This window comes from Benincasa hispida, chromosome 8, assembly GCF_027475165.1.
Source record: "Benincasa hispida cultivar pf3 chromosome 8, pf3_genome.v1.1, whole genome shotgun sequence".
Classification (NCBI taxonomy): Eukaryota; Viridiplantae; Streptophyta; class Magnoliopsida; order Cucurbitales; family Cucurbitaceae; genus Benincasa; species Benincasa hispida.
The window spans coordinates 59,397,697-59,541,875 of record NC_143485.1 but is presented as its reverse complement, the minus strand read 5'-3'; the positions used below and the strand labels follow the sequence as shown (position 1 = coordinate 59,541,875).

The following is a 144,179-nucleotide window of genomic DNA, read 5'->3' as shown; positions in this document are numbered from 1 at the left end:
TCTTGTAATTGGCTCTTGTTTGATGGACCTTAATGTGTGTTTAAGTGTTTGTAATTCGATTGGAGTCATTAGAGTTGCAATTATGATGTAATTGAAGAAAGGTATGAAGAAGGTCGAGCAACAGGAGCTGGATTTTGCAACCACTACCACATACTCGATGCTCGATGGAATACTCGATGATATTTCATGAAATAACTTGATGCACAATGCCATACTCGATGGTACTCGATGCTCATACTCGATGGTATTTTGTGAAATAATTGATGCACGATGCCATACTTGATGATACTCGATGCAACTCGATGGTATTTTGTGAAATACTCGATGCATGATGCCATACTTAATGGTACTCGATGAGCAACTTGATGGTATTTAGTGAAATACTTGATGCTTGAGAGCATACTTGATTCTTGATGGCATACTCAATGGTTGATGGTACTTGATGGTTTTTGCCCGGCTCAGCCCTTTTTTTAGCATTAGAGGTCCAGCTCGAGAGGTTCGGGTCCGATTCAAGGCGGTTCGAGCAATCCAGAAGCATTTTTTAGCTGATTTTTGCTTAATTTTGTAATAATTAGGCCTTTTTTTGCTTGATAATGCCAAAACTAAAACCATATTAGGCTATGTTTAATTATGTATGCATGTGATGTATGTTATAATTAATCAAATCTGTACGTGCATAAAGTATGCCATGTAGATTTAAAATACCACAATAGGAAGCATGTTACATGCATTGAAAATATGTTATAAAGTGTTATAATATATAGTATGCATGTATAGAGTTTCAAATGTTTTAATATAAATGTTATACTAAATATTGAATGCCTTTGATGTATGTTGTGGATGCTTAGCATGTCTAAAATTTTGTAAGTTGTTATAAAAGTGGGTTAGACATTTAAAATCCATAACAAAAGATAAGTTATATGCTCACGTAGGTTAACCACCTATTTTAATAGTTAAAATAGGTCTACATCTTGTAAATTTTGGTTACAAATTCAACCGATATATAATCATGTCTCAGGTTGGGGGTACTTAAGTTGACAATCTATGGAACACCTCCTACCTAAGGATTATGGCTGAATAATTGAGCGTTGTTAACCAGTTTTATGAGCAATATGTAAGTAGTGTGAGGTTTTAAAATTGGATTATCACCTAGACATCGTAGGTTAAATCCAAATATAAACGTTATATTTGGATAAACACCTAGACTTAGGATTGTTTAATTAGCTGGAACAAACCTGAGTAAAAATATACCCAAACAAATATTAAGACACTTTAGTGGGAGTTTAATAGCATATATGATATGTTATTAGAACGCTTTAGTGGGAATTTAAGAATGCTTCAGTGAGAGATTAATAACATATACGATATGTTATTTTTAGCTCTCACGTCCATAAAAGTTTACAATCAAGATTCATGTGACATTTTGTGTCACCCTGGGAGTGACCTCCATTCAAAAAGTGTTTACATAAATCGAGATTGTGGTGAATAGGGGAGGCTGTTCATAGAAAAATCAAAAGTGATGTTTTAATTTCATTCTCAAATCCTAAGAGTTTCACACCTTGAGATTCATGCGATCAAAAATTTGATGCATTATTTTATGAAGTGAAAATATGGAATGAGATGCAGTGATGGAAATGCATTGAGCAACAAGTTTTCTTAGTGAAATCCAAGTATAAACCCCACTAAGTTTCCTGGTAAGCCCAAAGTCGAACTCAGAGACTTGGGAAAACAATATGCGGTGGTAATTTCTCAGAAGACTTTGCGGTGACCAAATAAATCAATAGTTGTTTGGGTTGTTGTTTGCGGTGATAAAATAAATAAATGCGGCAGATTTGAGAAAATTTTGATTATGTGATAGATGCACTGAGTATGCAAGGAACAGGTTGAGAAAGTTTTTAGCTAGCGTTTCCTAGGAATGCATCAAACTATGCGATCGTGCTTTCCCCCTTGCGTCAACGCATATTCTGCTTTCCACCTTGCATCAACGCATATTCTACAAAAACAAAAAAAAAAACAAAAGTTAACTATTTCTATGCGATGGACGCATGCAACCGCAATGTTATAAACTTGATGCTTTTTGGACACAATCTAACATATTTTATCAACGCAAACCTTCATTGTTTAATAACTTAGCACTGTAATAACGTGCATTTCTGCTTGTTATCACACCCTCAAATTTAAACAATGCTTGTCCTCAAGCATAAGCTAAAGATTTTCTTTAGCAAGTCGACCGCAATCTCTTTTCCTAGATTTCTCAAGGATACATTCAAATCCTATATACCAAAATTTCCTCAATTCTTATTCAAGTCTCCTCTTAAAATATTTCTAAGACCTAGGGACCGCAAGTTTAACCTTCAAAAAGGACTTTACTAGATTTCACGACATCGCATGATTTATTTCAAAAAAACTTTTTCACTGGGGTGTTAAATGATTTTTATCCTTGCATATTTTTTACATTGTTATTTTTCTCTGATCTTGCACTAATCCAAATGCCTCGCCTTCGTTTTGGCCTACCCTCACATGTGTCATGTGGACATCCAACTACGAGCGAGACACTCTTTCTCAGACTAAACTCATACCTACTTGGCAGCAGAGTTGTGGTCATTTATTTATGCGTTGATCCTGGCGACTTACTTTTGTTTTGGCTTGCCCCACGTGTATCATGCGGACATCCAACTACAGGTAAGTTCCCTTCACAACTTAACTCTTATCAACATGGGTTTACCCATTATGTTGACAGTGGAGTTGTTATTCTCAAAATTTTCCTTTTTTTCTTTTTCTTTTTTCTTTTTTTCATATAGCTAAAAATAGCAAGGTCGAAAATAAATACCTCACCCCCAAATTTAAAATGTGGTTTGTCCTCATTGTCAAAAGATTGAAAGAAGTCATGCGATGTTCTTAGGAAGTTTGGTAAAGGGTCAGTTTGAAAGAAAGCTAGCAGACCACTAAACTTCTAGAAATATTTCATGAGGTGACTTGTCCTAAAATTAAGTTGACTCTAGTATATACGAAAAAACAGAAGTATGTGTTTCATCATTGAAATCATAATTGGCAAAGAGAAAGCATGTGGTGATTTACTAAATTTATCCATGTTAAATGATTGCGATAATCAAAGAGGATGTGTTGATAAAACATTCAAAATTAAAATGTGATACGATAGTGCAAAATTTGGAATAAAGTCAACGAAGAATACAACCCCCAAATTTACGCTGTCGCCCGCATTGTTTGTTGATGTATCTTGTTTTGCGACGATCTTCCTCCTTTGGATTTCGGTGACGAAGTGAAATTGCATCTTCGTGTAGTGCCTCCGCAATCGTGTACCTTGATCGTTTGCAAAGAAACATCAAGAGGGTCAAATGATAAAAAAAGTTAACAAAATTTTTCTTGCCTTCTTTTTTTTCCCTTTTTAGAACAAGTAAAATCCATATAGATAAATGATAATTGAAGCGTCGTAGAGATGAGAGTTCATGAATCATCAAAAGGATACTCCAGAAGACTTGCGCCCCAGATGATATTGCATGCCAGCGCAGGGGCCACTCCATTTTCCTCTATTCCGAGTTTCTCAGGTCTGCAGGGGTATTTTCTCGCTGAAAATCACCCCCACAGTATGCCTTGACTCACTGCCCATTAACCTTAAATATACGGGTCTCATCCTCAGTAATCAGCTCAATCGCACCATGCTGGAATATTTCTTTAATGATAAAGGGTTCGGACCGCGCGACTTTAACTTGCCAGGAAAGAGTCGGAGCCGTGAATTGAAGAGTAAGACCTTTTGTCCAACATGGAGATTTTTACCGCATAGCCTGCTATCATGCCACCGTTTTGCTCGTTCTTTGTATATTTTGGCATTTTCATAAGCTTGCGTTCTCCACTCATCAAGCTCGACCAGTTGTAGCTTTCTTGTTTCCCCTGCTGCTTTTAAATCAAAGTTAAGCTTCTTCACCACCCACAGCGATTTATACTCTAGCTCCAAGGGCAAATGACATGCTTTACCAAATACCAACACATACAGAGACATGCCTATCGGTGTTTTATAGGCAATCCGGTATGCCCACAACACATCGTCCAACTTTGTTGCCTAATCTTTTCCCGAAGGTTTTACCACCTTCTCCAATATCAACTTAATTTCTAGATTGGGCACTTCAGCCTGAACATTCGTTTGTGGATGGTATGCGGTGGCCACTTTGTGGAGGATATTATATTTCAGCAGCAGATTTTTGATAGAGTAATTGACAATGTGGGAGCCTTCGTCACTTATTATGGCACGTGGAGTGCCAAAATGCGTGAAAATATTTTTCTTCAAGAATTTGGAGACTACTGTCGCATCACTTGCGGCGCATGCTATTGCTTCTACCCACTTGGACACATAGTCGATGGCTAGCAGAATATATTTGTGAGCATTCGAAGGTGGAAATGGTCCCATGAAATCAATGCCCCAAACGTCGAACAACTCCAGTTCTAGACTGATGTTCATGGGCATCGCATGTTTCCATGAAATGTTACCCGTGCGTTGGCACCGGTCACACTTCATTGCGTAGTCTCTGGCATCCTTAAATAATGTCGACCAATAGAAGCCCCTTTGTAAGACTTTTGTTGCAGTGCGCTACCCTCTAAAGTGTCCACCAGTGAATCATGACATTTCGATAATATGCATTGATGAGCAGCCTCCGGTACACATAGTTGCATAACCTGGTCTGATTCTCTCTTATACAGATTCGATTCATCCCAATAATAATATTTGCATACATGTTTGAGCTTCTTCTATTGGTGGTAGGTATACTCTTTAGGAAATTGCTCGAAAACCAGATAGTTGACTATGTCAGCATACCATGGCACTTCTTCAATCTGAAATAGCTAATCAACCGGAAACACTGCGCTCACCTCTGACTCCTTGCGGTTAACCTCCGAATTTTGCAATCTAGATAAATGATCCATAACTTGGTTCTCTGTCCCCTTGTGGTCAATTATTTCCATATTGAATTCTTGAAGGAGGAGAACCCATCTGATCAACCTCGACTTTGCATCCTTCTTTGTCATTAAATATTTTATCGCCGAGTGGTCAGTATGGATGAGTACTTTTGTTCCCAGCAGATATGCTCTGAACTTTTCTAACACAAATATTACCGCAAATTTTTCAGAAGCTAATAGTTGAACTAAAGAGCTAGTCATGCTGAAAAGAAAAACATATTTTTTTTAGTAAAAGACATTCATCTTTTAAATCCAATCAAGTTTAGCAAAAAAATCTAATAATGTACCCTTCATCATTATATTTTTCAACGATATTTCAATGGTTTAGAATAACCTTCACCGAGGGGTGATCGACTATTCCTTCATTGAACCAAGACTATCTTGACTAGATACTATCACCAAAATAACTCTTATTCCTATAGTAACTCAGTTATCGCTACTTTGGTCAAGAATTTACTAACACTTAGTAATTCTCGTAAGTGTGACCCTCCATTTTCAAACCTTAAAGATCGGAATCATTATGCTCCCGAAGTTGGAAAGACAAGAATGAAAACGAACCTGAGAGACCCTATCAATTTCTAGAGTTCGCAGAGTTCCGAATCCTATAATACAGCCCTCCGATTGGTAAGGTCGCTCTAGAGCAGACATGCAGGCACATTATAGGAATCTCACGATGCGACTTAATGAAAGAGACCGTAGGATGTGTCGACACACTTCCTTCTCTCACTTACTATGAACAACTTCCCCTATTCACCTTGGTATTGACTCATACAAACACTCTCTGAATGGAGTCCGCTCCCAGGGCAGCCCAAAGCCAAGCATGAATCTCACGATATGAACTCTTAGGGACGTTGGAGCTAAAAGTACATTACTTCTCTCCAGCTGTAGTGTTCTAGACGGTTAGGATATAAAATACTTAGCGATACATTTCAACTAACTAAACATATCCAAAGTCTAGGTGATTCATCTGAGTATAACTTTTATATTGGATTTTTAACCTACGATGTCTAGGTGATAAACAAATTTTATTACCTCACACCACTCACGCATGCTCATAAAACCAGTTTAATCTAACTCAGAGGCTGGTTCGATCTCTAGGTAGTAGGTATTCTGTGAACCTTCAACTTAAAAACCTTCAACCTTAGTCATCTTATCTGACTTTTAACCAAGATCTTACCAGGTGAGTTTTCTTGTAACTTCAGTTTTACAACATATCGACCTATTTTCTATGAAAATTGGGATTGCTCGATGGTTAACCCTAAATGAGCATGCATCTTATCTTTGTTATAAATTTTAGAAGTCTAGGTTATTTTATAACAATTATAAAATAAATTATAACAATTATAACCCTAGAGCATTCATCTATAACATGCTTCCTTCAATCAAACATGCTTTAATATAACACTTATATTAAAACTAAGCATGTATAGTATATATTTTATAACACTTATTAACATATAACAAATGCATGTCACATGCTTTTCCTATGGTGGGGTTTTAAAACTATATGGCATACTATATGCACACATAATCAAACAACATTATACATCACATGCATAATAGGTAAACAACACAAAAGTTGACCGATTTTGGCATTAAAAACAAACAAATAACTAATTTATTACACAAATCAGCAACCAGCTTTTCGGACCGGCTTCAAACACTTTGAACCATCTGGAACCGCTAAGAAACCACTCAACCCGGCCCAAAAACTTCAAAAACCAAGTTAAACCTGTCAAACCGGCTCAACCATGTCAAACAGACCAGTCCAGACCTGGTCAACACTTGCTGGCACAGTCAACGGAGGCTCGGGGTGGGTAGGGTTGAACGGAACACCCGTGTCGTGGGCGAACGGCGCACGCGAGGCAGCTTCGAAGCGGGTCGGGCCGGAGCGAGCAGAGAAACTGGGTCAGATCGTGGAACAGGCTGAACACTTCATCGACAGCTAGCACACGTGGGCTACTCCAAATCGGGTTGGATCTCAGGCTGAGGGTCGGGTTTGGGAGCTTGTCTCGGGTCTGGTGGCCAAATTTGGGTCTGTGATAAAAAATCGTTCAATTTTGCTGCTATCCTCTCTCCCGAAATCAAAAAATTACAACCTAATTTCAATTCTAGTGACTCTAACAAATTTACAGACCCTTTTTCACACATTAATGCTCATAAACATGTGAGCAATTACAAATTTCCACAAGAAATTTAAAGAAAAACAATGCCAAAATCATAATAAATCCACTTTAGTCCATATTTCATTCAACCTTTGAATAGAAAGGAAAAAAACACCCACCAAAAGCAATTGAGCGTAATTAAACCATGCTCTGATACATATGATGGAACACGAGACATATGCAGTAGAAAAAGGATCTAATTACACTCTAATTGTTTTTCATTAAAAGGAAATTAGCATGCAATTGAAGGAAAAAACAGTAATTAAAAATTACCTTTGAAGCTCCCAAAAACCGCTTTTCCTTGCTGAATCTCGATCCGAACTCTTCCAGACCACCACTAGAGTTGACCTCTATTCTTTGGACTTAGAACCAGATTGTGGGACTCGGTGGATGAAGAAAACTGAGAGAGAGAAAGAGATGGAAAAAGAAATGGATTTTCTTTTGGTTTGGGTTTTCTTTTTTTGAACTTCACTCAAAGAAAAGAGTTTTTTTCCAACCCAAATTTTGAAAACTATTTTGGCAAAAAATGGCAAAAGTCTTTCATTCAAATTGAAAGCCCAATTTATAGAAAAAAGCCATGCAACAATTACATGAAACAAATCCATAAAAACTCATCAACTATAATCCACTATCTTAGTGGGTTTAATGTCTCCACTATAAACCAACACCTAGCCCGCTATTTTGTTAGTGGAATTATCCAACAAAAGTTTGGATTTTCCCACAACTTTAGTCAAAGGACAAAATAGTCATTTTGTCAAAGTCAAACTTTGACCAAAAAGTCAACATTTTGACTTTTTATGATTTTTCCCGTGTTGACTAATTTTGACCTCCCGAGCATGAATCCGCATTCATTTTCTTGAAATTCAAATCACATTTGAATATAAGGTCGGTCAAAGTTTGACTTTTCAAAGTCAAAAGTCAACTCTTTGACTTTTTACATCTTTGACCATTTCCATTATTTTCGAGCTTCCGAATATGAACGTATTCATATTCTTGATATTTAAATCACATTTAAACATTAAAGCTGTATCTCTAAACTGAAAAACCAACGACTATATCACATATATTTGTCAGTTTCTCTCTCTTCACCTAATTCAAATAATACGAATTATTCTATCATACTGTTCTAGTTTATTCCATATGAGCTAGTAGGGGAACCTAATGGACCTATAGATCATGGGCTCCAATGGTCCGAGATTAGCTGGCTAAAACTCTTTTAGACGGAGCTAATCAACATTCGTTAACTAACGGGTCATTCCACTATAGTCCAGTAGTTGCACTCCCCTTACTATAGATATATTTGTGTCCATTTGATATAACCATGATTAGTAAGCTAATCCTTCACAGGTTGTTCATAATCTCGGATGGGTCATAAAAACCGTTTTACCCCCAAAACTACATCTTGTTCCTTAAGTTCCACTGATCCTCTAATGAACAATTGGTTTAAGGTCCAACCTATAAACCGAACCCCTCTCAGGCCAAGGAGGGGGTGGGGCCTCTTGTTCAAGACCTGGATTCAGTACTAAAGGGAATAACCTATCTACTATCCCTATAACGGGTATGAGTGAATTCCGACTTACACCCTATGTTCCCAGCTATCCACCTAATCTTACCCCTGAAATGAGGCTTATTGGGCCAGCGATAATGAGCTGCCCTCACCTATGCAGATCTAAGGATAATTTCGAGTGAACAGCAGTTCATAGTTAGCTCAGGATTAAGATTAAGTTACCTAGGTCATCAATTAACGAAATAGTCAGTTTTATACATAAAACATTTAGAACGTAAAAAGTGACTATTTCATGGTTCAGTCTTATACAAACTCATTGCATAGAATGCCCCCACTTTTATGTCTCCACATGAACAATTTAGGATCACATCGTTTGTACTAACTACAAAATGGGCTACATCCATAGTGTCCCCAGAATAAGGCGCCCAACCTCATTCATATACGTAGACCATTTTGGCTATATATTTGAACTTGATCCATATTTATGTCACTACATAAAGTTCAAACTACATTAAATAGCCTCAGGACCTTAGTTTATTGGATTCAAGATTACAATTTCAATAACAATTTTATCAAAAAAACAAAACAGAATATGTTTATTAATTTACAAACTACGAGTTTTAGGACATAAAATCCAACACTCAGCGCATTGCAAAGGCCGAACGGCATGCGGCGAAAAGTAAAAGTCCCATATGGGCAGGTGAATGTGGTCTTTTCTTGATCTTTGGGAGCTATCATAATCTGATAATAGTCGGTATACCCATCCAGAAAGCAGTAAAATTCATTTTCGGCTAGACGATCTAGCATTTGGTCAATGAACGATAAAGGAAAATGATCTTTCTTCGTTGCCACATTCAGCTTGCGGTAGTCCATGCAAATATGCCACCCGGTGACGGTTCTTTGTGATATCAGCTCATTATTTTTGTTGGGGACTACCGTCATGCCACCATTTTTTTGGCACACACTGCACGGGGGTGACCCACGTGTTGTCTACTATTAGATAGATAATGCCCGCATCTAACCACTTGATGATCTCCTTCTTAATGACCTCTTTCATCACAGGGTTGAGTCTGTTCTGATGTTTAATCGATCCCTTATGGTTTTCTTCGAGACGAATTTGGTGCATACAGTATGCGGGGCTAATTCCTTGAATGTCCACGAGCGTCCAGCCAATCGCTCACACATATTTTCTTAGAATGCTCAGCAACGCATTCTTCTGGTCTTTATTAATTTCAGAGGAAATAATGACTGGCAACTTTTCATTCTGCCCCAAAAATGCATACTTTAGGTGATTCGGCAGGGTCTTCAACTCTATTATTGGTGGTTCTTTCAAGGACGGTTGCGTTGTTTTTCTTTCTTCATTTTCTGTTGGCTCTTCTTCTTGGGTTGCGATCATCTCTTCTTCCTTGTTTGTTTTTTCTATGATCGCATTACATGTCGCAATGGATGTGCTTGCATCCTCATCTTCATTTTCATTGTCCGGCTTCTCTTCTTCATTCAAACTCTAGTCGTCATCAGATTCATTTAGGTCTTCGTCGTCAGGAAACTTCATGGCATGGATGATGTTGAACTTGAGCTTCTGTCCATTTATGCTCGAATTGATCTCTCCTTTGTGCACATCAATTTGGCACGACCTGTTGATAAAAATGGTCGCCTCAGGATGATGGGCACATCTTTGTCGGCTTCATAGTCTAAGATGATGAAGTCGGCTGGTAAGATAAATTTGTTCATGGTAACCACTACGTCCTTCACCTTCCCTTCTGGATGCACCAGAGATCTATCTGCAAGTTGGAGAGTCACAGTCGTGGGTGCAAGTTGCCCCACATTCAGTTGCTTAAAGATCGACAGAGGCATCAAGTTGATACTGGCTCCAAGGTCACACAATGCTTGCCCAATGTACAGTCCACCAATGGAGAAAGGTATAGTAAAGCTCCAAAGATCGCTCATCTTCGGTGGGATTATTGATTTCGAGCTTTGCGTTAAAGCCACCATGGGGTTACTATATCCTTCAGAAACTTCGCGTATGCAGGCATCTCCTCAATCGCTTCACTTGACGAAATATTAATATGAAATTGTTTTAACATAGCCATGAAGCGTTGGTACTGTACCTCGTCATTCTTCTTCTTTCTGAGTCTCTGCAAGAAAGGTGGCAATTGCACTCTCACGGTCCCTTTTTCTATCGGCTTGGAGGTGGACGCAACTTCTTGCTCTATCTCTGCAAGAAAGGTGGCTTGCACTCTCACGGTTTCTATCGGCTTGGAGGTGGACGCAACTTCTTCTCTGAGTCACCATAATCTCAGGTTCTGGCGCAATGAGAGTCGTCCGGCTAGGCTCCTTCCTCTCTCCCTCCACATTTTTTCCACTCCGCAATGTCACGACTTGACATTGCTCTTTACCTGATCCCCTGGGTTGCATGGGAGTTCTGTTGAACTCAGCAGGGCCCCTTGCGGTATGTTCTTTAGCTCGCTCGCAATCTGGCCCATATTTAATTCCAAGCTGTGGATGGACGTCGCCTAGTTTTGAACCACAGTTTCGTTCTTCTCGATATACTGCTTCAACAGACTTTCCAAGGAGGAAGATTGCGGTGGTTATGAACTATTGACTTTACTGCTCGTCTGACCATTATTTCGCGGGAAGAATCCGGATGGCCCTTATTTTTGTGCCACAAATTGGAAATTTTGCTACTGATTCTTCCACGCAGAGTTGGGATGGTTTCTCCACCCGGGGTTGTAGGTGTTATAGAATGGATTATTTTTCACCAAATAAATAGACTGTGGGTTCTGTGGGCATTCTTCCATTGTGTGTCCGTCACCGCAAGTCGCACACCTTGCGGTATTCTGATTAATTGTGTTCACTTGCCCATTCTGCGGTGTTGGGCTGTTGACCGCAATTCCCTGAATTAGGCTCATCATTGCGGTCATCTGACTCTGTAATGAAGCGATAGCACCATTGTTTGCGTTGTTATCATTTATTCTCACTTTCTGATCGATCTCTCTCCAATCCTCGTGATTTTTAGAGATGCGATCCAAGATGCTCTTAGCCTCATCATACGTTTTGTCTAGTAGACCACCAGCGGCTGCCGCATTGGCAGCGGTCTGCGAAGCTGGATTTAAATTGTGATAAAAGATTTCCATTTGCAGGCAGTTTGGTAATCCGTTGTGTGGACAGTCCCTGACCAGCCTCTTAAACCTCACCCAGGCATCGCTCAACAATTCGTCCATGTCTTGTTCAAAATTGGTTATTAGTTTCCTTCGTCTAGCATTCTCAGTAGGTGGGAAATATTTCTTCATAAACTTTTCTACGACCTGCTCCTAGGAAGTGATCTCTCCCGGCTCGAGGGAATACGCCCATTTTTATGCCTGATCACACAGAGAAAATGGAAACAACGTTAGTCGAACTTCTTCGGCAAAGATTTCGGGAACACAAAAGTGTTGCAGATTTCTATAAAGCTACGGAGGTGGGTGTGCAGGTCCTCGCCACGCCTTCCTCCGAATTGTCCTACAGTCTGGATCATCTGCAGCATCACTGGTTTCATTTCGAATCGGCTTCCATCAAAGGCAGGCCTCATGATTCCTAGAGATAAATCGTAGAGGTTTGGCGATGCATGGTCCTTAATGGGCCTATTACGATCGTTTGCCAGTAGGATTGGATTCTCCATGACGTTGTATTCGTTTGGTGCTCTGTTTCCAGGCTGCCTCGCCATATCTTCTTTATCTGGTTGTTGTGGTTGGCGGCTATTTCTTAGTCTCCGTTTGAACGTCCCCTCAATCTTCGGGTCATAATTTGCTAGAGATTGAGAGCTATAAATAAATCAGAAAAATTATTGTTAGCACACTGATTTGCCGAAGTCCCCGGTAACGGCGCCAAAGACTTGATGCGTTATTTTATGAAGTGAAAATATGGAATGAGATGCGTTGATGGAAATGCGTTGAGCAACAAGTTTTCTCAGTGAAATCCAAGTATAAACCCCACTGAGTTTCCTGGTAAGTCTAGGGTCGACCTCAGGGACTTGGGAAAACAATATGTGGTGGTAATTTCTCAGAAGACTTTACGATAACCAAATAAATCAATAGTTATTTGGGTTGTTGTTTGCAGTGATAAAATAAATAAATGCGGCAGATTTGAGAAAAGTTTGATTATGCGATAGATGCACTGAGTATGCGGAGGAACGGGTTGAGAAGGTCTTTAGCTAGCGTTTCCTGGGAATGCGTCAAACTATGCGATCATGCTACACTCATGCAACAGCAAATCATTTTCCAATGCAAATGTGGTGCTCCTAAGTCTAGGACGCATGTGTTGAATGCAACAATGTCCATAGAACTTATTCCTAAGTCTCTACTCTTTTCCTATGTGATGATGCAAGATGCACACAAAGACAAGGTAACTGCACACAATCATATCCTATCTCTAGGATGCATGTGATGCGTTAATAGCAGACAGTACTTATTCCTAAGCTCCTATCGATTATGCATTCTAATCTGACTCTCCTGAGCCTAGATTCTAACCTGACTTTTCCAGGCCTAGATCCTGTCTTTAGACTATCCTCCTAAGTATCTCTAAAGGACGAATGAAGCATACATAATACAAGATAGACGCATAGAATGAAGATCCCCAATTATGCTAGCTAAGTGCTTCTCAACCCATTCGACAAATTTAACTACTCATGCGTGATAAACAGAGAGTGAACAGATATAAAGAAGTAAATTCCATTTCTATAGATAAGTTTGAGTACAAAATGACAATGGAAGTTAAGGATAGAGAGCCTGGTAGCAATCCCTTACTTTCCAAGGCCTTTACACTGTCAACTCTATTCTGTTCAAAAGATATTCCTGCTTTCGCAGGAGCTGGCCCTCTCTCTGATCTTGAAGCTTCTGGCACTCTCCTAAGTTCACTGGAATGATCTATCGGCACAATCTCGCTTATCTCGCTTCTGCCTTAAAATAAAAGAAAATCTAAGAGTAAAGCTAAACTATCGAAGGAAAATTCTCTAACTCTCTGAACTCCTCTTCTGAAGGTTGCCTTCGGTATTTATAGAGCCTTCGGGGTGAAAGGCGGCTTCTCTCTTATGATTGCACAGATGAGATGGATTTAATTCTCTAACTGATGCGCCGAATATTTCTCACCGAAAAGCTGAGTGTACTTATTATCGTTAGGGGCTTGTCAACTTAATTCGGATTCGACCGTCATCAGCTTTCTATCCCATCGTGATTAATTATGCTTTTCACCCAAATGCACCCACCAAGTTGTGCCGGCTCTATGCGGTAATCCTTCTTAAGCAGATGTTTGTGAGCACAAATCACCGCAAATCTTTGCGGTAACGCTGTGCTCGTCCGTTGATTTCTTGTGATCGCGCTTTCCGCCTTCCGTCAACACATATTTTGTAAAAAAAAAAAAAACAAAAAACAAAAGTTAACTGTTTCTATGCGATGGACGCATGCGACCGCAATGTTATAAACTTAATGCTTTTTGGATGCAATCTAACATATTTTATCAACGCAAACCTTCATTGTTTAATAACTTAGCACTGTAATAACGTGCATTTCTGTCCGTTATCACGCTTCGTGTCACCCTGGGAGTGACCTCAATTCAGAAAGTGTTTGCATGAGTCAAGATCAAGGTGAATTAGGGGAATTCGTTCAACGTAAAATCAAATATACGATATATTGATTTCAACACTCACGTCCTTAGAAAGTTCACACTGTGAGATTTATATGACGCTTCCTGTCACCCTGGGAGTGACCTCCATTCGAAAAGTGTTTGTATGGGTCAATATCAAGGTGAATGGGTGAAGTAGTTCATAGTAAATGGGTGAACGACATGTGTTAACATGTCCTATGGTCTCTTCCGTTTGTTTGGATCATGAGATTCCTATGTTGTGCATGTTTGTCGTTTTTAAGTCGGCCTTGCTAGTCATTTAACGATGGCTATCCCCTCGTAGGGTTGTTGGGTTGTGTGTCCTAAAACTCGCAATTTGTAAAAGTTAAACACATTTTATTATCAATAAAGATGTTATTAAACGTTTCTTTAATAAAGTTGTTATTGAATCTTTAAATTGCATTCATACAGTCTAAATCTAATAAACTAAGACCCATGGCTATTACTTGAATACTTGAACTTTATGTAGAGACATAAAGATGGATCAAGTTAGAGTAAATGACCATAATGATCTATAGTATACGAATAAGGTTGGGTGCCTTATTCTAGTAACACTATTGAATGCAGCCTACTCTGTAGCGATTACAAGTTGTTGTAAATGTGCTGCAAACGAAATGATCCTAATTCGTTCATGGATTGACATAAGGAGTGGGGGCGTCCTGCATAATATCGGACCAAGAAATAAATCACTTTTACTTTATAACGTTGTTTACTATTTAAGGCTGACTATTTCGCTTAAATGACCTAGGTGACTCGATCTTAATCCTGAGCTAACTATGAACTCCTGTTTATTCGGGATTATCCTTAGATTTTCACTGGTGAGGATTGGCTCAACAGCATCGGCTCAATAAGCCTCCCATTTCAAGGGTAAGAATGGGTAGATAGCTGGATACATAGGGTGCAAGACGGAATTCACGCCTACCTGATTTAAGGATAGGAGAAAAGTTATTCTCTTAAGTACTAAATCCAGGTCTTAAACAAGGTGCCTCACCCTCTCATTGGCCCAAGAAGGATCCAGTTTAATGATTGGATTACTAAACCAATTGTTTGTTAGAGGATTAGTAGGAATTTAAGGAACAAGACGTAATATCAGGGGTAAAAACAGCATATATGACATAGCCGTTATTACGAACAACCTGTGAAGGGTTGACATATTAGTTATGGTTATATCATGTAGACACAAATATATCTACAATGAGGAGAGTGCAACTATCGAGCTATAGTGGTGTGACATGATAGTTAACGAATACTGATTAATTTGGACTAAAGAGTTTTAGCCAATTAATCTTAAATCGTTGGAGCTCATGATATGTAGGTCCAGAAGGTCCCTCTACTAGCTCGTAAAACATGAACACCTTGAATTAATAAATTGAGTGAATTTGGAATGATATCAATTTGAATTGTCCAAATTGGATTTCAATTTGAAAATAATTAGGGTTAGAATTTGAATAAGTTCAATTTCAAATTAGAGTTTATATAAATTATATATTTGATATAATTAAACGTTTAATTTATTGAAATTAAATGAAATTGAAGAGTTTATAATACTTAAATATTTATTTAAATATTAAATTACATGATTAGGGTTCATGCATTAAAACTAGGTGTGTTATTAATTTGATATTTGATATTAAATTATTTAATTATTAATTAAAAATAAAATTAATTTTCATATTAAATTCAATTTAAGAAATTGGATTTTATGATTTAGATTTGATTAATTGTAGAATTAATTAAAACAAAGAAATTGAAAATTTGGAAATTGAGAATTTAGTGGGGTTTTCCCACTTTTCTCAAGCTTGAGGTGTTTCTCATGAAAATTAACTCAAATCCCACTTGGAATCTTCAATTAGTTGTTGGCATTCATGGCTGATTAACTCAAATCCCACTTGGAATCTTCAATTAGTTGTTGGCATTCATGGCTGATGAAGTGCTTGTATGCTGATGGTAATTAAAACCTCATGAATTGTGAAGAAGAAAGTGGTTTTGAAGCTGAAAAAAAGAGTTTTCTGAAGTTCATCTTCTTCCTCACAAAAAACCCACATCTTCTAACTTCACAAATTCACTCAAATTAGAGTTCCACCACTCAAATTCAAGGCTAAGAATATTAGAGAAGATCTCTTGGTGGTTCACTAACGATTTGGAGCTGAATTAATGTGAAGTGCAGCTTGGATTAGGGAAAATTCATCAAAGGTATTTAATCAGAAACCTTCGTGTTGTTCATTTGATTCCATTTGCTTCCGTTGCATGCTTGTGTATTTCATCAGTTGTAATATAGAATTCGGAGCAACTCAAACTCCATAAATAGATAGGATTTCTTAGGTCGTTTTCCAACCTTGACTTTCCAATTTGGTAGCATCATTAGGGCCAACCTCTGGGGTTTGAAAATGGAGGGTTACACCTACGAAATTACTAAAGTGTTAGTAAGTTCTTACAAAAACCGGTAGCTAAATGACTATCAGAATATGAGTTATTCTGGAGATAGTATTTAGTCAAGATTGTCCTCATTTAGTGAAGGAGTAATTAACTGCCCCTCGGTAGCACTTATTCTAACTCACTATAGTAACGTTGCAAATAAATAATGATTATGGGTAGATTATTACCTTTTGTTAAAACTTGATTTGGATTTAGTTGCAATTTACTAATAAGAATATGTTTAAAATTTCAACATGTCAAATTCTTCTAAAATGCTCGTTGCCTCATTAATTAACGGTAATAACAATTCAACATACAAATTACTAGCAAATGATGATTCAAAACAAGTTTTAACAGAGGATTGTCCTCTACCTCCCAACTCATCTAAAATTTTCGAACGACAGAGTAAATGTGATTTACTAGTCATCGAAACATGCTTAGTCGAAAACGATAAAAAGACCTGGATAATAGATTCAGGTGTTGCTAATCATATCTATATTTTTTCTCATGAAATTAATTCCTGGAGACAACTTACAGAAGATGAAATTGTTGGGGATGATGCCCTAAACTCTCGTGTCATGTAGTTTGTAAACACAGTTTTGTATGAACGCTTGTGATGTATAATATATGATATTTTCTTCACTATTTGTCTTTAATATTGGATGTTTTATTTGCTTTACCACAAACCAATAAACTAAAATTTCTGGTTGTCATTATGTAACTTAAGCATGTATATAGAGACATACAAGTGGATCATTTCTTAAGTGATAACCAAAATGGTCTGTAGTATATGGATATAGGAGGGAAACCTTATCCTGGTAACGCTACGGATGCGGCCCACTTTGTAGAATAGTTACAAGTGTTGTGACTTGCTACAAATGGTCTGATCCTGATCATTCATGTGGGGACGTGCGAGTGAGGGTGTCCTATACAAAGAGTTTGTATAAGTCCTGACCACGAAGTGTTAACGTCTCGTTATATAACGTCGTTCATGACAGAGACTTCACTTCACTAGGATGATCATAGGTAACATGACCTCAATCCTCAGTGAGTTGGGAACTCCTGCCTTTGAGGGCAGTCCTTTGATTTGCATGGGTGTAAGTGGCCAAGTCGCCGAATCAAACCTACCACTTTGAGGATTCGTCTGATTTAGGAGCTGGGAACACAGCTACACAAGATGGAATTCACTCCTTCCCCGAAGCAATGGTAAGTAGATAGATTGCTCCCTTAAGAGCTAATCCTTGGGCTTGAACGATGTGGCGCCACACACCTTTTCATGGCCCGAGAGGTATCCACACATAGTAGGACTATGTTGTATTGTTCATTAGAGGGATCAGTGGTACTTAAGGAGTTACATGTAACTACAGGGGCAAAAAAGTAAATTGGCCCAGATGTACTTACGAGCATCTGTGAAGGGTTATCGTACTATTGATTGGTTATATTCAATGGAGACAGAAATATATCTGTGGTAAAAAGAGTCCAACTTTCGGTCTTTCGTAGAATGTCTGGTAGTTAACGGATGGTGGATCTCATGGCTAAAGAGTTCAGTTAGCTATTCACGTAACGGTGGAGCTTCGAGCCATAGGTTCATAAGGTCTCTTTGGTAGCTCAATGGATTCAAGTTGAGAATCAGTTTTTGGGTCAGTTTGAAATGTTCAAATTGACAAGAAGGAGTTCGATTATATATGATATAATTGAACTGGTTAATTATATATGATATGATTAACTTTATGTATGAGATACATTAATTGGAGGAAAATGGATATAAATATGATTTATATCTAGTGGAGGAGAAAACACTATGATTGATATGTGACATTAAACTATAGGTTAATGAATATAATATGATTATATTTATTATTTTATTTTGACAATTATAGGATAATTGGCCGCCATTTTCTACGTACCCGTGCGTTAGTGGGAAGTTCCAATAAATTTTCGTAACTGAAGAATAAAATGAAAACATTTTCATTTTGCAATAAATCACGTATTTCGCTCAAGAAAAGTGTGTTGCCTATCACTTAGTAAACTTAGAGACTATACGATAGCTTGAATTTACTACACGATCGCATACACACGCGTGCATCTTTCTAAACAATTGCCTACGTTTTACTAAACAATCATCTAGCGTCGAGCATTTACTAAATGATCGTACAGGCGATCGCTGCTTTTTTCCTACACGATCGTGTACTTCCTCTAAACGATCAAGCATTTTGTCTATACGATAGATGATAATTGTAGAAATACAAGTTATTTATGCCATCTAATCTAGATATTGTGGCCAAAATTTAATAAATATGCGCCGATTGTATGAAATTTAGCCTAATATTACAATAATTATAAATGTTTGAAATTACACCCACTAACACCATAAAGATGGAAGACATGCCAAATTTTACTCTGTTTTGCAGGAGACCAAGTCACCGCTTGCGCTCAAGGCTCACGAGAAACTGATCAACGCATCTCTGTTACATTGCACCCATCAATCAACAATGAAGAGACGATTACCGCAATGATGGTGCAATGTGACAGTCGATCCAGAGCTGTGTGCAACCGCATGCGGTAATAAAAACAACACCGCATGCGAATCCATGATCGAAAGATGTAGCTGAGCAACGCAAAAGCAGAGGATTGAGACACGTGTACAACTAACGGTTGTGTAGAATTGACGGTCTGATTGCATAACAGAAGGAATAATATCCCTCCATCTTCAGAATTACCATAACCATCAATAGGGATCACATGGCTAGAGTCAAAGACCTGCACCTATAAATACCCCATAGATTTCAGAGAAAAGAATGCTAAGGGATACAGGGTAAATGCTGCAAAACTTTTGAGAGAAAAGGTTGAGCTGAGTGCTTTAGTGAAGTAATTCGGGAAGAAGACGAGATAAGGCCGAGAGGTGAATCTCAGAACTAATCTACCAAACACCCGATTGAAAGCTCTATGCAAAGATCCCTGCTACCGGTGGAGCAAGCCTGAGAGGGCAGCTCTTTCTACCATCAAATCCATCCTATCCGGCAAGCAGATCTTCATTGAATCAGTGCCAAGACATTGGCACTTGTTTGTATCTGTTCTATCTCTTTCATCATTGTATTTCACTGTTTCTTTACCTCTGCATTCACACCATGTATCAAACGCTTAATAGAGATATTAAATATTTTGATAGCTTTCATTTACCATTTTCTGTCTATTTCCATTCACCCGTCAATCACTTTCTTCATGATGTCTTCTAAGTTCCCTGATAAGCAATATGAATTAACCAAGTACTTAATCTCTGTTAAAGATATAAAATGTGTTTAGCTAAGGCATGTTAGGCGGCATCTTCACCTGTTAGAGCAGAAGTGAAGATGCCATTCCGACCTATCGAGAGAAGGTCAGAAGAATGCGTTAACTAAAGCGAGTAGTACTTCCAGACATGGAAGCAACCTTGTGTTCATTATGTTAGTCTCTGTTTCACCACAGACATGTGGGAGCGCGACCGATCACTGAAAAGTGTACGCCAAGAGAAGAGCGGAACAGCATTTGTAGCTTCAACGCAATTGAGAAATTGCATTGTTATATTCTTTGTCTTTCTCTTTCTGTTCTGTTCATAAGACTTGTCGCCGCATTCCACCTCTTTGCACAACTTTCACAGCCAGCCTTGACCCCAGCATCTTGTACATGAAGCCTGTACCTTGTATCATCTAGCTTAGATTTATTGTATTTCATTTTATTATCGCATCTTTACTGCTTTACTTTATTTTATCGCAATTTATATACCTGTACAAACACATTTTTTAAAGATTGAAATCCTGGTTGCATATATCATGAACATACCACAATAACCTAAATAAGTCCCCGTGTTCGACCTCGGATCACACCGAGAAACTTACGGTGGAATTACACTTGGTTCTATCATAAGGAAACTTGAGACAACGCATGGCATACTACGTGAACACCCATCATTAACGCATATCTAGCTGTAGTATCGTATCATTTCGAGCATAGAACATCATCAATTATACCTATCAAAATCTGCATTACAAGTTTATGGCGTCGTTGTTGGGGACTTGGTTAACGGTTTATTGTTTGAATATTTTTATGTTATGTGCAGGACATATCTCTTTGTACTGATTGTTCAACGCGGAGAGCAGTCTGACGACTTATGAGTGCTAGAGTGATCTGGTAATTCTAAGAGAACCCAGAGATCAAGTGTATTCTTTGTGCAGAGTTCATCTGGGCTAAATTAATTGGTGAAGAAGTATGGCTGATGAGAATGTGGCACCTGCTGGAAACCAGAGGGGAGATTTGCCAGTGCCAGATCCCATTTTTCTTGCTACTGACCAGAACATCCCTAAATATGCAGCGCCAGATTTCTATAATTTTTCACCAGGAATATCAAGACTAGTAATCGAGGGGAATGCAAGCTTTGAAATAAAACCTATTATGCTACAAAAGATTCAAAATGTGGGGCAATTCAAAGGATTACAGGGAAAAGACCCACACGCTCATTTGACAAATTTTGTAGACATATTAGTGCATTCTCCGTGCCTGATGTAACTCAAGAAAGTCTTAAACTATACCTATTCTTGTACACATTGTGGGATGAAGCAAAGAGGGCCCAAGCATTAGAGCCAGACGAAATTAATGGATAGGAGCAATTGGTTGATAGGTTCATGAACAGATTCTTCCCTCCGTCTGTCAATACAAGGAGGCAGAGAGAGGTTTTGAATTTCGAACAAAAGGGTTATGAAACCTTGAGCATCGCCTGGGTGCGATTCCGGCAGTTAGTGAAGAACTGTCTGCATATCGGGATTCCTGATAGTATTTTGATGGAAACCTTTTACAATGGCCTCGACCAATCAACGCAAGCAGTTGTCGATGCCTCTGCAAAAGGAGGATTAACGAATAAGTCATATACGGAAGCGAAGAACATATTGGATCGCATCTCGCGACATTCTGATGAATGGATTAATATCGAGATTGAGATAAGAGGTCAGGAGCAAGAAAGAGTAGAAAGGGTCGATGTGCCAATGAACACAATGAGCGCATTGGTCGAACAAATGACCATAATGACCTCGCTCCTCCAGATGGTGGCTAATCAGCAGAGAACTCTCTTTCAAGGAACAATGCAGGTTAAGGCGATGACTCATGAGTCTACAATGGATTGCACTCAATGGAGAGAGGTACATCGGGTAGACGTCTGCCCATGGAATCAACAACTGGTATATTCTATTTATGATTAATCATTGGGCAATAACCACAAACCTGGTTGATGAGGTCACCCATAACCCTGGTTGGTGGGGTCACCCACTTTTTAGTCTGGATGAGAATCTCAATCAAGAGGGCCATAGTTTTTATCAATTCAACTATCAAGAGGATCGAGGCAACACTCTGATCTTCACTAATCCGGATTGCAGCCCAAATTATTCGCAAGGTACGCCACCCTGTGACGAACTGTTCGCATATGATACCTCTTACAATACCTCGTCTCTAGAGACATCATTGAAACATTACATTGAAAAGAGCGAGGCAATGAGACAATCAAAAGATGGCTCTCTTAAAGAATTAGAAGATCAAATAGATCAGCTTGCGAGGGAATTAAAGAAGAAAGCGCCTGGTACGCAGCATGGAAACTCAAGAGTGCTGGGGCCAAGAGGAAAAGAACAATGTCATGCAGTGACATTGAGGAGTGGCAAAACGACAGCCCCTATTATTCCAAAAGTACCAGATGCGGTAACAAAAGTACCAGCAAATTTGAATATTGATGATGACCAATCACTCAATCACGAAAGAAGTGCCAGTTCAGAAGTAAGACCATCTACAAAAGATGAAGCTCCTCAAGACATGAATTCTCAATCAACGCAACCTCCAGCCAATGACACACAGCAAGTACAAGACCTCACCCAACAGCAAAGTGAATAAGAAACACAGCGGGATCCTCCACCTTTCCCGTCAAGGCTAAAAAAGAAAGATGACAGCAAGTAATTTTAAAGGTTTCTGGATGTTCTCCGACAGCTACACATTAACCTTCCCCTGATAGAAGCATTAGAGCCGATGTTGATTTTGTGAAATTCCTCAAGGATATTCTCGCCAACGAGAGAAAGATTGGGGAAAATGAAACAGTTGCACTAACATATGAGTGTAGCGCTCTGTTTCAAAATACTCTCCCTACTAAAATGAAGGACCCTAGGACTTTTACATTGCCCTGCACCATAAGAGGGAAGATTGTCGGAAACGCGTTGTGTGATTTAAGAGCAAGCATAAACTTAATGCCCTTGTCAATTTTTAAAAAGCTGGACATCGGCGAAGCAAGGCCAATCCCGATCACAATACAGCTAGCCGATAGATCGATAAAGTTTCCTGAAGGCAAGATAGAAGATGTTCTCGTGCAAGTGGACAAGTTTATCTTCCCAGCAGACTTTGTCATATTGGATTATGAGGTTGATAGAGAGATTACTATCATCCTGGGATGCCCATTTCTCACCATAGGGCAAGTATTAATCGATGTGCAGAAAAGAGAATTGACTATCCGGGTCGATGATCAAGAAGTAAAATTCAACATACTCAATGTGTTGAAGTACCCTGGAGACATAGAGAACTGCCAATATATCCAAGAGCTGCAGGGAGAACAGTGGCACGAACCACTAAAGGAAATGGAGGAGGAGGATTTTGAAGTCGGTGCAATGTTGGAGGAGAACTGTGTCGCAATTCATACTGAATCTAATTTTGAACTGCTCAAGTTATCTGAACGGACATCACAGTGCATTAAGCCATCTTTAGAAGAGCCACCTGTGTTAGAGTTAAAGTCGTTGCTAGTACACCTAAAGTATGCTTACTTAGGAAGTAATGACTCGTTACCGGTTATCATTTCTGCATCACTGAGTAAAGAGAAAGAAGATGCTCTCATACAGATCCTAAGAAATAACGCAAAAGCATTAGGATAGACCTTGGCAGACATTCGAGGAATCAGTCCCTCGTATTGTATGCACAAGATTCGCCTGGAAGAAGGAAAGAATGGATCAATAAAAAGGCAACACCGCTTGAACCCTGCCATGAAGGAGGTTGTAAAGAAGGAAATAGTAAAGTGGCTGGACGCAGATGTCATCTACCTGATACTTGATAGCAGTTAGGTGAGCTCAGTGCAATGTGTTCCGAAGAAAGGGGGGATGGCAGTCATCACGAATGACAAGAATGAATTGGTTCCCACAAGGACGACTACGGGGTGGAGAATCTGCATGGATTATCGCAAGTTGAATTTGGCCACTAAAAAGTACCACTTTCCACTCCCGTTCATTGATCAACTGTTAGACAGACTTGCGGGGAATGAATTTTTCTGCTTTCTTGATGGCTATTTAGGGTATAACCAAATAGAATTGCATCGGAGGACCAAGACAAGACAACCTTCACATGCCCATTTGATACGTTTGCATTCCGACGCATGCCATTTGGACTCTATAATGCACTAGGCACTTTTCAACGATGCATGATGGCAATATTCTCAGATTACTTGGAGGAGTCAGTCGAGCTATTCATGGATGATCTCTCAGTGTTCGGCAGTAATTATGACTCCTGTTTGTCTAACCTTGAAAAAGTTTTGAAGAGATTCATTGCAACAAATCTTGTTTTGAACTGGGAAAAATGAACTGGGAAAAAAGCCACTTTATGGTGAAAGAAGGAATAGTTCTGGGTCACAAAATCTCCAAGGAAGGATTGGAAGTTGACCAGGCAAAAATCGACGCAATTTTCAAATTACCCCCACCTGTGAACGTAAAAACACTTAGGAGCTTTCTAGGACACATGGGGTTTTATAGAAGATTTATTCGCAACTTCTCCCAGATCGCAAGACCCCTAAGTGCACTTCTTGAAGCTGACCGCGGGTATAATTTTAATGACGCCTGCACCAAAGCATTTAACACATTGAAAGATGCACTCATCTCCACACCCATTTTGATTGCGCCCGATTGGACGCAACCATTCGCCCTGATGTGTGATGCCAGCAGATATGTTGTGGGCGCAACATTGAGTCAGCGCAAGGATAAGGTGTTGCATCTTATTTATTATGCGAACAAAACACTAAACGACACGCAGGAGAACTATACGACATTTTTGCTCGATATGGGATGCCTCGAGCCTTAATCAACGATGAGGGCTCTCACTTTATCAATCGCATAATTGCCAACCTGTTGACTAAATTCAACGTCAGCCATCGAGTTGCAACTACTTATCACCTACAGACTAATGGGCAGGCAAAGATTTCTAACAGAGAGATCAAAACTATCTTGGAAAAGGTAGTTAATACTGCCAGGAGGGATTGGTCACCCAAGCTTGATGAAGCACTATGGGCTTACAGGATCTCCTATAAAACACCAATTGGCATGTCTCCATACGCCCTGGTCTTCGGAAAAGCTTGTCATCTGCCGCTTGAGTTGGAACATAAGGCCATGTGGGCATACAAAAAGCTTAAGTTTGATTTAGCCAGTGCGCGGAAAGTCCGGAAGCTGCAATTGAATCAGTTGGTCGAATGGAAGGGATGCCTAAGAAAATGCTAAGATATACAAGGAGAAGACAAAGAAATGGCATGATGACCGCATACACGACCGGACATTCACCGAAGGTCAGCAGGTATTATTATTCAACGGCATTTGCAATTGTTTTCAGGAAAGTTGAAGTCTCGCTAGTCTGGGCCATTCCGAATCAAGACAATATTTCCTCACGGTGCAGTGGAACTAACAACTTTAGGTGGGAACAGTGCTTTCAAAGTCAATGGTCAACGGATTAAGCCCTACTATGGAGGCGACTTCGATCGACGCATGGACACCATTGACTTGGGCAAGCAGGATTAAACCACTTGTAGGGAAAGCGATTGCGTAACTCTAAGAACTTCTTTCAATTGACCTTCCTATCTATGTTTACTCACTTTCTTTTACCGTTTTCTAAATTCCGTCAATTACTGTATAGTAGAATCAGTCTTTAATATTTTTGTATTTCCTTCCAATTTAGTTTTACATGTACCTTCATATCTTAAATTTAGTAGCACCGGTCATATAATTGTTGTGAATGATTGGATAAATCACTGCAAGGTTTTTTCGACTGGCATTTTTTTTGAATTAAGAGGACAGGAAAGTAAACTATGAGAGGATGGGTGTAGTAAGTAAGCGACAATGTGCATCCAGTACACCCAAATGCATTGCGGTGATAGGTGTGTTGCGCTGGCATATGTCCTTTGCCCATCCTTAGCCAAATGCACCATGTTGAGGTAGCCTCCAGAAATGTATTTAGTTAAAGGGTGTGTTGCGGGGATGTATGCGTGTTGCCCGTCCTCGGCAAAAATGTATCTGTGTTTATTGGAAGTATGGTGTGAATTTTGAATCATGCACCCTTCTAAATCAAATTTGTAAAGTAATCAAATTTTTTACTCTTGTACAGGCAATAAAAAATTTTGTAATGCGTTCATTTGTAATTTATTTGTATACCTTGTTAATAGTCAATACAATCAGAGTATATATTCACTCCACTTTTTGCCTGTGCCTTTTTCTTTATCTTCCTTTGTCAATTTTTGTAATGATTTTTACGATCTTCATTGCGTTGTTATGATGTATTACATGTTTATACTTAGAAACATTTCCCATACTTAGTTAATTATTAGTTTAACAGTACTTTACCTTTTATCTTTCAAAGTTCTGCTCAAACCTTCTTTTTGAGATTTTCTTCTAAGTGTTTGTCTAGTCTCTCCAAACAACGCAATCAGGACCTTGCTCATTTTGGGGGTGGGGTAGGTCTGAGCACATGAGATCAAGATTATGCTGTAGTTAAGAAAATGTGTCCATTTTCATTTAAACAAAAAAAAATTATGCAAAACTCCAATGTCAGCGCAAGGGAAAACCTTAAAAATATTCCCTACCTGATAAGAGTTTAGTTGTGAAAGGAGCCTGCTCGTAGTTGGATGTTAGTATGACACCAGTAGGAGCAACCAAAACGAAGGTGGGTTTCCAAAAACAACACAATATGAAAAAATATATATAATTAATTGCAAGAGACATCCTCTGATCCTCATGAGTTGAAGATGAAATTGGCACACAACCGTAGTTGGATGTCCACATGACACCCGTGGAGGTAAGCCAGAACAAAGAGTGTAACCATGACCAACAGCCTCTAAATAAAGAAATGACGCAAATTTTTTTTTGCTCACCGCAGGTAGGTACATCGAGTTGTTTTGACAAAGAAGAGATAAACATTCTATTTTGAAAACTAGAAAAACATCTTTGAGCAGAATTTGTCATATAGAAGAATAAGGTAGGGCTTGCTAAGAATTAGCAAGGATAGAAGGAAATTGCAATGTCAAGTAATGTGCCTAAGTGCAGCATTCGGAGTAACCAATCGCCGCAAAAATAGAGGATAGGAATTGAGCATGATTGCCTTAGTAGAAGATATGCTTGAGGACAAGCATATGTCCAAATTTGGGGTGTGATAACTTGTAGAAATACAAGTTTTTTATGCCACCTTATCTAGATATTGCGGCCAAAATTTAGTAAATATGCGCCGACTGTATGAAAATTAGCCTAGTATTACAATAATTATAAATGTTTGCAATTACACCCACTAACACCATAAAGATGGAAGACAAGCCGAATTTTACTCTGTTTTGCAAGAGACCAAGTCACCGCTTATGCTCAAGGCTCATGAGATACTAATCAATGCATCTCTGTCACATTGCAACCATCAATCAACAATGAAGAGACAATTACTGCAATGACGGCGCAATGCGACAATCGATCCAGAGCTGTGTGCAACCGCATGCGGTAATAAAAACAACACCGCATGCGAATCCATGATCGAAAGATGCAGCTGAGCAACACAAAAGCGGAGGATTGAGACACGTGTACAACTAACGGTTGTGCAGAATTGACGGTCTGATTGCATTAAAGAAGGAATAATATCCCTCCATCTTCGGAATTACCATAACCATCAGTGGGGACCATAAGGCCGGAGTCAAAGACCTGCACCTATAAATACCCCATAGATTTCAGATAAAAGAATGCTATGGGATACGGGGTAAATGCTGCAAAACTGTTGAGAGAAGAGGCTGAGCTGAGTGCTTAAGTGAAGAAATCTGGGAAGAAGACGAGATAAGGCCGAGAGGTGAATCTCATAACTAATTTTCCAAACACTCGATTGAAAGCTCTGTGCAAAGATCCCTGCTACCGATGGAGCAAGCCTGAGAGGGAAGCTCTTCCTACCATCAAATCCATCCTATCTGGCAAGCAGATCTCCATCGAATCAATGGCAAGACATTAGCACTTGTTTGTATCTGTTCTATCTCTTTCATCGTTGTATTTCACTTTCTCATTCTCTTTTCATTCACACACCATGTATCAAAGGCTTAATAAAGATATTAGGTAAAAGGCTTAAAACACTTCGATCAAATCGAGGTGGTGAGTATATGGACTTGAAATTCCAGGACTATTTGATAGAGCACAGAATTCAATCACAACTCATAGAACCAGGCTCACCACAACAAAATGGCAGCAGAAAGGAGAAATAGAACCTTGTTGGACATGGTTCAATCTATGATGAATTATGCCCAGTTGCCAAATTCTTTTTGGAAACACGCAGTTGAGACTATGGTGTATATTTTGAACATGGTTCCCTCAAAAAGTGTTTCTAAAACACCTTATAAGCTCTAGAGAGGACGTAAAGATAGTTTACATCACTTCAGGATATGGGGATGCCCAACACACGTGTTGGTGCAAAATCCTAAGAAACTGGAACATCGTTCAAAGGTATGCCTATTTGTAGGTTACCCTAAAGAGACAAAAGGTGGTTTCTTTTATGATCACCATCCTCGTAGTAGGCAAGTAATAGATGAAATGACCAGAGAAACGACAAATATATCAAAAAGAGTTATAGATCGCGTAGGTCCATCAACAAGAGTTATTGATGAAACTGATACTCCACGACCTTCTCAAGAGTTGAGAATGCCTCGACGTAGTGGAAGGGTTGTACAACAGCCTGATCGGTACATGGGTTTAACTGAAACTCAGGTCATCATACCTAGTGATGGCATATAGGATCCATTGACTTTCAAACAAGCAATGGATGATGTGGACAAAGAATAGTGGGTTAAAGCCATGGATCTTAAAATGGAATCAGTGTACTTCAATTCAGTATGGGACCTTGTAGATCAACCAGAAGGGGTAAAACCCATCGATTGTTAGTGGATCTACAAGAGAAAACGAGACCAAGCTAGAAAGGTACAGACCTACAAAGCTAGGCTTGTGGCAAAAGGATTTACCTAAAGAGAAGGGGTGGACTATGAAGAAACCTTCTCTCCGGTTGCCATGATCAAGTGTATTAGAATACTCTTGTCCATAGCTGCATTAATGATTATAAAATTTGGAAAATGGATGTCAAGACTGAAGGAACTCTTAAAAAAGAGAACCAATGAGCGTAAGTATATCGTTCCAAATCCCATTGTGAAAGAACATGAACATTTACAATCTAACAGCACAGTTATGCATCAAGTCTAAATTATAGCATGCTTCAAAAGGAAAATACAAGAGATCGAGTAAACGATACCTTTAAAGAAATTTTCTTCTAGTATTCCCTTGATCAATCAGCAAAATCCAGAAAACAACACAAACTGATAAAACCTCGATCACAATCGAGTTAAACTCAATACTCGACCCTCGAATGCAAACTCGACACTACCATGAGGCTATCTTGGTATTCTCGATGTGAGAATCCAAGAGGTGTAGGCTCTGTTTGGATTTGGTAAAGAGAAGGAGGAATTGGACGATCGAGTAAATGATCAAGTAAGTGGGAGAAGGATGAAATCTGTCGTTTAGACTTGGGTACTCGATCGTTTAACGGCGAGTAGCTATCGTATAGAAGACTCGTTCAATCGTTTACTTTTCTCTCTTGACAAATTATTTGATTAACTTGCTTTGTATGCCATGAAATGAAAAAAATGAAAACGATTTTCATTTTATCCATCAGTTACCAAAAACTAATTAAAACTTCCTACTAAGTCAGTTATTAGGAGAAAAAACCAAAATCAATTATCTTATAACTAATTTATTATAAATAAACACAATAACTAATTTATCATATTATATTTATAACTTATAGTTTTAATATCACATCTTATGCAATATATAAACCATAGTTCTTTTTCTCCTTTATGGTATTCAATATAAATCAGATTTATATTAATTCCTCCAATTAATGTATTTAATACATCAAAACAATTATATCACATGCAATTTAATCAATTTAATTATATCATATATAATCAAATTCCCTCTTGTTAATTTGAACACTTCAAAATAACCCAAAAACTGATTCTCAACATGAATCCATTGAGCTACCCAGAAGGCCGTATGGACCTGTAGCTTGAAGCTCCAATGGTACATGAATAACTGACTAAACTCTTTACTCACGATATCCACCATCTGTTTACTGTCGGGCACTCACTAAAGACCGACAGCTACACTCTTTGCACTACAGATATATTTTTGTGTCCATTGGATATAACCAATCAACAATACAATGACCCTTCACAAATCGCTCGTAAGTACAACTGGGTCAATTTACCATTTTGCCCCTGTATTTTCATCTAACTTTGTAAGTACCACTGATTCCTCTAATGAACAATACATCATAGTCCCACTATGAGTAAACCCTTCTCAGGCCAAGAGAAAGTGTGGCACCACATTGTTCAAGTCTCGAAATCAGCCCTTAAGAGAGCAATTTATCTACTTACCCATGCTTCGGGGAAGAAGTGAATTTCGTCTTGTGTAGCTAAGTTCCCAGCTCCCTAATCAGATGAATCCTCAAAATGGTAGGTTTGAGTCGGCAATCTGGTCACTCACATCCATGCAAATCAAAGGACCGCCTTCATAGGTAGGAGTTTACAACTCACTAAGGATTAAGGTCATGTTACAAAGTCTCTATCATGAACGATGTTATATAATAAGACCAAACATTTCGTGGTCCAGTCTTATACAAACTCCTTTGTATAGAGCATCTCTATTCGCATCTCTAATACACGAATGGTCAGGATCAAACCATTTGTAGTACTTTACAACACTTGTAATACCTACAAAGTGAGCCACACTCATAGCGTCATCAAGATAAGGTTTCCCTCGTCTATCCATATACTACAAACCATTTAGGTTATCACTTAAAACACGATCCACTTGTATGTCTTCTACATGCTTAAGTTACAACGATAACCAGGGATCCTAGTTTATTGGTTTGTGGTTAATGCAACTAAAATATCTCATATTTCATAAACTAAAGTGAATAAAATATCCCATATTATAAATCACAAAACTGTTTGTTCATACAAATGTTTACAAACTACAGAACCCTACGAGATTTAGGGCATCAAACCCAACAATCTCCCACTTGTCCTAAAGCATAGGGTGTACGAGGTAATCATATCACAAGTACAAAACAATAAACTAGGGCACTAAGGCCCAATAAAACAACTTTTACTTGCCCTTTCCAGTCGCGGTCGGTCCCCTAGACCCATACTCTGCAGGTAACCCTCAAACACTAGCCATGAGGGCCTTCACAAACGGATCAGTAACATTATGCTCCGAAGCTATCTTCGTGACAACGTTATGCTCCTTCTTCTTCTTTTTCTTTTCTTGTTTCTTCTCTGTCGCGATTTCTTCTAACGCGACTCTCATGGGTTCGTCATAGGATTCTACTTGCGTAGTTTCCTCAGGAGTCTCTAAAGCCAGATTTCCTGTTCTTGTCCCCTCTTCCACCACTTCCTCCGTCACTGCCGCTTCTTCTACCACCTCCACTTCTTCAGTCACCACCACCGTCACTTCCTCCGCAGACAGTGGTTGGTTTCCCACCCCTGCCTCGGGCAATCCTCCTCCTTCCTCCAAGTTGCTTAGAATATTTCCAAAAACTTCATTGTCATCACATCTCTTCCTTTCACTTTCAGTTGAGACAGCTGGACTAAGGAGTGGGGTGCTTTCAGTCCTTTGCCTCCTCTTGAACTGAGGGGCCCTGACGGCATGATTAAGGGGACAGTGTGAAGTTGGGCAACAAGACGGCGACTGGCAGCAAGGAATGCTGCCTCTGCATGGAGATTTGGTCAGTGGAAGGGATTGAGGGTGAAGCAGAGGGTTGAGAAGCTTGGTCGGCCATGGATGCTAAGGTGAAAGGAACTGGAAAGGTCGCTAGGGTTTAAGGGAAGAAGAAAGCTCTGGATGCAATGGCGCTAGGGCTTTTCAGATTGCAAAAAGAGGTAAAGAGTTCACAGACGGGAGAAGTTCCTATTTATAGGTTGGGCCTTAGTGGGCCCAACATGATTGTCGCGGCGGCAGACCTCGAGACACTCAAAAGGCCCGTCATTCAAACTTCCCTCATTTATGGAATGTCAGAAAAATGTCCTTCCATTTGCAGACTCATCGTTTCTTTGGAATACAGAACGATTGGACTTCTCAATTTTTGCAAAAAGAATTATCTTTAGTATTTTATTCGAATGGACGCAAGAAAGATATTAACGTAATGCGTTCACCAACGCAAATACATCTTCGCAGAGGACAGGCAATAACGCATGCATCCCCACAACACACCCCTTAACTAAACATATATCTGGAGGATCGGGCGCACGATATTGCTACCAACGCAACACTACCTCAACATAGTGCATTTTTCTAAGGATGGGCAAAGGATACACACGCGCGCAACACACCCCTCAGCTCCACGCATTTGAGTTGGATGATCGCAAAGCGCATCTTGCTAGTTTAGGATGCGTCCATTATCGCCATGCATATTGAATGTGTTTTATTATTAAAAAAAATCATCAACGCAAATGCTATTACTTGCAGTAATCAATTTCTTCTCATTTCTCAATCATTCACCAATCAAAGAATAACGCATTAAATACAGAAAAGTAAAAGGAATTAAAACAGTACAAAAATTAATGCGAGAAAATTTAATGAGTCTTAAATTCATAAAATCATGGAACAAATTAATCGAATCAATAAATGACAAAATTCATAAATTCATAAAGACAGGAATTAAATAAAGAATTTAAACATAGATGTGAGATATGGACCGAAAGATGCGTTTCCTTGAATGAGCGAAATCCACACTTCTGTAGGCGGTCCAGCTTGCCTGCCCAATGTCCTAGGGACATTATTCCTTCCCATTAGATCCTGGGACTTCAGAGTTGCTGGGTAACGTACTAGGTGTTCTGTTTCTCAGTTCAGATGCCAGCTGGCCCACTTAGATCTCTAAGTTTCGAATTAAAGACGCTTGCACCTGCATCACTGCGTCATTTTTGTCCATATACTATTTTAGCAGGGCCTCCAATGAGCTTACAGAGGTGTTTGAATATGAGGGTTGCTGATTATGTGATTGCCTTAGTTGCCCCTGATTCGAGTTATGGTGAAAAAGAGGATTTCCTCGACTGCCACTTTGATGGTTGTTTGGCCCCCCTTGGTTAGGATTCCCTCCCCAACCGAAGTTAGGATAATTCCTCCAACCCGGATTGTAGGTGTTGCTGAAGGGTTTGTTTTGAATGGCGCATACTTGCTGGATATTCGATGGGCACATTTCTGCTACATGAGCCCCCCTCACAATTAACGCAACTTATTGCAGCCACTTGAGCTGGTGCAGCAGGTTGCGCTGATTGTTAGAGGATGGCTCCTTGATTGATTGCCATCGATTGGAGGATTGAGGTTACTACGGACATCTAAAGGGTCAAAGTCGTCATTGTCTCCGCAGGAACAATGGCAATGTCATTCTTTCTTCTTTCAGAGCCTCTACCTCCATAACCATCATCAATCCAATCATCCATGTTCTGCGATATGCGGTCAAGGATGACCTTGGCCTCTGTATACGTCTTGTCCATAAAACTTCCTGCCACGGAGGCGTCAGCCACAGCCTGCGTCGATCTATTCAAGCCATTGTAAAATGTCTCCATCAAGACACAATCGGGTATATCGATATGCGGGCAATTTTTCACCAATCTTCGAAATCATACCCAGGCAGTGCTCAGGGTCTCATTGTCCATTTGCTTAAAGTTTAGCACGTCCTTTCATCGCCTTGTGTTGACGGCCGGTGGGAAGAACTTTCATGAATCACTCTACCAGCTGATCCCATGATGTAATCTCGTTCGGCTTCAGTGAGTGAGCCTGCCTCTTGGCTTCGTCCCTCAAGGTGTAAGGGAACAGATATAGTCTAATACCCTCAGGGGTAACGCACGTAGCGAGAAATTGCCGCACATTTTGACAAAACTGGTCAGGTGGGCATACGGGTTTTCACCTTGCAGACCCCCAAATTTCCTTACGTTCTGGATCACGTGCTGATCACAATTGATAAATTTATTTTGCCAGCTGACTTCATCATCCTGGATTATGAGGTTGATAAAGATGTGCCCATCATTTTGGGGCGACCTTTCCTATCAACAGGTCGTGCTCAAATTGATGTGCACAAAGGCGAGATCACTTTGAGCATAAATGGAAAGAAGCTCAAATTTAATATAATTCGTGCATGAAATTTCCTGATGAGGAAAACCTGCCAGATTTGAAAGATGACTTCAATTTGATTTAAGAAGAAAATTCTAATGAAGAGTATGAAAAAGAGGATGTCGACGCATCCGTATCTGCCTGCAATGCGATTGTAGCAAAAACAAACAAGGAAGAAAGATCGATCGCACCGCAAGAAGAAGAACCGAAGGAAGAAAGAAAAATAATGCAACCTTCTCTCGTGGAGCCCCAACCCTTGAACTAAAAACCCTACCAACACATCTGAAGTACGCATTTCTCGGGTAGAACGAGAAGCTGCCAGTAATAATTTCCTCTACGCTCAACGCAAATCAAGAAAATGCATTGATGAGCATTTTCAAAAAGCATGTGCGAGTAATCAGCTGGACGCTCACTAATATCAGAGGAATTATCCCTGCGTATTGCATGCACCACATTCGTCTTGAGGACGACCATAAAGCAACCATTGAAAATCAACACAGACTTAACCCTGCGATAAAAGAGGTCGTCAAAAAGGAGATTATCAAGTGGCTAGATGCAGGCATTATCTATCCCATTGCAGATAGCACGTGGGTCAGCCCTGTGCAATGTGTGCCGAAGAAGGGCGGAATGACAGTAGTCCCCAATGAGAACAATGAATTAATACCGCAGAGGATCATCACTAGATGGCGCATCTGTATGGACTACCGCAAATTGAATGCGGCCACAAAGAAAGATCACTTCCCTCTGTCATTCATCTATCAAATGCTGGACATATTAGCAGGGAATGATTTTACTGTTTCCTGGATGGATACGCCGAGTATAACCAGACCATGATAGCTCCTGAAGACCAAGACAAGACCACATTCACCTGCCCATATGGGACATTTTCTTTTCACCGCATGCCGTTCTACCTCTGCAATGCGCCAAGCACATTTCAAAGGTGCATGATGGCGATCTTCTCAAATTATCTCGAGGACTCAGTAGAAATATTTATGAATGACTTATCCATTTATGGGAACACTTATGAAGTCTGTCTGGCCAATCTGGAGAAAATTCTGAAAATATGTGAAGAGACGAACCTGGTGCTCAACTGGGAAAAATGTCACTTCATGGTGACAGAGGGTATAGTGTTAGAACACAAGGTCTCCCGAGAAAGGTTGGAGGTGGACAAAGCAAAGATTGACACAATTGAAAAGCTTCCACCTCCAACCAATGTGAAGGCAGTGCGAAGCTTCTTGGGACGACCATAAAGCAACCATTAAAAATCAACACAGACTTAACCCTGCGATAAAAGAGGTCGTCAAAAAGAAGATTATCAAGTGGTTGGATGCGGGCATTATCTATCCCATTGCAGATAGCACGTGGGTCAGCCCCGTGCAATGTGTGCCGAAGAAGGGCGGAATGACAGTAGTCCCCAATGAGAATAATGAATTAATACCGCAGAGGATCATCACTAGATGGCGCATCTGTATGGACTACCGCAAATTGAATGCGGCCACAAAGAAAGATCACTTCCCTCTATCATTCATCGATCAAATGCTGGACATATTAGCAGGGAATGATTTTACTGTTTCCTGGATGAATACGCCAAGTATAATCAGACCATGATAGCTCCTGAAGACAATGACAAGACCACATTCACCTGCCCATATGGGACATTCTCTTTTCGCCGCATGCCGTTCTACCTCTGCAAGGCGCCAAGCACATTCTAAAGGTGCAAGATGGGAATCTTCTCAAATTATCTCAAGGACTCAGTAGAAATATTTATGAATGACTTCTTCGTTTATGGGAACACTTATGAAGTCTATCTGGCCAATCTGGAGAAAATTCTGAAAATATGTGAAGAGACGAACCTGGTGCTCAACTGGGAAAAATGTCACTTCATGGTGACAGAGGGTATAGTGTTAGGACACAAGGTCTCCCGAGAAAGTTGGAGGTGGACAAAGCAAAGATTGACACAATTGAAAAGCTTCCACCTCCAACTAATGTGAAGGCAGTGCAAAGCTTTTTGGGGCATGCTGGATTCTACAGACGATTCATTAAAGACTTTTCTAAGATAGCAAGACCATTGAGTGCGTTACTAGAGGCAGACAGAAAGTTTGAATTTGACAACAATTGCCTTAACGCATTTCGAATTTCAAAGGATGCGCTGATTACCGCACCCATTTTAATTGCACCGGATTGGACACTGCCATTCGAAATCATGTGCGATGTAAGCGGGTATGCGATGCGAGCCGCACTAGCGCAAAAGAAGAAAAAAATTTTGCACCCCATCGCATATGCGAGTAAAACTCTGAACCCTGCTCAAATTAATTATACCACCACTGAAAAAGAGTTCCTGGCTGTGATTTTTCGTTGGAAAAATTTCAAGCATACTTGTTGGGAACCACGGTACTCATTCATACTAATCACTCAGCAATCAAATATTTTATGAAAAAGAGGGACGCAAAGCCGAGATTGATCAGATGTGTTATTCTAATTTAAGAATTTGATATCGAGATAATTGATCGAAAGGGGACAGAGAATCAAGTTGTGGATCACTTGTCCAGACTGGAAAATCCTGAGGTTGATCGCTATTTCGCATAGAAGAATCAAAGTGAGTGTCATGTTTCTAGATGAGCAGCTATTTCGCATAGAAGAACTGCCCTGGTATGCGAACATCATTAATTATTTGGTCTGTGAATAATTTCTTGAAGATTACACCTACCATCAACGAAATAAGCTCGAGAATGAATGCAGACACTACTACTGGGATGAGTCAAATCTGTATAAAAGAGGTGCAGACCAAATCATTCAATTATGCATACCAGACGCTGCTCAACAAAGCATATTATCGCAGTGCCACGATTCGCCACATGGAGGGCACTTTGGAGGACAACGTACTGCAGCCAAAGTTTTACAAAGTGGATTCTTCTAGCCTTTGTTATTTAAGGATGTTGCTGACTACACAATGAAATGCGATCGGTATCAGTGCATTGGCAACATTTCATGGAAGAATGCAATGTTGATGAATACTATCTTGGAGCTGGAACTATTCGAGGTATGGGGGATTGATTTCAAGGGACCATTCCCTCCTTCAAACGGTAAGCACTATATTTTATAAGCTGATAACTATGTCTCCAAGTGGGTAGAGGCAACTACATGCACCGCAAGTGATGTGGCAGTAGTCTCCCAATTCCTGAAGAAAAATATTTTCACGCGTTTTGGCACTCCCCGTTCCATCATAAGTGATGAAGGATCACACTTTGTCAACCACAGTATAAAAGACTACTGCGCAAGTACAACCTCCTCCACAAAGTGGCCACCACATACCATCCGCAAACAAATGGCCAAGCTGAGGTGTCCAATCGTGAAATTAAATTGATACTCGAGAAGGATTGAGCAATGACGCGTTATGGGCATACCGAACCACATTTAAAACACCTATAGGTATGTCCCCCTATGCGTTGGTATTCGGCAAAGCGTGTGACTTGCCTTTGGAGTTAGAATATAAAGCATGCATTTAAAACACCTATAGGTATGTCCCCCTATGCGTTGGTATTTGGAAAAGCGTATGACTTGCCTTTGGAGCTGGAATATAAAGCATTGTGGGCAGTCAAGAAACTGAATTTCGATTTAAAGAAAGTAGGGGAAGCACGGAAAATGCAATTGGTCGAGCTAGAAGAATGGAGGAACAACCCATATGAAAATGCGAAAATTTATAAGAATCGCACCAAGCGCTGGCATGATCAACGCATATGCGGCAAGAACCTCCAAGTCGGGCAGAAGGTCTTGCTTTTCAATTCACGTCTGCGACTCTTCTCGGGAAAGCTAAAGTCTCGTTGGTCCGGACCATTCATAATTCGAAAAATACTTCCACATGGTGCGGTGGAATTATCAAATGACGACGGTACTAACATATTCAAAGTCAATGGGCAGCGAGTAAAAGCATACCATAGAGAAGACTGGCATCGCCAAGTCGACTCCATGAAACTAAGAAACTTTGAATAAAAAAGGAAATAGGTGGTCCCTGCATTGTCAAATGATCGTAATTTCTCAGGGACCTAAGTTTTGGAAAGCTTCAAGTCTTCAACTCTTTTCTTCACTACTCAGAATCTTCACGATCTTTTCAGCTATCTTTTCATTTTCAGTACTATTTCAAAAAAAAAATCTTTTCTTTTGTTTAAAATAATTTGAACCTCTCTTTGTTTTCCTTACGACGATCGAGGCGCTGGATTGCAGGAACGCCATCACTGCAACCCAACGAAGAATGATCGTCGCAAGATGGATGCGTCAATACAATACGGGCGACAGCACTAAATTTGGGGGTGTACTCTTCCTTATCTTGACTTCAAATTTTCCGCTATCACATTGTATCTTATTTTTCAAAGTTTTATCACCGCATCTTCCCTGATTACCGCAATCATATCACCAGTAGATAACTTTAGTAGTTTACCGCATGTTGTTCTTTGCCAAGTACGATTTCAATGATGAAAAATATGCTTCTATCTCTTTCGTATATACTAGAGTCAATATAAATCTTAGGATACTCACCTCATGAAATATTTCTCGAAGTTAGGGGTTTACTAGCTTTCTTTCAAACTCTCTTTACAACGCATTTTTTTACCATCGCATGACTTATGTTAATCTTTTGGCAATGAGGACATTGCTGCATTTTAAATTTGGGGGTGGGTATTTGTTTCCGACCTTTCTTCAAAAAAAACAACAAAAAGATGATTTTTTAGAATAACAACTCCACTGTCAACACAATGGGAAACCCATGATTGATAAGAGTTAAGTTGTGAAAGGCACTTACCAATAATTGGATGTCCGCATGATACACGTAAGGGCAAGCCAAAACGAAAATAGGTCACCAGGATCAACGCATAAATAAATGACCGCAACTCCACTGCCAAGATGGCATGAGTTTAGTTTGAGAAAGAGTATATTGCTCGTAGTTGGATGTCCGCATGAGACACGTGGGGCAAGCCAAAACGAAGGCAAGGCACTCGGATCAACGCAAGGTCAGAAAAAATAGCAATGAAGAAAAAAAATTTGTGCAAGGATAAATCATTTGACACCCCAGTGGAAAATTTTCTTTTTGAAATAAATCATGCGATGTTCCGAAATTCAGTAAAGTCCTTTTGAAAGTTAAGCTGGCAATCCCTAAGTCTTAGAAGTATTTTAGGAAGAGATTTGAATAAGACTTAAGGAAATTCTGGCATATAGGATTTGAATGAAGTATCCTAGAGAAATCTAGGGAAAGAACTTTGTGGCTAACTTGCTAACAGAATCTTTAGCTTATGCTTGAAGACAAGCATTGTTTAAATTTAGGGGTGTGATAACGGGCAGAAATGCACGTGATCATAGTGCTAAATCCTTAAACAATGTTAGATTGCGTTGATGAAATATGTTAAATTGCGTCCATTAAGCATAAATTCTATAATATTGCGGTCGCATGCGTCCAATACATTAGAGCAATTGATTTTTATATTTTGTGAAGAATAATGCGTTAACGCAATGCAAAGAATGCGATCATAGGAATACATTGGTCGAGCGCAACTTTACCGCAAGACTCTGCATTGATCGTGCTCGCAAACATTTATCCAAGAAGAATTATCGCAACATGGTAGATGCATCCAGACAAAAGGACAATTAAGATCAATAGGACAGAAAGCTGACGGCAGTTGGATCACAATTAAGTTAACAGCTGATAACGGTCACAAAATACATTCAGCTTTATCGGTGACAATAATCCGGCGCATCAATCAGGAACTAAAGCTGTCCCATCTATACAACCAGGAGAGAGAAGTCGCCTTTCACCTTTGATGCCCTATAAATACCAAGTGCATTCTTCAGAGAAAATGTTAAGCAGTCGATTATTTCACATCACTTTACAAGTTCACACCTCTATTCATAGTTTTCTTTTCCATTTTACGGCGGAGCTAAAGAAGAGTGGTGACGTCGGAGATCATCCAAGGTGGCTCGAGAGAAAACCTTGAGGCGTAAGAGCAGAGAGCGGGTTGACTCTCGTGAAAGTGAGAATATCTTTAGAGCACGAGTAGAATAGTGTAACGTCTGGTGGCAAGAAATTGCTCCAGGCTCTTTACTATACTTGCATTATTATTCTGTACTTCATCTTATATCTATTCAATGGAAGTTCTGTTTCTACATCTGCTCACTCTCTTAATCCGCATGAGTAGCTAAACTAGTTGAATGGAACTAAGCTAACATGATCTAAGAAGTTCATTGCTTGCGATTGTCTTGTTTTATGTTGTGCAAATTACCCCTTTAGAGTTACTCAAGAGAGAATCTAAAGAAAGAACCTAATGTCTCAAGAGAGCTAGGTTAGAATCTGGTCTCGAAAGAGCAAGATTAGACTTGCATAAACAAGAGATAGGGACTTAGAGATAAGTTCTGTTTGTCAACTTGCATCGCATGCATCCTAGGAATAGGAATGATATTATGTGGTCGCATATTTGTGTGAATGTCATGTTGTCAGATAGAATTTATGTGTAAACCCTGTAGACTTATCGCATATTTATCGCATGCGTTCTAGCCTTAGAAACTATGGCATTCATGCCGAGAGGTGGTTTACTATTGTATGAATGTTACACGATTGCAAAGCATGAACGCATCTTAGGAAGTGTTAGTCGAAACTCTTCTCAACCCGTTCACAGCATATTCATCGTATTTCCCGTTTACCAACTCTTTTCAAACTCTGCCACATTTATTATTATTTTATCAACGCAACAACCACCCAACACTTGTTTATTTCACTGGTTACCACAAGTTTTCATAAAAATCTCCAACGCAACTATTTTCACAAGTCCCTGTGTTCGACCCTGGACTTACCAGGAAACTCAGAGGAATTTACACTTGGATTCTACTAGGGAAACTTGAATGCACAACGTTATCCATCAACACATATCATCCATATTTTCCACACCTTATAAATCTAAGCATCAGTGATCTGAGGTCGAACATAGGAACTTGTAGCTAAATGTTGTGAAATGATGTGTTTGCAGCGAAGAATAAAAGAATAATGAAGGTTAAGAACTATCCGCTACTCCTACTCCTAATTAAACAGATTAAGTAGTGGAAGTATGACTATGAGAGTTGGAAGAGACACGACAACTGTTAACGCGTAATAAGATGTATGGAAAAATAGATAAAATGGTAGAGGGGATGACTTCACCGCATCAATAAGCTTGATCGCAAGGGTAACCCCAACCAGCACAAGTTATGCAATCATGCTATACATAATTGTCTAGGACGCATGCGATGCATATGTGATAGTGTCGATAGGACTTATGTCTAAGCCTCTATTCTTGCTCATGCAATCTAACACATAAACAAGGTGACCGCATACCACCGTATCCTACTTCTGAATGCATGCGATGTGACCACATACTATCATATCCTATCTATAGGGCACATGCAATGTGTTAATAGCAATAAAACTTATGTCTAAGTCTCTACTCTTGCTTATGCGATCCAATCTGACTCTCTCAAGCATAGATTTGGTATTTAGACTACTCTCTCAAGTATGTCCAAATGATGAATGATTCACTCATAAGACAAGATAATCAAATAAAGCATGGTTGACATAAGATTATTCCTATCTTTAGGAACACTGCTTACTTTGCTTAGTGAGTTCCACTACTTACCCTCTCAGGCAGTTAGTCGCTGCTGATCAGCTCATAGACAAGCATTGCGATCACTCATAGACAAGCGTTGCTATAGCCTCACACTAAGCAAAGAGGATTTTCTCACAATACTCGCACAATGCACGCCTCTAGGTGGTTTGCTACATGCTTCATATGTCTATGCTGCATGATTAAGTATGCAATACTCTAGCAATCTTACTTAGCTGTGCAATGAAAGTAAAGGATGATAAAGAATAGGTAAATGAAGATGGAATCGAAGGAAATAAAGAAATGTATTAATCACAAAATGTATTAATGTCTTAAGGCAAAATGTAATACAATACAGAGATAGAAGAGAGATGAAGGACCAGATGTAGGCAATGTCTTGCTTCTATCAGATGTGTGTCAAGGCTGTCGGTGGTGCCATGGATGGGCGGTGGAGTAGTCTCTCTAAAGATCTATCTCCGGCGAAGCTCCGGTCGTCGCTCAGAATGATTGGAGGAATGAAGAACTCTCAAAGAATGTCTTCTCACACTTTCTTCTGTGATCACAAGGATCTGCCCTAAGGCAGAAGCTCAGATCCTTTAAAGTTGGGCTCTAAGGCTCTATTTATAGAGCCCAATCGCCGACAACATTAATGGTCCTGCTATGAATTTCTACTGCTAACGGCGTGATGGACCTGCTCTGAATATCTACTACTAACGGCGTGGTAGGTGAAATGTCAACATCATCTTTTGATACTCCCAAGGTATGCGTTCATGCTTGGCTTCCAAAGTACCATCGCATTCCACCACCCTTGTGTTCATCCCTCTATTATGGTTATTACTCTGTAGCCGCAACCTCTATGCGATGGACACATGCGGTTAATGGCCGCAACATCCATGCGATGAACATATGTGATTGCCTTTTCGATGGTGGGATCACCGCATGCGATCGATTCTTGTGATAGCTACAAAAATAGACATTTGGACGCAGAATAACGCATAATATTGGGTTAGCCGAGATTTTCAATGTTGATCGACGTAAGCTCACTTTTCACATGAATTCTTAGTATAATAACCACATATTCTACTTGTTAGCCCTCATAATTCTAAATAAAAGGCTTATAATAACTTGCATTTCTGCCATCCTTTAGGGGGACATTCCTAGGGTACCTCAAGGTGATACACAAAAACGTAATCCAACCTAATGAGAGAGATTGTGGGATTTGTTATCACACGTCTCGCTCCCACTTACTATGAACATTCTCTCCATTCACCTTGGTATTGACCTACTCAAACACCATCTTTTAGGGGGACACTCCTAGGGTGCCACAGGGCCGAGGATAGATCTCAAGGTGTGAACTTTTAGAGAGAAACGTGTAAAAGTTTAAGTGAAGTATCATATACCCCAAGTACCTAATAACTTGTAGAAATACAAGTTATTTATGTTGTTTTATTTAGATATAACGGCAAAAAGAGAGGAAAGTTGTGTCGATAGTATAAGAATTGGCTAAGAAATACGAAAATTATGAAATGTCGTAAACGCACCCACTAACATCATTGCGATGGCGAAATAGAATGTTTTAGTCTCTGTTTTGCAAGAAATAGGGCACTGCATGTGTTAATGGCTCGAAGACAAAATGTACAATGCATCTACATCGCATGCGCCCATCAATCAAGAACGAAGAGATGATCAACGCAATGACGGCACATGCGACAATCGATCAAGAGCTTTAACGATCAACACATTTCAACCGCATGCAGTAATAAAAAAACAACACCGCATGCAGTGATAGATCGAAGATGTGAAGAGCAACGCATTCGCGGGCGATTCTGACAAGTGTGCAGCTTTCTGTTGTGCAATTCTGACGGATTGATCATGGAACAGAAAAGAATTTTACATTCTGCCATTGTAAAAATTACCATAATTAGACAGTGGGGACCACAAATTCAAAGAGCTAAGGTCTCGTCTATAAATAGCTTCCTCAATTTCACATATATATATATATTGATACATATATACAAATATAGACTCATACATATACAGAGATATATTAATACGGGGAGAGAGGCTGGTCTGAAGAGACTTACGAAGTAAATCCGAGAGAATTACGAGACAAGGCCGAAAGGTGAGTCTCCGAGCAAAGAATTCTTTCGATTCCCAGAGCTGAAGCTCTGTGCAAATGATCAATTCTACCGGGAAAGCAAGCTTGAGAGGGAAGCTTTCCTCTCCACCACATCCATACGTCGACAAGCACAAGTCTTCGATCGGAATTTGTGTCAAGATGTTGACACTCTTTCCATATTTGTTTCTATTCTCTAATTCATCTTCTGTGTTCATCTTCTTTAATTTCTCATTCACAAACATGTATCAAACGCTTATTTTTAGAAATAAATGTTATCATCGTCCTCGTTATCATCTCTCTATCCCTTTCCATACCTTTATCATCCATTTTCTCCGTGATGTGTTCTTAATCCCCACGGTAAATAGCGAGAATTAAGGGAGTGAGTTAATCTATGTCAAGGAATCAATTAAGTTTAGCTAAAACATGCTCGACGACATCTTCACCTGTAAGAGCAGAAGTGAAGATGTTATTTCGCCTATCGAGAGAAGGTTGAAAGAATGCATTAACTAAAGAGAGAAGTATTTCCAGAGATGGAAATAACCTTGCGTTCATCACGTTCATCTCTGGTTCACCATAGACGTATGGGAACGCGGCCGATCACTGAAAGGTATATGCCAAGGGAAAGTGGAACCTTAGTAACGTCCTTAACACGACTGATGAACTTGTGATGTTTTTACTCTTTACTCTTTCTCTTTCTACTTCATTCATAAGACTTGCCATCGCATTCATCGATTCTTTTGTACAACTTCACAGCCAGTCCTCGACCCCTATATCATGTATCATAATAGACTAGGATTTTACTTTATCAACGCATCTTTACTTTACACTGCATTTTACTTTATCAACGCATTTTTACTTTTAGTGCAATTTATATTTCTGTACAAACCAAAATTCTTTATTCATTATTAAAACCGGTCGCATGTATCACATAAGTACCGCATTTAACGACAACAATCCTCGTGTTCGACCTCGGATCACTCTGAGAAACTTGCGTTGGAATTATACTTGGTTCAGTGCAAGGAAACTTGTGACACGCACTACTTCATCGCATACTACGAGCATATCACTATCAACGCATACACTTAGAACACAGTATCGCATAAAATGTCTTTATCATAAATCACTTAAGCGCATATAGAGCATCATTCATTCATTCATCAGCGCAATAGATAAAGATAACATTCCATTTTCACCGTTACAAGTTTATGGCAACATGAGCTTGTATTACATTCATCCATCAGTAGTGTGTATAAGCGATACAAAACATAACACTCCATTCGTATCCTTACAAGTTTATGGCACCGTTGCCGGGGACATGAGCTTGTATGATTCATATTCACATTGTCTATATGCTGAAAGATTAATTTTTATCCTCACAGTACCTCCCACTAAATGTTCTTCCTAGGGATTCATTAACTTATTAATCCGGCTACTGATTTTATCTAAGTGTGAGTTTAATTTGCTCGAAAACAGCTCTTGCTTTTGATAATCAAACAAGTTCAATTCAAGTCTCATTAAACTCTTTAACAAACTTTCATCAAATTTGCGTACTGATGCATTTTTAATGCGATGAAATAATGGTGTAGAATCCGATGGTGGGATATTCGTTATGCATGCAAGTTTTCTCAGCAAGACCCAAGTGTAAATCCTACTGAGTTGCCTGGTAAGCCCAGGGTTGAACACAGGGACTAAAGAAACAGAATGCGATGGTAATTTTTTATTACTTTGCGGTGACAAATAAATCAATGAGTTGGTTGATATGTGTTTGAAGTATAAAGTTTATGCAACGGAGTTGAGAAAAGAGTTAATTATGCGAAAGATACAATGAGTATGCAGAGGAATGGGTTGAGTAGGTCTTTAGCTAGTGTTTCCTAAGAATGCGTTCAAGCTATGCGATCATGCTACACTCATGTGACAACAATTCATTTTCCAATGCAAATGCGATAGCTCCTAGTTTTAGGACGCATTCGATGCATGCAATGATGTCTATAGAGCTTATTCCTAAGTCTCTACTTCTTGCCTATGCGATGATGAAAGATGCACACAAGGATAAGGTGTCCGCATACAATCATATCCTATCTCTAGGGTGCATGTGATGCATTAATAGCAAAAAGAACTTATTCCTAAGCTTCTATCTCTTAATTATGCGTTTCTAATCTGACTTTCCCGAGCCTAGATTCTAATCTTACTTTTCCAAGCCTAGATTCTATCCTTAGACTACCCTCCCGAGTATCTCTAGAGGACGAATGACGCATACATAATACAAGATGATCGCATAAAGTGAAGATCCCAGGTTATGCTAGCTAAGTGCTTCTCAACCTATTCAATAGATTTAGCTACTCATGCTCAATGTAAAAAGAGTGGACAGATACAAAGATGCAATTTCCATTTTATAAATAAGGTTAGAATACAAAATGGCAATGGAAAAATAAGGGTAGAGAGCCTGGTAGCAATATCTTGCTTCCCAAGGCTTTTACACTGAGTTATCTCTATTCTGCCCAAAAGAAGTTCTTGCTTCCACAAAAGTCGGCCCTCTCTCTGTTTTCTACACTTCCCGACACTCTTTCGAGTTCATCAGGACGATCTCTCGACGTAATCTCTCTTCACTCGCTTCTGCCTTCTAAGTTTGAAAATCTAAGTATATGGTGAAAAAGAACTCTGAAGTCTGAGGAGCAGAACCGAACTATCTAAACTCCTTAAACGAAGGTGGCCTCCAGCATTTATAGAGCTTTAGGGTGAAAATCTTTTTCTCTCGAATGATTGCACTGATGGGATGTCATTAATTCTTTGTCTGATGCGCCGAATATTTGTCACTAAAAAGTTGAGTGTACTTGCTACAGTATGTCGTTAACGACTTGTCAACTTAATTCGGAATCGACCGTTATCAACTTTCTGTCCCATCGTGATTTATTAAGCTTTCATCTTGATGCACCAACTATATGTGGCAACTTCTTGAGAAGATTTTCGCGAGTTATATCTATCAATATGTATGGTCTTGGACTATCAATAATGATTTTTCTTTAGAGTTGGGCTACTTGATTAATCCACTTACTTGTATTATGTCAATATTAATCACGACTGTTGGAAATATGGTTCTTATTTATAGTGACAATTATATGTCTCATGATCAAGGATATTTGAGATTTTTTGCGTATATGAGTTTGTTCAATACGTCAATGTTGGGATTAGTTATTAGTTCGAATTTGATCCAAATTTATATTTTTTGGGAATTGGTTGGAATGTGTTCTTATCTATTAATAGGTTTTTGGTTCACTCGACCTACTACGATGAATGCTTGTCAAAAGGCATTTGTAACTAATCGCGTAGGGGATTTTGGTTTATTATTAGGGATTTTAGGTCTTTATTGAACAACGGGGAGTTTTGAATTTCGGGATTTATTTAAAATCTTCAATAACTTGATTGATAATAATGAGGTGAATTTATTATTTGTTACTTTGTGCGCTGTCCTATTATTTGCAGGTGCGGATGCTAAATCTGCTCAATTTCCTCTTCATATATGGTTACCTGATGCTATAGAGGGTCCTACCCCCATTTTGACTCTTATACATGCTGCTACAATGTATAACCTTGCGATCGCAATCTCTTATGCGCTCGGACGCTAATTTCGCCTTGCGTCAACGCATTTTCCTGCATAAAATACATAAGTTAGCTGTTTTAATGCGATGGACGCATGCGATCGCAATGTTGTAAATTTAATGCTTTTGGACGCAATATTATATATATTTACCATCGCAATCCTGCATTGTTTTATATTTTTGTGTTGTAATAACGTGCATTTATGCTCATTATCACATGCATGTAGCAAATCTATCTAATTTACCTTTCCAGGTAGGTTCCCAGGTAGGGGTGTTCCATTTTCGTCAACTTAAATACCCCAGCCTAGACAGAACCCGCCTTAGACAAAAGGTCCCTTATAGATAGATTTGGTACATATTTAATCTTTTATTAGTCAATTTAATCCTATTAAACCGAATTAAGAGATTAAATTTAGGTTTCTAATCTCATTAGAACCGTGATTTTAGGTATATCTCAATTAAATTTTAAAATTCTTTTAAAACATGATTAAAGTCTAAGTGTGCATGCATGTCTTTGTTATTGATTTTAGTTCTAATTTCATTAATTATAACTCTTATAAAGAATGAAACAACTAAAACCAACCACATTGCTAAGCTAGACTAGGTATTTATAACTTTTATAAATTAACTTAAGTGTCATGCTTCATGCAATGTTCATTCATTACTATATATAACTCTTATATAACTTGTAATGAACCAAGCATACATGCTTTCATACACCCTTATACTATAACACTTATAATATAAAGATGATGCATGGATATGCTTAATGCATGCATATATTACAACTCTTATATTATATGATGCATGAGCACGCCTTCATGTAATTTAATCATACAAGCTACTATATTATAACTCTTATAATATAAAGATGATGCATGAAAAAATGCATAACCTATGGTGGGTTTTAAAAGTAGATGGCATACTTTATGACATATAATTAAACATACATCACATGTACATTCATAAAAATTAATGGACCGAGATAATTAGCCTCTAAAAACCAGAAATAAAACTATCTATTACATAAGCCAATAAGTCATCCGGTTCAAACAGGCGAACCAGGTCTTGAACTGCCCGGGCGAAGCCTCATTCCTTGATCGTATAGTAGCTCCTTATGATCGTTGAGTAACACTAATCGAGTATAAATGATCGTGTAGCATGGATCGAGTGCCTTTGACTATGCGATAAAGCATGAAAGCCACACGATCATGCAGCGCACATCGTGTAACGCATGCCTAAACGATTGAGTAGACAACAACTATGCGATGAAGCATGATCGTTTAAATGATCGAGAAGTAAGCGTCGAGTATCTCATACCAAGTGATCAAGTAGCCAGTGACTATGCAATGAGCATGTTGGCCTACTCGATCGTTTAGTGTGCGTGCCTACCATGCGTCAAGTATCGTATACTGAGCGATCGTATACCTTAGCGTCTACGCGATCGAGTAGCCAACACAACACGATCGAGTAAACTCTTTACTTGATCGCTTAGCATCAGCCATGCGATCATTTAGTAAATACTACACGATCGCATAACCAAATCTAAATGATCGTTTAGCCTGGGCTACACGATGCGACCAACCCTTGGTCTCCTTCCTTGAAGTGAACAACATTTCCATGCTTTGAAGCTTCATCACAAACGACTCTTACAGACCAAAACACTTTGAATACAGACTCGATAGCAAATTTATTATGCCCAAAAATGTAGGGGCCCTTACAAATTAACTTTGAAATGTAAAGAAAGATTTAAAACCAGAGGCAATCATTCCTAAACATCTACAACTACATCTAATGCTTAAACGCATTGCAGACAACATAAAACCCACTAAGGTTGCAAATGTAATTCAATACATCTATGGAATTTGGAATATCAGAACAACTTGGCTCTGATACCAATTGAAGGAACTCTTAAAATAGAGAACCAATGAGCGAAAGCATATCATTCCAAATCCCATTGTGAAAGAACGTGAACATTTACAATCTTTCAGCACAGTTAGGCATCAAGTCTAATTACAGCATGCTTTAAAAGGAAAATACAAGAGATCGAGTAAACGATACCTTTGAAGAACTTTTCTTTTAGTATTTCCTCGATCAATCAGCAAAACGTTCAACAAAACGAATGCAACGCGAGTAAATCCAGCAAACAACACAAACTGATAAAAACTCAAATCACAATCGAGTTAAATTCGATACTCGACCCTCGAATGCAACCTCGACACTACCACGAGGCTATCTTAGTATTCTCGATGTGAGACTCCAGGGAGTGTGGGCTCTGTTTGAATTTGGTATAGGGAAGAAGGAATTAGACGATTGAGTAAGTGGGAGAATGATGAAGTTTGTCGTTTAGACTTGGGTACTCGATCGTTTAGTAGCGAGTGGCTATTGTATGGGAGACTCATTTGATCGTTTACTTTTCTCTCTCGATAAGTTATCTGATTAACTTGCTTTGTATGCCGTGAAATGAAAAAATGAAAACGATTTTCATTTTATCCATCAGCTACCAAAAACTGAATAAAACTTCCCACTAAGTCAGTTATTAGGAGAAAAAACCAAAATAAATTATCTTATAATTAATTTATTATAAATGAATATAATAACTAATTTATCGTATTATATTTATAACCTATAGTTTTAATATCACATCTTATGCAATATATAAACCATAGTTTTTTTTCTCCTTTACGACATTTAATATAAATCATATTTATATTATTCCTCCAATTAATATATCTAATACATCAAAGGAATTTAGAATATCAGAACAACCTGGCTCTGATACCAATTGAGCTACCATTCGTGAATAACTGACTAAACTCTTTAGTCACGAGATCCACCATTCGTTAACTGTTGGGCACTCCACTAAAGACTGATAGTTGCACTCTTCGTATTACAGATATATTTATGTGTCCATTAGATATAACCAATCAACAATACGATGACCCTTCATAAATCGCTCGTAAGTACAGTTGGAACAATTTATCATTTTGCCCCTATAGTTACATCTAACTCCTTAAGTACCATTGATTCCTCTAATGAACAATACATCATAGTCCCACTATGAGTAAACCCTTCTCGGGCCAAGAGAAGGTGTGACCCCACATTATTCAAGCCCGAAAATCAGCCCTTAAAGGGGCAATTTATCTACTTACCCCTACTTCGGGGAAGGAGTGAATTCCATCTTATGTAGTTGAGTTCCCAGCTCCCCAATCGGACGAATCTCCAAAGTGGTATATTTGAGTCGGCGATCTAGCCACTCGCACCCATGTAAATCAAAGGACCACCCTCATAGGCAGGAGTTCACAACTCACTCAGGATTAAGGTCATGTTACCTATGGTCATCTTAGTGAAATGAAAGTTTCTGTCATGAACGACGTCATATAACGAGATTAAACATTTCGTGGTCCGGTCTTATACAAACCCCTTTGTATAGAGCATTCCCACTCGCATGCCTAATACACAATTGGTCAGGATCAAACCATTTGTAGCAATTTACAACACTTGTAACACCTACAAAGCAGGCCACACTCGTAGCGTCACAAGGATAAGGTTTCCCTCTTTATCCATATACTACAGACCATTTAGGTTATCACTTAAAACATGATCCACTTGTATGTCTCCATATACATGCTTAAGTTACAACAATAACCAGGGATCTTAGTTTATTGATTTGTGGTTAATGCAACTAAAATATCTCATATTTCATAGACTGAAGTGAATAAAATATCTCATATTATAAATCACAAAACTGTTTGTTCATACAAATGTTTACAAACTATAGGACCCTATGAGATTTAGAGCCTCAATAACAGACAATCTTCCTAAATGACTATTTTGAAGAGAGTATCTACATGTCTCAACCAGAAGGGTTTATAGAATAGGGTCAAGAGCAAAAAGTTTGCAAGCTTAATCGATCCATTTATGGGTTGAAACAAGCGTCTTGATCCTGGAATATGAGATTTGACACTGCGATCAAATCTTATGGCTTTGACCAAAATGTTGATGAACCTTGTATTTACAAGAAAATCGTTAACAAAACCGTCACTTTTCTGGTATTGTATATTGATGATATTCTACTCATAGGAAATGAAGTAGAATTTCTAGCTGAAGTCAAGAGATGGCATGCCACACAATTCCAAATGAAAGATTTGGGTGAAGCGTAGTATGTTCTTATGATCCAAATAGTTTGGAACCAAAAGAACAAAACTTTAGCATTATCTCAGACATCTTATATAGACAAAATGTTATCTAGATATTAAATGTAAAATTCCAAGAAATGAATGTTGCCTTTCAGACATGGAATTCATCTGTCTAAGGAACAAAGTCCTAAGACACCTCAAGATGTTGAGGTTATGAATCAAATTTCATATGCATCAGTAGTAGGGAGCTTAATGTATGTCATGTTGTGTACTCGTCCTGACATATGCTATGCAGTTGGAATAGTCAACAGATTTCAGCTCAATCTAGGATATGATCATTGGACTGCCGTTAAGAACATCCTCAAGTATCTTCGAAGAACGAGGAATTATATGCTTGTGTATGGTGCTGAGGATCTGATCCTTACTGGATACACTGATTCTGACTTCCAGACCGATGTTGATTCTAGGAAATCAACTTCGGGGTTCGTATTCACTCTAAATGGAGAAGCAGTAGTGTGGAGAAGTATCAAGCAAAATCGTATTGTTGACTCCACAATGGAAGCTGAGTATGTAGCTGCAAGTGAAGCAGTAAAAGAAGCTATATGGCTTAAAAAGTTCCTAACTTATTTGGAAATGGTTCCAAATATACACCTGTCAGTCACCCTGTATTGTGATAACAGTGGAGTAGTTGCAAACTCAAAGGAACCTCGAAGCCATAAATGTGAAAAGCACATTGAGCGGAAGTACCATCTCATACAGGAAGATTGTACACAGAGGAGACATGTTCGTCATGCAGATAGCCTCACAAGACAAATTAGCTGATCCATTTACAAAGGTCCTCTCAGCTAAAGTGTTTGAGGGTCACCTAGTGGGACTAAGACTACAAGATACTTATCACTAGGGAAAGTAGGAGAATTTATGGGTATCTGATGCCCTAGTTTATTGTATTCACTAAAGTTTTAGTCCAAGTGGGAGTATTGTTGGTTTGTATGTCCTAAAACTCACAGTTTGTAAAGTTAAACATATTCTATTGTCAATAAAGATGTTATTCGACATTACTTCAATAAAGTTGTTATTGAATCTATAAATTGCATTTATAAAGTCTAAATCCAATAAACTAAGATCCATGGCTATTATATGAATATTTGAACTTTATATAGAGACATAAAAGTGGATCAGGTTCGAATAAATAGCCAAAACAGTCTATAGTATACAAATAAGGTTGAGTGTCTTATTCTGGTAACACTATCGGATGTGACCTACTTTGCAGTTGTTACAAGTTGTTGTAAAGATGCTACAAACGAAGTGATTCTGATTCGCTCATGTATTGACATGAAGAGTGGGGCATTTATGCAATGATTTTGCGTAAGATCGGACCAAGAAATAAGTCACTCTTACTTTATAACGCTATTTACTGTTTAAGACTGACTATTTCGCTTAGATGACATAGGTAACTCGATCTTAATCCTGAGTTAACTATGAACTCCTATTTATTCGGGATTATCCTTATATTTGCATAGGTGAGGGTTGACTCAATAAGCCTCTCATTCCAGGGGTAAGACCGGGTAGATAGCTGGGGACACATGGTGCAATAAAAAATTCACGCCTACCCAATTTAGGGATAGGGGAAAGGTTATTCTCTTAAATACTGAATCCAGGTCTTGAACAAGGGGTCTCATCCTCTCATTAGCCTGAGAAGGATCCGATTTATTGATTGGATCACAAACCAATTATTTAGTAGAGGATCAGTGGAACTTAAGGAGCAAGATATAATATCGTGGGTACTTAAGGAGCAAGATATAATATCGGGGTAAAACAACATATTGACCCAAGCGTTATTACGAACAACCTGCGAAGGATTGACTTATTAGTTATGGTTATATCATGTAGACACAAATATATCTACAGTAAGAAGAGTACAACTATCGAGCTATAGTGGTGTGACTTGATAGTTAACAAATACTGATTAATTTGGTCTAAAGTGTTCTAGCCAATTAATCTAAAATCTTTGGAGCTTATGATCTGTATGTCCATAAGGTCCCTCTGCTAGCTCGTAAAACATGAACATCTTGAATTAATAAATTGAGTGAATTTAGAAGATATCAATTTGAATTGTTCAAATTGAATTTCAGTTTGAAAATGTTCAAATTGAAATTAGGGTTTGAATTTGAATAGTTCAAAATTCAAATTAGGGTTTGTACAATTATATTTGATATAATTAATTAATGTTAATTTATCAAAATTAAACGAAATTGGAGAGTTTATAATATTTAAATATTAATTACATGAATAAGATTCACATTTTAAATTATGTGTGTGAATAATTTAATATTTGATATTACATTATTATTTATTTAATTAAATATGTTTAATTAATTTCTCTTTTTATTTTAAATTTCAGAATTTGAAATTTTGATTTTGATTTTAATTAATTTTGAATTAATTGAAATTAAAAACAAATGAAAGAGAAAATGGAAATTTGAAAAGAAAGTGGAAACACCCCACTTTTGTAAAGTAGGAGGTGTTTTCTTTTCAATTACATACTTTGCCCACTGAATTTCAGGTGATTGAAGTGTCAATATTGCTGAAATTCAGTGCTTCCATGTGAATTAAATATAAAACCTCTTCAATTTGTAGAGATCATTAGAGTTTTTGCAGTTGGAAAAGCTATTGCTATTGTGTTCTTCTTCTTGACAAAAACCCACTTTTCCCTTCACAAATTCACGATAGAAGGACCACTCCCTAAAAAAACCTGGGTTGGTTGTTTTTCATTTACAACAGAAGGATTACTCCCTAAAACAACCGGGGTTGTCTGTTCTTCATTCTTAACCTCTTCCTCTTCTATCATCGCATTCTCATTTACACATGTCCCAACATCTTCTATTGTCACATTCAGATGCAAAATGAGACATCCACTGGACAAACATCATGCTCATTTACATCACCTTCACACATGGGTTGGTCTAATCTCTCTGAGTAATCAAATATTGCCCCGCGATGAATTTCTTCAGTTTCCTCAAGACTTACAAATACCTACAGTCTAGTACGATCGTACTCTAAGAGGAGCAATTTAACATCAACATCGTCCATTAAATATACTAGAGGAGAATCAATATCCATCTTATATTTCATCCTCATTATAATCTCAAACTCTGTCAAACTAACTTGCATGATATCATATACAAGATTTACCAACTCATTGTTCGTCAATGTGCTTGGAACTAGCAAACCCTTCAAACGGCCTCTAGTATAGCATTATTATGTATTGTCCCATATACCACAATAACGTAAGAATATATACTTATTCATTCTTCAAGAAAAATAGTACAGAAAGTGAGCATTTAGGAAAATAGGTAACTGTTAAATACTCGCTTCTCACTACTCAATTCTCGGCACTTGATACTCGGTATTCCCAACTCGATGCTTATTGTTTCATAACTCTCTCCCTTCATCCTCGCTCCATAGGGAGCTACTTGCATGTATCAGTGCACACTCACAAACTCACACTCACTCGTTCTCTTTGCTACATTTGTATGTCTCGTACATCGTCAGAAAAGTAAAAAAAAAAATGAGCAGAAAAAAAACACATTTACTTACTTAAGGTATGAGACAATATAGTGAAATGATCTCAATGACTTTATAACTGGATCTCCATCAAGAAAAACAAGTTTTGTGAAGTGGGTTTTTTTAAGGGAAAGTGATCCTGAATTTCTCTTTTGTGTTTCAGTTCTGTTTATTCTTAGTTAATAAAAAAATTACTTCACATTTCAATAAATCGATTTGAAATTCACCATGTATATGGTAAGAAAATTCCCCAATTTGTGTATGTTCGTACATGAGCATTAACTACAAAGCAGGTTCCGTATAGAGTGTCATGGATAATTCAAAACAATCGAGTATAAGGTTGATATGATTGAGCATACACGTGTCGATTGCAACTGTATCGAGTGACTATGAAACTGGGTATCAAGTGACCGTGCATCGAGGACTCATGGTGAGTTATCAAGGAACTTGTGACGAGCCATCGAGGACCGAGTAAATTCGTATTGGTAGGCGCGAGGAGTGCATCTCAGCGGCAAATCGGTAAAATCACATGCTTATGACGTAAGCAGAAGACCACTTCCATTACTTTCTCTACAAGAGGCCAATTTTCATTTGGGCTTCCAAAATGAGGGAATTCGTACAAAAAAACCCCATAAAAAATATAAGTCATCTCCACATTCTCTTAAGTAGATAAGAGAATCTTAATGATTGAGACTAAATTAAACATTTTTTTAAAAACTTAGGAATTAAAATAGATTTTTTTGAAAATTTAAGAATAAAAATTGAACCAGATTCAAGGTTTAGGAATCAAAATATGATTTAAATAAGAGAAATTACTTCAAATGGTAAAACTGTTGAAAATATTTACAAATATGTAAAATTTTGGAACTATCAATGATAAACGTTGATAGACATCGATACATTGTCTATCAATACATTTGATAGAAATCTATGGGTGCGTCTTTACATAAAAAATTTTAAAAACTTATACATCAAATTTGGAAAACGAATCGGTTTTCGGTGTTACCCCTCTCAGACCGACCGACGCAGGAGTTGTTCGGTAGGTTTTCACAGTTCAGTTTTCTTTTCACCTTCTCCTTGCGCGGCTCACTCTCACTCACTCTGTGAACGGTTTCTGTCACTCTCTACGTGCTCCTCGACGCCGGTCTCTGGAAACGGCGTCGCCGTTTCTCACCCTCTCTGCACCGCCATAGGTCACTGTCGATTCTCCTCGCCCTTGACTCTCTCTCGGTATCTCCCAATCGGCACGATTTTGAATACTCACTAACATTTTGTCACCAACGACGAAATCGTATGTTGAACCCCCCATTAACATTTTCTCTCTGTTAGCGTAGCGGAACTTCTCCGGCGATTCACTTGCTGGCTGCAAGCTTCCAAAGTATCCAGCGACTCTCCGATGTCTTCTCCGGCAAGTTATATTCTTTTCTTAATTTCTCTATATCTGTATTTTTAAAAAGAAGAAAGTATTGTTGTTTGGATTGTTTCGATTAGATGGAGGAAAAAAAAAAAAAGAAAAAAAGAAAAAAAAGAAGGCCTTGTCATATTTGATACCAGAATTGTCAATATTTTGTTCTTTGCAATTATTTGTAAGCTAAATGCCAATTTCAAGGCTGGTTTTTGGGATTGAAGGAGTTGGCATTCCGAATTTCACCATTTATGATTTGAAACTCTGATTTATATCTCTGTATATGTCAGAAGAAGAAAATGTGGCTGTTTGGATTGATGGAAATGCAGTTTGGAATTTCTTTTGATTGTTGTTTGGATTAGAATACCGTAAAGTTATAGTTGTAATTGACCATGGGTTGTGTTTGGTTGACAAAGTGGACTTCTTCTTTGGTCGGAAGTAGGAGAGATAAACTATAGGAACTCTAGAAATTGAGTTGGTGATTCCATTTTATTCTATTGGTTCTTTATATGAATTTTATTTGACGTTAATTGTTCTTTTCTAGAGCACGAAGTCTAACAATGGATTTTGAGTTATGTAGGGAATCAGAAAGAGTCAAGCAAGTGGCAACGAAATTCATCGAGGTTGGTAGTTGGAGCTTATTTTAATTTTACTTTTGGCAATTTCATTAAATTTATATTTATTTACTTATTTTTTAAAAACAAGAAATAGAACTTTTCATTGAATAAATTGTTTTCGTGTATATATAAGAGAAAGGAGATAGAGAAAATAATCTAAGAACAGCCTACGGATTGAGGGAAGAGAGCTTCCCCCACGCAACAAAGAAACTACTTATAGAAAGCCCTCCAATCAAGGAATAATAAAGAGAGGGAAATTATAAAAAGAATGAGCTAAAAGTAAACAATGGCACCACCAAGAAGCATTTAGCTGAACATAATCCCAAAAGATAATCAAAAGAGGTAGTCCTATCTTTCATAGTCCTTCTATTATGTTCCAAGTTTCCAACCACAAACTGCAGAAAAGAGTTCATGAAGCATACTTCTAGAGGATCCTGCTTTTTCCTTTTAAATTTGAACCGTTCAATGACTTGAACACTTTATCCACATTTTTGGGAAGACAAATTCTAATATAAAAAGATTCAGTAGTCTGCCCCAATATTGCGTAGTAAAGGAGCAATGTAACAGATATGATCCAAGATCTCTTGATCGGCAAAACATAAGTTTATTTTGATAGGAAACAACAATATGAACAAAAGCCTCAAACTCTTAATGGCCTTGATTATTCTTTCATTTATAAAGATTGAGAAGAATTTGTGTGGTTTCATTCCAGCTTCTATGAATACTCAAGATCTTAATCTTGGTGTCTTCTCTATTAGCTTTGAAGATTCCGATTTTGAAGAAGCCCAAAGGTCAGAAATTTCCAGTTTTGAAAAATTTGAATTTGAAAATTTCTCGAACTCCTTAGATATTTCCCAAGCTGATTTAATTCTCAAGGACATGGAAAGGTTTCCGGCGGTGTTGGGCAGTTCAAATGTTACATTCTTGCATGGAAAGGGCATTAATTGTGAAGATAAAAGTCTTGGATGTCAAGCAACAGATTTTTCTCTCCTCTGCATTAATTATTTTAGATGCTCAACGGTCAGATTTCCTCTCCCTTTCAAAGCAGTGTGCTGGAATTGAGGAATTTAATTCTGATTCTGAAATTATGGCTGTCAATCTTCCGGTTTCTGCCCCTACAGTTAATGTCCCTTCTTGTAACAGAAGTCTCCTTTTTTGTGGGCTTGGTGATTTATATGTCATGTATTCTTTTGTTTTTTTCTCAATGAAAGTAGTTCTTATAAAAAAAATGTTGCGTATTTCCCCTGGTATTAAAGGAGTAGATTTATCGTTAGCATTTAATTCGGCGGCAAACAACTTTAGAAACCCGTTGGAGGAAATGGAAAGGTCAGATTCCCATGCTTGCAAAACTCCTCAAAATAAAATTGAAAGACCTACCTTTCCTTCTTTTAAAAAATTTTATTCTTGTAAACGTGGGGCCTCAGTAGTATCAAAGGGTGCTAATTTTTTTAACTTAGATGTGATTTACTCAGTAGTATCAAAGGGTGCTAATTTTTTTAACTGTGATTTAAGCATGTTGCACTCTTCCCCAAGTTCCAACATTAATTAGAAAAAGCCCGATATTAGAGGCTAATGCTTAGACCATATTGTCACAAGAACGATTATTCCAATTCCAAATTAAAAATTAAATCTAGTAAAAGAAGTTCCATCCGTTTCAAGTCCAAAAAGTCATTCGATTGAGGAAGAGCCTGACGATGAATCTACGGTATGTGTTAATAGTGGAGAACCGGAAATTTTGATTCCAAATTTGACCTTAGAACAGGAAGACGTTTGTTTTGAGAAAGAAGTTGCAGATCTCTTTCAAACTCCATCACTAAAAATGTCACCCTTCTTGCTCTCATGCAAGTTTTCCTTAATTAAGTCTCATCAAATTCCTTCTGAACTCTCCTCCCTTATTAAAAAAGTCACCCTTGCTCTCATGCAAGTTTTGACTGCTGTTATGTGAGCAACTGTTGGATAAGACTATTTTCGATTTTCGAGGTAAGTTGGGTGTTTGGAAACAATTTTCGTTCTAATGTAATGCAGATTTTGATGGGCACTACTATGAGGAAGAAGGCTAAATTACTTTGGATCAATGCCGTGAAGTCGCTGCTCACTGACCTTTGGTTTGAAAGAAATCAATGTGTCTTCCATGACAAGAGATTGGCTTGGTTTGAATGGTTCGAGACAGCCCAGCTGAATGCAACTTCTTGGTGCTCACCTTATAAACATTTTTCTGAATATTCACTCCAAGAATTAAGCCTAAATTGGAGTGCATTCATTTTTCCAGATTATTAGAGTCTCTTCCGAGTCCTACTATTCTTGTTGGTTGCACGGTGTAATGGACATTTTTATTGGGATAGTTTTTTCTGCTCTCTTTGTACCCATTGCTCTGGTTGTACTATGTTTTTGTTGGTTTTCTGTTAGTCTTTGTTATTCTTGTTCTGTTTATTTTGGAAATGATGAGGGTTCTATGGGGCTTTCAACCTAGTTGGGATGCCTGGGTGCACCTCTTGATCTTCGTGTCAAGTCTTGAAAGTTGTTAACCTTGTACTATGAGATTTGTCTCATTTCATTAACTTAATGAAAAGACTGTTTCCTTTTCAAAAAAAAAAGATGCTTTTTAAACGGTTAGAAGACTAGCAGTTAGGTTGATGTATTAAGATTTAATTAATTAATTAATTAGTTATTACTATTATTATTATGTTATTATTATATTGTTGTTGTTGTTGCATAGGTTTCAAGACAATCTTTATAGGAGTGAATATGTTACCTATCACAAAGTTTATGCGGTGAGACTATGGGGTGTCTCTTGGCAATTGTTGCAGCAATCATATGGAGAATAGGGTTTCACTTTCTCAAAGTCATTTTGAGAACAACGGGGCTGGTGATTCTAATAGAGAACAGAGTTCGAAGCGGAGAAAGGTAAATAATTCGTGAACTAGCACACACACTTGTATATATAATAGTTTTCAATTTTTTATAGAAGCTAAGGATGTTTGATGCCTTTTTATTACAAACATAGATACTTGAGCAGAAAAAAGTCATCGATCAACTCATTGATGTTGCTTGCGCTCAAAAGGACCATCTTTCACCTTTTCCGTCCTTTCGCCACTTCAACTGCGGTGGTATGCATACCATTATGCTGTATTATAAACATCCTAGAACCATCTAAATTTAATCTTGACAGAAAAAAAAATAAAAAGAAAGAGAGAAGAAAAACTCACCTTATTGTTATGAGTGGCCTGACAAAACACTGTGCTTATTAATTACGAGGACAAAAGTATGCCATTATTGATTGCATTGGATATTTTCATGCATAGAAAATTACTTCTTCAGAGGGTGACAAATCATACTTTGCATTTACTTATTTTACAAATCTCAATCAAGCATTGTAAAGTGCTTTCAAGCATTGATGTAGTTTGTGAAATTTCTAAGCCATACGTTTCTTCAACAATACATGTGTACAGCTATACGAAAACTAATTGATTGAAGGGTATGATTGGACAACTTATAAAGCAGAAGAAGTTTTTTAAAATTTTCTAAGCATAGAGGTAAGATTAAAAAAGTAGTAAAATCACGTGTGTAATTTATGATTATCCCTCCTTTTTATGTAGTGGTCTGTCAGATAGGTCTAATTAAGCTGGTTGGCTATGGTATCAAACCATGGTTAGTTTGTACTCAGGTTTCAAAGTATCAGAAGCAAAACTTAAAAATATCAATTGGATCTCTCTGTCTTGTATAAACTTTAGGACGCTACTGGTTTTTAGAGGTTCATTTGCAAACCTGTACAACCTTTTGGACAAAATTGAGCATGTGGGTCTTCTTGATTTTGAATATTACAAGTTAAGATTTTAGATCATGTTATCAGGCTAGGCACATACATTTTCTTTCCTGAGTTAATGGGAATACGAGCTTATCAACGTAGTTTGGATGGTTTACATGAGTTGGTCTATCGTTACATAGTTTGTTCTGTTTGGGTCATTATTTTGATTCCCTGTAACTATTGTCCCGACACATTTGTTGAGGTATATACAATGTTTCACACGTTAGGATGGATGCCTAATTCTCTTTCATTTCTAGGTCTATCTTTATACCTTCAATCAGGCCACGGTGATAAACTTTCTTATTCTGTTAAGAAATACATTCAAAATCTCCTCAAAAATCTCCTCAAGGTAACAAATTGGTTGTCTTGTTTCTCACATTTATATACAGCCATTCTAATTTAGGAAATGTTTCGAATACAAATTAATTTTTGGGTTGATAGATTATTCACTTTATTTTCTAAGATCAATATGGAGGGGCCATATGGATCCCAGTGGCCAATGGAAGAGAAGGTGAAGCATAGGGAAATGGTTTCAACACAAGCACATTATATATTTGTGCATGAGGCTTCAAATGCTAATGTGAATGGGATGTTTTCAAAATCAGATGCGGAGAAGACAACTACTGCTCTAAATAAAAAGGATCCCATGGTTGCATTCGTACACTTTCGATTTATTATCGAAGAGATGATACCTGTGCTATATGTGTATGAACTGCAGATTGAGCCTCGTTTCCAAGGGAGAGGGTTGGGGACTTTCTTAATGGAGTTAATTGAGCTTATTGCTTGCAAGGTTGTTTTCCGTTCTGCCTTTTCTTCATTTCCTTGTGTTTGAAAACATCGATACATTGAATAAATAAAGTTTCAAACTAAATGTGAAACTCCACCGAAGTTTTTCCATCTTAAGTTAATTTAATTAATTTTTCCATATTCTTCTTATACCTTCTGCCAATCTCTCTCTTGGATGCCTCTTTTATCTAATCATTCCTCTAATCTGCATTTTAATTTTTGTAGAACTGCATGGGCGCGGTGGTTTTCACTGTTCAAAAAGCTAACTCCAAAGCTTTGAATTTCTACCAAAGCAAGCTGCGGTAAAACACTAAAATGTCTTAACTCTAATTCTTTGGTGTCTATTTGTCGTTGAACTGTTTGAACACATCACTTTACAAGGACCAATCCATTTTAGTTTCAGCTGAATTTATTTCCTCCGATATAATAATATGAGTTGGACTCATTCATTATTTTTATCTAGGGATGGGTTCCTCCTGGTTTCATTCTTGATAGGTTTGAAGATTTGTACCAATTCATTTTTCTTTATTAGTGAAATGGAAAATAACTAATATTACTATTTACTAGTGTTGGGTCCCATGAAAAATAACTTGTTCTTCTTGAAAAATTTGAGTTGCCAAATAGATTTGTTTGGATGGACTTTTATGGCAGCCTTTGGCAAATTAGGAGGATTACTCACCATGTGGGATGAAAGCAAGGTTACACCTTTGGAATTCCGTAAAGGTGGTTACTCACTTTCTGATGAAATCGTGACTCAACGTAAGAATATTTGTTGGGTGACAAATGTTTATGGAGCAACAAATTACAAAGAAAGAAGATTCCTTTGGCCAGAACTCACTTTTTTATCTCATGATTGCATGGAATCATGGTGCATTGGGGGAGATTTCAATGTAATAAGATGGATACATGAAAGATTTCCCATTAGTAGAGTAACAAGAAGGATGAAGAAATTTAATAATTTTATTGAAGAGGCTAGTCTATTAGAAGTTTCTTTGTTTAATAGGAACTACACTTGGTCAAGGGAGGGGAATTCAAAATCACTCTCTCATAGACAAATTTTTAATCAACAAGGATGAGGATGTAATGTTCGACAATTTCAGAGTAAGTAGAAAAGCAAGAGTATTCAAGGATCATTTTCCCTTGCTATTAGAGGTTGGAGCAGTTAATTGGGGACCTCTCCTTTTCGCTTCGGCAGTAGTTGGATGTTAAATGAGGAATGCTCAAAGGTCATCAAACGGGTCTTGGAAATTGAATAGTCAAATGGTTGGGTTGGTTTCGTAATAAACTTAAGGTCGCGTAAGGTGAAAGAAGAGGTGAAAGCATGGTTCGCGACATATGAATTAGAAAGGAAAAGAAAAAAGAAAGATTTACTTTCGGAGTTGGAATTCTTTGACTTAAAAGCTGAGAAGGAGGATCTTTCAACAGGAGAGATGGATATTCGCTTAGCTATTAAAAGAGACCTCTTGAATTTATATCATTTAGAGGAAAGGAATCTAATTCAAAAAGTAAGTTGAATTGGTTAAAGTTGGGAGGTGAGAATACCAATTTTTTTTTAAGATTTCTTTTAGCAAAGAGAAGAAGAAATGTGATTACTGAACTATTATCAAGCAGTGGGGTTGTGTTGCAGTCATTTGAGGAAATTGAATCAGAAATTTTGAGTTATTTTTCCTCCTTGTACACAAGAATCCCAAGGTCAAGTTCTATTCCTTTTGATATATCATGGAACCAAGTCGCTCCTGCTCAAAATTCTTCTCTAATAGCTCCTTCTCGAAGTGAGGAGATCAAACAAGCAATCGAAGCCCTTAAGAAAAATAAAGCCCCTGATCCAGATGGTTTCACGGTAGAGTTTTTTGTTGAATATTGGTAGAATTTCAAGGATATCTTTCAGAAAATGTTTGATGAGTTTCACACAAACGGGCGGCTTAATGCTTATATGAAAGAGAATTTCATTTGTCTTATTCCAAAGAAGGAAGATCCTCTATATGTCAAAGACTATAAACCTATAAGTCTAACAAGGATGATGTGCAAGATACTATCTAAAGTCCTTATCGAGAGAATAAGAAAAGTAATGGCAAGTCTCGTTTCTAGTACACAAAAAGCATTCATAGGAGGAAGACAAATCTGTGACTCGATTCTAATAGCCAATGATGTAGTTGAAGACCTAAGCACAGACACTGACACGCGACACGGCGACACGCTGATTTTCAAAAAAGTAGGACACGACATGTCGGGTCACGTTTTTTTATTAAAAAAATTAAATATATGTCATGCAATAAACACATTGTGAAATATTCGATTTAAAGACATCATTAACAACCATACAATTCATGAAAATGATGATAATAGATAAGATGACTAACGGTCCAATGACTATTTTATAAGATGACTAACGGTCCAATGACTAACGGAGGTTTGGCTGTGGAGGTGTGGCCAACTGTCGTGGAGTGCATTTGGGCATGGAGTTTTGGGTATGGGTGTGTGGCCGACTTCATGGACTGTGTTTGGGCATGAAAGGTCGAAGGAAGGTCGAAGGAATGAAGGTTTTTGGGCGTGGTGGTGTGGAGATTGTTGGCTGGAAGGTCGAAGGAATGGAATGAAGGCTGGGCAGAAGTGGAATTTGATTTGAGATTTTAAGAAATTAAGAGAAAAAACAGTATAACCCTAAAAGCTAATTTTTGGGTTGGGCTAATATTATAAGGTTTTGGGCTGGGTTTTCGGGCTTAAAAATGATGGTTTCCTTGTTTTTTCATTCTAATTTTGCAGGTGTTGTGTCCTGAACGTGTCGCAGTCGTGTCCAGCCTTGTCATGGCATGGCGGAAATTAAAAAATAAAAAAATAAAATACCCGACACGCCAGCTGGCGTGTCGGACACGTGTTCGGCGGTGTATCGGGGCATGTCAGTGTCCGACACCGACATTTTGCCATCTTAGGAGTGTCGGTGCTTTATAGATGAAGACTACTAGGCAAAAAAAAAAATTGAATTAACGTGGAGCAAATTTGGATCATTTGTAAATTTTAAACTTGGAAATAGAGGTGATCATTCAAACCGCGTAAACCGAACCAAAATCGAATTAACGTGGTTCAGTATGATTTTCAAACTGTCTTTAGTAATTTGGTACGGTTTCAAAATTGAAAATTGAAGTAAAATCGAATCGAACTGCTTTATTATAAAGGATTTTGTGTGTGTGTGTGTGTATATATGTTGTATGTATATGTATATATATGTATGTGTATGTATATATGTATATATTCTTCACTTCAACCTCTTACACTTGGCATTGCCCAAACTCCCTCTCCCTTTTTCTTCGAGTTTCGATCGTTTCTCACTCTCCCAACCCAGCCAAGGAACGTTGCCGACCAAGGATAGGAATGCCTTTGTCTTCGCCTAGCCAAGGAATGTCGGCTGTCAGATCGGAGATCGTCGGAGTCCTTTCCTCCTTCGTCAGTTCATCTCCGCCCATCCAAGGAACACTCGGCGTTTTCATACGAGTTCCAATTGTCTCACTCTCTTGTTGAGCATTGACGATATAAAAAGACTTATTGGGATCAAATTTCAGATTTCAATTGCAAATTTCAGCCAAGGAACAGAAGACTAATTTCTCAAATTTCAGTTCGTTGAGCCCGATGTCGATGAGCTTGATCGTGAATGTCGAAAATATGAAAAAAGGCATTCATTTTTACAGGCCCTTGTGTCTTCTCTGACATAATTTTGCTACACTCGCCTTCATTCTTCTTCATCTCTCTGCTTTTACTTTGTGAAAGAGAGAGAAAAGCTTCATCCCTCTGCTTTTACTTTGAGAAAGAAAGAGAGGAAGGCTTCATTTTATTGCATGTTTTAGAGAAAACCCAAATTTGGTAGCTCTTTTGATGTAATTCGGTTGTGGTTTGGTTTGGTTTCATATAATAAATTTTCTAAAATTTGTAGTTCGATTGGGTTCGGTTTGGGACTCAAACCCTACTGAACCGAACTGTGAACACCCTACTTGAAAATGGAAGAAATATTTTCTTTTTGCTTGATTTATGGTGTCCAACTCTTTCATTTATTATTTAATATTTAATGTTTTCTTTGATTTATGGTGAGTTTCCTAGACTTTTTCGCATTGCTTCATTACCAAATGCCAAAGGGTAGTTGAAATGATCATTGGTATTCGGCCACTTGTTCTTGGAATTTATTATTCAAAGGCAAGTAAAAGATGAGGAGATCTTTAAATTTCAGCGGCTACTGTGCAGTGTAGAAGGCAAAAGAGTAAATCAAGCTCCAAATTCTGGGCTATGGTCTTTGGAGGCGTCAAGGAAGTATTCGGGGATCCTTGACTTTCAGTTCTTCTATTGATAAGGTGATGTCCTTGACTAAAAGACTTGAATGCTTTGGAAATCTAAGAGCCCCAAAAGTGGCACCATACTGATTTGGATATTGTTGTTTGGATCCCTTGATTGCTCGGATACTCTGCAACATAAGCTTCGGGATCAATACTTGTCTCCCTTTATTTGCCCACTTTGTTTAGCAAATGGTGAAAATTTGCAGCACCTGTTGACTGATTGTTCATTCTCCAACAACTATTGGCGGAAGTTATTCTCCCCCTACCACTTACATTGAGTTTTTGGGCAATCAGTTTGGGACAATATCTCTCAAATTTTGGTTTGTCCATTACTTTCAAGCCTAGTTACTAAGGTCAAATGCAATTAAAGCTTTGATTTTAGAAATTTGGTTAGAATGTAATTAGAGAATATTCCATGATAAATCTCCTAATTGGATAGATTGTTGTTGTTTAGCTCGTCTCCTAGCATCTTCATGGTGTCCTCAATCCAAGTTCTTTGTTGATTATTCTATTCAGGATATTTGTCTTAACTGGAGTGCTCTTATTTTCTTTGTGTAATCATGTATTCGAGGCATTTTGTAATTCATGAATAGATGTGTTTTCTAAAGGGATATGATGAGGGTGCTATGAGTATGCCAACCTAGTTGAGATATCTAGATGTCCCTACCGATCCTATGATTCTAAGATTCTGTGTTCTTTTTGCTTCATGTCTCATTGTAAATTCCTCAATAGCCTATTTTCATTTCATCAATGAAAAGTCTTGTTTCCGTTTCAATAATAATATTTAGAAAAAAGATTGGGCACGACACTATAATTTGATTTCATACAGATAGAGAGGTTCCATAGAAAAGGCCTTACTACAATTTGAGCAACTGCTTCTTGGTTATTTTATCAGTAATTAGTACTTCTATATCTAATTTCTTACATCATTCTCTTTCTATCTCCATTCTCATGTCCCTCCAGATCTTCCCCTTTCTAGATCTCCCTTCCAGCCCTCCTCTCCTCTTCCACTCTATCATTGAATCTTGCTTCAGTTTCAATTGCTTTCTTCAAACTTATCTATCTCGTAATTACAAAAATTTTAACAAGTTTTCTCACCCGTCCTATTCTCGTTGTGATTGCTTAGTTTAAGGAAGTGGCAGTGATAGTGCCCTGAAAAAATAATATTAACTCTGCTGTCTAGAGATCCATCTTTCATGAAACAAGCTTACTTTGGGCAAATGCAATAAAGGTATTGCTTGCTGAAATTTCGTTTGAAAGGAACCAACGAGTCTTTTATGAAAAAATCCTTAGCATGGAATAACTGATTTGAAGTTGCAAGGCTTAATGCATCTACCTGGTGCTCTCTTTCCAAGCCATTTTTTAAGCTTTTCGGTGCAAGACGTTTAAATTGGAGAGCTTTCATCTTCGGACATTAGAGTCATCTTTTTATATTATTTGATTCATGATTTCAGTTTGTTCTTTATTATGTATCTTCTTATGTTGAGAATTGTCTCTTTAAATTACTTCAATATTGGGATAGTTATGTATCTTCATTGAAGCGTACGAAATTTCTTACTTAACAAAGAAGCAATCTTCATTGAAGCGTACGAAATTTCTTACTAAACAAAGAAGCAATCTTCATTGAAGCGTATAAAATTTCTTACTTAACAAAGAAGCAGACTCTTAGAAAGAAGAGAATAAGGAGCCTCGTCCATCCAATCAGTCCGCTCTTCATTGAAGCGTATAAAATTTCTTACTTAACAAAGAAGCAGACTCTTAGAAAGAAGAGAATAAGGAGCCTCGTCCATCCAATCAGTCCGCTCTTTCCACTCATTTCACTGTAGATTTCCGTTTTAGACTTTAGAGCGAGGATTGGAGTTGGCTTCTTTATCCGTGGTTGTTGTGGGGCGTACTCTCAATGTAAGCAACGCCAGATTTTACGTAGTTTCGTATATTGATTTTATCCCAATTATACGACGCTCGGTAATATCACTTCTTCCAAAGCACCCTTTTCTTAGTGCTACTTCCCTTGTTTATTGAGGACCAAGGGGAATCTCAAGATTCTGGAAATTGAAAACTCATAGAACCTACATTTGAAAAAAACAGCAGCAGATGAGTCTTAAGTTATCTTGCACCATTCAGGATGACCGTTGAAATAGAAGTACTTAGAGTTGGGTTCACCCCCCTCTTTGTGACCTCATCACTGAAATGAGTTTATCTGAAGATTAGACATAAAAGAATAGTGTTTGATCCGTTTATCTGAAGTCACGTCCCCGTCAACCTCTATTTTATTTATAGGAAAATTGATAAGTAAGGTTGAATAACAACTAACTAATTAACTGTTCACTGACTAACTTTTATTCTATCTCTCCTACATTTATTCTCAGTATACCATATTCCACCCCTCTAAATTCAGACCCCGAGGCTTATCAAGAAGCTAACTGGAATTTAGTAGGGGCAAAATAGAGTTTCAAATCTACCACATTGAATATTGGATTGATGTGAAGGTCAACCGGTAGCTCAATGCAATAAGCATTCGAACCATATTTTTATAGGATTGTAAAAGGCCCCAATTGTCTATCTTTCAGCTTGTTGTAAGTTCCAGTTGGAAATCTTGTCTTATGTAGGTGGATCATTACAAGGTCTCCTTTGAAATTGACTTCTCTTCTTGATTTGTCTTTAGTTTCCTTGTAAGACTGTGTGGTCTTCTCTAAATGGTAATGAACTTCTCGGTGCAATTCTTCTATTCTTTCAATCATACTTTCATCTTCAAGACTAATATTCCCAGAAGATAAATTGGCAAGATCAAATGTGAGTTTAAGAGGTTGAGTGTAATACTACTTCGAAGTGGCATCTTGTCGTTGATTTGTTTTTCATATTATTGAAAGCAAATTCCGCTTGGGTAAGGGAAAAATCCCATTGCTTTGGTCGTGAACCACTTAAACATCGTATGAGATTTTCCAATGTTCTATTGGTTACTTCAGTCTGGCCGTCAGATTGTGGATGTGAAGTGGTTCTGAATTTCAAACTAGTGAGAAACGATGAGATTGCATCACTCATTTTCTTGCATGCTAGAAAATGGACCATTTTGGTGAAACCATCCACAACCACCATGACTGCATCTTCTGACAAGATTATTGACATCTTTTCGAAGTTGTGGCCTATAGAATCGATTGGATACTAATTCAAACGTTTTGTCTTGGACAAAGTGCCCTTTAGACCTCCGGAGTGAGCTTCTTTTAGGAAGGTTTCTCGAAGAGATGTGTAAGAAACCATCCATAATATGGAAGTCTTCAAAATTCAAGATATTAGTACACTTGTACCAAATATCAGCAAAGTCTCGATCATTTTCATATAATTCTGTTAAGTGAGAAAATGTAGTTACTTCTGTAGCTAATGTAGTAAGAATCAACCCTTTTCTACTAAGTGCATCAACAACTTTGTTCTCCTTGGCTGATTGATGTTTGATCACGAATTCAAATCTTTGTATAAATGAAATCCACCGCGCATGCATACGGTTAATATTCTTTTGAGATTGTAAATATTTGAGTGAAAAGTGGTTTGTGATTAGGAGAAAGTCCTTGGATAAAAGATAATGCTCCCATTGTTTGAGAGCACAAATAAGAGCATATAATTCCTGTGCATATGTACTCTTTTCTGCCATGAGTGGGTGGCCTTGTTGAGATAGAACAACTCCAATATCGGAGGTACAAGCATCCGTTGCCACTTCGAAAGGTAAGGAGAAGTTTGGTAGTTTCAAAATAGGACTATTGCTCAGTTTGTTCTTGGTGTTTTCGAAGCTGATTTGTTGTTTTGAGCCCTAAGTGAATCTCTCTTAGGTATCCTAACATGAAACAGAATAGGTAGGGAATTGCCCTAACTATATTATTCCAGAAATAAGCTAACAAATACCTGAGTAAATAAAGGAAACAGACAAAATAAGAAAAAGATCTAAGTACAGAAAAGTAATCAAAGAAAAAAGGATAAGGCCTGGATTCGAGAGTGCCTCCCTCTCCCAAGCTTTAGCAATCTCTAAATTCAACATATCCCCAATGAATTCCCTCAATCTTCCTTATAACCTCCCGTCAGCTGGTCCCCACTTGGCGTAATTGACTCATGTCCCTTTCAGCTCTGCTTTCCCTATTTTGCCCCTCCTTTTGTAAGTGTGAATGATTAGAGGTCTTACAAGCTCCCTTTCTTTAGACAATCAGTCAAGGGTGTTGTCATAGAGCTGAAGTTCTTGATAAATTTCCTATAAAAGGAAGCCAAGTCATGGAATGCTTGAACATCTTTCACAAAACTGGGGGTAGGCCATTGAGTGACAACTTCAGTTTTCTTTGGATTGACTTTGATTTCACCGTGGCCTATTAGGAAGTCAAGGAAAGAAATTTCTTTCACAAGAAAGAGACACTTGTGATTGATATATAATTTTTTTGTTGTCAAGACTTAACAATTTATGAAGAAGTTGTAAATGCTCCTTAATGCTATTGCTATAAACCAAGATATCGTCAAATTATACGACAATGAATTTATTAAGAAAAGGATGTAATACTTGGTTCACGAGTCTCATGAATGTGCTAGGAGCATTTGAAAGACCGAATGACATAACAAGCCATTCAAAAAGTCCTTCGTTGGGCTTGAACGTGGTCTTCCACTCATCGCCCAACCTTATTCTTACTCTTTAAATCAAATATTGAAAAAATCACTGTTCCTCCAATTAGATCAAGTAGATCACTGTGATTCGGTTGATTGCTCAACTATCTACACACATTATCCAACTTCCATCTTTCTTTGGAGTAAGTAGAGCGGGCATTGCACATGGGCTCAAGATTTTCTTTGTTATGAAATCCATAAATCACTGTGATTTGGTTGATTGGTTGGCTTTTTAATATGTTTATGTAAAATTTCGTACTCCTTCGGGCTCATTTGATAATGAGGAAGGTGTGGTAATGTTGCTCCTGGAATTAAATCAATATGGTGTTGGATGTTCCTCAATGGTGGTAGTCCCTCGGGCTCATCTTTTAATTGAGGGAATTCATCAAAAAGTTCCTGTATTTCTAAAGAGACTTCACCATTTTGAGTGTTTTTTGGACTTTTCAGCAATTACAAGTCCTAAAACATCTACCTCTCTTTCCTTCATCAAGCTTCTACCACTATTGTGGCAAAAAGGTAGTTGCTGTCCTCTTTTTTCTGTTTAACTCCCTCATTAATCTTCTTACTCAATGGAAGTAGAACTACTTTCTTGCCCATCCAAAGGAATTCATAAGTATTTTCTCTCCTCTTGTGCAAGGCTCGAGTATCATTTTGCCATGGTCTTCCTAAGACCAAATGATATGTGACATCCTTGAAATGATTGTTTATCACATACTATTTGGTCTTTATAACTACTGCAAATTGAAAGATGGATAGTACAGATTTCACTTACTCTTGCTTCGCTGCTTTTTTTCACCCAACCAATCTTATAGTCGTTTGGATGAGCTTCCACCTTAAGATTTAAGGCTACTATTAACTTCTTGGAGACAAAATTTTCGCTACTTCTACTGTCAATAATGATATTGCACACTTGGCCATTAATTGTGCAACGTGTTATGAAGGGGCAATGTATTTGAGGGTTTTAGTCTCCTTTGGGAGTGATTAACATCTTTTGGAGAACACAAGATACCCTATCTCCATCATCCGATTCAATGAGCTCGGTTTCTTCTTCTTCATTGTGTTCAATCAAGGTTTCTTTATCCCATTCTTCCATGTATGCTTCCGTCTTTCTTTGTGGGCCATTTATTGGATAAGTGACCAACTTGGCCACATCGAAAGCACTTACCCAAAGAGGGTCGATTATATGGGTTTTGGATTCTTCTTAGTTGTTGTTTCTATGGACTTCTCTATCACTCCCTTCGAGCCATGTTTCTCTTTTTCTTTGGCTGAGGACATGGAAGATGGTTGATTAGTGATTTTGGATGAGGAGGTTATTTTCGAAAATGCCTCCCACGGGTGATAGGATCTACTAGCATGCAACGGAAGCAAACATTATCAATAAATAAACACACTAATTACATTTAATTTGAGTTCTAAAAAGCATGCTTAAATAGAAACTTCTGAAGAGGGTTTCTAAACAACATACATTTGATGAATTCTCCCAATTCCAAGTTGCTCTTCTCGTGATTCTAGCTTCAATTCAACGGTGAACCACCAAGAGATCTTCTCTGCTATTCTCAGCCTTGAATTTGAGTGGTGAAACTCTAAATTGGAGTGAATTTGTGAAGGGAAAAAAGGATTTGAAAGTGATGAATATACTTTCATGTAGAAACTAATTTTAGCAGCAAAAAAAAAAAAAAAAAAAAAAACCTTACACCTTCTATCAAAATGAAGAGTTTTATTCAACTCTTTCATGCAGGCATTTCTCGACAATCTAAATGCGAGCACCAAGATGATGAAGATAATGGACTAGGTGGTGATTCAAGGAGGAAACAAAATTACAATTTCAAATTCTGAAATTTGAAATAAAATGAGAAATTAATTTAATTTTAATTAATTAAACATATTTAAATAATTATATCATAATTTAATATCAAATATTAAATTAATCACACACCTAATTTAAAACATGAATCCTATTCATGTAATTAATATTTAAACATTATAAACTCTCCAATTTCGTTTAATTTTAATAAATTAAACGTTAATTAATTATATGAATATAATTATATAAACCCTCATTTTGAATTTGAACTATTCAAATTCAAACCTTAATTTTAATTTGAACATTTTCAAACTGAATTTCAATTTGAACAATTCAAATTCATATCATTCCAAATTCACTTATTTTATTAATTCAAGGTGTTCATGTTTTACGATCTAGTATAGGGACCTTATGGACCTACAGATCATGAGTTCCAACGATTTAAGATTAATTGGCTAAAATTCTTTAGACCAAATTAATCAGTATTCGTTAACTATCAAGTCACACCACTATAGCTAATTCATTGGTTTGATCAAGATCGAGTTAACAGGAGTTTGTAGTTAGCTCAGGGTTAAGATCGAGTTACCTAGGTCATCTAAGTGATATAGTCAGTCTTATACAATAAACAACATTATAAAGTAAGAGTGACTTATTTCTTAGTCCGATCTTACGCAAATTCATTGCATAGGACGACCCAACTCCATATGTCGATACATGAACGAATAAGGATTACTTCGTTTGTAGCACCTTACAACAAATTGTAACAACTACAGAGTGGGCCACATCCAATAGTGTTACCAGAATAAGGTACCCAACTTTATTCGTATATTATAGATCATTTTGACTATTTACTTGAACCGGATCCACTTTTATGTCTCCACATGAAGTTCAAGTATCCATATAATAATCATAGATCTTAGTTTATTGGATTTAGACTTTATAAGTGCAATTTATAGATTCAATAACAACATTATTAAATAAATGTTGAATAACATCTTTATTGATAATTGAATATGTTTAACTTTACAAACTGCGAGTTTTAGGACATACAACCCGACAATGGGTTCTTTCTTGAAAATTTCTTAGATCACATTTCATTAAGTTTTTTCACAGTCTCGTCAAAAGCAATTACATTAGCGAACATATTAAATTTATGAAGTTTCACCTTCTCTTTGATGTCTATATGCAATCCTCCAATGAATCTTGCAATCAAGTGTTGTTCATTTTCAGCCAAATTGGTTCTTGCCCCCAAACGATGGAATTCTTCTACGAAATTAGCCACTGATCGAGAGCCTTGTCTACAATTTTGGTATTGATTGTACAAGGTCTGCTCATAATTTGGAGGAAGAAACCTCTCCTTAATCAATTTCTTCATCTTCTCCCATGTTCGAATAGGTCTCTTGCCTTGCTGTTGACGATTTCCCTCCAATTGATCCCACCATGTAGATGCACCCCCTTCAATTTAAAAGCTACTAATTGTACCTTCTTGTGCTCCGGAGTGTTCATATAATCGAAGTTCTTTGTATTCTTGATCCAATCAAGAAATACCTCTTAATCATGCTTACCATTGTAAAAAGGTAGTTCTATCATCATCTTAAAGTTGTAAAAATCTCCCCGAGCATTACCTCTGCCTCCTCGGCCTCTTCTTGCATCAAGGTACTCTTCTTCTAAATCATTCTTGCTCGAAGAACTCCAATCTTGGAATTCTTGATGCCTTTCTTGCATTATTGGACGTCTTCTTGGTTCTTCTTGGAGTGGTCTATGGATTCTTGGACCCGTTCTTGACGGCTTTCTTGGTCCTCCAACGCCTTTTCTTCCTCCCCTTTCCCAAATTTGATTGAAAACCGGAGCTTCTTCTTCAACTTGGGCCGGTGCCAACCCTGCATTCATCCTTCTCATGATCATGGCCACATATTCTTGAAGATTGTTCAACGTTTCTTGCATTCCCTCCAAGGTACTTTCCACGAATAGCAAGCGTTGCATGGTGGATCTTGGAGAGAGGGTGGCGGTGTCTTCCACCTCTTGAACGAGCATCGGAGCATCATCTCCTACTCTTGGATGCACGTGTCTTTCTCTCGCCATTTGCTTGAGGATGCTGCTGCTCTGATACTACTTATTCTAACTCCTCTCCATTTATTCTCAGTACACCAGATCTCCACTTTGTGCCTGTCTAAAAAATCAAGAGAGGTTCACAATGATTGGGTACTTTTTTTCCCCCCTTTTGGAGCCAGATGACAGAGATTTTGCTTTTCAACGAATAGAAGTTTTTTCCAAAAAAGACCGAGGTTGGATGCAAGATTCGGTGATTTAGAATCGAAGTTTGGCAATGACATTCCTTGTGGCAAGAGTTGAGTGCGAATTCTTGACTAGAGACGAGCGAGAGCTAGGAATGCACTCGATGAGCAGACAAGGGATGAGGAGGGTTCGCGTCTATACGTGTAATGTGGTGGTTGGGCCGCCAAGCGGGCGGCAAGAGCTGTGGGCATGTGCTTGGTAGGCCAACACCCTAGTAAACCGGGTGGGGCACTCCTGAGTAGGTGTGGGCTCTTCCTCATTAACTTACTAATGTAGGTTGTTACCTTTTCTTTTCTTGTGATGTGGGAGAGGAAGGAAACATATTTTGTCTTTTGTGTTGTGGGAGAGGGAAAGGAAACATATTTTTTGGGAGGATCAGTTGGTGGGAGATGCACCACTTTGCACGACATTTCCTCTTCTTTTATCGTCTTTTACAAAACCATTTTTGGGGTGCGCATTATTGTAAGATCTTTGGAGGAGAGCAATATTAGTGTTTAGAGGTTTGGGAAGTGATCCAAGTGATGTGTAGATCCTCTCTAGTCTTCATGTTTATCTCTAGACTTTGGTTAAAACGTGTCCTTTTTTGTTTTTTTTTTTTTTAAAAATTATTAAATCGATTTATTTATTAAAATAAAATATATATTTTTTTAATTATTTGAAAGGTATCATTTTCAAGATTGGAAGCCCTTTTTGTAGAGGTGCTCCTCTTTTATGTGGTTTGGTTTTTTTTTGGAGGTCCGTATATTCTTTTATTTTATTTTCAAAGAAAGTTGTTTCTTACTTTAAAAAAAAGAAAAGAAATCACTATAAAACCCCATCCTATATCAGACATTATTTTTTGTTCTCGATGATCTGGCAGGATTTGCAGATGTGTTTTGATTGACACGTTATGTGGACGAAATGGTACATTAAATGAAAATCAAGATTGTCTTTGTTATGAAATCCATAGTTTACACCAACTTAATAGGACATCTTAGTCACTTCTCGAGTTTTGATGCTGAATTGATTGGAATTATCTGTAGCTGTATTATTCTTTTGATTGGATTGACTAATATTTGCCTTCCGTATTCTCTTTTACAGATATACCATTTCATCTATTTCACCCTCACGCGTCAATTTATTGGTATGCTATGCACTGCACACTACCATGGCATTAGACTGCATGCTGGCGTTTTCTAAAGCAGTATTCTGAACTTAGTTGCTGCTTATTCCCAGATGACAATAGAAACGAGCTATGAAATTCTTTGCAAGGCATTTAATGAAGAAGCTAAAGCTGTTTTGGAGGTATGATTCCATTCTCTGTAGTTCGACTAAATTTTGTTGCGTAAAGGGCGAAATAACGTGTTCATATGAATTTCTTGGGCTCCAGAATCTATTCTCACAGTTAATTCGAACGCAGTGGTAGCTATTATATCCAAAATGCATGTTTCAAAGTATTGCTTTTAGTACGGCATGATGGTAGCTATTATATCCAGTAATAGGGCCCTTACAATTTTTTAAAATTCCTATTTTATCCTTATTGTATCTCTTCGTTAAATCTTTTGGGCAGATACTTCAATCATAACCTTTCATCAAAGCATCTCTCTCCCGAGAGACTTCACCCTTTCTACAATAACTACCCTAGCCTACTTATTTATTTAAGTCTGCAATTTTTTTTTGTCGGATATTGTTCTTAAGAGCAACCATTTCAAAATTAAGGTTGAAGTCCAAAATGGCAATTTCAGTTTCTTTTTCCCCCTCTTTTATGTTTGTTTGATTGTTTTTTTTTTGGAGAAATAGTGAACAATTTTTTTGTGACTTATGTTTTGTAGAGGTGTTAGAGAGGCGATGGATCCACGACATTGTTTTACTAAGTGTTGGAGTAAGGAATTGATGGTTGTTTTGTTCGTGTTCTCTTAGATGCACACTTTTTCTGTTTTTAGTTTAACAATTTTTATGTGATTACAAATTATTTGTAGAAAGGCATGTAATTGGATAAGATTTTTTTGGCATCTAAGGCATTACGGTAAAAAGGTAGCTACATTTATTTATTAATATTCATATTTAGGGTTTTTCTTAATAAATTTTTTAAGGGCAAAAAAGATTTGGAAAAAAAATATCTTTGCCAATAGATGTTAATGAGTAAGTTTAATAGATATATATATATATATATATATATATATTTTTATGTTTGTTTGAATTACTTTGTGGAGATAAATGGTAATGAAATTTTTACTTTATGTTTTGCAGGTGTTGGGAGGTGACAGATCCACAACATTGTTAACAATTTAGGAAGTATTAAGGAAATGGTTGTTGTTTTGTTCGTGTTGTTAGATGTAAACTTTTCTATGAGTAGTTTAACCATTTTTATCTGATTAGAGATTCTTTGTAGAAAGGCGAGATAAGATTTTCTGACATTCAAGGCATCATGGCAAAAAAAGGTATTTATGATGTGTTAACATTCATATATAAGATTTTTATTTTTTATTTTTTTTTTAAAAGAAATTAAGTGCTCTATTACTGGAAAAAGATTTGAAGGGAAATATCCCTACTGATAGATGTCAACGAGTAAGTTGAATTATTGTTAAAACTATCTTTTTTATATACATAATTATAATTAAAAATTATGTTTTAAGAAAAGGTTGAATTCCAAAACAACAATTTCAAGTTCTTTTATTCGTTTATTTTATTTCGAATTACTACTCAAAGCAAAATTTGAGAAAAGCAAGTAACATCTGTACAAATGTTAATGGAGTGGAATTTTGTGAATTAGTGATTTCATGAGAGCTGTGTCAATCTGAGGTTTTTCTAAAGCCGTCATTTCATAATATCTCAAAAAATATAAAAGTAATTTAAAATAGATATTCTAGAAAAGTACTTAAAAAAAAACTATAATTGTTAAAAAGTGATGTCTTTATTAAAAAAAATAGTAATTTTAGAAAATTTGTAAACGAAAAATCTAAAAAGTATTGGGGAAAAAAGTAACTATTTTTTAAGATTTTTTTAGAAAGACGGCTTTTTTATGATTAAATTGGTATAAAAATAGGCTCGTTTTTTAATATAGAAAAATGAATCAAAATATTTATAAATAAGTGATAGACTATTAATAGATAGCAATAGACTACTATCTGTTTATCATGACATAGATGAAGCAATAAATTACTATCGGTCTATCATGACATCTATTCGTGGTCTAATAGATTTTAATATTTTATTATTAATTGTATATATTTTTGACATAGTTAGACACATTTTTGACATAGATAGACATAGATAGTAGCCTATCGCGGTTTAATAGATTGTGATATTCTGCCATTAATTGAATATATATTTTGAATTTTTGTCATTTAAAATAATTTTTCATTAAAATATGATATTATCTAGATTTTTTTTTTTTAAAAAAAAAAGATAAGAGGGAGAAAATTATGCATAAAAGTATTGAGAATCTACAAATTATTCTTAAAAGATAACTAACCATTTTAATTATCCTTACTTTAATAATTATAATCTAGTAATAGATGTTTCTTCGATCTGTAATAGTTATGATCATTCATTATTTTTAAATAATTTTTTTATATAACATTCACACAATTTTTTAGTTATCTACATATTTTTTTAGTCCATTTTACAAGTTTTGTTTAAAACAAGAATGAAGTTTTTATATAGTTAATTTTAGAATGAAAGTTTCAATCTTCTTTTTAATAAGCAAATTTTTTAATGTGAGCTCAATTCAATGGTATTGATATGACCTTTATCCCTAGAAGTTGGAGGTTCAATCTCCAATCTCGTAATTAGTTGTATTGATAAATAAATTTCTTCAATTTTTTTAAAGATTTATTTTGTAGATAGAAGTTTGTTTCAAAATTTAATTTATGAAGATTTATTGAAGAGAAGATCCACAATTTACTTTTTTTTTTTTTCTTATAAGAGTTAAGGTATTATTGAATTTTATTTTATTTATTGAAAATAAGAGATCCATAATAATAAAAACAAAAGTTTTTAACTAAAAATATTATATAAGAAATATCTATTTTACCATTTTAAATTGGGGGTAGCCGCAGGAATATCAAAATCATTTGTTAAAATTAGGCTCGTATGTTATGTTTTATGATTTTGCAAAAGAGGCAAAATCCTTATAAGCCCACAACCCAATATTCGCTGATGGACTGAATTAAAAAAAAGTAAAAAACTACTAATTGAATCAATTTGTGCCTTTTTCTACCTCACATAACTTATGGTTTTTCTTCACGCCAATTTCTTCCGTTTTGGGTTCTTCTCACGCCAATTTCTTCCACCTTCAACTCCGCTTTCTTCCATTTTTCAACGATTATACTTCCTTCTCTCTGATTTCCTCATTCTCCTCGATTAGACACTTTTGATTTTTTGCGTTTCTTCATTTCTTTAATGATTATACTTCCTTCTTTTCGATTATACATTTCCGATTTCTTGTGTTTCTTCAGTTCTTTGACGATTATACTTCCTTCTCTTCGTTACACCCAAAGTGAAATTTCACTTGCGATTATGCTTCTCTCAACGCATATACATTAAGGTTGTTTTTGCTTCAAGTGGGAGAGAAAATGAGGTCAGATTTTTAAATTAGTATACTAGTACCTTATCTTTAGCTTTCTTACACATCATTGGAATAGTATATCGCATGTGGCTTTGTGCTTTTGAAACAAAAATGTATGGCAAATACTCTTCACCTTTATGTTCAACCCAACTTTTGTTTTCTTTTGATCACCTTCTGATTGTCGTTTGATTTCTTATGTTCTTTTGTCATTGAGAATTGTGAAGTTAAATATGATTGTTGGATTTTGTGTTTTGTTGTGTAGCGTAATCTTCTCGTGATTTATACGTTTGAGTTTATGCTTTTTAAGAACCCCAATTAGATTCTTTGTAAATCTCTCAATTGCTCTTTCGGGGTTTTTTTTTTCCTGTGTAAAATTCTTGTGTTGGTCATGGATTGAGAATCATCATGTAATGCACCATGTAATCCACTTTTGATTGCCATTCGATTATCATGTGATTGACATCGGATTATCCTCTAATTTTTTTCAATAAGTTTGTAGTCTTATGATTGTCCCTGATTGTCATTTGATGACTTGATATTATTTGTTACATAGTTCTTAGTTTGTGATATTACTATTTGATTGCTTTTTGATTTTGATTACCATCTGATTATCTTCTATTTTTGTCAATTAATTAATAGTTTCTGACAGTCATGATTGTCTTTTAATTACCATCTGATTTTCTTCTGATTACATTTTGGTCCTCATATGATTGCTTATGTCCTCCGTCAATTAGTTAATTTTTTATGATAGTCATCCGAATACCTTCTATCATATGATTATATTATATTCCTTGTCACATAGTTCCTAGTTTCTAATATTGTTATTTGATCACTATGTGATTTTTGTGTTTTGATAACAGGTTATAAGAAGAAAAAGAAGAAGAAGAAGAAGAAGAAAGAGAAAGAGAGACGAAGACAATGAAAAAGCATGACAAAGGCCAAAAAAAAAAAAAAAAAAAAAAAAACTAACTGGTAACACTATTTTCTTCGCGATAGTCTTCATCAAATTACTATCTATTCACCTATTTTTTGTCACATAGTTAGTACTTCCTTTTATTACTATCTATTCATCAAATTACTATCTATTCATCTGATTGCCTTTTGATAGTTATTTGATTTCTATTTGATTGCTTTTGAATTACCTTTTTATTACTATCTTATACTTATTTCTAATTCATTATCTATTTTGTTAGGTTGTTGAGAATAGAATGCATATGAGAAAATCTTCACAAGATAAGCCTGAGGTAGAGAATGAATGACCAAGAAGTAAATTGAAACCCACACCTACTGTTGTTGATTTGGAAATGGTAAAAAAGAAAAAAAAAAAATCTCCAAGAAAGAAACAAAATACATACACTTATTGAAACACCTAGTTTTGATTTGAATATTCACCATTGAAATGAGACCATTTTCTCTTGAAAAGTTTGTAGGCTTTGGTGTTGAATTTTATGTTTTGTGTTGGTTTTTTTTATTGATAACGTGTTGAACAATACTTTGTCATAATGTTACTTTGATATTAGCACAAATGTTTGGTTGATAATGAAGTAGATGTAAAGCCTTCAAGAATGAAAAGTTTTTTATTTACCAAACTTGTGAGTATTACATATCTATCACATATCACTTTGATATTACATATTTATTACCAAAATTGTGTATTGCATATCTACCAAAATTTTTATATCACATATCTTTTCATAATTTGGGAGCTCAAAATCATGACTGTAATGACTACAAAAACTGCAATATCACCATGTTCCTTGTCACATACTGTTTGATTGCTTTTTTATTACCATGGGATTACCTTCTAATGGGAATAATATATTCAAGAGCAACATGGTTCATATACTAAAAAAACTGCAAAATCAATCCACTAATATACACAAAAACTATTAAAACAATACACGGTACTTAAATGAAAAGAAATAGTAAAGACATATTTGATGTACACAATATGATTGTTCAAACGGATTCATTTTGACATCTCTTTTTATAACCAACACGCTTACAACGGTTACACTTTGTGCACTTTACCAATTCACCAATTGAAGGAGTCTAATGATTAATAAATTTATTAGCACTATCGACCATTCCACTTATCACTATGGAGAACAACTATTTGAAGTTTAACCATAACTACAAAATACTGGAAAAATATAAAACTAAATATAAGATAGTCATTAAATGAAAATTAAATAGAAATCACATGACAAACAATCAAATAGCAATTGATAGAAATCACAAACGACTAAGTATCAAATAATAATCAGAGAGCAATCAGAAGGCAATCAAATGACAATCACAAACTATATACTATCAAATAGCAACCCGATAGCAAAGAAAAAGTAAAATAACAACTCAAAATATACTATTTAATTTCCAGCCAAAATATGAACTAAGAAAACTCATATCAGACCCCTATCGATGAGTCTCCTCATCTCTTCAAATCCCAACAAAATCATTCTAACACAAAAACAAAAAGATAAATCAAACACAAACAACAAAGAATCTTCAAGCAATAATGAATTTCAAGAAGGAACCAATCCAACGAACTCTTTGATCTAAAAAAGATAAATTAAACACAAAATTCATAGTCTCAAACAAATAAGGATGAATATCAAAGAATCTTCAAATAAGGATGAAATTCAAGAAAACAATCAAACAAACTTTATAGTTTAAGATATTTCTCGCTGATGAAATCGAAACTAGTAAAATTGTGATCACAGTGGTGAATGGGAGAAGATGAGGACGAAATTCAAATGAAAAAATGGAACACAAACCGTGGCTTTAGGAAGAGAAATTGCCCCAAAGATTTCAACACCATGGCTTCAGCTAACGAAATCAAAACAAGATTTTGAAAAAAAAAATATGCGCAATCATGTGCATCAAAAGAAATCTTGAACTTCAAATCTCCAATGGCCGATTTTTTGTATTCATCTATGAGATTTGCGAGATCTTTAAACTGTAAGAGTGTATTAACATGCAGCGAAATTAACAATGATCAATAAACATTCAAATTCACTCATTTTGGTAGAAACTAAAACATGCTCATTTAATAAAAGAGGGTTTGTAGTCATACCTTTGTAGAACTCTTCAAGATCTTGATGAACAACAATTTTCTCCTCGAAAGATCACCGTGAACTACCTCAAGATCTTTCCCACTATCCTCTTGGAGCTTTAGAACGAGTTGTGGGACTCAAGAACAACTTGAAGTAATGAAAACACAAGGAGAAGCTCACAACAAAACACTACTTGAAGAACCTTTCTTCCAACCGAAATTTTCTCTAAAATTTCAATAGAATGCATGCCTCAAATTCACTCAAATCTTCTTTATTTATTGTAGGTGAACATGCAAAGAAGAATGCTTCATGAGTTGTAGCTCATGCTTGGAGTAAATGAAGATGAGGAAATGGGTTTTGTGTGAGTATGTAGAAGGTGGTAATGGAAATAATTGATTTTCCATTTTGTGCATGTATTTCAACTTTCCAATTTTTCTAATATCAAAACCGATTTCAAAATTTAATTTTGATTTTAAAACTGAAAAAAATATTAATTTTCTAATAAAATTAATAAATAATTATTTAAATAGTTATTTAAATAATTCTAATTAATTTAAAATCAAATATTAAATTAATTTTTGCACAAATCCATCTTCATATATTTAAATCATATTTAAATATAAATTCTCCTATTCTATTTAATTTTAATTTGAACATTTCAAATTAACTTCTCAAGCTGCTCTAAAGCTTATCCATTTACGAGTTAGTAGGAGAACCTCGCGGACTTATCGATCATGGGCTCCAACGATCTGAGATTAATCGACTAAACTCATTAGATCAATCTAACCCCCATTCGTTAACTAATGGGTTAGTCCACTATAGCCCATAGTTGAACTCCCCTCACTGTAGATATATTATGTCCACTTTATATAACCATAATCAGTAGGTCAATCGATTGTTCGTAATCACAGCTGGGTCAAAAAAACCGTTTTACCCCTGTGAATACATTCCCACTGACCCTCTAATAAACAATTCTGATTCATAATAACTATGAATCAAGTTCTTTCTCTATCATGAGAAGGTGGGACCTCGATTGTTCAAGACTTAGAATCAGTACTTAAGAGAACACCCTATCTGCTAACCCTAAATCGGGTAAGACTGAATTCCATCTTGCAAGGCTATGTCCCCAGCTATTCATCTGGTCTTATCTCCAGAATGGGAGGCTTATTGAGCAATGCTGTTGGACTACTCTCATAGCATTGGACTACTCTCACCGTTTGCAAATCAAAGAATAATCCCGAACAAACAAGAGTTCATAGCTAGCTCAAGATTAAGATCAAGTTGACCTAGATTATTTAATAAATAAAATAGTCAGTTTTAACAGTAAACGGTCGTTATAAAGAAAAGTGACTATTTTCATGATCCAGTCTATATACAAACTCATTGCATAGGATGCCCCCACTCACATGTCTCAACATGAATGATCTGTAGATCACTTCGTTTGTAACACTTTACAACTTCTTGTAACAACTACAAAATGGGACGCATCCAATAGTGTTACCAGGATGAGATACCCAATTTCATCCATATACTTATTAGACCATTTAGGCTATATACTGTTAACTTGATCCTGTTTATGTCACTACATAAAGTTACAAAGTTACAGTATTCAGACTATAGCCATGGATATGTTTCTTGGATTTTCATAATGGAATAAAAAATCAACAATTTATTATTATTGATAAATAGAATGTTTAACACGAACTGCGAGTTCTAGGACATTCCCAACAATCTCTCACTTGGACTAAAACTCCAATGAGAACAAACATATACAATATAATGTTGAGAAACATAAAGGGAAAATACAATAAACTAGGGCATCTCTAATATCATAGATATTCTTCCACTTGCCCTAGATTACACTACTTGGAGTCCTAGTCCAACTAGGTAATCCTCAAACACTTTAGCCAAGAGGGCCTTTGTGAATGAATCAGCAAGGTTGTCTTCAGAGGCTACCTTTGTGACGATCACATCTCCTCTATATACTATCTCTCGGATGAGACGATACTTTCTTTCAATGTGTTTTTTGACTCCTTGGTTCTTTTGAGTTGGCAACAACACCACTATTGTCACAATACAGTGTGATAGACAGGTGCATATCTGGAACTACTTCCAAATCAGCCAAGAATTTGCGTAGCCATACTGCTTCTTTAGCAGCTTCACACGCAGCCACATATTCCGCTTCCATTGTGGAGTCAACGATACAACTTTGCTTAATGCTTTTCCAAACTATAGCTCATCCATTAAGAGTGAAAACTGATCCTGAAGTAGATTCCTAGAATCTATGTCAGTCTGAAAATAAGAATCAGTGTATTCTGTAAGGATCAAATTCTTAGGTTCATACACAAGCATATAATCCCCCGTTCTCCTTAGATACTTGAAGATGTTTTTGACAACAGTCTAATGACTGTGTCCAGGATTGGATTGGAACTTGCTGACGATTCCAACTGCAAAGCATATGTCAGGGCATGTACACAACATAACGTACATCAAACTCCCAACTGCAGATGCATATGGAATTTGATTCATCTCCTCAACATTTTGAGGTGTCTTAGGATACTGTTCCTTCAAAAAATGAATTCCATGTCTAAAAGGTAACATACCTTTCTTGGAATTTTGCATATTATACCTGTTGGGATTTTATGTCCTAAAACTCGTAGTTTGTAAACATTAGAACTTATTTTGAGAATTCAATAAAGTTGTTGTTGAATATATTGTTTTTTTAGAAATCCAATAAACCTAAGTCTCTTGACTATTATATGAGTACTTGAACTTTATGTGGAGACATACAAGTAGATTAGGTTCAAGTAAATAGTCAAAATGATCTATAGTATATGAATAAGGCTGGGTACCTTATTCTGGTAACACTATTGGATACAGCCTACTCTGTAGTTGTTACAAAGTGTTGTAAAGTGCTACATACGAATTGATCCTAATTCGTGCATGTTGAGACATGAGAAGTGGGGGTGTCCTGTGCAAATGAGTTTTGTGTAAGATTGGACTATGAAACCTGTCACCTTACTTTATAACGCTGTTTACTATTTAAGACTGACGATTTCAAAGCGATGACCTAGGTAACTTAACCTTAATCCTGAGCTAATATGAATTCCTGTTTGTTCGGGATTTTCCTTTGATATGCAAACGGTGAGAGTAGACTAATTGTCTCTGCTCAATAAGCTTACTATTTTGAGGATAAGACCGGATGAATAGCTGGGAACATAGGGTGCAAGAGGGAATTCACTCTTCGTAGAAAGATTGTTCCCTTCAAGTGCCGATTCTGGGTCTTGAACAAGAGGCTCACCCTTTCATTGGCCTGAGAGGGATTAGATTTGTTGATTGGATCATAAATCAATTGTTCATTAGGGGATCAGTAGAACTTAAGAAACAAGAGGTAATTTCGGGGGTAAAATAGAGATTCGACCCAACCGTTATTACGAGCAACCTGTGAAGGGTTAACTTACTAATCATGGTTATATCGAGTGGACATAATATATCTACAGTGAGGGGAGTTCAGCTATGGGCTTTAGTGGAATCACCCATTAGTTAACGAATGAGGGTTAGATTGATCTAATGAGTTTAGCTGATTAATCTCGGATCGTTGAAGCCCATGATCTGTAGGTTCGTGAGGTCCCCCTACTAGCTCGTAAATGGGTACGCTTTAGGGTAGCTTGAGAAATTAATTTGAAATGTTCAAATTAAACGAAACAAGAGAATAAATATTTAAATATGATTTAAATATATAAAGATGATTATTGTGCAAAAATTAATTTAATATTTGATATCAAATTAATTTATGAAATTAATTTAATATTTGATATTAAATTAATTTAAGAAAATCCATTTTTAAATTAAAATGATTTAAAAGTCATTTTTTTTAAAAAAAGAAAAATGGAAAAATCGGGTTGCATGGGTTGCACATAATGGAAAAAAAGGTTTTTTTCCATTATCATCATTTTTATGCTCACACACAAACCATAATCTTCTCTACCTTGATTCTCCAGGCATGAGCTGCAAGCCATGCACTCCATCTCTTTGCATGTTCATCTTGATATATAAAGAATATTGGAGTTGTTGGAGAAGAAGATGAATACAGAAATTTGAGAAAAAAATCGTGGTGAAGAAGAAGTTGTCTTCTGCAACATGTTGCTGTGAGTTTCCCTTGTTTCTCGACATCTACAAGTTGTTCTTGAGTCCCACAACTCTGCCTAAAGCTCCAAGAGCATAGTAGAGAAGGCTTTGAGGTGGTTCATGTTGACATTAAGTGAAGACAACAGCTAAACATACATTTTCTTGAAGAGTTCTTCAAAGATATGTTCTTAAAACCCATTTTTATGAACAACATGTTTTGTTTTTTTGTCAAAATTAGTGAATTAGAATGCTTATGGAACCTTGATATTTCCTCTGCATGTTGTTTAACTCTAACAATACCTTGACAACATCTTGTCAATATAAGATGCTTGAGATAGTGCCAATGTTCTATTCTTTCGGTTTCAAAAGATCTGTATTCCTAGAATATACTGAGCATTACCCAAATCTTTCATTTGAAATTGTGTTGCTAACTATCTCTTTACTTCAGCAAGAAAACTTGTCTCATTCCCAATGAGCAAGATATCATCAACATAAAGAACTAAGAATGCTATAGTCTTGTTGACTATCTTCTTGTACACACAAGGCTCGTCAACATTCTGTTCAAAGCCATAAGATTTGATCGCAGTGTCAAACCTTATATTCCAGGATATGGACACTTGTTTAAATTCATAAATGGATCGTTTAAGCTTACAGACTTTTTGTTCCTATCCTTTTTCGATCCTTCTGGTTGAGACATAAAAATACTGTCATCAAGATAGCCATTCAAAAAAGCTGTCTTGACATCCATTTGCCATATCTCATAGTCATAATATGTGGCAATGGAAAGAAGTATTCTTATTGATTTTATCATGGCAACAGGAGAAAAAGTTTCTTCATAATCAACTCCTTCTCTTTGGGCAAAACTTTTTGCTACGAGTCTGGCTTTATAGGTTTGTACCTTGCCAGTTTGGTCTCGTTTCCTCTTGTAGATCCATTTGCAACCTATAGATGTAACCCCATGTGGTTGATCTATAAGTTCCTAGACAAAGTTGAAGTACATAGGCTCCATTTCATCGTCCATGCCTTTTATCCATTGTTCCCTGTCAACATCTTTCATTGCCTTCTTAAAGGTTAATGGATCCTCTAAACTATCATCTTGTATGATATTTTGAGTTTTTGTTAAACTGTTCAGGTTGTTGAATAACTCTCCCACTACGTCGAGGCATCCTCAACTCTTGGGATGGACGTGATGAAACAACAACAGTTGTTGATGGACCAGCTTGATCAACAACTCTTGTTGACTTTTCTATAGTATCTTTAATCAGTTCTTGCAATATTAGTTTACTGCGAGGTAGATGATTTTTAATATGATCCTCTTCCAAGAATGTAGCATTTGTCGATACAAATACTTTATCTTCTTGGGGATCATAAAACAATCCTTCTTTTGTTTCTTTGGGGTATCCTACAAATAGGCATAATTTTGAACGCGTTTTCAATTTCTTAGGATTATGTACTAACATGTGTGCTGGACAACCCCATATACGAAAATGACGTAAACTCGTTTTGTGTCCTTTGCACAATTCATATGGTGTTTCTGAAACACTTTTTGATGGAATAACATTAAGAGTAAATACTACAGTCTATACTGCATACCCCCAAAAGGATTGAGGTAACTAAGCATAACTCATCATAGACCGAACCATGTCCAACAAGGTTCGATTTCTCCTTTCTACAACACGGTTTTGTTGTGGTGTTCTAAGTGCTGTGAGTTGTGATTGAATTCCATGATCTACTAGATAGTTTTGGAATTGCAAATCCATATACTCACCACCTCGATCATATCGAAGTGTTTTAATTCTTTTACTTAACAAATTTTCAGTCTCAGCCTTAAATTTTTTGAACTTTTCAAGAGTTTCAGACTTATGACTGATTAAGTAAATATAGTCATATCTAGAGTAATCATCAATAAAACCGATGAGTCCTCGAGCTTTAACATTCATCAGACTACATAGGTTTGAATATATAAGTTCGAGAGGCTCTTTGGCACGAAGGGCTTTGTCAAACAAAAGATCTCTTAGTCATTTTTCCCTCAAGACATGATTCACATAGAGGTAGAGAACTGTCTTCAAACTGATTTAGATGACTTTTTTTACCCATCTTTCAATCCTGTTGAGATTAATGTGACCAAGTCTGAGGTGCCAAAGATAAGTGTTAGAAGAAATTTTCCGCTTCTTATTATGAGTCTCAGCCGTTTTAAACATCTCTATGTTTAAAATGGCTCTCGCTTCAGTTTGTTTTAATATGTACAAGTTATTTTTAAGTCTTGCAGAATAAATACAAACACCTCTTGAACAAACAAACACTTCATTACATTCAAAAGATTTACTGTACATATTTTCTAGCAGACAGAAAATGGAGATCAGATTTCTTTTCATCTTAGGTACATAGAATCCATTCTTAAGTAAGATAAAATAATCTCCAAAAAATAACTTTACATCTCCCACTGCTTCAGCTAAAATGACTTCACCTGTTTCCACCTTGAAAATCATCTCAAGTTCAGAAAGTCTTCTCCAGGAACTAGTTTCTTGTAGAAAAGTGAAAATATGATTAGCGGCACTTGAATCCAATATCCAGGTAAGGTAAAAATTTTCCACTATACATGTTTCAACAACTAGTAAATCGAATTTACCTCGCTTTGCCTTTTCTGCTTTCTTCTTAGCCAAATACTTTGGGTAGTTTCGTTTTCAGTGCCCAACTTCTCTGCAATGGAAACATTTTCCATTGAGAGTTTTGTTTTTGTTTTTCTTTGCAGTGGCTTTCTTTTTCCCTTTTCCTTTCTTCTTCATTTGTACGGTTTTATCCTTAGAAGAAGGACCAGATTTCTTATCAATAGTGGGTTTCGTTCCTGACATAGACCCTTTATAAAACTTCTTTGGTTTCAAAATAACATTTATTTTTTTTTCCTTTAATTTCATCATTGATTGATAAGTCTGTAACTCATTCAACAGCGTTGACAAATTATAAGTGATTTTGTTCATAACAATGTTTGTTCTGAACGACAGATAACTTTTTGGGAGAGATTCCAGTATCATGCTCACTTGACTCGTCTCATCTATCATTGCCCCGTGAGCCTCTGTAACATTAAAATGAACCATCATATCGAGAACGTGTTCTCTTATGTTGGTTCCATCTTTCATGCGCGTAACATAGACATACTTGATGGCTTCATATATAACAGAAGATGACGGTTGCCTGAACATCTCCTGTAATGATGCCATTATCTCACGGGAGGTGGGCATGACCTCATGCTTCTTGTTGAGTACATTAGATATACTCGCTAAGATATAGGTCCAGGCTTTCTCGTTCGCCCTCACCCACCTATCATAGACGTCCCGAACATTTTGGGTGGCTGTTGAACTGTGAACTAGAGGACACTCCTCCATCAACACAAACCTTAGATCGTCTACCATTAATATCGTATTGATGTATGATTTTCAGTTCGAATAACCCTCTCCATTAAATTTATCAGAAGCAAGTAATTGTATGATTGAGTTCGACATTGCTGAAACATTTTAAACAAACTCTATTAAATATGCATCTAAATCTACTTTTAGCAAAAAATAATAAAGAAAAGTGACTATCTTCGTGGTCCAGTCTATATGCAAACTCATTACATAAGATACCTCCACTCACATGTCTCAACATGAACGATCTATAGATCACATCGTTTGTAATATTTTACAACTTCTTGTAATAACTACAAATGGGCCATATCCAATAGTGTTACCAGGATGAGATACCCAATTTCATCCATATACCTATTAGACCATTTAGGGTATATGCTATTAACTTGATCCTGTTTATGTCACTACATAAAGTTACAAAGTTATAGTATTCAGACAATAGTCATGGACATGTTTATTGGATTTTCATAATCAACAATTTATTATTATTGATAAATATAACGTTTAACACGAACGACAAGTTTTAGGACATTTCCAACATAGACAACAGAAAGTTGAGAGAAATGTGTGAGATATGACAATAATAGATCCTAATTTTAATTGAGGGGTAATTTTGGAATAAGGAGAAGTGCAATGTGGTTTCAATTTTCAAGATATTTTACCATATTTGCCAAATTAAAAAAATGGAAGACATGGTTGCTAAATCCTATATTTATTTTGATACACATTGCAATTCTCCTATAAATTATAGCATAAAATCTTCTTACGAAAATAAAGATTTGAATATTCGTAACTACTTCAATTATCCTCACATTTAATAATTATATTTTACTCTTGGATGGTTTGTTGAAGCTTTTATAAAGGTCAACTGAGATATATACATTCCTTTAATTGTCTTGAGGAAAAAATCTTATATATAATATATTCACATTATTTCATTCATATATTTTGTCCTATAGATGATATATACATCATTAAAATAGAAAAAGGGGGGCAAATTTTATATATACCAACCTAAAATACATTGGTTGTGCATTTGCAATCTTTGGCTCCGTTTAAGATTATCGTAGCTTTTTAAATAATTGCTGGTAGTTGTACATTTAGAAGAATGAGTCGAAGAAGTAGGATAATGTTTGGTAAATTTTAGTTTAAATTAAAATAACTAACTATGATATTTGGTAAATTAATATTAGATTGATGTAATTTAGTATATGAATCATTATAATTAATTTATAATTTATTTTAAAATATCTCTGATTTAAATTTTAACTAATTTTATTTAATCTAAATAATTTGATAAAATTTTTAAAAAATATCTTTTTGGGCAAAATGATTAGAAAATAATTCTTATAAAAATGAATTAATTAACATTTAGAAATATATATAACAAAATACATTAATATAAAAGGATATTATTATAATATATTTAGTTAAATGGTTAAGATGTTAGCAATAAGATGTTAGCAAATTTTTAGAGAAGATAAATCTAATATCTAGATTATATTAACTTAGTGATTTTGTTAGATTAATAAATAATTTATTTTACCAATTAAGGTGACAATTAAGATTTTTCTATAATCACATGCAACCCTAAACGGAGTCTTAATAAGACAAATAAACTCTAAGCTTATATAGTTGTAAAAATTAAGTTACATAATGGGAAATTATTTCAAATGGTTAAACTGTTAAAAATATTTATAAGATATAACAAAATTTTAGAATTATCAATGATAGATGATATGATAGATAATATCACTTACCGACAATGATAGGAGTCTATCAATTTCTATAACATTTATCATTTATAGTTCTAAGATTTTACTATATTTTATAAATATTTTAGTTCATTTTTCTATATTTAAAAACAACCCTTACATACTCATAGAAAAGATGCTTTTGTCAAATTTATATTAACTCATTTAATTAGTTATGGTTGATTTATGAATTTTTCAATAAAATATTTTATCTTTTCCAAAAATTTATCACATCTTTCCAATTTTAGTCTATCAAATGTCACTTTTTTAAAAATCAATTTTAGTTAAAAAAAAATTATTTCAATTATATTATATATATTTTAATGACTACGGTAAAAAAAAAAAAGTCAAAGATTAAGGTCTTATTTTGTGACTATGTCGTTTTTTGTTTTTATTTTTGAAAATTAAGTTTATAGACAATAATTCTACATCCAAATGTTGTCTTTAATTATCTATCTTTTTACCAATGATTTAAAAAATCAAGCAAATAATTTAAAACTAAAAAAGTAACTTTTAAAAATTGGCTTAGAATTCAATCATTATATTTGAAAAAAAGATGCAAATCATGGTAAGAAATAGGAGGGAATAAGGTTAATTTCCCAAAAAAAAAAAGAAAAAAGAAATGATTATCAAATGGAGCCTAAATGTTTATCATATACATTCTAATTTGTCAAGATGGAGAAATTATCAGAAATAACACATTTAAGTTTTAACCTTACAAAACCAACATGCTTTTTTAATATCTATTCAAATAATTTTTCTCCATCCACGAGATCAACTCCGAGATGTAGTTAAATTTTTTTTCTCTAACTTATCGATTATTTTGGGACTTGCTTCATATTACACACTGGGATTTGGGTTAAAAAAGTCGAAATGTTATGTAATCTTCACAAAATTTTTCAAAATTAAAAAATTACATTACCGAATATTACACAATTTGGAAAAATTTGAAAAGATAATTGGTAAATTATTTAGACAATTAAGAAATCAATATAGAAATTTATGTAAATATAAATTGGAAGCAAGATTTGCAAGATTTTATATAGTTGAAATGTTATGTAATCTTCACAAATTATTCTAAAATTAAAAAATTACACTACCAAATATTACACAATTTGGAGAAATTTGAAAAGATAATTGGTAAATTATTTAGATAATTAAGAAATCAATATAAAAATTCATGTAAGTATAAATTCGAAGCAAGATTTGCAAGATTTTGTATAATATTTGGGAAATATTGCTAAAGGAAATTCAACCAGAAAAAAGAGTTAGTATAAGATTTAGAGAGATTACATATAATTTGAAAAAATTACGTAGATCTCAATGTTAATGCCGAGCAAAATAACACCGAGATTTTATATATTTGAGTTTTCTCGATGAAATTCCTACCATAATTAATATCGAAATTTGATATATGGTAAGATTAACACTGAGTTTCTATATATCACCGTACGAATTTCTATAACACTGAGTTTCTAGCATAATTAACATTGATCTTTTACTAAATCTCAATGATAGATATCACAAATCGAGAAAAAACTATTTTTATGAGTTCTCAAAAAGCGTATTAATTTTTAAAAACTTAAACGTGCTATTTCTGACATTTTTTTTATCAAGGTGTCCTTTAAATTTCAAAAGTATAGTAATTAAAAAAATAATATAATATTATATTTATTACCTGCTAAAAATCACTATATTTAAAGATTTTAAATTAAACTACACGATTTTATTTCTTTTTTATAAGAAAAAAACAACACGATTTCAGGTGCATGTACACCTATTTCTTGACTAGTCACAATAAATATGGTAGCACTCTTAGTTCTCAGTTGGGCTCTCACTGTGGTAATTTTGGTGGCAGAAAGAGATCGGTAAGTTTAGATTTCACATATTCACTTCTTCTAAGCCAATGCCCATTTACCTCTTTCTCCTCTCGTTCTCAGGGTGAGATGAAGACTGGTGCAAGGGGAATATTCCAAACCTGTTAATATTTTTTTAAGTAATAATTGAAACTAATCTTACAAATTTCAGTAAATAAATGAAAATCGTTTAAGTAGTTTTCTTACCTAATATACAATTTAGTTTCACAAAATTAATTACATTACATAATATTTATAAAATATAAATCCTAAAATACTTAAAAAGACAAATCTACAATTACATAATATCCACAAAATATATCTGGATTCTTTTCTACTTTTTTGTTTGAACATAAACTCTGACATACCTAAAAAGTACAAATTTAAATTAGTTATTGCATCATGGTAACCACGAAAGTAAAAGGAAATCAGTTTCCTATTTTGAAAAAAAAAAAGGTTTTTCACAAAAATTTGAAAAGAATTTGAGTTTTCTGTCCGACGAAAAGAAACTCACGGAAGTCGTCAAGTAAATACAAATTATGCATTATGGATTTACCCCTATAACAATAACAACATTAATACAAAACTTAAACATAAATATGGATTTATCTTGGTAGACCCCCAAACATAATTATATAAAGGAAGGATCAGAGAAAGAAAGTTACTTTACCGATAAATTTTGGTAGATTTTTGTTATATATGAGAAAGGTCTATCTTAAAAAGATAGATATCGTAACATAATTAGTGCCAATTGAAGATACAAATAAATATGTAAAATAAACAAATCACTTCAATTTCTCAATAATAACACTTAAACTCATCCATATTTCTAAATCAAACAATTAAACTAAAGTCTCTAAAACAAAAATTAAAAAACAACAAAAGATAAACATTCAAATCCTTAAAACAAAGACAACTTCAACTTAAAAGTAATAACATAAAAACTTTAACTAATTTCAATTTAGTATTTCACTTACTCACCAACTACAAACAAATTTATAAAAAATGACTTTAACTTAGTAAATAAATTACTTCAATTTCACAATAATAACACTTAAACTCATCCAAATTTCTAAAATAAACAACTAAAATAAAGTCTCTAAAATAAAAATTAAAAAACAACAACAAAAGATAAACATTCAAATCCTTAAAACAAAGACTAGCACAATTGAAACTTAAATAAAAGTCCACTTGCCCTAAAGACAAAAAGAAATTATTCTTCATGAGCTTTACAAGTAGAGCACCAAGATCTCCCAGTACCGTGATGGTTTACTCAACTTACAAAGCTAAAAAAATACATGGGATTTGAGAATATCATAAAGCGGCAAGCGCAATACAATACTAAATAATATTCCAAGATAAAACTAAGGGTTAAAGTGGGTTTTAACCAAGCTACAAAATGTCGAAAAATGGAGAAAATCCCTACAAGGCGTCCATGAAGGAAAGCCCATTTTCCAACACGATGAAAGCCATAATATCTCAAAAACCCCAAAAGAAACGAACCCACAAGGAAAAAGAAAGAAAAAAAGAAGTCCATCGAATCAACAATGAAAAGAAGACGAGGGAAAGGAAGAAATTACCTGAATTAGGGAAGGAGAGTTGCAGAAAGGGGAAAAGGAAGATGCGTTGCAGATGGTGGTGGCTGGGGGGTCGGCGGCTGGCGTTGGTTCGCAGATGGGTGGCGGCTGAGGGGTCACGATTGGGGGAAGGTTGTAGAAAGGGGGAAGGAAGAGAGGGGTGGGCGGGAGAGTGAAAGAAGAGGGAAAAAAGGAAATGAGTGGGCGAGAGAGTGAAAGAAATTAGGGTTTTACAAATCCTCTCCCAACGTCAGGACATTTAGTTCTACCGACGAATTTTCAAAAACCGTCATAGACCTATGACCATTTTTTTGTGAGAGCACGTACACTAACCCGACGCTTCAAAAACCGTGGGGCTTCCCCTAAACCGTCAAGACAAACATTATCTCCCTATATTGCAATCTTAACGTCAAGAGAGGTCAACAAATTTCTTTCCCAACCTTTTTTATGCCGATAGTCCAAAAAACAACTGTTGGGAGAACCTATTTTTCCTATTGAAATTACCATCAAGAGAGCATAAATTTCCCATCATAAAAAAAATTGTCAAGAAAAATGGGTTTCTCTGATGCTTTTTTAAGCACCAAAAAAGCTTTCGCCAGAAAAACTGAATTTCTTGTAGTGAATGAGCTTAATAAGATGTCCAAGCGAAAAAACTCAATTGTTTTTGTTAAATTATGAAGAAATGTGAGACGGAGTGAAACAATATTATTTGTTGTGACATTAAACAGTACAAGAAACTTGTGATTCTATGAGAGCCCTAATTAGAGATATAATAGGATTATTAGTAGAATATCAATATGCCAGATGTTGTAGAGCCAGACGAGTTGTCACGTGAAATTAGTCGAAATGCAAGTAAGTTGGCTTGGATATTCACGAATATAAAAAAATGTAGAATTTTTAATATACCAAAATGAGCATAGCTCAACCAGCATCAAACTTATACTATTAACTTTGAAGTTAGAGGTTCAACCCCTCATTTCACATATTGTCAAAAAGAAAAAAATGAAATAGAAGATTAATATGATTATTAGAAGGGACTTATAAGTAAATAGCTTGGGAGTAAGTGAAGAATTTTGTGGATTTTCTTTGGAAAATTTGAAAAAGACTAACCCTCTTGAAATATTAGATTATAACATATTTCTATATATTTTCCTGCATGAGTTCTTTATTTTTTAGTGTTTTTGTCGGGAGATATCCTAACAAACTCCTCCTTGTCAGTTTTAAAATCCTTCGGTGTCTTCTATGAAAATAACCCAAATAGGTGGATCGGATGATTTGGACTCTCCTGCGCTATAGGATTTGCTTTAGCCCCTTCCCAAACCAACTTATTCGATTGCATCTGCAAAAAGCATGCAAACCCATTCATCTTAAAATGTCTGCTTAGTAATAGTTGTGTTAAAAGCTTATTCAGATATACATAACAAATGTACCAGGTAGGCCTCTTTTTTTTTTTTTTTTTTCTTCTTCTTCTTTCTTTCTTTCTTTCTTTCTTTCTTTCTTTCTTTCTTGGCGGTTACTCTCGACGTAGTCGGTTGATCATTAGTAGCATCAAAGTTGGTCTGTGATAATATCTCAGATATCTAAATGACAAGTTGACAACACACAAATCACAAGCTTGTACCGTTCAACCTCAATCTTGTGGACATTGAACCTTGCATGTTTATGAGTAATAATAACCCTGCACTTTTTGATTTTGAATAATTAAAAGACATGTTTTAGAGTGATTGGATATGGCAAAAGTGATTCTAACAATTTCGGAAAGAAATTTCCAACATTCTGAAATGCAAATTTGGTTAGATTTTATAAACCCATTTGTGGTCCTTAACGGTACCATACAAGGTTGAAATGTCGCTGACAGATAGCTCTACCCGTCAACTAAATGGAGATCTAAACAATACATTACAAATACACAACATAGAACTGGCGGCTTGAGAAGTATTAGCCTTATCACATGTATTCAATTGATTTACGATAATATTGTATTTATTGCTTAGTCTGCCTGCTAAATTGGTCGTCTTTAACTAGTGTGCTACTAGTTAGAAAATATAAAGAGATGGAAACAATACCATTTACCTCTTCGTTGTGTACGATCGAGTTGCGTGGTTAAACGATGTAAGACAAACCTTATCGTTTACCTTGTCGTACTAAAGGATGGAGCCTCGGAGACTAAACAATAGTGAAGTGTGATATCGCTTATCTTATCATTTACCTTGTCGTACTAAACGATGGAACCTCGGAGACTAAGCGATAGTGAAGTGTGATATTGTTTACCTTGTCGTACTAAACGATACAATTTGAGCGCTACATGATGGAGGCTGCTGTCTACTCTTTTGTTGTACACGATGGACCCTAAGCGCTAAACGATGAATGATGTATTCAATCGTTTAGTTGATCGTTGTACACGATGAAGCAAAATTACTAAGCGATAGACAAAGAGATTTTAACTTTGCCTCTTCGTATTATTCACATTAATTGAAAAGGGGTGGCATGCCTGATTTATACACTGTTCCCTACTTTATGGATTCAAAGAATTAAAAAATTATATACTAAACAACTAATAAAATGAGGACACATGGTCCAATACATGAAGAAAGAATATTTGTTTGTTATCATCAATCCAAACAGAAATTTGGAGCACTAAAAAGAATAATTCTTCACGACTCTCCATAGTGACATGGCAACCTTCAATTGATGTGTCTTCTTGACTCCTCCTTGGTTGCTGATGTGGCATTTTCTCTAACATCTCCCCTCAAACTTGTGGGGAGTTCAACTATCCCAAGTTTGGACCTTAAGTTGAAGAATTGAGAGTATGTCAATGGTTTTGTGAGGCAGTCAGCTAGCTGATCCGATGAAGGAATATACTGGATTTCAAGTTTCCCTTTGAGGACTAGATCTCTGACAAAGTGAACATTGATTTCAATGTGTTTGGTCTGAGCATGAAAGACTGGGTTGTTGGCTAAGGCCCCTGCACTCACATTGTCACACCAGATTATTGGTTTGGCTGAATGGGACTGCTAGATTTCACTTAATAGTTGTTGAAGCCAAACAATTTCTGAAACCGTGTGGGCAAGGGCTCGATACTCTGATTCAGTACTTGATCGAGCTACTGCTGTTTGTTTCTTTGAGAACCAAGAGATAAGATTTCCACCAATAAATACACTATATGCAGCTACTGACTTTCTATCATCAATGTTTGCTACCCATTCTGCATCTGAATAAGCTGATACTTCAAGTGAATGACTTGGTTGAAATAGTAGGCCATAGTTCTTGGTACCACTAATGTATCGAAGAACCCTCTTTGTTGCTTATCAGTGAGCATCTGTGGGAGCTTTGAAGAATTGACTGAGATGATTCACCATATAAGTGATGTTCGGACGGGTGTTGGTTAGGTACTGGAGTGCTTCTATTGTGCTTCTGTACAAAAATGGGTTAGTGAGAGGAACTCCATCATTGATAGATAGATGTTTGCCTAAGTTGCTAGGTGAGGCTGCAGATTTCAGATCTGAAAAGCCAATCCTTTGTAACAGATCATCAATATATTTCGACCGATTCATTATAAACCCATGCTCTAGATATTGAACTTGGATACCTAAGAAGTAATTTAACTTTCCTAGGTCTTTGAGAGCAAACATGTTATCCAAAGTAGCCACTAATCGAGAGATCAAGTGGTTGTTGTTTCCTGTAATATTACATCATCCACATAGACAAGAAGCAATATAGTTGAACCTTTTGAGTTAAGTATAAATAATGATGTATTTTCCTTCGAGTTGGTGAATCCCCAACTAATTAGAGTAGTGGTCAGTAGATCATTCCAAGCCCGAGGAGCTTATTTCTGTAACAACCTCACTTTCTAAGACTACTAAAAAGGGGATCGCTACTGCATGCATGTAGAAATATTCTCATTGAAGAAAATAAAGTAAATTAAAGAAAATAATCATAATCTTAAATTGCATTAAGTATATAAAACATGTTCTAACATATCTCAAAATCTTAAATCGTTCAACCCAAACATCCTTTTTAACAAGAAACAATTTATAAAAAAAATAATAAATAAAATAAATAAATAAATAAATAAATTTATAGTTAATCCATGAAAGAATAATAATAATAAAAAAAACATGCGAAAATATAAAGGGTCAAATGCGGAAGTGAATTCTGGTTCCTTTGGCACTGTCACGGATTCCTCTTGTCAGTCGCCCGAGTGTCCTTGCCTTTACCTGAAAAAAAATAAAGATAAAGGTTGGGTATAAAATACTTAGTAAGTGATCCCATTACCGGGATCAGACTATGCATCCATGAGCAAAGAAAAATAGCCCATGGCTCATACAGTTACATCGGTTTTTTATGATGAAAAGAAAACCAAAAGACGTACTATCTTGCCTTAAAACGCACGTCTAGTAGCCCGTAGGCACACCGTCAAACATGATAATAACATGAACGTGAACTCATCGACCCACACATGTCTAGCGGCCCGTAGGCACACCGTCAAACATAATAATAACATGAACGTGAACCAATCGACTCACGCATGTCTAGCGGCCCATAGGCACACCGTTAAACATGATAATAACATGAATGTTAACCTATCGGCTCACACATGTCTAGCGGCCCGTAGGCACACCGTCAAACATGATAATAACATGAACGTTAATCTGTCAGTTTACGCATGTCTAGCGGCTCGTAGGCACACCGTCAAACATAATAATAACACGCGTCAAGGCGAGACAAAAAACCGCTCTACTGGTCTATTCATGCATCACATACATAATATCAATATTGAATAGAAGTTTTAACATGCTCATAATACTTGTAACTACCATGCAACTAGCAAAACATAATGTCAAACAAAATCATGCTCCATAGTCAATCAAGTAACTTGATAAGTCTAATCTAGATCCCCTGGCACGAAGGCACCAGTAATAGTATCATTTACCTCAACTTGGTCACAAAAGTCCACGCAAATAATTCCTTAAAACCTTTGGAAAACTTGAATCAACCGAAAATTGTGGCTTGATCCAAGATAAATTCCAAAACTTGATTTAATTAGACAATCTGACCAAGAATTAAATCCAAAATCAATAACTTACTTTTTTCACTATTACTCTCAATCCAAAAGAATAACCAACCAATTTACACAAAACTTACCCAAACTAAAACTCTCCGATGAAGAGAATGGTCTTTTCTTTGTTAGCAACGCCTCGAAATCTCCAAAAATCCAAATCTTGAAAGTCGACACAATGGGTAACGACTAAAATCGTTTCCAACATCAAGAGGCACTTTAAAAAGACTCAACACCAAACCTTGCCCAAAATAATCCAATTCTTACCCAATCTCAAAAAGGCAGTGGCGGGCGAACGGTGGCAGAAACAAAACTGGATGGCAGGGCTGACGTCGGCGAGGCGAGCGGCAGCGACGGAACGGTAAGGAAACGGCGCTGCTCGTGGCGGCGACTGCTTTTGGCGGCGAAACTGGCGGCGGAGAGGAGCTCCCGGCGGCGGCTGGAAGGTAGATGGTGAGGTGCTGGCGGCTAGGGTTGGAAGGAAAAGAAGAAGAAGAGAAAAAGAAAGGGGGGGGGACTACTTCACTCGTGGGGAGAGAGAGAAAATTTTCTTTTTCTTTTCTTTTTCTTTTTTTTTTTCATTCCTTTAACCCTTTCCATAAATATATATAACCAAAATAAACTCTTTCCTTTTCCCTTAAAAAAAAAACAAATTCCTTAATTATCTCCCAAAATATATATATACTTATATATATATATTTTTTCCTTTTCCTTTTCCTTTTAAAAAAAAAAAGAATCTAATATACACATTTAATTATCTCCATAGATAATCAAATCTTCCAAAATATAAGCCAAAATAAAACTCAATTAATTCCAAATAATTAAATCATATTTTAGCTAGCCCAAAAACATAAATCTCATATAATTTATCCAAGTAGCCAACAATAAAAAAAAACTTAATTTCAAAATAAAATCAGGATGTTACATTCTGCCCCCTTAAGAAACTTTCGTCCTCGAAAGTTCTAATCCTGAAAAAGCTCGGGATAATGCATCTTCATGTCGTCCTCGCACTCCTACGTTGCTTCCTCGAACTGGTGATTCCGCCAAAGAGCCTTCACCAAAGCTATCTTCTTGTTGCACAAAACTTTCACTTCCCTGGCCAGGATTCGAATGGGATCTTCTTCATAGCTTAGGTTCTCATTTAAATGCAAAGGCTCATAATCTATAATATGGGATGAGTCTGCTACGTACTTCCTCAACATGGAAATATGAAAAACATTGTGAACTGCAGAAAGAGATGGGGGCAAGGCTAGCCGGTATGCTATAGGGCCAACCCACTCCAAGATCTCAAATGGCCCGATGAAATGAGGGTTCAACTTACCCCTCTTGCCAAACCTCAACACTCCCTTCATAGGTGCCACTTCAGAAACACCTTTCCACCTACCTCAAACTCCAGGTCCTTATGCCTAACGTCAGCGTAACTCTTCTGCCTGCTTTGAACCGTCAACATTCGAGCCCTAATCTTCTGTATTGCCTCGTTCGTGGTTTGTACTAACTCAGGTTCTAATAATTTTCGCTCACCAACCTCATCCCAATATACGGGTGACCTACAACTCTTCCCATAAAGGGCCTCAAATGGAGACATACCAATGGTTACTTGATAACTATTATTATAGGCAAACTCTATCAAATGCAGGTGGGAGTTCCAACTCCCTGCAAATTCTAGTGCACAAGCACGTAACATATCCTCCAGTGTCTGGTTCAAACGCTCAGTTTGACTGTCAGTTTGTGGGTGAAAAGCCATACTGAAATCCAAACGTGTACCCAATGCTGTCTGAAGGATCTTCCAAAAGCTGGAGTAAATCAAGGGTCCCTATCAGACACGATGGACACTGGTACCCCGTGCAATCTTACCACTTCTTTCATATACAACTGGGCCCACCTACTCACTGAATATGTAGACTTCCCTGGAATAAAATGTGCCAGCTTGGTGAGTTTATCCACTATAACCCAAATTACTGTAAAACCCTTCGCCATTCACGGTAAACCTACAATGAAGTCCATTGAGACATGCTTCCACTTCCATTTCGGTACGCTCAAAGGTTGCAACAAACCTGCTGGCTTTTGGCTTAGGGCCTTTACCTGCTGACACACCAAGCACTTACTAATAAACTCTGCTATCTCCACTTTCATGTTATTCCACCAGTAGCAACGTTTTAGGTCCTGGTACATTTTGGTACTGCCAGGATGTATTGAAAATGGGGAGTTATGAGCTTCCCATAACAGATCGTTCTTGAGGTCACTATCTGCTGGTACACATAAACATCTTTGAAAAGTAAGACCATTATCTGCTGATAAGGAGAACTCACCACCCTGTCCTATCTTCACCTACTACGCTACTTCAACTAAGTAAGTATCACTATATTGAGCAACAATGATCCTCTGCCTTAAACTTGGTTGTACCGACAACTGTGCTAACTGCTCAGATACCTCTCCTACCACCACTGCTATCTCGGCCCGTTCAAGGTCTTTACATAAACGACTTTGTCTGGTGATAAGGGCTACTGAATGGGCTACCTTCCTACTTAGAGCATCCGACACTACATTTGCCTTTCTTGGGTGGTACAAAATCTTGCAATCATAATCCTTCACTAGCTCCAACCACCTACGCTGCCTCATGTTTAACTCCTTCTGAGTGAAGAAGTATTTTAAACTCTTGTGGTTGGTGAAAATCTGTATCTTCTCGCCATACAAGTAGTGCTTCCAAATTTTTAAAGCAAAAAAAAAAAACAGCTGCCAACTTCAAATCATGTGTGGGATAATTCAGTTCATGGTTCTTTAACTGGCGGGAGGCATAAGCAACTACCTTACCTTGTTGCATCAATACGCACCCCAATCCTCTCTTGGAGGCGTCACTGTAGATAACAAAACCACTCGTGCCATCTGGTACGGTGAGAACTGGGGCAGTAACCAACTTTTGCTTGAGATCTTGGAAACTATCCTCACAAGCCTTACTCCAAATAAAAGAAGCTCATTTTCTGGTCAACCGGTCAGAGGGGTGGCTATACAGGAAAAGTCCTTCACAAAACGACGATAATAACTCACCAACCCCAAGAAACTACGTACCTCTCCAACTGTGGTAGGACAAGACCAACTCATGACTTCCTCGATCTTTGCAGGATCAACAGATACATCTTCCTTGGAAACCACATGCCCTAGAAAGGACACCTGCTTTAACCAGAACTCGCACTTGGAAAACTTAGCATATAACTGTTGCGCCCTCAAGGTCTCTAGAACCTTTCGTAAATGTTCCTCGTGCTCCGCCTCTGTCTTGGAGTAAACCAAAATGTCATCTATGAAGACTATCACGAAGCTTTCAAGAAATTCCTTAAACACCTTATTCATCAGGTCCATGAATACTGCAGGAGCGTTCGTCAACCCAAATGACATCATGATGAACTCATAATGCCTATACCTCGAACGAAAAGCTGTCTTGGGAATATCACTGTCCTTTATCCTCAACTAATGATACCCCGACCGAAGATCAATCTTAGAAAACACTGTAGCTCCCTGCAACTGGCCAAACAAGTCATCAATCCTGGGAAGCGGATACTTGTTTTTGATAGTCACCTTGTTTAGTTCCCTGTAGTCAATACAGAGCCGTAATGACCCATCTTTATTTTTCACAAACAACGCCGGCGTACCCCAAGGGGACACACTAGGGCGTATGAAACCCTTATCCAACAACTCTTGCAACTGAACTTTGAGTTCCTTCAGTTCTACTAGGGCCATTTTGTACGGAGCTTTCGAGATAGGAGTTGTGCTTGGCTCCAACTCGATAGCAAAGTCTATCTTCTAATGTGGCGGCAGACCTAAAAGTTCTTCTGGAAAGACATCCGGGTAGTCACGTACTACTGGCTCCAAAGTCAAGGAGACTTCAGGCTCTCTAGTGTCGACTACACTAGCTAAGATACTTAAGGTACCCTGGTTAAGCAACCTATGGGCTTTCATGGCAGAAATCACTTTGGGTAGGACCACGGTCCCTGCCCCTTTAAATTTAAAGCTGGCTCTCGTGGGAAGGTTAAAGATCACCTTCTTGTGAGAGTAGTCTATACTGACATGGTTAGCAGCTAGTCAATCCATGACCAAAATCACATCAAAATCCCGCATGTCCAAGACTACTAAAGTCACATCCAGGGTATGACTCGCTACTTCAATCTGACATGCTTTTATCTTCTCCTTTGCTAACATAATTTCTCCAGATGGAGTGGAAACCGACAAAACATAGTGTAAAGGCTCTAGTTCTAACATGGCATGCTTAACAAACATCGATGATATAAACGAATGGGACGAACCCGAATCAAACAATACTAGCGCAAAATGCCCCAAGATTGGGAGCGTACCTGTCACAACAGTGCCTGCTTTCTCGGCCTCCTGCCAGGTGGTAGAGTAAACACGACCTTGCTGATGCTGAGGCCTACCTGAACTCCTCTGATCACAGCCTATAAACTGGTTCCCAAAACCAAAAGTGCCTCTAGCAAGACATCTATCTATCGAGTGTCCCTCCTGCTTGCAATGAAAACAAACTCTGGTGCCTGCCAAACATCGACCCCAGTGATATCTTCCACACGAGCTACACACCGGTCGCATTCTCTCCACCATACCTGCCTTGATAGCTTGCTGCCTAAAATGTCGAAGCGGTCTGTTTGAACCTTAAACCTTCTGATAGGGGTGAGGCTCAAAAGCCTTCTGATATGCCTTCCTTTTTTTACCTGAGGAAGGTTCTATCTTGAATGCTCATGAAAATTCATCTCCTGACTGTGGGTCCACCTCGACTGCCAAACGAAGTGCCTTCGCATGAGTGGTTAGTTTGAATGCTCGCACGATACCTCGTATACTATCTTTTAGGCCTTGAATGAACCTTTCTGCCCTCATGGCTTCCGTGGTGACCAACTTCGGGGCAAAACGGGATAAGGTGTCAAACTCCTGGTCATACTCCTTTACTGACCTGTGTCCCTGCTTCAGCTCCAAGAACTCCCTTTCCTTATTGTACCTCAAGTTAGCAGAGAAGTACTTCGTGTAAAAGCGCTCCTTGAATTGCTCCCAAGTCACTGGATCCCCTCCTACACCCAACATCCTTTCTGCCGACTGCCATCAGATCTGAGCCTTGTCGGTAAGCATAAAAATGATACACTGCATATTCTGATCTTCTGGGAATTTCATATAACGAAAAACCGTTTCAATCGAGGAGATCCATAATTCTGCATTGGTAGGGTCCTTTAGTGACCCATTGAAGATGTTGGGGTTGTACTTCCTGAAATCTCGCAAATGCTTGGCCTTCACCGAAAGGCCTAACATGCTTTGGTTCTGGATCATGTTTTGGGTCTGGACTTGCGACACCTGATCCTGTGGTGGTGGTGTCTGATGGAACTGGGAAAACTGAGCCAGTCGTTCGTCCAACATGTCTTTCACCTTACCCAACACAGCTGATGTAACTTCTTCCCCAATAGTGGTTGCCCAATTGGTAACCTCTGCTGGAGCCGGGGGTGGGCTACGTTTGTGGTGTCGTGGCCGTGTGTTGAACTCTACTTCGTGTCCGGGTTCGCGGCCACCCTGACCCTGAGGGGTCCCTAGGCGGCAAGAAATCCTCTGGTACCGGAGGGTCCTGAACTTGTGCATCTTGAACTTGTGGATCCTTATCATGAGGATCTTGATCCTGAACTGATGGATTCTGCTCTATGGGAACACGCTCCCTTCCGGTAACCCTATGACTGCCTCTTCCTCTAACACGAACCATTTTCCTGACAATTATTCGCAACCACCTCTTAGCTACTTTCCTTACTAGCACAAAACACATCAATTGCAATCATAAATGCTATTAACTCAGATGCATATTATTCTAAATACTTTTCGTAAAGGACATACCTGACGACGACGAAGAATCGTTTTGCCAAAGGAACAATTTGGACTTACATAATAAGTCAGTCTACAGAACCCCAAAACACGGGCTCTGATACCAACTATAACAACCCCACTTTCTAAGACTACTAAAAAGGGGATCGCTACTGCATGCATGCATAAATATTCTCATTCAAAAGAATAAAGTAAATTAAAGAAAATAATCATAATCTTTAACTGCATTAAGTATATAAAAAATGTTCTAACATATCTCAAAATCTTAAATCGTTCAACCCGGGCATCCTTTTTAACAAGAAACAATTTATAAAAAAAATAAATAAAGAATAAATAAATAAATTTATAGTTAATCCATGAAAGAATAATAAAAAAAAACAAACGAAAATATAAAGGGTCAAATGCGGAAGCGAATTCTGGTTCCTTTGGCACTGTCACGGATTCCTCTTGTCAGTCGCTCGAGTGTCCTTGCCTTTACCTGGAAAAAAATAAAGATAAAGGTTGAGTATAAAATACTCAGTAAGTGATCCCATTATCGAGATAAGACTATGCATCCATGAGTAAAGAAAAATAGTCTGTGGCTCATACAGTTATATCGGTTTTTTATGATGAAAGGAAAACCAAAAGACGTACTATCTTGCCTTGAAACGCATGTCTAGCGGCCCGTAGGCACACCGTCAAACATGATAATAACATGAACGTGAACCCGTCAACCCACGCATGTCTAGCGGCCCGTAGGCACATCGTCAAACATAATAATAACATGAACGTGAACTAATCGACTCACGCATGTCTAGCGGTCTGTAGGCACACCGTCAAACATGATAATAACATGAACGTTAATCTGTCGGTTCACGCATGTCTAGCGATTCGTAGGCACGTCGTCAAAACATGAAACATGAAAATAAAAGTAATATGAATGTAAACCTGTTGACTCACGCATGTCTAGCGGTCCATAGGCACACCGTCAAACATGATAATAACATGCATGTTAACCTGTTGGTTCACGCATGTCTAGCGGCCCGTAGGCGTACCGTTAAACATAATAATAACATGCGTCAAGGCAAGACAATAAACCGTTCTACTGGTCTATTCATGCAGTACTGATTAGAAGTTTTAACATGCTCATAGTACTTGTAACTACCATGCAACTAGCAAAACATAATGTCAAACAAAATCATGCTTCATAGTCAACCAAGTAACTTGATAGGTCTAATCTAGATCGCCTGACACGAAGACACCAGTAATAGTATCACTTACCTCAACTTGGTCACAAAAGTCCACGCAAATAATTCCTTAAAACCTTTGGAAAACTTGAATTAACCCAAAATTGTGGCTTGATCCATGACAAATTCCAAAACTTGATTCAATTAGCCAATCTGATCAAGAATTAAATCCAAAATCAATAACTTACTTTTTCCACTATTACTCTCAATCCAAAAGAATAACCAACCAACTTACACAAAACTTATCCAAACTAAAACTCTCCGATGAAGAGAATGGTCTTTTCTTTGTTAGCAACGCCTCGACATCTCTAAAAATCCAAATCCTGAAAGTTGACACAATGGGTAACAACTAAAATCGTTTCCAACACCAAGAGACACTTTAAAAAGACTCAACACCAAACCTTGCCCAAAATAATCCAATTCTTACCCAATCTCAAAAAGGCAGTGGCGTGCGAACGGTGGCAGAAACAAAACTGGACAGCAAGGCTGATGTCGGCGAGGCAAGCGGCGGCCACGGAACGGCAAGGAAGCGGTGCTGCTCACGGTGGCGAGGTGCGGCGACTGCTTTTGGCGGCAGCGAGGAGCTCCCGGCGGCGGCTGGAAGGTGGATAGTGAGGTGCTGGCGGTTAGGGCTGGAAGGAAAAGAAGAAGAAGAGAAAAAGAAGGGGGGAGGGGGGGCTGCTACACGCGTGGGGAGAGAGAGAAAAATTTTTCTTTTTCTTTTCTTTTTCCTTTTTTTTTTCATTCCTTTAACCCTTTCCATAAATATATATAACCAAAATAAACTATTTTCTTTTCCCTTTAAAAAAAAATTCCTTAATTATCTCCCAAAAAATATATATATATACTTATATATATATTTTCCTTTTCCTTTTAAAAAAAAGAATCTAATATACACATTTAATTATCTTTATAGATAATCAAATCTCCCAAAATATAAGCCAAAATAAAACTCAATTAATTCCAAATAATTAAATCATATTTTAGCTTAGCCCAAAAACATAAATCTCATATAATTTATCCAAGTAGCCAACAATAAAAAAAAAGTTAATTACAAAATAAAATCAAGATGTTACAGTTTCAGTCCATAAGGACTCTTGTTCAGTTTACATACATGATTAGAGAACTTAGAGTTGACATACTTGAGTGGTTGATGCATATAGACATCTTCTGTTAATTTGCCATTTAGGAAAGCATTATTAAAGTCAAGCTGACGAAGGACCCATCCTTTGGAGACAGCAATGCTTAAGACAACTTTGATTGTTGATGCTTTGACCACCGGGCTTAATGTTTCAAAGAAATCAATTCCAAGATATTGATGAAACCCTTTGGCTACTAGACGTGCTTTGTATCTTTGTATTGACCCATCCAGATTTTTCTTTAGTCTGAAAATCCATTTGTTGCCCAACACATTGAAGGATGACAATGTAGGAACTAACTGCCAAGTCTGGTTATTGATGAGTGCTTGAAATTTAGTGTCCATAACTTGCTTCCCTTGAGGTGTAGCAAGTGCATCAGACACCTGCGTTGGTTCAGTCAAAGACCAGTCACGTTGAGTAGTGCTTAGTCAAATTTTTGGTTTGAAAATTCCAGCTTTGCCTCTCGTAATCATTGGATGAGCAAGCTGCAATGGATGAGAGGTGTTAGGAACAGGGCTTGTATGTGAGGTAGGTGGAAGAGTGCTGCTAGGTGACTGATTGGTAGGGCTGGCCATGGGAGTTTGAGTGGCTATATGTTCTGGACAGTTGCTAGGCAAGGCATTTGATGTTTGAGGAAAGGAGATAGGTTTAGTAGGCATAGGGGAGGTGGAAGAGTCTAGATTGATATCTAGTATGGAGGTGTTTAATGGTGAGGGACTATTATAAGGGTTTGAGATAGATTGTGGTGAATGAATAGAGGCACTTTGCAATAGTGGAGTTATGTTGGGAGAGAGAACTTGAAGGCCACTGTTCACCGTATTTTTGTGTGTTGAAGGACCAAGCACCTGAAAGCCATAGGAGAAAGGAAAATTAGATTCATTAAAGATAACATTCCTGGAGATGAATACTTTACCATCTTTATTGAGACATCGATGTCCTTTGTGAACCATGCTTGTCCATTCAAACTTGCCTCTATTGTTAGATCATGATGTTTCATATCTATGGTTTAAATCACACTCGTAGTCATATATGAAAGAATGCTCCTATAACCAGTCCAACCTAATTAGTTATAATGAGACAAAAGATGTGATTATCTGTTCAAATATATTTTCACCATCAGATCATGATATCTTATATATTCGACTCGAGTAGTTGTTATGAAGCAAAGGATGTGACGGCCAATTTAAACATTGTTCACTATTAGACTGTGATGTTTCATATTTATGGTCTAGATTATTAAAGAATACACAACTTTATAAGTAGCCATTTCAACTTGAATAGTTGTATCAAAGAAGAAAATAGGAGTTTTAAAGAAAAAATTAAGCTTGCTTTGAAGAAATAAAATTCACTCACCACCAATCTCTTCAAAGAAGCACTGAAAGTGCACCTCAATCTCCTACTCTAATGCAATGTAAAGGGTTTTTACTTAATTGGATTGGTTGCATAAATGGCAATCAGACCCAAAATAATTGCATATATATAATATAAAAATAAAAAAACACAAATATATTACAAAAATAGGCCCATATATTAGAAAATACTAAAATGTCCAATTCATATTCTCACGCATCCCACTGGATAGAAACCCAAAAAATTCTTCTTTGCGTACATCTTGTTTTTCTCAATTTGAAGTCTAGCTAGCTTCTATCAATAATAGCCATCAATAACTTCTATCAATGGTTATTAATTATAGCCAATTAGTGGCTATGGGTAGCTATGACTGAAAGCTTTTATTAATTAGAATCGACTTTAAAAGATTAGCACTTAGCTATCATGATAGAAAACTATCAATGGTAATCATTGATAGACTTTCATCAATGATAATCAATTTTGAAAAACTAACACTTCAAGCTATTAGTGACAGAAAGATATCAATGACTATCAATGATAGAATTTTATAAGTGGTTATCAACTTTGAAACAAAACTATCGACTTTGAAAGATTAAGCTTTCGGTGATAAAAAAACAATTAGTAGCTATCACTAATAGACTTTCATTAGTGACTATCAACTTTGAAAAAATTAACAATTAAGCTATCAGTGAATATCATTGATAAACTTCTATCATAGCTATCACTGATAAACTTCTAACAATGGTTATCAACTTTGAACAAAGCTATTAACTTTGAAAGATTAACACTCAAAGTTATATGACTATCACACCGATAGACTTTTATCAGTAACTATTAACTTTAAAAAATTAGTACTTAAAGCTATTAACTGTTATTATTGATGGACTTCTATTTGTGGCTATCAATGGTTATCAGCTTAAGTTGCTAAGCTTCAAACAATGCTTTCCACTAATGCTTGATCTCGTGTTGGTTTTTATGGTTACAATGATGATTAATTAAGAATCTTTGATTATCAATGGTTATCAATGACTATCACTAATAGATTTTTATAAGTAACTATCAATTTTGAAAGGAAACTATCAACTTTTACAAATTAACACTTAAATCTATAAGTGATAAGTCTATAATTGAGAAATCTATAAGGGGGTGTTTGACTCACCAACATGAGTCGAGTTGGTATAATATAACAACTCATTGTTTGGCCCACCAACTTTAAATGTTCGTGGAGTTGAGTTGGTATATTTTACCAACTCACCCCAATTCTTCCTTCTTCCCATATTTTCAATGGCTCTACCCATCGGCCACTGTCACACTCCAAGAACTAACTCTAGACTCCGATAATCGCCTCTGCTGACAACTCTGACAACCAACTCCGAGCATCGACAACCACCTCCGATGACAATTTTGGCGACGAAATCTGAACTCTGGAAATCACCTCTGATGATAGCTTCAACGACCAACTCTGAGCTCCAACAAGCTTCGTGCAACCAACTCTGACAACTAATTCTGGCCTCCAACAACCACCTCGGTGACCCAACTCCGACGACCACTTTTGCACTACCAACTTCGACGACCAATTAGCGCTGACAACAAACTCCGATAAAAGTCACCTTCGATGATCACCTTTGAGCGGGCAACTCCGACGACCAACTCGGTGCTTTGACAACTACCTTTGACGACAAACTCCGACAACCAACTCTAATACCACTTTCATGCGACTAACTTCGGGCTTTGACAGTCATCTCCGACTACAATCTCTAGCAAAAATCATCTTTGATGATCAACTTTGACAACCACTTTCGTCCGACCAAATCCGGGATTTAAAAACCACCTCCGATGACAAACTTCGACAACCAACTCCAATACACCTTCATGCAACCAACTTCAGGCTCCGACAACCATCTCCGACTACAAACTCCAACAAAAATCATCTTCGATAATCAAGTTCGACAACCACTTTCGATTATTATAAGACTGATGACTGTTAAAGTATGATATACAATTGTTGATTATATAAAAACAAATTATTTTGTCTACATTAAGTGCAATATTTATACATAAAAATTTGTAAAATTTAATTGAATTCAAATATCAAGTGAGAGTTAAGAACATTTAGGCGAAAAGTGTGTATATAGTTGAAAAATATGTAACATATAACAAAAAAAACCACAAAATGAAATTTTTTTCTAGAATATTTTCCAGCAAAAATTTGTGAAAAATAGAGATTTGTTCTCTGATGACCCTCCAAATTTAGAGGAAATGAAACTGAAATTGTTGAAGAAATGTGGTGACATTCCATTGACTGTTACGACAATGGGGGGATTTAATTAAAAACAATTCAAGGCATATAAAAAGTATAGAGCAACAATAGGAAGAAGAAGAAAAAGAAGAAAATGATAATGAAATTCATGGAGAGGAATTAGCTAGAATCAAAAGTTTTGATTTCACTTTAGTTTCTCATTTTATTTAAACAAATTTCTACAAGAAAGGTAATCGGTTAATTGTTGTTTATTGCCCAAAAGAAGAAAGAAAGAAAGAAAAAAAATTTAAAAATTAATAGAAAAAATTGCAATCCATATTTTATTCAAACAAAGATGGGTAAAATTATTGAATAAAAAAGTTTCGAAACAAAAGTAGTAATTATAAAAGCACATTATTGAATAAAAAAACTTCAAAAAACTACATAAGATACCCAGATATATAAACTATGTACCCCAAACATAGATTTAAGAACTCAGACCAAATAAATTTGCACCCACATATGAACTTCACAGATATATAAACTCCAAAAATATATGAACTTTAGACATCCTATCTCAACTCTGCGCCCCAAACAACCTCCAAGTGACTATCACCGATATCTACTTAAATCATATCATAAATATCACTAATATAATCGATATCAGTGACATTTACCTATAAGTTCTATCACTAATGTCTACCTAAGTTATATCACGAATAACACTAATATCATCGATATCTACATAAGTTCTATCACTAATGTCTACCTAAGTTATATCACGAATATCACTAATATCATCGATATCTGCCTAAGTTCTATTGTTGATACGTAGATATCGTCGATATGATTAATATCACTTCCATTCAATTTGAGATTCCATTAACCAAATAATTAAATTATTACTTATTTTAAGGAAATGTTCATTAACCTTCCTAATTTACATGCTCCTTAATTAAACAAACCTCTTATTACTCATTCCTCCTCCTGTCCCAATCTTGTGGACTATTTTGTCTTTTCCATATAAACCAATTCTCTCCCACAAATTCCAAAAATAGCCAAGTTTTTTTTTTTTTCCTACCAAAGAACTCTCTCTCGTGGTATAGATTTAATGATCCTCCTTTGGTTGATATCTGAGTCCACCAAATCTGCTTTCTTTCCATATTATGATCATCTTTGGTTCGATCTCATTTTCTAATTATAGGCCACAAATCTTTTCATAACTAATTATACTATTTAACAAGGGAAATAAGTAAAAAAATATGGTAATGGGAAGCTTTGTATTGTATCTCAGACTCTTGGTTGTGGTCTCTCTGTGTAATTAGCTTCGAGTTTATCATTCAAACGCACCATAAGACAAGCCAGATTGTGGAGAGTTCACTGGAAACTACACAATCAACTTAGATATCAGTCCACATTACAGTCTCTAGGGGCGGTCAGGTGCGCAACTGCATCCATTGTCGAATTTCATATCTCAATTCATGACAAAATGATACCTGGAGTCCACGTACGTCTCAACATCCCATAGAAAAGAACCGAAAGTCACAGCTTCCATAACTAGTCTCTTCAACCCACCAAAGCTGATTTTGATAAGCTCGTCTTTGGAGGTATCTACTGTTCCTTGCGGGGTGATTGCAATCTGGGGTCTTCCAAACAAGGCCTCCGTGTGTCTCTCAATGATGCTAACAGCCTCCTTTGACCTTATCGTGGCTAATCTCTGCAGTGTGTCCCCATCAAACGACATTACGTATGTTCTCAAGCGGGAGGGCTTGATCCCCAGACCCGACTCCACAGGACTAACATCTCCTTGTTCAACTGCCATGGAAGAGATTTCAGGATGCACTGGTGCATTGGAGAAGGAGGAATCCCATTCTGCTCCTTCTCCCTCGTCTGTTGCATCAGCTGGTAGCATTTTCACTGTCTTCTCAAGCTGAAACCTCTCATCCACTCGCTTGAGGAAGTATCCATACATCACAGACGCCGCATACACCTGCCCCACTCTCAGTTTGCTTATCTGCACTACTGAAGCAAAGTCACCAATCCGATTGCCCAAAACGAGCGCTAGGTGGTTCTGAATCATTTCCCTTGCTTCGGACGAGTGAAGCCGCTCCAGCTTTTCATCATCTTGTGACCATGTGACAACTCGGCCATATGGGGCAACAGTTGGTATAAGAGGAACATCGGCGTCCATGAATCGTTGCACCACCAATGCATACAATATCTCTTCTAAGGCTCTTTTCCTTTCATTTGCCTTAACCTCTGCAATCCTCCTAAAAATTTCAAACGCTAAGCTACGTGAGCAGGGTTGTCCCGTAAAAAAACAAGCTTGATCAGCTTTGGTGCTCTTCTAATCAAACAATTTGGTTCAAGCGACTGTTTTGCTTTTATAAAGAGAAACTGATGTCAAATGATTGTTACAACTTTGGAATTTTCAGACCCATCCTTTACCTGTATATACTTGGCCTCTAAGGGATACGGAACTAACCTGTGCAAGACAATGTCATGAGTAGCGGAAGCAGGGGTCTCCTGAGTTTTTTCTTCAGCATGACGTTGGATTTGTAGCTGTTGAAGCTGCTGGTCGACGGCTGCAGGAAGAAGATGGGGATGGGTAGTCAGTATTTGAGACAGAAACTGGCCAATTGGAGACTGAAGCTGAAGTGGAGCAATTTGGGCAGCAGAACCAGCCGGATCCGAAGACAGGGACGCTTTAACCATTGAGAACCCAAATCCCCGACCCTGACCGCTACAGGGAACGGTAATCGTCTTCTTTCCAAGTCTCGACGGAGAAACGAAGGACCGATAATGCTGCCATGAGACAACAGAAAGTTGAGAAAAAAACCAAAGAGATCAAAACGAGATACACCGTAATTGACCATGAACTGTTTGATAAAAGGAAGAAAAGAAAAAAATGATTCCAGCTTCTTACAGGAACAGAGAGGAGATGTTTGGAAGGAAAAGTAAGGAAATGGGGGGCAGGAGGCCTGAGGGCGGTGTCCCGAAATGGCGATCCAATTCCAATGGCAAGGGTTGAGATTGAACCAGTGGCCGCTTCCATGAGCGTGTCTCTGCGTTGTGTTGTATGGATCTGGCCAAAGGCATACGAAGATTGAGGAAGGAAGCCCAAATTGAATGATAAATTTCAGCATGCGGAGGAAAATGAGACAAACCTGGGAAGAAGAAACTAGAAACTGGAGACTGAAGTACCGATTAAGGAGAGGAGATGCTTATAGAATGAAATTGTGAAAGACGTTTTGGCACGCGTATGTTTGTGTATGAATCATGAATGGACAGAGAGGCGGCAACGCAACGACATGCAGTTCATAAAAATTAAAAAGATCTTTGTATAAGCACCCTTATAATTTTGTTCAAATTTCTGTGGTGTCTTTAGGCTTTGTTTGGCGGAGAAACTGATTTTTCTTTTTAAAAATGTTTTTGGAATTACTCATTTTTTAAAATTATTTTCAGATTATGTGATTTAAATAGTGCAAACTTTGAAAACAACCTTTTTTTTTTATGTTGTTACAGTATCTAGATTTTGATTTTGAATTTTAAAATTTTAAAATGTAGAACAATATTAAATAAAGATAAAAACATTTAGAAATACAATATATCGTGCTATAAACTCAATTAATTTTTTGAAAAAATATAATATATATATGTATTGCATATTTGTATTATAAATTATATAATTTTCCAAAACAATAATTATATAATTTTTTTAAATATAGTTCATATTTATGAATAAATTAATAATTGTTACTGTTAACTAAATATTAGTGGGTAGTGTAAAACCCACACCTTACTTTCCCCTTTTTTCATTATGTTTATTGTTTAAGTTAAGCAAAGTATTGGGTTAAATACTTAAGTTAGATTGGATTTGTGCGTTTTGAGGTAGAGGACAAGTTTGAAGAAGGAAAATGTTTAAGTATGAAAACTTAAATCTCGGTTACTTATTAACCTGGCTTTACAAAGAGAATTTCTGGCTAAGTGTTGATCGTCTTGAAGGATGATTGAGCGTCGAATGAGCACAAGGTAGGCATCGAGTAAATGCTATCGAGCGTCGAGTACAAGTGATCGAGGAAAGGTTGAGCATCGAGTATAAGGAATTGAGGAAGGGTCGAGCATCGAGTATAAGTGATCGAGGAAGGGGTCGAGCATCGAGAGTAAGCGAGAAAAGGTCGTGCGTCGAGTATGAGCGATCGAGTAAGGAGTGTGCATCGAGCAAGCTCCCAGCACTGAGTTTCCCATCGAGTATTTAACAGAGAGCCACGAAATCTTCCATCGAGTAAGGACCTTCCTCCATTGAGTTTTTCCAGTGAGGATCGAGTTGTTCGAAATACTCAGTTTTAAACTTCTCTTTTAGTTACCCAGATAGATGGCTTAATCTCGACCCTTAATCTCCACTAGTGGGTGAGGCGGCTTAAGGAAATTTCATGCAAAGGGCTGGAAAATAGTATAAAAAGGGAAGAGAATTTCAAGGGCTCGTTTTGGAAGATTTGCTCGAGCAAACTAGATGAACTTGGTACCATTTGAAAGCTCTATGAGTTTAGTTTCTGAAATCAAGCCTTTGGAAGGGAGTTCTCACCGGAAAGAGGGTCGGAGAAGGAAGGAAGAGTCGAAGGTTCATTTCCGAGCACTCAACGAAGAAACATAGATCTAGACCAAACCACTTGGATTTTCAAGCCGAAACTTTAAGGTATTATCGTGAACACCATTTCAAGTAAGTTTGTAGAAGGAACCTTGACAAGAAAAGGTCTAGGGTTCGAGTTACATATTTTGGAAATTAAACCTAGAATCTTTGCTCAAGTAGGGAGTTGCGGTTAGGGCTTTCAGGAAATATTTGAAGGCTCGAGTTAAACCACAAGGAGTTTCACACTAAAATTTGAGGTAACATTGTTAACAAAATTCTAAAAATGTTTGGAGAAGGAACTTTCTTTAAATGAGTTCTATTTTTCAAGTTATTTACGTTAGAAATTGAATCTGGAAATGTTGGATGAATAGGCAACGCCTTGCTAAGTATGAGCTTGGTTAAAAGAGTAGTCTCAAAAGGGAGACAAAAGTAGCAACTAAACTCTTATTCTTTTATGTGTAGAAGCTATATCCATTGGGGAGGACTTCAAAGCTTAGGAAAAACCAAGCCCAAAAATCCGTGAGTGACTAAATATTTTCAAATATGTTCACAAAAGAGATATGTGTTCCAAATGAATTTCATGCTAATGTTCATGGGTTTTCCAAGCAACTAAAGTTTATACTTACGTTTTAAGAGTTCATGTCATTTCCTAAGCATGACATTTTTTATGGAACTAACACATGCACAACGAAAGAAAAACGAATCTAAAGTATTTTAATTAGATTAATTATAAAGATAAGCATGCATGCAATCAAACAAGTAAAAAGGGAAAAGAATACAACCTTTGTAGTCTTTGAAAATCTTCTCCAAATCAGCTTCAATCTCCCCACGAATAGTTCGAGACCACCACGAGAGTCTTTCCGACTATTCTTCGGCCTTAGAACGGGATGGCGGACTCTGGTGAGTGACTAATTTGGAGAGGAAAAAGCTAAAGCTTTAAGAGAAAAAGGGATGAGATTATCACATAATGTCATCTAAACCCATTATGGCCAAGAGGTCATCAAAAGCATTAAACACTCCTTCTAAAGACCATTACATGCAAACATACAACTTTGAGTTTGATGAGAATTTGACACTCAAGAATCCGCTTACTCAAAAGGTGGGATTTAGTGGGACAAGTGTCTTCAAATGAAGACAACACTTAGCCATGCAAAAGTTGGTATTTCCCACTCACAAATGTTGGATATTTCCACTAACTTAATCAAAGTTTGACTCTTAAAGCCCAAAGTAAAAAAAATTGACTTTTTGACTTTCAAAAATCAAAAGTCAATAATTTGATTTCCATTACATTTTTTTATCTAGTTAACAAATTGACTTATAATACAATTTTGACCAAATCCATTTAATTTCAAAATTAATTCTAATAATCAATTTTAAAAATTAAATTAATATTAAATAATTAATTAAAAAATTTAATATTAAATCCAACACTTATCCCAATTTATATGAATCCCTATTCATAATCTTGATATTTAAATCTTATTTAAATATCTCTTATTTTCTTTCTCTTTATGTTTAATTCACAATTAAACATTAGGTTAAATATATTGTATATATTTAACGCTTTGTTCCAAAAACCGAATTTGAACACTTCAAATTCGTTTGTCACATTGTTCTAAGGTTTAATCCGATATGAGCTAGTAGGGGGACCTCATGGACCTACAGATCATGGGCTCCAACGATTCGCGATTAACCGACTAAATTATTTAACCTAATTAACCACCATTCGTTAACTATCAGATCATTCCATTAAAGCCTAGTAGTTGCACTCCCCTCACTATAGATATATTATGTCCACTCAATATAACCATGATTAGTAAGTTAACCCTTCACAGGTTGTTCGTAATAACGGCTGGGGTCAAAAGCTGTTTTACCCCTGAGATTACATCTTGCTCCTTAAGTCCCACTGATCCTCTAATAAAATTTTTTTTTGTGATCCAATCACTAAATCGAGTCCCTCTTAGGCCAATGAGAGGGTGGGGCCCCTTATTCAAGTCCCGGAGTCAATATTTAAGGGAACAACCTCTCTATTATCCCTAAAAGCGGGTAGGAGTGAATTCCATCTTGCAATAGGAGTGAATTCCATCTTGCACCCTATGTCCCCAGCTATCTACCCGGTCTTACCCTTGAAATGGGAGGCTCATTGAGTCAGTGCTGTTGAGTCAACCCTCACCCATGCATTTTTAAGGATAATCCCAAATAAACAGAAGTTCATAGTTAGCTCAGGATTAAGGTCAAGTTACCTAGGTCATCGCTTTCAAATCGTCAATCTTAAACAATGTTATAAAGTAAGAGTGAATTAATTCTTGATCCGATCTTATGCAAACTCATTGCGTAGGACGCCCCCACTCCTCATGTCAATAGATGAACGAATCAGGATCACTTCATTTGTAGCACTTTACAACAAATTGTAACAACTACAGAGTGGGCCACATCCAATAATATTACCAAAATAAGGTACCCAGTCTTATTCGTATACTATAGACCGTTTTGGCTGTTTACTGAACTTGATCCACTCTTATGTCTCCACATAAAGTTCATGTAGTTAAATAATAGTCATGTATCTTTAGTTTATTGGATTTAGACTTTACAAGTACAATTCACATATTCAATAACAGTTTTATTGAATAAACATCAATAACACTTTAGTCGAGAAGGCCTTTGTAAATGGACCAGCCAAGTTGTCTTCAGAGGCAATTTGCGTGACAATCACTTCTCTTTGGTGTAAATACTCAGCTTCCATGGTGGAATCAGCAATACAACTTTGCTTAATACTCCTCAACATTATAGCTCCTCCGTGAATACTAGCCTCAAAGTAGATTTCTTAGAATCTATATCGATCTGAAAGTTAGAATCAGTGTATTCAGTAAGGGTCAGATCCTTAGCACCATACACGAGCATATAGTCTCTCATTCTCCGAAGATACTTGAGGATGTTTCTAACAGCAGTCCAATGATCATATCCAGGACTGGACTGATATTTGCTGACAATTCCAACTGCATAGCATATGTCGGGATGAGTACATAACATGGCATACATTAAACTCCCTATCGCTGATGCATATGAAATTCGTTCTCATAACCTCACTTGAGGTGTCTTAGGACATTGTTTCTTAGACAGATGAATTCCATGCCTGAAAGGTAACATGCCTTTCTTAGAATTTTGTATTTTATATCGAGACAACATCTTGTCTGTATAAGATGCCTGAAACAAGGCTATCATTTTGTTCTTGCGGTTTCGAACAATTCAGATCCCAAGAACATATTGTGCTTCTCTCAAATCCTTCATTTGGAATTGTGTGGGTAGCCACGTCTTAATGTCAGCTAGAAATTATTCTCCATTCCCAATTAGTAGAATATCATCAACATATAGAACCAGAAATTCTACTTTATCCACATCAACTATTGCTTCTTTAAAAGTCAATGGATCCTCTAAGCCACCATCAAGTACGATGACCTGAGTTTCAGTTAAACCCATGTACTAGTTAGGCTGTTGCACAACCCTTCCATTACATCGAGGTATTCTCAACTCTTGAGTGATAACTGGTAGAAATATAAGTTATTATAAGCCTTTTATTTAGAATTATGAGGACTGACAAGTAGAATATGCAGTGATTATACTAAGAATTCATGTGAAAAGTGAGCTTGCGTCGATTAGCAATGAAAATCTTGGCTAACCCAATATTATGCGTTATTCTGCGTCCAGGTGTCTATTTTTTTAGCTATCGCAGGAACGATCGCATGCGGTGAATCCCACAATCGCAAAGGCGATCGCATACGTTCGTCGCATGGATGTTGCGGCCATTAACCGCATACGTCCATCGCATTGAGGTTGCGGCTACAGAGTAATAACCATAATAGAGGGATGAACGCAAGGGCGGTCGAATGCAATGGTACTTCGGAAACCAAGCATGAATGCATACCTTGGGAGTATCAAAAGATGATGTTAACATTTCACCTACCATGCCGTTAGTAGTAGAGATTCAGAGCAGGTCCATCACGCCATTAATAATAGAAATTCAGAGCAGGACCATTAATGTTGTCGGCGATTGAGCTCTATAAATAGAGCCTTAGAGCCCAACTTCAAATCATCCGAGCTTCTTCCTTAAGGCAGATCCTTATGATCACAAAAGAAAGCGTGAGAAGACATTCTTTGAGGGTTCTACATTCCTCCAATCATTCCGAGTGACACCCGGAGATTCGCCGGAGATAGATCTTGAGAGAGACTACTCCACCACCCATTCATGGCATCACCGGGGCCTTGACACACATCTGATGGAAGCAAGATATTGCCTACATCTGGCCTTCCATCTCTCTTCTATCTCTGTATTGTATTACATTTTGGCTTAAGACATCAATACATTGTGTAATCGATGCATCTCGTTATTTCCTTCGACTCCATCTTCATTTACTTCCTCTTTATCATCCTTTGCTTTCATTGCAACGACTAAGTAAGATTGCTAGAGTATCGCATACTTAATCATGCGACATAGACATATGAAGCATGTAGCAAACCACCGAGAGGTGTGCGTTGCGCGAGTATAGTGAGTAAATCCTCTTTGCTGTGTGAGGCTGTAGCATTGCTTGTCTATGAGCGGTCGCAATGCTTGTCTATGAGCTGATCAGCGGTGACTAACTGCCTGAGAGGGTAAGTAGTGGAACTCACTGAGCAAAGTAAGTAGTGTTCCTAGAGATAAGAATAATCTTATGTCAACCATGCTTTATGTGATTATCTTGTCTTATGAGTGCATCATTCATCATTTGGACATACTTGAGAGAGTAGTCTAAAGACTAAATCTAGGCTTGAGAGAGTCAGATTGGATCACATAAGCAAGAGTAGATAAGTTCTATTGCTATTAACACATCGCATGCACTCTATAGATAGGAAATGATAGTATGCGTTCACATTGCATGCGCCCAGAAGTAGGATATGGTGGTATGCAGTCACCTTGTTTATGTGTTAGATCGCATGAGCAAGAATAGAGACCTAGACATAAGTCATATCGACACTATCACATATGTATTACATGCATCTACAATTGTGTATAGCATGATCGCATAACTTGTGCTGGCTGGGGTTACCCTTGCGATCAAGCTTATTGATGCGGTGAAGTCATCTCCTGAACCATTTTATCTATTTTTTCATGTATCTTATTACGCGTTAATAGTTGTCGTGTCCCTACCAACTCTCATAGTCATACTTCCATTGCTTAATCTGTTTAGTTAGGAGTAGGAGTAGTGCATAACCCTTAAACTTCATTATTCTTTTATTCTTCGCCGCAAACACATCACTTCACAACATTTAGCTACAAGTCCCTGAGTTCAACCTCGGATCACCCCGAGAAACTTGTGATCTTGTTATACTTGGCGAGAGAGCAAGAAAACTTGTGGTAGGAACACATGGTCTTCGCATAGATTCTTAGACGCATATTGCATATCCCTTAGTCCAACGCATGACCAGCGACACATGGAGAACGAACGTATATCATAAGATGAACGCATATCATAAGATGAACGCATATTTATTTACTCCATTTTCCACGCATCATTGAGAAGAATGTGAAGTACCAATTCCATTAACAACTTTTGTTGAATGACCTGCTCGATCAACAACTTTTATTGATCTATCTGTAGTTTCTCTAGTTATCTCACTTAGTATTAGCTTATTGCGAGGTTGATGATTTTTAATGTGGTCTTCCTCTAGGAATGTTGCATTTGTCGACACAAATACCTTATCTTCCTGAGGATCATAAAAGAAATCACCTTTTGTCTCTTTGGGGTAGCCTACAAATAGACATACCTTTGAACGACGTTCCAGCTCCTTTGGATTTGGCACCAACACATGTGTTGGGTATCCTCAAATCCTGAAGTGACGTAAACTACCTTTACGTCATCTCCATAACTCATATGGTGTTTCTGAAACACTTTTCAAGGGAATCATGTTGAATATTTACACCGCAGTCTCTACTACATAACCCCAAAAGGAACTTGGCAACTGAGCATAACTCATCATAGAACGAACCATGTCCAATAGGGTTCTATTTCTCCTTTCTGCAACACCATTTTGTTGAGGTGTGCTAGATGCTGTGAGTTGTGACTGAATTTCATGTTCTATCAAATAATCTTGGAATTTTAAGTCCATGTACTCACTATCTCAATCTGATCGAAGTGTTTTAATCTTTTTACCTAATTGGTTCTCAATCTCTACCTTATATTCCTTGAACTTTTCAAGTGTATCGGACTTATGATGTATTAGGTAAAAATAGCCATACCTTGAATAATCATCGATGAAGCTGATGAAATATTCATACCCTCCTCTCGCTTTAACATTCATCGGACCACAAAGGTCTGAATATACTAGCTTTAAGGGTTATTTGGCTCTAAGAAATTTTTCAGTAAAAGATCTTTTGGTCATCTTACCTTTGAGACAAGATTCACATAGCGGTAAAGGGCTATCTTCTAACTGGTTTAGAAGTCCACTTTTAACCAATCTCCTAATCCTATTAAGATTAATGTGACCTAGTCTTAGGTGCCAAAGGTAGGCATTTAGAGAGATTTTCCTTTCTTATGATGAGTTTCAGCTGTTTTAAACATCTCTATATTTAAAACGGCTTTTACCTCAGTTGGTTTTAACACGTATAAGTTATTCTCTAGATTTGCAGAACATACTATATTACCTTTTGAGATAATGAACATTTTGTTAGGAAATTGATTCTTGGAATTCTTTATTAACATAATAGGTTGGTACACCCTTCTGGAAAAGCAGTTAAACAATGAACAACTTCTTTATTAGACGATAGGAATCAAACAAGATTAATAGGTCACTTACAATTGTTACTCAATCGCTTACCAAATGCTAAACGATCGTTTACAAGTTCTACACGATCGCTCACTATTACGAAACGATCGCTTACAAAATACTCTTCGATCACTCACCAACTCCTACATGAACGCGTACAATCTATTACACGACCGCTTACCAATATCTATACGATCGCCTACCTTTTGCTAGACGATTGCCTACCAAATGCTACACGATCGTTGAGCTTTACTACACGATCGTCTAGTGGAAGTAGACGATGAGCGGCACACTGCGATGGCTTCTTCACAACAGCGTCTTCCGAACTCCCACTCTCGAGAGCTCCTCTCCTTCACTCCTGATACTCAGAATTCACCCCCCTCCCTTTTGTTTTCTTCCTTCTTTTTAATCCTCCACTTCTCTCAACAACCTTGACAATAACTCTTAATCGATTCAACCACCGACTTTCCTTTTTCTCTTTTATACTTTTTATTTTGATATTGCCACATAATTGGGGTCCTATCATTACCTCCGCCCTCCACTTTTACCTTGTCCTCAAGGTAAAGTTCTATTTGTTCAGCTACCTCTTTGACAATCTTCTTCATTTTCTCTTAAGTCATCCTCCAATGCTTTTGAAGTTCTCGCAAAGCCCCATCCCATATCCTCATCGTACATTTCAGACTAATCTCGGCCTCTATCTAACTTGGATTCTCTTGCAGAGTAATCTTCTGTCCCTCACGAACAAATGATATTGTTAGGTTCTGCTAATCGACCTCTGTTTCCCCAAAGAGTGTAGCCATTGCATCCCTAAAATCACATCAACACCTTCCAACTTCAATGGAATGAAACTGTCACACATTTTTCCAGTCACCCAGCCTCATTTCCACATTTTGGCATACTCACTTGCCTCGTAGAGCAAGTCCCGATCCCAAAACTACTCCGTAACTTGTCGTGGTTGTGATGTTCAACTGCTGGTGATTCGCTGAACCCTCTGATATGAAGTTATGTGTCGATTCACAGTCTATCAATACCACTACCGATTCTCCTTTAATATTAATAACGGGTAGAAATGCATGTTATTTCAGCGCAAATAAGTAAAACAATGAGGGAATGCGACGGTAAAAATATACAACATCATGTCCAAAAGCATTAAACTAAGAAGATTGAGATTGCATGCGCCCATCACATAAAAGTAGCTAATTTACTCATTTTGTGCAAGAAAAATGTGTTGGCACAAAGGAAATTGCGATCCAAGGAATTAGGCGTCCGCGTGCATTGAAAGATTGCGATCGCAAAGTCATGCGACGTATGCGCTCGCGAGAAGTTGCTCAAGAAGGTGGTCGCATAAAGATGACGCATCAAGGTGAAAGCTTAATAAATCATGATGGGATGGAAAGCTGATGACAGTAGAATCTACATTTAGTTGACAAACAGTTAATGGCACACTGTAGCAAGTACATTCAACTTTTTGGTGACCATTAATCGACGCATCAGACAAAAGATTTAATGACCTTCCATCATTGCAATCATTATAAAGAAAAGCTTCTTCATCTTGTGCTCTATAAATACTGAAGGCCACCATCGTTAAAGAGTTCGCCACATATAGAAGATAGATCATACACAAAATAGATAACCGTTACTCTGTAGTTATTCTTATACTTAGAAGGCAGAGGCGAGCGAAGAGAAGAAGACGCCGAGAGATCATTCTTGGATAGCTCGAAGGACTGCCGGAAAGCACTATAAACGGAGAGGGCCCCGAAGCTTGTGAAAGTAAGGATATTCTTCTGGGAAAAGTTGGAGTAAAATGACAATGTAAAAGCCACGGGAAGCAAGACATTGCTACCGGGCTTCTTATCCTTACTTTCCATTGTTGTTTTGTATTCTGACTTTATTTATAGAAAATGGAATTCTCATCTCAACATCTGTTCAATCTCTTCACATTTCGCATGAGTAGCTAAATTTTCGAATGGGTTGATAAGTATAGTTAGCATGACCTAAGATCTTCACTTTATGCGATCATCTTGTCTTATGTATGCATCATTCACCCTTTAGAGATACTTGAGAGGGTAGTCTAAAGAAAGAACCTAGACTTGAGAGAGTCAAGTTAGAATTTAGGCTTGAGTGATTCAGATTAGAATCGCATAAGTAAGAGATAGAAACTTAGACATAAGTTCTATTTGCTATTACGCATCACATGCACCTTAGAAATAGGATATGATAATATGCGGTCACCTTGTGTATATGTGTATCATTCATCATCGCATAGACAAGAATAGAGGCTTAGACATAAGTCCTATCGACATTATCGTATACATCGCACGTGTCCTAGAAATAGAAACTATGGCATTTGCATTGAGAGATGACATGTTGTTGTGTGTGTGTAGCATGATCGTATAACTTGTACACAATCTTAGGAAGTGTTAGCTAAATCCCTTCTCAACTCGTTCATCGCATACTCATTGTATTCTCGATTTCATCAACTCTTTACTCGCACCCGTCATATAGGATTTATACTTAAACAAAACTCCAACCAACTTATTTGTTTTTGCCACTGCAAAGGAATCAATTTTACTGTCACATAGTAACTCAGTAGTCCTTGTGTTTGACCCTGGACTTACCAGGAAACCTAGTGAGATTTATACTTGTGTTTTACTAGGAAAACTTACATGTGCAACTGATGACAGGCAGATATCCACGTCATTATAGGTCTTTTATTTAGAATTATGAGGGTTGTTAAGTAGAATATGCGACGATTATTTTAGGAATTCATGAGAAAATGAGTTTTCGTCCATCGGCATTAAGAATCTCGACTAACCCACTATTATGCGTTATTATGCATTCAATTATTTATTTTTGTAGCAATCGTAGAAATCGATCGCATACGCGGGAGCCAGGCTATCATAGAGATGATCGCATGCGTGATCGCATATGCTTGACGCATGGATGTTGCACCCATCTACATCATGCATCCATCGCATGGATGTTGCAGCCATCGACCACATGCATCCATCGTATAGAAGTTGCGACAGTCAAGAAAATGCAGTCATCGCAGAGAGATTGCGGCTACAGAATAATAACCATAATAGAGGGATGACCGCAAGGTTGGTGGAATGGGACATGAACACATATCTCGGGAGTATGAATAGATGATGTTGACATTTCACCTACCAATCCCCGGCAATGGTGCCATAAACTTGTAAGGATATAAATATGGATATGTTGTTGTGTTGCTTGTCCTTAAATTTAGATACATGCTTGTCCTCAAGCATATCTTCAACTAAGGAAATTCTGCTCAATTCCTATCTTAACTTTGCGTCGATTGGCTGCTCCGAATGCTCCACCTCTACAAAATTTCTCAACAATGCAAATTCCTTCTATCCTTTAACATTTCATCGCATGCTCTACTTTATTCTCATCTACAATAGACCTCTACTCAAAAATTCCCTTCTTGTTTTGAGAAGAATGTTTACCTCTTCTTGCAAAAACAACTAGGTGCGTCTTTATGCGGTGGCCTGGTTTGCGTTATCTTATTAGAGACTGTTGATCATGGTTACATCCTTCGTTTTGGCTTGCTCCCATGGGTGTCATGCGAGCATCCAACTACGGTTGTGTACCAATCTCAACTTCAACTCTTGATCCTCAGCCAAGTTTTACTTTTGTTGGTCAGAGGAGTTGTCTCTTTTATTCTTATTTTCTCTCTTTTTTTCTTTTCATATTGTGTCGATCCTGGAAACCTACCTTCGTTCTGGCTTGCTCCCATGGGTGACATGCGAACATCAAACTATGAGTAGGTTCCTTTCACGACTTAACTCTTATCAGGTTGGGATTTTTCCTTTATGCTGACATTTGCCTGATAATGACCACATCCTCTTGATCGCATCTGCTCAGACCTTTCCCACCCTCAAATTTAGAGATGCGCAAGGTCCTCATTGCGTTGTTTTGGATAGAAAGGACAAAAAAATTAGTCAAAGTTTTGAAAAGAAAGTTTGATCAAAGTCTTGAAATAGAAAAGGTAAAGCAGAGCTATTGCGATGAATTATCTAAGTATTAGTCAGAAAGTACAAAGTATAAGAAATATTGCTAAGGGTATGCATATTGCTCATCATGGCAGCACAATTAACAACATAAAATAAAAGACACGAATTAATGCAATAATTGACAAAGGATGATAAGTAAAGAGGCTAACGCATATGGAAAGAACCATTACTCGGTTGTAAAAAATTTAACTAAGTATACAAAGAATTACAATCATTACAACACAAAATTTAAGCATGTACAAAAAATCAAGGTATAGATTCTATACATAAAAAAAAAAATTAATGAACGAAAGAAAGAATGGCCACAAACGAAAAATTGCAGAATTGCGGAGAAGGTGGCATACCTTCAAATTTAGAGTTGCAGCGAGGGCTCTGGAGGAGGATTTTGCGGAGGAATTTGATGCGCTTCTTCAAAATGTAGAGGTTGCTGTAGATGAGGAGGCACCATGGGACCATGTAAATATGTTGTCAAGAAGTTGAAGTATTCATGGTTGCGCTCCGATCTGTCTTTGATTCAAGTGGATGGTGAAGATATTGCGTTGAATATTAATCATCATCTGCCGCATCATCGCACGACTGCATTGTAACTCTGTGTTGCTCTCTTGTAGCTCCGTTATTTTCTAGCAGAAGAAGATTTGTTATTGAAAGAGAAGGGACCGCATCTCTGCTAGTTCAGCAGCAAGGGTTACGATGGTGGGGTGCGCCTGCGATGTTTCACCAGCAACGGTTTGAGGTTGAGCAGAAGTTCCTTCTCCCAAATCGTGTGGGTCGTCAACATGCGGCGGTGGAGGAGAAAAATGTGGTGGTGATGGATGGGGGGAAAATGTTGCTGGGGATGTGGTGGTTGAATCGGGAGCAAGAAGAAGATTGGTAAAGTGTTCCAGAAGGGGGGGAAAGGGTTCCATTGGAGGGCTTGGAGGGCGAATGATTAAAGGTTAGGGGTCTAAGGGTATTTGGTCTTGTCTTGATTGGTCTTGGACTTTTCCTTCCCCTTCTCATTTTTGCGCTGCTTCTTTGGCTTGGGCTATTGCGGCGCATTCAAATCAATGAGGGGTCGTTTGGGTGGAAGCTTGGGGCAGTGAGGAGAGTCCTTGAAAAGCATTCTCAAGATCTTCGCATGAATGAGATCGTGGATTTCTGGCATAAGCTCGAAATCGTCCATGGAAAGAAGTATTGGCCTCTCACATGGCCTACAAAGCCTCGAATTTGCTTCACAATCAGCTGGCCTACGTCAATCGAAATGCCACGCGCTATACAATATGTGGCCATCACTCGATCCCTTGAAACCCTTTTATCATGCGATGTTGGGATGAGTCGCCGTTTCACCAAGTAAACCCAAAGACGCGCCTCAGGAAGTAGTTTGTTGGATGCAAGGGTCTTAATGCCTTTCAAAGATACCGACCACTGAGTGCTCGGTTGTGTTAATACTCTCAACGCATCCTCCATATGTACTTCATCGGGATCATCAATTATTTTGTTACCCAGTGCATCCGTGATGCCCTTCATCTTATATAATTCGTTGATGTCCCTTGTGTTGAATGACACTCTCCACCCTTTCATGATCACTACATCTTTGGTGTCATGGAGTTCGCCATGGTAAAAGGCCCTCACTACCATAGGAATTATGATGGATGGGCATTGGCAGAAAGTCTCCCACCCATGCTCCAGCACAACACTTGTAATCAAATCTGGTAATGGCATTGACATAGGAAAGAAACCCATCTCCATCATCATGTCATCATTTTCCTTCTTTGTTGATGAGCGCCTCTTAGACGCAAGCTCGCTGCTTCCAACTTTTGTTTTGCCCTTATCTTAAGCCAACGCAAGGTGGGACTATTGTCTTTGTTTGCGTTCCCATTCCTTGCACTGATCTTCTTGTTCCCTTTTCCACTCCGCAACTTCTTTTCTTTTATTCTCTCTTATGTGCTGCACATTGGCCTTGTGCCGTTTTTCCTTCTCCTCTTTTTTCTTCTTTTCTTCTTCTTCGTCTTCTCTCATCTCTTTTTCAAACTATTTCAAGGCAAGCAATATGCACTGCTCATCCTCGAACCTTCTTCTTTCTTCTTCTGCGGATATTGTGTTGTTACATTGCACCTTCTCATCGTGGAGTTTTCTTGCCAGATTGCCTGATGTGATGATTTGGCACGCTCATAACATCTTTTCTTGTTTCTCCTCTTCTTCTCTTTTTCTCTTCTCTTTCTCCTTTGCTATGCGTTGTAAAAATTATGGGTCACTTGTTGACCCTTGCGGCACATTCTCTTTGCGACACAGCATTAGAGGGGTAATGTTTGGATCTTCTTTGTCTTCAGTCGCAACCGTCCTGATATGTGTTGATGACACTTGAGGTTGCGCTGATTCTTTTTCTTGCGGTGACACCCCCTCTTCCACCCTTGCGGTGGTGGATTCTCCATCGACATCTGGGCTTTCTGCCCTCTTTCTCTTTTCTTCGCGCTTTTCTTCTCGCCTGCGCTGCCTCTTTTCACTCGACTTCTTTTCTTTCTCCTCCTTATTTGGTCGGACCTCTTCATCTTTTTCTACCTGTTCCTCCTTGCCTTTTCTTTTCTTCTTCCCTTCAGTCGTTTCTGGCAGTTTCTTCGCTCCCACCTCCTCCAAAACGACCCCCTGATGGGTCCCTCATAGGAGTTTGTTGGAACAGTCTCCTTAGGATCCATAACAGCCAGGGTGCTTCTCCATGAGGCTTTTGCCATCTTCTCCTTCGAAGGCAGGGGCTGATTCACAACTCCAGCTTTGGGTAGCACCCCCTCTCTTAAGATGCTCCCAAATACTTCTTTGTCATCTCTTATTTTCTTCTCACTTTTCGATGACGGTAATGGAAGTGGGGTACTCTCCGTGCTCGGCCCCTCTCGGATCGGGAGTGGTTTGTCTACAGAGGGTTTTCGCCGCGGTTTTTCGACGATTCTTTGAATAGGCTTGGGCTGGGTGGCGAGGCGGTGGCTGGTAGAGAGGAATGCCGCCTCCCGTGCAGTGACAGGGGCTAGGGAAGATGATGAAGGTAGGGAAGATAAATGTAAGGATTGCTCGGCCATGGTTTCAGTGAGTGGAAGAGTTGGAAAATTTTTTTGGTTTAAGGAAGGAAATTTTGAAGGTTTGGTATGCAGAGAATTTCTTAGGGTTTTCTTTTAGCTAAAGACTCAAATAAACTTCCTCAGATGAAGGAGGGGGGAATTTATAGGTTGGGCCTTGATGGGCCCAACATAAACTCCGTGTGGCAGGCTTCGAGATTCTCAAAAAGCCTGCCCGCCGCGCTCCTCGCATTTATGACATAGCAGAAAAGGACGTCCTTTCGTCTGCTAAGTCATCATTTCCTTGGAAGCTTAAACAAATAGACTACTCTCTCCGCAAAAAGATTTTTTCTTTTGTATTTTATTCGGACGGGCGCAAAGTTAAAGATTAACGTAATGCATCCATTACCGCAAATGCATATTTGCGGAGGATGGGCAACAACACATGCATTAGTGCAACATACCCCTCAACTCAGCACATTTCTGGAGGATGGGCGCACAATATTTCTACTAGCGCAACGGTACCTCGACATAGTGTGTTTTTGCTAAGGACGGGCGCAAAATACATACGCGCGCAACATGCCCCTCAGCGCAATGCATTTGAGAAAGATGGACGCAAAGTGTATCTTATCAGCGCAAGACACACCCGTCATCGCAATGCGTACCAGATATTTATTATATATATATATATTATTTATTTATTTTTATTTTTTTTATATTTTTGTTTCATCAACAACACAAGTTAATAAGACTTTGCGGTGTTCATTTTCTTTTTATTCAATCATTCACAGCAATTTGGAACAACGCAAAGCTAAGGTAGAAGAGTAAACAAATTGAACTATGCAGAAAATTAATGCAACTTGAATTAAAGTAAAATTAATTTCGGAAAGCAGTAAAGACTATCTCAAGAAAGCAGTAAATAACGCAATGAAGAAACTGGTAAAGGAAAGCGATAGAGAAATCGATTAAAGATAGATGTTAGGGATGCTGATTGAAAGACAAATTCCTCAAGATTATCGTAATCTGCATCCCTGCAGGCGGTCAGACTTGCCTACACAATGTCATCAAGGACATTGTTCCTTCCCATGAGATCTCGGGGCTTCTGAATTACTTGGCAGCGTTCTTGGTGTTCGATTGTGAAGCTCGGCTGTCAATTGCCCTACTTGGACCTCCAAGTTCCTTATCGAAGACGCCTGCGACTGCATGACTGCATCATTTTTCTTAATGTATTGTTTTAGCAGGGCTTCCAAGGATGATGATTGTGTAGAGATGTTTGATGTGGAAGGTTGGTTATGCGGTTGTCGTTGATGACTCTGATTCTGATTTTGATGAAAAGATGGAGGATTTCCTCAATTCCCTGAATTATTGTTCTGATGATTCCTCTGGCCTCCTTGGTCATTGTTACCTCCCCAACCGAAGTTAGGGTGATTCCGCCAACCTAGATTGTAAGTGTTGCTGTAAGGGTTGCTTTGGATGGAAAACACTGATTGCGAGTTTGATGGGCACATCTCTGCAGCATGACCCCTTCCGCATTGTACACAGCTGATTGCTGCCACTTGTGCCAGTGCATTAGGTTGCCCTGCACCTTGAGAGAGGGTACCTTGGTCATTGCGGCTATTTGTGCGGCCATGGTTGTCATTGTATCCGCTGGTACAATGGCATTTTCAGTTCTTCTCTCGGGGCCTCTTCCCCCATACCCGTCGTCCACCCAATCATCCGTGTTTCGCGAAATGCGATCAAGGATGTCCTTGGCTTCAATGTATGTCTTATCCATAAATCCTCCCGCTGCGGAGGCGTCAGCAACAACTTGTGTTGATCTGTTCAAGCCATTATAAAGGTCTCCATTATAACGCAATTGGGAATCCCGATATGCGGACAATTCTTTACCAATCTTCTGAAACGCACCCAAGCGGTGCTTAGAGTCTAATTTTCCATCTGCTCGAAATTCAGCACATCCCTCCGTCTCCTTGCGTTGATGGCTGGAGGGAAGAATTTCTTCATGAACCGCTCCACCAACTGGTCCCATGAAATGATTTCGTTTGGCTCCAACGAATGAGCCCACCTCTTTGCCTCATCCCTCAGTGTGTATGGGAAGAGGTACAGTCTAATTCCTTCAGAAGTCACACCAGGTATAAAGAATGTGTTGCACATTTCTACGAAGCTGGTCAAATGAGCATGCGGGTCTTCACCTTGCATCCCTTCAAACTGTCCCACATTTTGGATCATCTGAAGCATGACCGACTTAATTTCAAAACGTGCATTCTCCTCAACCATTGGTCTTGAAATACCGGGCGAGAAGTCGTATAAATTCGGTGCTGCATAGTTCCTCATAGGGATGTTGCGGTATGCAGCAAGAAAAACGGGATCTTGTGCTGGCCGATTCGCCCCTTGATTTCCTTCGGGCCTCTCATTATTAGCCAATATGTTCTCTTCTTCGCCTAATTCAGTTTTGGCGTGCCCTTGCACGAAAAGTACGCTTGATCTCTGGGTCAGCTTTCAATTCTGGATCAATTTCAGTACTCATAAACCGTCAGCCTGCTCTTCGTGATGAACAGACAGTACAGCAGAGATCTATCCTACAAAATACCACAAAGTATTCAACACTAACCGTTACCAACCCCCGGCAACGACACCATAAACTTGTGAGGATATAAATATGGATATGTTGTTGTGTTGCTATGTTATTGCATCGCTTATGCACAATACTGATGGAAGAATGAATGATACAAGCTCATGTTGCCATAAACTTGTAACGGTAAAAATGGATCTATCTTTATCTATTGTGTTGATGAATGAATGTAATGATGTGCTATGCGCTCAAGTATTTTTCGATAAAGATATTTTGTGATACTACGTTCTAAGTGTATGCGTTGATGATAATATGCTTCGTAGTATGTGATGATGTAGTACGTGTCACAAGTTTCCTTGCGTTGAGACCAAGTATAATTCCAACGCAATTTTATCAGAATGATTCGAGGTTGAACATGGGGATTGTTGTCGTTAGATGTGATACTAATGTGGTATATGTGACTGGTTATAATAAAGAATAAAGAATTTGGTTTATGCGGAAATGTAAATTGTGTTGAAAGTAAAATGCGTTGATAAAATAAAATGCGTTGATACAATAAATGTCTAAACTACTATGATACAAGGTTGAGAACTGGCTATGAAGTTGTACAAAAGAATCTAATGAATGTGATTGCAAATCTTGTAAATGAGGCAGAAAGAGAATGAGTAGAGAGTAAGAATATCACAAGTTTGTCAATCTCGTTAAGGACACAACTAAGGTTCCGCTTTCCCTTGGCTTACACCTTTCAGTGATCGGTCGTGTTCCCATACGTCTATGATGAAACAGAGATAAACGTAATGAATGCAAGGTTGTTTCCATCTCTAGAAATACTTCTCGGTTTAGTTAACGCATTCTTCCAACCCTCTCTCGATAGGCGGAATAACATCTTCACTTCTGCTCTCACAAGTGAAGATGCTGTCGAGCATGCTTTAGCTAAACTTAGTCGATACCTTAACACAGATTAACTCACTCGCTTAATTCTTCCTTTTTACCCAGGGGATTTAGAACACATCATGGAGAAAATGGATGATAAATGTATGGAAAGGGACAGAGAGATGATAATGATGACGATAAAAGCATTTAATTCTAAAGATAAGCGTTTTATATATGATTGTGAATGAAGGATTAAAGAAGATGAACACAGAAGATGAATTGAAAGAATAGAAACAAATACGGAAAGCGTGTCACGTCTTGACACAGATCCCGATCGGAGACTTTTTGCTTGCTGACGTTTGGTTGAAGTGGAGAGGAAAGCTTCCTTTTCAGGCTTGCTTTCCTAGTAGGAAGTGACCTCTTGTACAGAGCTTTAACTTCGAGAATCGGAAGAATTCCTTGCTCGGAGACTCACTTTTCAGCCTTGTCTCGTCGTTCTCCCAGATTTTCTCTGTAAAGTCTCTTCAGACCAGCCTCCTTTGCAACGAATTCAAGGAAGCTATTTATAGACAAGACCTTGGCTATTTGAATTGGTGGTCCCACTGATTAAGTCTGATAATTCCTGTATGGCATAATGGAAAATTCCTCTCTGCTCCATGATCAATCTGTCAGAATTGTACAACAAAAAGCTGTACACTTGTCATAATCTTCCACGAATGCGTTGCTCTTCACATCTTCGATCGACCGCTGCATGTGGTGTTGTTGTTTTGATTATCGCATGCGGTTAAAATGTGTTGATCGCTAGAGTTCATGATCGATCGTCACATGCGCCGTCATTGCATTGATCATTTCTTCGTTCTTGATCGATTAGCGCATGCGATGTAGATGCGTTGTACATTTTGTCTTTGAGCCATTAACGCATGTGGTGACCTATTTCCTGCAAAACAGAGACTAGAACATTCTATTTCGCCATCGCAATGGGGTTAGTGGATGCGTTCACGACATTTTATAATTTTCGTATTTCTCAGCCAATTCTTATACTATCGATGCAACTTTCCCTTCTTTTTGCCGCAATATCTAAATAAAACAGCATAAATAATTTGTATTTCTACAAGTTATCAAGTATCAATAGATGATGTTGACATTTCACCTACCACGCTGTTAGCAGCAGAGATTTAGAAAAGGACCATCGCATCGCTAGTGTCAGATTTAGAGTAGGTCCATAAATGTTGTCGGCGATCAAGCTTTATAAATAGAAGCCGATGAGCAGAATTTCAAACCATCCAAGGTTATTCACTTGAGGCTCCCCGCCTTAGGGCGGATCCTTGTGATCTAGACCAAAGCTTGAGAAGATAGCTTGAGAGTTCTTCATCCCCTTCAATCATTCTGAGTGACGACCGGAGCCTTCACTGGAGTTAGAGCTCGAGAAAGTCTGCTCCACCACCCATCCATGGCACCACCGACAACCTTGACACACATCCTAGGAAGTGTTAACTTAGTTTTCCTCAACCCATTCGACTAGTTTAGCTACTTATGCGTGCTAAGAGAGTGAACAGATGTAGAAATAGAACTTCCATTGTATAAATATGAAGATGAAGTACAAAATAACAATGCAATTATAGAATAAAGGGCTTGGAAGCAATCTCTTGCTGCCCAAGCTTTTACACTGATTTCTACTCGTGCTCAAAAGATAATTTCGCTCTCGCGAGAGTCGGCCCACTCTCTGCTTCTTCGCCCCAAGGTTCTCTCTCGAGTTGCCCTGAGCGATCTCTGGCGTCACCACTCTTCTCTTGCTCTGCCTTAAAATGAAAGAAACTGCGAACTTGTAGAACAAAAAATAGCTGAACTCGTGAACTGATTAATTCGTCAACCCTTTTTCTGAAGGCTGCCCTTAGTATTTATTGAGCATCCATGGTGAAAGGCGGCTTCTTTCTCATGGTTGTACAGATGGGACGACTTTAATTCCTGACTGATACGTTGAATAATTGTCACCGAAAAGTTGAATGTACTTTATGACCGTTATCGACTGTCAATTTAATTCGGATTTGACTGTCATAAGCTTTTTGTCCCATCACGCTTAATTAACCTTTAACCCAGATGCGCCCACCATGTTGCGCTGACCAAGTGGTGGTGATCCTTCTCAGGCGAATGTTTGCAAACACAATCATCGCAAAACCTTGCGGTGAAGTTGCGCTCGACCAATGATTTCCTATGATCGCAATTCTTGCATTGCGTTAATGCATATTCTGCACAAAAATCAACTATTCTAATGTGTTGAATGCATGCGACCGCAATATTATGAAATTGATGCTTAATGGATGCAAATTAACATATTTTATCAATGCAATCCAACATTGTTTAAGAACTTAGCACTATGATAATGTACATTTCTACCCGTTATCAGTCATCACAGAGAGATTGCGGCTACAGAATAATAACCATAATAGAGGGATGACCGCAAGGTTGGTGGAATGCGACATGAACGCATACCTCAGGAGTATCAATAGATGATGTTGACATTTCACCTACCACGCCATTAGCAGCAGAGATTCAGAAAAGGACCATCACGCCGTGAGTGTTAGATTCAGAGCATGTCCATAAATGCTATCGGTGATCATGCTCTATAAATAAAAGCCGATGAGCAGAATTTCAAACCATCCAAGGTTTTTCACCTAAGGCTCCTTGCCTTAGGGCTGATCCTTGTGATCCAGACCAAAGCGTGAGAAGATAGTTTGAGTGTTCTTCATCCCTTTCAATCATTCCGAGTGACAACCGGAGCCTTCACTAGAGTTAGAGCTCGAGAGAGTCTGCTCCACCACCCATCCATGGCACCACCGGCAGCCTTAACACACATTTGCTGGAAGCAAGATATTGCTTGCAGTTGGCCCTCCATTTCTCTTCTTTCCTTGTATTGTATTACATTTTGGCTTAAGGAATTAATACATTTTGTGATCAATGCATTTCTATATTTTTCTTTGACTCCATCTCCATCTTCATTTACTTAGCATCCTTTACTTTCATTGCATCACTAAGTAAGATTGTTAGAGTATTGCATACTTAATCATGCGGCATAGAAATATGAAGCATGTAGCAAACCACTGGGACGTGTGCGTTGCGTGAGTGTTGTGAGAAAACCTTATTTGCTTAGTGTGAAGCTGTAACAACGCTTGTCTATAAGCGGACACAATGCTTGTCTATGAGTAAAATCAGCAACAACTAACTGCCCGGGAGGGTAAGTGGTTGGTCGCATTAAGTATTGTAAGCAAGTGTTCACTAGAGATAGAATAATCTTACGTCAGCCAGGCTTATGCGATTACCTTGTCTTATGCATGCGACCATCACCCCTTTAGAGCTACTCGAGAGAGAGTCTAAAGAAAGAACTTAAGACTTGAGAGAGCTAGATTAAGATCACATAAGCAAGAATGGAGACTTAGGAATAAGTTCCATTTGCTATTACACATCACGTGCATTTGCGTTGAGTGTGTATAGCATGATCGCATAGGTTTGCGTTGGTTGAGGTTGCCCTTGCAGTCCAGCTTAGGGTTGCGATGAAGACATCCTCACCATTTTATCTATTTTTTCATGCATTTTACTACGCGTCAACAGTTGCCGTGTGTCTACCTCTCATTCATACTTCCACTACTTTGTCTGTTAGTTAGGAGTAGGAGTAGTGCATAGCTTACCACCCTCATCATTCTTTTATTTTATTCGCCACATACACATCACCGCATACCATTTAGCTACAAGTCCCTGAGTTCGACCTCGGATCACCCGAGAAACTTGCATTCTCGTTATACTTGGCGAGAGCACAAGAAAACTTGTGACAAGAATGCATGGCCATTGCATATGAGATCAACGCATGAGAATCAACGCATAACCTAAGACATGCATCGCACAATATTACGTGCACTAAATTTTCGTCACCAAGTTTTTGGCGCCGTTGCTGGGGACTTGGTAGCTAAGTGTCTGTTGAGTTTTGTGTTTTCGCAGGCAACCTTTTTACCTTGGGAATATTGTAGCTTATGCGACTGAGTTGCAACCAATATTGAAGTGTAGGCGATGCGCCGAAAGCCAATATTGAACCCAAGATAGAAGGGCAATCAGTTGCATGAGCTGAAGATAATTCTAAGCACATGGTGGACAACATGTGCCCAACAATTTATGAAAGTTCTAATGGTCAGGGCGAGCTTCCTGAACTAAGCAGTTGAGAGCAATCTTCTGCATGGAAGACTCCTTGCGGTGACATCACTCCAATTTCTTCAGGGACGTCTTCTACTCTATATTTACCTTGCTTTTCTAGTTTAGCTTATTTTTATTGTTATTTTGGATGTGCGGTTGCTTTCTTGGATGTGGTGCATTTGCTCCTTGTAGGTGCGACAATAATTCTCCTTGGGCGCAACTGCAACGGAAGAATCCTCCCCATCATTCAACGCATGGCTTCGATTGCATGAAGTCTAAAGCATGGTCGCAAGCGTTAGTCTACGTAAGGTTCTTTTCTTGTTATTCTTTAGGCATTATCCTTTTGAAATTCTCTTTGTCCAATTGCTTTCCTTTGCGATGCATCTATGATGGTACGTATAATTTGCTACATCCACTAATTAAGTATCGCAAGGCCCATCTTACTTTTAATAGTTTCTTCAAAATTTGAAAGTAGTTTTATTACATGCAAACCTCTGTTTAAATATTTGTTACCGCATTCTTGTTGAGTTTGTCTTTAGCTTTGTGGTTAGAGCGCTGCCAACCTCTAAGTTTTTGGGTGGCAGCGATCCCGGATAAATGCGTTCATTACATTGCGATGTTATCCTCCAAAAAAAAATTCGGGAATAACAACTCCACTGTCAGTGCAATGGGGAAACCCATGCTGATAAGAGTTAAGTTGTGAAAGGCACTTACCCGTAGTTGAATGTCTGCATGACACACGTGGGGGCAAGCCAAAACAAAAGTAAGTAGCCAAAACCAATGCATAAGTGCAACTCCTCTGTCTGGCGCAGCCAAATTAAGCAAGACAAGAGTTGAGTTAAATATGGCACGCAACCGAAGTTGGCTGTCCGCATGACACATATGGGGGCAAGCCAAAACGAAGAGCGTAACTAGGTTCAACGCTGCATTCTGATAATAAAACCGCAAAGCTTTGAATTTTTTTGAGCGAACGCATTCTTAAAAGCTGAATGCAAAGTTGAAAGGAATGAGTAAAAAGTTTTTGAGCAAAGGCTTGCCAGATTTAAGCTTAGAAAAGATCTTTTTGAAGAAGTAGCCAAAATGGTGGAGAGTGTTGCGGCCATGGTTAGAGGTATGAGTAAATCATATTCTGAAAGGCTGGTCATTGCAAAGGAAAGCCTGAGGGTGAATTGTGAATTTCTTGAGTATAAAGCATGTTTGAGGAAAGGCATGATTCTAAGTTTGGGGGTGTGATGACGGGCAGAAATGCACATCATTATAGGCTTTTTATTTAGAATTATGAGGGTTGTTAAGTAGAATATGTGGCGATTATGTTAGGAATTCATGAGTAATTGAGTTTGCATCCATCGGCATTAAGAATCTCGGCTAATCCACTATTATACGTTATTATGTGTTCAATTGTTTATTTTTGTACCAACCACAGAAATCGGTTGCATATGCGGGAGCCAGGCTATCGTAGAGACGATCGCATGTGCGATCGCATACACTCAATGCATGGATGTTGCACCCATCTACCGCATGCGTCCATCGCATGGATGTTGTGGCCATCGACCGCATGCGTCCATCGCATAGAAGTTGCAAGCGAATGCGGTCATCGCAGAGAGATTGCGACTACAGAATAATAACCATAATAGAGGGATGACCGCAAGGCTTGTGGAATGAGACATGAACACATACCTCAGAAGTATCAATAGATGATGTTGACATTTCAGCTACCACGCTGTTAGCAGTAGAGATTCAGAAAAAGACCATCACGCCACGAGTGTTAGATTCAGAGCAGGTCCATCTTTACTAAAAAGTAAGAAGAGGAAGAAGGGTGAGGCAAATGTTGTTTCATCCTCTAGGATGTTCTATAGAGATTCGACCTCAGGAAGGAAGTCTGCACCTTCTGCTTCTAACTTTTCAAAGGGGAAGAAAAAGAAGGGTGGTAAGGGAAAAGGGAGGGTGCTTGTTAACCTACTGCCTGTCGCCCCAAGGAGGCGTCCACAGGTTCCTAAGGGAAAGTGTTTCCACTGCAATCAAGATGGACACTGGAAGAGGAACTGTCCTCGGTATCTGAAAGAGAAGAAAGCAACCAAGGCTAAGGCCAAGGTCGATAAAGGTAAATATGATTTACTTGTGCTTGAAACTTGTTTAGTGGAGAATGATGATTTTTCCTGGATAATTGATTCAGGCGCCACTAACCATGTTTGTTCTTTTTTTCAGGGGATTAGATCTTGGCGATAGCTGGAGGCTAGTGAGATGATGATGCGAGTAGGCACCAGGCACGTTGTCTCAGCTGTGGTAGTGGGAGGACTCCAGTTAGTTTTACATAATAGGTTTCTTATTTTACATGATGTATATATTGTTTCTGAATTAAAGCGGAACCTTATTTCTGTAAGGTGTTTATTGCAATGTAAATATACTGTAAAGTGTTTATTGCAATGTAAATATACTATCTCTTTTAATGTGGATAAAGCATTTATTCATAAAGATGGTGTTTTTATTTGCACAACAAATCTGGAATCGAATTTATATGTGCTAAGATCATTAGCCATTAATTCCCTCCATAATACTGAATTGTTTAGAACTGCCGTAACTCAATCAAAATGTCGACGAATTTTTCCAAAAGAAAATGCCAAACTTTGGCATCTTCGTTTAGGGCACATCAATCTCAATAGGATTGAGAGATTGGTGAAGAATGAACTTCTAAGTGAGTTAGAAGAAAATTCATTACCAGTGTGCGAATCTTGCCTTGAGGGTAAAATGACTAAACAACCTTTTATTGGAAAAGGTTATAGAGCCAAGGAGCCTCTTGAGTTAGTACATTCTGACCTTTGTGGTCCTATGAATGTGCGAGCCTAAGGTGGCTATGAGTATTTTATCAGTTTTACTGATGATTACTCCAGGTACGAGTATATTTATCTCATGCAACGGAAATCTGAATCCTTTGAAAAGTTCAAAGAGTTCAAGGCTGAAGTTGAAAATGCATTAGATAGACGGATTAAAACGCTACGATCAGATCGAGGTGGAGAGTTTTTGGACTCGACATTCTAGGACTATTTGATAGAACATGGAATTATTTTCCAACTCTCAGCGTTGGGTACACCTCAGCAGAGTGGTTAGCGGAGAGGAGAAATAAGACCTTGTTAGACATGGTTCGCTCGATGATGTGTTACGCTTCCTTACCAGACTCGTTTTGGGGTTTTGCAGTGGAAACTGCGGTTTATATATACTCAATTGTGTTCCCTCCAAGAGTGTTGCAAGAACACCTATGGAGTTGTGGAACAGGTATAAAACTAGTTTACGTCACTTTCGCATTTGGGATTGCCCTGCACATGTGCTTTAGGCTAATCCCAAAAAGTTGGAACCACGGTCGAGGTTATCCTCTTTGTAGGCTACCCCAAAGGTACACGAGGGGGTTATTTTTATGATTCGATGGAAAATAGGGTGTTTGTTTCAACAAACGTTACTTTCCTGGAGGAGGATTATATAAGGGAGCACAATCCACAAAGCAAAGTCGTATTGCATGAGCTTTCCAATGAAATACTGAAACTTCTACAAGAGTTGTTGAATAGCCTACTACATCAGTAAGAGTTGTTGATGGGAGTTAATCCAGAAGGTCGGTTCCACCTCAAGAGTTGAGGGAACCTCGATGAGTGGAGGATTGCAAACCCACTCGTTTGCTATTTAAGTTTCATGAAAATCCTTGCTATGGTAGCAGATGGTGACGTTGAGGATTCGTTGTCTTATAAGAAGGCAATGAAGGATGTTGACCGGGATGAATGGGTTAAGGCCATGGATCTCGAGATGGAGTCGATGTACTTCAACTCAGTATGGGATCTTGTAGATCAGCTAACTGAATCGGTCCATATATGGATTGAAATAAGCGTCTTGATCTTGGAACACACAATTTGATATTGTGATCAAGTCGTATGGCTTGACCAAAACGTTGATGAACCTTGTGTCTACAAGAAGATCATCAACGCTTCAGTAGTCTTCTTAATGTTGTATGTAGATGATATTCTACTCATTGGGAATGATGTAGGTCTACTGACTGTAGTTAAGAACTGGTTAGCGACCCACTTCCAAATGTAAGATTTGGGATAGGCTCAGTTTGTTCTTGGTATACAGATTTTTTGGGATCGTAAGAACAAAGTGCTAGCACTGTCTCAGGCATCGTACATTAATAAGATGTTGCTCAAGTACTCGATGCAGGACTTTAGGAGGGGCCTACTGCTGTTCAGGCATGGAGTCACTTTGTTTAAGAACATGTGTCCTAAGACGCCTCAAGAGGTTGAGGAGATAAGACAGATCAGTATAACCCAGTTCATTTTAATGTTGCTGACCTGTTTACGAAGGCTCTCACGGCTACAATGTTTGAGGGTCACCTATAGAGCATGGGTCTACAAGATCGCCCGCGGCTGGACTAGGGAAAGTGGGAGATTTTCTTATACTGGGCTTTTATGCCCTAGTTTATTGTTTTGTACTTGTTTTTTGTACACCCCACTTCGCTTAGGACAAGTGGGAGATTGTTGGTGTTGATGCCCTAAAGTATCGTGTCCTGTAGTTTGTAAACAGTTTGTACGAATGCTTGTGTTGTTAATATATGATATTTACTTCACATCTTCTATTTTGCTTAGTTACTTGTTTTATTTACTTTACCAAAAAGCAATAAACATAAAATCCTTGGTTATCTGTATGTGACTCAAGCATGTATGTGGTGACATACAAGTGGATCATGTCTTGAGTGATAACTAAAATGGTCTGAAGTATATGGATATAGGAGGGAAACCTTATCCTAATAATGCTACGGACGCGACCCGCTTTTTGGAACGGTCACAAGTGTTGTGACTTGTCATAGATGGTCTGATCCTGATCATTCGTGTTGGGGACATGCGAGTAGGGGCGTCCTATACAAAGAGTTTGTATAAGACCTGACCACAAAGTGTTAACGTCTTGTTATATAACACCGTTCATGACAGAGACTTCACTTCACTAGGATGACCATAGGTAACATGACCTCAATCATGAGTGAGTTGGGAACTCATGCCATTGAGGGCGGTCTTTTGATTTTTATGGGTGCGAGTGGCCAGGTCACCGATTCAAACCTACCATTTTGGAGATTCGTCTAATTTGGAAGCTGGGAACTCAGCTACACAAGATGGAATTCACTCCTTCCCCGAGGTAGGAGTAAGTAGATAGATAGCTCCTTTAAGGGCTGATTCTGGGGCTTGAACGGTGGCGCCACACACCTTCTCTTGGCCCGAGAGGTGTTCACACATAGTTGGACTATGTTGTATTATTCATTAGAGCTATCAGTGGTACTTAAGGAGTGAGATGTAACTATAGAGGCAAAACGGTAATTTGGCCCAACTGTACTTACGAGCATCTGTGAAGGGTCATCGTACTCATGATTGGTTATATCTGATGGACACAAAAATATATCTGTGGTAAGAAGAGTTTAACTGTTGGTCTTTAGTGGAATGCTTGATAGTTAACGGATGGTGGATCTCGTGGCTAAAGAGTTTAATCAGCTATTCACGGACCGTTGGAGCTTCGAGCCACAGGTCCATTAGGTCCCCTGGATAGTTTGAATAAAGTTGAGAACCAGTGTTTGGGTTAATTTGAAATGTTCAAATTGACAAGAGGAAGTTCGATTATATATGATATAATTGGACTGGTTAATTATATATGATATAATTGGCTAAATGTATGAGATACATTATTTTGGAGGAAATTAGATATAAATATGATTTATTCAAGTAGAGGAGAAAATACTATAGTAGATATGTGATATCAAACTATAGGATAAAAATATAATATGATTATATTTATTAATTAATTAGTTGGTTAATTATATGATAGTTAATCCAAAATTCACATTCGGACGTAGGTTAGTGGAGCAACGTTAGTTAATGTAACCGATGAGTTAAAATGAAAATAGTTTTCATTTTGGTCAATCGCCCAAAAGAATTCGCAAGCGCGCGCTGGTGAAAAGATAAAAC

General features: G+C 37.5%; 2 protein-coding genes and 1 long non-coding RNA gene across 13 annotated transcripts; 1 reads left to right on the top strand and 2 right to left on the bottom strand.

The window, feature by feature from the left end:
• Window positions 1-56,206: 56,206 nt before the first annotated feature.
• LOC120083294 (Acyl-CoA N-acyltransferases (NAT) superfamily protein) lies at window positions 56,207-80,864 on the top strand. 10 transcript variants are annotated; one of them, XR_016531290.1, is made up of 17 exons: window positions 56,214-56,457; window positions 56,557-56,635; window positions 57,213-57,255; window positions 59,966-60,153; window positions 60,254-60,356; window positions 61,312-61,390; window positions 61,517-61,844; window positions 62,066-62,142; window positions 75,974-76,016; window positions 76,109-76,177; window positions 76,705-76,754; window positions 76,856-76,906; window positions 77,123-77,181; window positions 77,265-77,313; window positions 79,333-79,454; window positions 80,303-80,414; window positions 80,636-80,864. XR_016531290.1 is itself a non-coding variant. In XM_090316396.1 (12 exons), exons 4-11 carry the CDS (start codon window positions 60,064-60,066, stop codon window positions 76,711-76,713), a joined length of 798 nt encoding a protein of 265 aa, XP_090172522.1. In that variant the 5' UTR covers window positions 56,214-56,457; window positions 56,557-56,635; window positions 57,213-57,255; window positions 59,966-60,063; the 3' UTR covers window positions 76,714-76,754; window positions 77,123-77,377. The 10 variants fall into 10 exon arrangements, 5 of the variants coding, with proteins under 5 accessions (XP_090172519.1, XP_090172522.1, XP_090172518.1 ...); XR_016531289.1 differs by having other exon boundaries at window positions 76,852-76,906; XR_016531287.1 differs by lacking the exon at window positions 76,856-76,906.
• A 12,569-nt stretch (window positions 80,865-93,433) lies between these two features.
• Window positions 93,434-95,578, bottom strand: LOC150034740 (uncharacterized). The gene is made up of 2 exons (XR_016531360.1): window positions 95,221-95,578; window positions 93,434-93,762 (listed from the first exon to the last, which is right to left on the bottom strand). It is a non-coding gene; the product is annotated as an uncharacterized LOC150034740 (long non-coding RNA).
• Window positions 95,579-113,273: 17,695 nt separating this feature from the next.
• Window positions 113,274-115,480, bottom strand: LOC120082765 (UV-B-induced protein At3g17800, chloroplastic-like). 2 transcript variants are annotated; one of them, XM_039038056.2, is made up of 4 exons: window positions 115,251-115,480; window positions 115,010-115,168; window positions 114,569-114,888; window positions 113,274-114,353 (listed from the first exon to the last, which is right to left on the bottom strand). In XM_039038056.2, the coding sequence occupies exons 2-4, from the start codon at window positions 115,136-115,138 to the stop codon at window positions 113,558-113,560; spliced, it is 1,245 nt and encodes a 414-aa protein (XP_038893984.1). In that variant the 5' UTR covers window positions 115,139-115,168; window positions 115,251-115,480; the 3' UTR covers window positions 113,274-113,557. The 2 variants fall into 2 exon arrangements, with proteins under 2 accessions (XP_038893984.1, XP_090172517.1); XM_090316391.1 differs by lacking the exon at window positions 115,251-115,480 and having other exon boundaries at window positions 115,010-115,244.
• Between the last annotated feature and the right edge of the window lie 28,699 nt (window positions 115,481-144,179).

What these genes read in the sequence shown, in the direction of transcription:
- LOC120083294 (XM_090316393.1), top strand. Translation starts at nt 60,064, where the DNA reads ATGGAGAATAGGGTTTCACTTTCTCAAAGTCATTTTGAGAACAACGGG. An exon ending in TCGCCACTTCAACTGCGGTG is followed by an intron (nt 60,357 to 61,311) that starts GTATGCATACCA and finishes TTTCATTTCTAG; the next exon opens with GTCTATCTTTATACCTTCAA. An exon ending in TTCTACCAAAGCAAGCTGCG is followed by an intron (nt 62,143 to 75,973) that starts GTAAAACACTAA and finishes TCTCTTTTACAG; the next exon opens with ATATACCATTTCATCTATTT.
- LOC120082765 (XM_039038056.2), bottom strand. Translation starts at nt 115,138, where the DNA reads ATGGAAGCGGCCACTGGTTCAATCTCAACCCTTGCCATTGGAATTGGA. An exon ending in AACATCTCCTCTCTGTTCCT is followed by an intron (nt 114,889 to 115,009) that starts GTAAGAAGCTGG and finishes GTCTCATGGCAG; the next exon opens with CATTATCGGTCCTTCGTTTC. An exon ending in CATGACATTGTCTTGCACAG is followed by an intron (nt 114,354 to 114,568) that starts GTTAGTTCCGTA and finishes TGAAATTTTTAG; the next exon opens with GAGGATTGCAGAGGTTAAGG.